We start from the raw sequence: 144,179 nt of genomic DNA, 5'->3' as shown, positions 1-144,179 counted from the left end.
CCAAATTTAGCAAATGCCAGTTTTGGCTCCGTGAACTCGGTTTTCTAGGACATATAGTGTCGGCTGAAGGCATCAGAGTTGATCAAAGTAAAATTTCTGCAGTTGTTGATAGGAAACGACCGAGAAATGTATTTGAAGTCAGAAGTTTTCTAGGATTAGCTGGTTATTACTGAAGATTCGTCAAAGGGTTCTCAATGATAGATACACCGGTGACACCACTTTTACAGAAATATGTGAAATTTGAATGGTCTGAGAAATGTCAGCAAAGTTTCAATCAATTGAAAGCACTACTGATCGAGGCACCAGTTTTGGTTCAGCCTAAATCGGGTAAAGAATTCGTGATTTTTAGTGATGTATCTTTAAATGGTTTAGCTGTATTTTGATGTAGGAAGACAAAGTGATAGCTTATGCTTCCAAACAGTTAAAGCTGCATGAAAAGTATTATACGACATGACCTAGAGTTGGCCGCTATTGTGTTTGCGTTGAAAATTTGGCGACACCATTTGTTTGACAAAAAATGTCACATATTTACTGATCATAAGAGTTTAAAGTATTTAATGTCGTAAAAAGATCTGAATCTGAGACAACAAGATGGCTCGACCTGTTAAAAGATTATGAAATGATCATTGATTATCATCCAAGAAAAGCAAACATAGTTGCTGATGTTTTGAGTAGAAAGCCCTTTTTTACTCTGCAAGAGATGAATACATGACTGACATTATCTAATGATTGCTCAATCTTAGCCGAGTTAAAAGCTAAACCAATGTTTTTACAACAAACCTGTGATGCTCAGAAATGTGATAGTGAGTTACTAGCTAAACGAGTATAGTATGAATCGACTTCTAATTCAGAATTTTAGATAGGACCTGATGATTTTTTACTGTTCAGAGGTAAAGTTTGTGTACCGAAGAATCCAAAGCTTATTCAGAGAATCTTACACGAAGCTCATAGTGGTAGCTTATCTGTTCATCCGGGAAGTAATAAAATGTATGGTGACTTGAGATAGATGTACTGGTGGCTAGGAATGAAATGTGAGATTTTTTATTTTGTATCAAGATGTTTGATATGTCAGCAAGTTAAAGTTGAACATTAGGTACCTTCAGGATTGTTATAATCAATGATGATACCAGAGTGGAAATGGGATAGAGTTACTATCGATTTCATATCAGCGTTGCCCCTATCACCGAGAAAGAAAAATGCCATTTGGGTTATCATTGACCTTTCGACAAAGTCTGCACATTTTATTCTAGTACATATAAATTTCTCCTTTGATTGATTGGCTTATTATATGTCTCTGAGATTGTTAGATTACACGGAGTTCCAGTCTCCATTATTTCAAATAGAGATCCACAGTTTACATCACTATTTTTGAGAAAGTTACAGGAAGCTCTTGGTACACAGTTTCATTTTTGCCTTGCATTTCACCCTTAGACTGATAGTCAGTCCGGATGAGTGATTCAAATTCTCGAAGATATGCTTCGTGCTGTGTATTAGATTTCGAAGGCAACTAGGAGAAATATTTACTATTAGTCAAATTCATGTATAATAACAGTTTTAAGTTGAGTATAAAAATGGCACCGTATGAGGCTCTGTATGGTCGTAAATGCTAAACTCCATTATACTGGACCAAGCTTAGTGAGAAATAGATACACAGAGTTGATTTGATTCATGAGACTGAAGAAAAAGTGAAAGTAGTCCGAGATAGCTTGAAAGCCTCTTCAGATCGTCAGAAATTGTATACAAATCTTAAACGTAAAGATATAGAATTCCAAGTCAGCGACAGAGTATTCTTGAAAGTATAGCCTTGGAAGAAAGTCCTTTAGTTCGATCGCAAAGGAAAGCTGAGTCTAAGATTTATCGGGTCGTATGAGATTATTAAAAGAATCGAACCTATTACATACCGATTAGCTTTACCGTTAGAAATTGAAAGAATTCATAATGCCTTTCATGTGTTTATGTTACGATAGTACAGATCTGACCCTTCATATGTTATTTCCCCAACAGATGTCGAGATTCAGTCTGACATGACATACAGTAAGGAATCGATGAGAATTGAGAAACAAGAACATAGCTTTAGTAAAAGTTCTCTGGAAATGACAGGGACTAAAAGCAGCTACCTGGGAACCTGAGGAAGCTATTAGAAAGCAATATCTGAACATTTTTTTTGGTATGATTTTCGGGGACAAAAATCCCTTTTAGACGAAAATAATGGTTCGGAGACCACAAATTCAAAGTTGAAATCTTTATTTTATTATTATCTTATTACATATATGATAGAAATACCGTATAAAAATTTTGTTAAGAAATTTTATCATTTACATGCTTAATTTGATAAAAAGGATTGAATCGCATAAAATGCAAAAGTTGAGTTCTAATAGCTAAAGGTATTAAATAGCTATAGGATTTTAAATTGGAGGTCCTTATATGGTAATTAGACCATTTTTTATGTTAGTGGATGATAATGGTTTGACAATATTGATATTTGAATGAATTATTAAGGTTAATTAAGTAAAATAATAATTAATGATAAAAATAAAGAAAATAAAATTATCATCATCTATCATCACCATATTCCACCGATTTTTACAAGGGAAAGAATCCATTTTTGTGCTAAACATTCGGGCAAGCTTGTAAGCTCAATTAGGTATGCGTTTTTGTCCCATTTTTATGATTTCTATGTTTTTGAGATTGTTGTAACTTAATCTAGCTAGCCCGAGGACTAATTTGTGAAACTGTTAAACTATTAGGGTTTTACCATTGTTAAATATACATGACTTTTGAAGTTTGATGATAGATAAGGAATGTTTGTTGTTAGATAAATAACTTTTGTAAAGGATTTTTTGATAAAATTATCAATTAGGACTAAATTGAAAATGTGATAAATTCATGGTAAAATTTATGAATTTGTGAAATATATGGGCTACTGTTAGTATGTATAAAAATTGGCTAGGCTTGGATAGGGGTAAATTTGTATGAATTTCATTTTCTGAGCCTAAGGGCTAAATTGCAAAGAAATTAAAAGTATATGGGCAAAATGGTAATTTTGTCAAAAATGTGTTGGACTAAATTGAATGAAATATATATTAAATTGAGTTAAATTTATCCGTATAGATCCAGTTAGACCTCGTATGGAGTTAGATCAAGGTAAAGAGAAAATTTTGGATTAATCGCCTCCATATCTAAGTATATTTGTCGAGGTAAGTTCGTGTAATTAAATTGAGTATTTATATGTTTTAATTGAATTATATGTATGTGACTTGTATAATTGCCATGTATAAATACCAATCGCATATCCAACAACGTACGATGATTATCGAGTCCTGTTTGAACCTTAGGAATTCGTAGGATACAAATGACATGTCATTAGAGATTACTGATTACAACTCGTGAGAGCTTACCGATTCTCAGCTCATATGAGCTTACTGATTTGCAACTCATGAGAGCATACCGATTCATAGTTTGTATGAGCATACATGTACAAGAATTTACGGATTACAGTTTAGCACACTATGTGTGAGTTATCTCGAGTATCCAATGATATTGTAAATGGTTCAACAGCAATGTTCTATTACGAGATGATATGAGTTAGATATGAACTATTACAGGTATATACATGAAATACATGGAAATGAAATTACATGATATATTGAAACATGAAATGGATGATACATGTATATGAAACTTACTTAGTGGTTATGTTCATCCATGTTTATTAACTATTATATGTGTTTTACATGGCTAACATGTTGGTGAATATTTGATTAAGCATTTGGCCAAATTGAGTTGGGATATGAAATGTTTACTTACCTAAATTGTGACATATGGTAACTTAAATTCTATGTTATATGAACTTACTAAGCTTAAATGCTTTCTTGGTGTATTTTTCCTATTTTTAGTGATTCGGAAGCTCATTCGGGTTGGAAGCTTGTATAAGTCCATGTTTTGGCACTTTAATGATAGTATAAGTCTAGTATATGGTACGTAAATATTTGCTCTCTAATGGTTGATAAATAACTTGGTATGGTTGAATTATGGAAGATGAAAATTGTGGTATGAGTACGCATATTGAATATGTGCTTTGTGATAAGACGTAATTGTGGAAAATTGGTATTTTGGTGGAAATGATTTATATGGTTATTTGATGCTAGTTTTAGGATAGAAATTTGGTATCAAATGGTATGTTTTGTTAATTGATCTACATGGTAAGTTTTGGTGTAAATTTACATATATGTTAGTTGAACAGTTGGTTATATTGAACACATGATTAGTCACGTTTATAAGTTTTCATTTGAGTGGTTGTATGTGATTATACCATTTGTATAAGGCTTGATTATGCTTGTTTTGGATGCCTTATTATAGCTTGTGTATATGAGCATTTTTGGGTGTAGGTTTATACCAAATTGGGTGAGAAATATGGCTTGTAAAATTACCTATTGTTGTCCACACGTGTAGACACATGGGCTTGTGTCTCAGCTGTGCATGACACCCAGACAGGTGACACGACCATGTGTCCCTTTAGCATTCATAGGGTTGCAAGTTAGGCTGTTACACGGCCTGGCACAGGGCGTGTGAGGTTACTTCGAAGGGTACAAGGCCCAGCAGACTAGCGTGTGGCTTGGTCATGTGGCCCAAGTCAGTGAGTTACATGAGCATGGTCATGGCTGGGACACAGCAGTGTGTCCCCATTTCAAATGCCCACACGGCCGTGTGACCCCTGTAGCTTTGAAATTTTTTAATGTTTTTTGAAAAATTCTCTAAGTTTTTAATTTAGTCCTGACTTGTTTCTAACGCGTATTTAGGGCCTCGAGGGCTCGTATAAGGAACATTGTGTATGAATTCCATTGGTTTTATTATGAATATTTATATGTTATGAAATGTTTGAAATTTTTGTTTGCTTGATTTGAAATCTCCGGTAATGCTCTGTAACCCCGTTCTGGCGATAGATTCGGGTTAGGGGTGTTACATTAATAGAGAATGTCCATGAGCTAAACCCAACTAAACCGAGTGAACCACTTGAACTAGAAATTGACGAGTCATCGAACAAATATGAACCAAAAGTTGACTCAGTCAATGAGACAGAAGAAACAAAATCTGATAAAGAACAAGAAGTTTCTGAACCAAGAGAAGAGCTGAATGGTGATGAGCCCATAGAACCAAGTGTTGATCCTGAGTTGACCGTTCCTATGCCAACTTATTCATACACTATGAAGAAATTAGAATTTCAATTATGATGAATATGATGAAATTTATGCATAACCAATAACATGCTTGTTAAAAATATGTGAAGATTAGAGATGATTCTGTGAGAAATATTTTAAAAGTATCTCTAACAATTTTATTCCTTAGTTCCCAGATTATATCTTCGAGTCATGGAAGGAAGATAAGGATGAAAGCGAGGATGAAGACGAGGGGGATAAGTCAAAAAAATAAAAAGGGGGAATTTTTTTTCTTTAGTATTGATTTCTTTTTAGGTTTTTTTTTATTTCCTAGTTAGAATTTTTCTTCAGCAAAATAAATTGCAAGCATGAATAAAATAAGCTCTATCCCTCTTCATTAGGAAAAGCAAAGTGATGTGGTACTTAATCAGTTTTTATGACTCACCTCTATTTTCTTACAACCCTACCTGGTGTTTAGTTTTAATTCATTACTTTGTTTTTGCAATGAGGACATTGTTTCTTTTTAAAAGGGGTAAGGCAAATATTTTGCAACATGAATTTTTAAATTTTGCAAGTATGTTTCAATCTTTTTACCTAAGTATGCTGAAATAAACGAATGTTCAGAGAGAATTTTTGTTCTTAAGTTTGTTCAAATGGAAGCATGATTTCTAATTTTATCTAAGTTATTCTTGTGTTATCTTGAGTGATGGAATGCTTGTATGTTCTTTAGTCTTATGTAGTACTTGCCATGAAAATTTTATTTCTTTAGAAATAGACATGTATGATGATTTAAGCCTTTAGAATTGACATAGTAACTTTCTTGAGGCGAAATCCTAGAAAGTATAAGAATCTAATCATGATATATGTAATAGCCTATTTTTCAATGGTGACAGAACAGTGGTTTCGGGACAACAAATCTCTGTCATGTTGGCCCATAAATATTATTTATAGAATATTTACGAAGTCATTAGAGTCGTATTGAAATTTGGTTAAGAAGTTCTAACATTTAGATAGTTAATTAAAGAAAAAGGACAAAATCATAAAAAAGTGCAAAAGGTTATTTGCTATAGAGTTAAATGTGTTAATTGAGCATGATATGAATATTAGAGGGTTTTAATAGGTAAATAGACCTTATATAAATTAAGTGAACTGCCTAGTATGGTATTTAAACAAATTTTTATTAATTTTAAATGTTAAAAGGTAAATATGTAATAAATAAACAAAAACAAAACATGAAATCTATCATCTTCTTCCTTCATTTTCATGCTAAAATAGAATCTCCATGGTTGTTTAAGCTTTGAGAATAGGCCAAGTTCAACATCCTGCATGTGAGTGATTTCTTTACCTATTTCTTGTAATTTATATGTTTTTGAGATCGTTACAACTAGGTCCAACTAACCTGTACCTTCATTTGTGAATCTTTTAAAAATTTTAGAAGTTGCCATTGTTGAATCTTAAATGTTTTTTTTATGATAATTATGTGTTTGAAGCTTTAATTGTGATTTTTGGTTGTTTTGTAAAATGATTTTAGTTAGTTTTTAATTAAAGAATTAAATTGTTAAAATGTTAAAATTACATGGTTAATTGGTGAATAAAAGGTGTTTCATGGACTGTTTAGAAGCCTTGAACATTCAGCTGGTATGATGAGGTTTTAGAAATGGTTAATTTGATGATTTTCTAGTTAAGGGACTAAATTGCTTTAATTTGTAAAAGTTAGGGGCAATTGTGTAAATTTTAAAAATAAAAGGGTGTAAATTGTAGAATAAATTGGAATATGAAATGTACACTAATAATTGGGAAATCTTACATTTGAGATCAAGACCTTGTTGATTTACGCAAAAAAGGGAAAATTGTAAAATAGTATTTGAACTTTTGAAACTATTACAATTCAGTCCATGTAAGTTCGTTCGGTTTGTAATTTAATATCTATATGAATTGTATGATGATATGATATGAAATAGTGGATATTAATTGTTCTATTGATGATATAAATTTGTTTGGCAAAATGTTATTGAATTTCGGTACTTGGGCTAGATGAACGCGAGAGAGAGTACAACTGAATGATGGCGTGTTATACGGGGTTGGAGCGTAGATTGATATGGCATGCTTTATATACTTTTTCTTGATTATACTGAGGTTCAACATTTGTTGGAACCCTCGTGTTATACTACCCAGTTCTGGCGTGTTATGGGGGCGGATGTATAGCCTAGAAGCTAGGCACTTAGTGTCGAGGCGTGTTATTGGTTGGATTAGCACTTATGAGTGTTTGGCGTGTTTTGGTTGGACTACTTATGTACTCATATTTGTAAGTCATTCATTAGGTCGTAAATTATTGTATTATAACTTGTTTAAAGAATTTGAATGCAATGACATGTACTTGACATCTTGAATCGACTCCGTTATGGACATGTATGTTTTCTCAAAAATTATTTTTTGAGCTTTAAATTGAACTATGCAATTTATCGGTTTGCAATTGGGGATGATAGAAAACACTTGCTATTGAATTGTATTTGATTAGATTATTTTATTTACTTTGGTAAGATTTATTGTTTTTATCTGTCGAACTTACTAAGCTTTAATAAGCTTACTTGTGTTAAATTCTATTTCTTGTAGATACTTTTAAGGGATTGGACGATCGGATCAACACTCAAGTCACACTATCCATCCAATTTCGGTGGTTTTTGAACACTTATTTTAGATTATATGGCATGTAATAGGATTGTGATGTCATTACTTTTGTTTGGCATGTAAATATATAAAGTGTGCCTAAATGCAAGTTTAAAAAAATAAGCATCATTACAATGATCTTGGTGTTCTTTTGATAAATGTTTAGTTGATAACTTATTATGAATTATGAATGGTGGAAGATGTCTTTGATACGAATTTTTAGCATGTGTATGGCTAATAGGTTATATTGAAATGTTGTGAATTGTGGTGCCTATGATAGGTATATTGGTTAGAACTTTAAGTTGTGTGAATTGGCATGTTTCGGTTGATGACTTATATTATTGTATAAGTGTATATACTTGGTACCATTGAGGTTACATTGGTTAGGCACTTAAGATGGTCGAATTAGGATGATTTAGGCATGTATAATGGCATTTTGAATAGGTCAAATGGCTGGTAAATGGATTACTTATTGTCTAAGAAATCTTGAAATGGTAAACTTGATATTTAAGGTTCATTTAGGTGCACACAACATGGGACACGAGTTGCCACACAATTGTGTGTCATACACAGTGTACTACACGCAGTGTGTATTAAGTCAATGACTGACACAGGCTGGCACACGGTCTGTGACATGACTGTATGTATCAAGTCAGAGAGTTACACGATCTGACACACAGCCTACGACACTGCCATGTATATTAAGTCAGTGAGTCACATAGGCTAGCACACGGTGTGTGACACGACTGTGTGTATCAAGTTAAAGAGTTACACGAGTAGAGACACAAGCTGAGACACGACTGTGAGTCCCAACTTCAAAAGTCACACGATGTAAGGCGTTCCACATGGTCGTGTGTCAAATTTCTCATATTTTCCTAAAATTTCCTGACTTATTTCAAATTAGTCCATGAGAGTTTTAAGATTATTCATTTAGTCCCTTAAGCTCAATTTAACCCTCGTAAATATAAGTTATTCTTGTAATTCTATTACTTTGTGGTATTTGAGAAATTATATTGTAATGATCATGATTTTTACGTATTATTTCTATTAACTTGCTATATGATTCTTGTACTCCCGATTTCAATGACGGATACGAGTTAGGGGTATTCACTTGGTGGTATCAGAGCTATGGTTTAGACGGTTCTCGGACTAAACGTAGCATGGTAATGTCTAGAGTTACTTTCCATATAAACCTATGATAATGTGGTATGTTTGATCTAATCTAACCTTTGGTTGGGTCTGGTCGTGCTAACATTGATGAGGCTAATAGTACTGTACTGACTAAAGAATAAGGAAATCCCACAAGCATCTAAAAATGAAATTAAAAACATGTTCTTCGGGTTTATAAACTAATGGTTTAAATAATTTCTGCAAATGAATGTTGCGGTTCAACAATCTCCACCCCCTTTTATACCTCCTATTGCACTTCCATATCCTCTAGTGACTGAATCTAATCGACGTATACCGATTGAAAAGCTTAGGAAGTGTGGCGCTAAAGAATTCTAAGGTAGGTCGAAATATGTTCCAGTTAAAGTTGAATATTAGCTACAGCATATTCTATGAGTTTTTGAAGAAATGGCTTGCCCCTTGATGATTTTTTAAGATGTGTTATTTCACTCTTAAAAGAAGAAACATATAGTTGGTGAACTACATTGACAGCTATAGTACCGAGAGATAAAATTTCCTGGATTTCTTTCAAATTGAGTACAAAAAGGGAAATATGTTGGTAAACGATATTTGAACAAAAAGAAAAGAGAATTTCTTGAAAAAAAAACAAAGAAATAAATTAGTGGCTAAATATGAGAGAGAGTTTGTGTATCTTAGTAAATATGCTCGAGAAATTGTGCCTACCGGAGAAGAAGTGTGCATCTGACTTAAAGACAACCTGAATGATGAAATTTGAATGATGATTAGAGCTAATGAAACCCGAGAACTTTTTGTTCCATTTCATCATGAACAGAAATGGAAGAAGTGTACAATCGCAAAATACAAAAAGATAGGCAGGTTCGAAAATTTAACAAGAGAGGCTCCTTGAAATCATTTTCTTTAGCACTAGCGAAGAAGAGTAAAGAAGATTTTAGTTGAGCTACTTTAGCATCTGAACATTTGAATAAAAATTAATCAATTCAGCATGATTTTAGATCTCCTATAAAGCCAATTGATAATGCGAGAAGTGTATGGAATGCTCTGAAGCCCAATTGTAAACATTGTAGAAAATTTCATACTAGTGATTGTAAAACTAAATTGGGAGCATGTTATAGATGCAGATCTACTGATCATTTTCTATGAAATAGTGCGAGATAGGTGAGGGAAAGTGAAGAACAAAATGAAAAGCAAATGTCTACATCTCAAAAAGGTAGATGTCCGGGCCAGAGTAATAATATTGGAACCCTTCGTACAGGAGCGAAAGATACCGTTGCGAGATCAGAGACTAGAGCACCTGCTCGAACATATGCCATCAGTGCCAGAGAGGAAGCTACCGCGCTTAATGTGATTGCTAGTACATTTTATCTCTTTGATGTTACAATATATGCACTAATTGACCCTGGGTCAACTTATTCTTATATTTTCACTACATTAGTTACGGGAAAGAAACTACCTATTAAATCAACTGAATATGATATTCAAGTTACTAATCCACTAGGTCAAAGTGTGATAGTTAACTTAGTTTGTCGTAAATGTCCATTGAAAATTAAAGGCTGTGAATTCCTTATTGATTTGATGTTATTACCCTTTTGGGAATATGATGTTATTTTGGGTATGGATTGGTTATCACTACATGATGCTGTGGTAAATTCTAGACAGAAACAAATTGATTTGAAATGCCTGACAAGAGAAGTGATTTCAGTTGAAGCTGACAGACCGATCAGTATCGCTAGAATCATTTCAACTATTCCTGCACACAGATTGATAGTAAATGTAATGAGGCATTTCTAGCATATATACTTGATACCCGAGATTCAGAATTGAAGTTAGATCAGCTACTTGTTGTTAATGAGTTTATTGTGTATTTATCGAAGAGTTACTCGATTTGCCCCTTGACTGTGAAGTTGAGTTTGTTATTGATCTGGTTCTTGGAACTGCACCGATATCGATATCACCATATCGTATGGCACTACCTGAGTTAAAAGAGTTGAAAGCACAGTTGCAAGAATTGTTAGACAGAGGGTTTATTCGACTGAGCGTATCTCCCTGTGAAAAAGAAAGACAGCTCTTTAAGATTGTGTATTGACTATAGACAGTTGAATGAAGTTACAATAAAGAATAAATATCCCTTGCCACGTATTGAAAATTTGTTTGATTAATTAAAAGGTGCCACAATGTTCTCGAAGATAGATATCAGATTCGGGTATTATCAGTTGCGAGTTAAAGATTATGATAGACTGCTTTCCAAACTTGTTGCAGCCACTATGAGTTTCTCGTAATGCCCTTTGGATTGGAAAATGCTCCTGCTGCTTTTATAGATTTAATGAACTGAGTTTCTTAGCCTCATTTGGATAGATTTTTTGTTGTGTTTATTGATGATATATTGATCTATTTTAAAACAGAATCTGAACATGCTCAACACTTGAGAATCGTGTTATAGACTTTGTGAGAAAAACAATTGTATGCGAAGTTCAGTAAATATGAATTTTGGCTTCGCGAGGTTGGATTTTTGGGTCATATTGTATCAACTGATAGGATTCAAGTCGATCTGAGTAAAGTTTCTTCTATAATGAGTTAGAAAACTCTAAAAAAAAAATTAGAAGTACGAAGTTTTCTGGGTTTAGCAAGTTACTACCGCCGTTTTGTTAAAAACTTCTCGATAATTGCTTCACCTATGACCAGGTTACTACAAAAAAAATGTCGAATCTGTTTGGTTTAATAAATGTCAATAGATTTTTTTATCAGCTAAAAAGCATGTTAACAAAAGCTCCAATATTGAATCAGCCTGAATATGGACAGAATATCTTGTTTACAGTGATATGTCTATCAATGGTTTAGGTTGCATGTTGATGTAGTCAAGAAAAGTAGTAGCATATTCCTCACGACACTTAAAGCCATATGAAAGAAAGTATTCGACTCATGATCTCGAATTGTCCATGATTATCTTTCGTTTGAAGATATAGAGGCTTTATTTATACGGTGAGAAAAGTCATGTGTATACTGATCATAAAAGTTTAAAGTATTTAATGATGAAAAAGGAACTGAATCTGAGGCAACAACGTTGGTTAGAGTTATTGAAAGATTATGATTTGGTTATTGGTTATCATCTAGGTAAGGCAAATGTGGTTACAGATCCGCTTAGTCGAAAATCATCATTATTTGCACTAAGAGCTTTGAATGCTCATTTGGTTTTGAATGATGATGGTTCTATATTGGCAGAGTTGAAGACTAAAACCTTGTTTCTTCAATGAATTCGGGAGTTACAAAATGATGATCTGAAGTTGATTATGAAATGATAAACTGTAATTTATACATATTTCTATCCCATGCTTAGCACATTTTATGGATGATTTTTCCTTAAAATTGGTGAATTCGATGCTCCTAATGCATTAATTTCATGTTTTATACTTAGGTGAGCATAGGACATTGAAAGGAACGAGAAACGGGCCAAAAATGGAGAAAATTGGCCAACGTAAGAAATCAACATGGCCTGGACTTCCTCACACGGGCAGACCACACGGTCGTGTCCCTTTGGCAAGGTCAAAGCACGATTTACATGAGTAGATCACACCCTTGTACCCATTTAACAGCCTTGACAATGACCTTAAGCAATCGTACACGGGCGTGTCCCTACCGAGCCCAGGTCTAGCCCAATTCAGAAAAGGCCAATTTTGAGGGCTCTTAGGCATTCCAAAGCCTATTTAAACCCCTGATGAGGCACTTAGATAGGGGATGCATAGGAGGAAGGAAGGAATTTCTCAAGAAAAGCCGATCGATCCATCTCAGAAGCCGGATTCACCATCAAGACTGAAGATCTCCCTTCAAATTCCCTCAGGAGCTTTGGGTTTTCTTATGTTTTGTTATTTTTATTCTTTTGAGATGTTTTCTTTCATTAGTATGAACTAAAACCCCTCAATACCTAAGGGTAATAAAACCTAAGATGGATCTTGTTATTATTATCTGAATTGTATGATAAATATTTTACTTGTTCATAATTATGTGTTCCTAATTCTTGTTTTGATATTCCAGGATATTGATTCAAGTTAAGCTCTTATTCAGAGGAGGAATAGACCCTGTCTAAGCGTAAATTTTTCATAATTAAGCGGAGTTGGTTTTGCGCCTAGAGATAGGGTGACAAGATTTTGCCAAATTAGGGAGAAACCTAATAAGGGGATCCATAGATCGAGTTAATGCAACCCTAGGGTGTTAATTAGAAAGAGATTTCAATTATTCAAACTAGGGTTAGATGTTGTTAGTCTCGAGAGAGATAATAATATAACTTAGGGATCTCTACGGAACAAGTTGAATGAATAAATCGTCTGATTCAGAGTCAAATAACAAATGAAGTCTAAGTGGATTTTTCCTTAGGTATTGTCTCAATCAATCGAGTTTTCCAAAAAGTATTTTCCCCAAATTTCTTTTCTTTGATTTCTTAGTTTAGTTAATTAGTTAGATAAACAAAACCTTTTTATTTTTTAGGCTAGATAATAAAAAGAAAGTGATACTATTTGTTCCTTTAGGTTCGATAATTCAATCTTGCTAAAGCTATACTACTGTTCGATAGGTACACTCTCGTTCATCGTGATAATAGTTAGTTTCAAGAACGATTCATTATAAATATTTAAATCCTGTCACGAATATCACATATCAAGTTTTTGACGCCGTTGTTGGGGAACTAAGATATTAGGAACACTCGATTTTTATTACTTTAGCCATTTACTTTTACTGCATTTTAAATTTTATTCTAATTTTTACTACTAATTTTTCTTTTTCCCTTTTTCTGGCAGGTTCTTATAGTTTATGACTAGAAGAAACCCATCAGGACCATTACTTTTTGACAGTGAGATCAATCGTGCAGTTCGCAGAAACCAAAGAGAAATATTGCTAAGCTTAAGATACACAAAGCACGAGCAAGAGGACAATATTCAAACCACAACCGAGGAGATGGCTGAAAACCAAGAAAATCCGCTACCTCCTGCAATTGTTGTTAATCAAAATCCTGCTCTGCGCACTATGTATGATTATGCTAAACCTAATTTAACAGGAACTGAGTCAAGTATAGTTAGACCTGCTATTGCTACAAATAATTTTGAACTGAAACCTAACACAATTCAAATGATACAGAAGTTTGTTCAGTTTGATGGTTTGCAGGACAAGGATCCCAACTCTCACTTGGCAAATTTCCTAGAATTTTGCGATACCTTTAAAATTAATGGCGTTTCTGATGACGCCATTATCCTTCGGTTGTTTCCTTTTTTGTTAAGGAATAAGGCTAAACAATGGTTGAACTCGTTACCAAGAGGGTCAATTACTACTTGGGAACAAATGACTGAAAAGTTTCTATTAAAATACTTTTCGCCGGCTAAAACAGCTAAGTTACGTAATGATATCTCTTCTTTTGTGTTGATGGATTTAGAGACACTCTACGATGCATGGGAGAGATACAAGGATCTCTTGAGACGATGCCCTCACCATGGGTTACCACTCTGGCTACAGGTTCAAACTTTTCATAATGGCCTAAATCCTTCGACTCGGCAGCTGATTGATGCAGCCGTTGGAGAAACTATCAATAATAAGACATCTGAGGTGGCTTACGAATTTATAGAGGAGATGCCACAGAATAACTATCAGTGGAAAGTCATAAGGATAAAGCCAACAAAAATAGCCGGTGTTTATAACGTTGAGTCAGTCACCATGCTCTCTAATCAGGCAGAACTCTTGAATAAGAAAATTGATGGTTTTCTTAGTTCTTCACAGGTTCACCCAGTAATGCAATACGAAGCAAGTGGAGGTGAATCAAGCAGTTCAGAATACCAACCTTATGGCCACAACATGGACAATGAGAAGTTAAATTACATGGGTAACAATTCTCGATCTCAAAACAATTCTTATAGCAATACTTACAATGCAGGTTGGAGGAACCACCCAAATTTTTCATGGGGAGGCCAAGGAAATCAGAGACCACCTCTAGGCTACCAACAACCACCTTACCAATAGGAAAAGAAGCCAAACCTTGAAGAGATGCTCTCAAAGTTTATATCGGTGTCAGAAACTCATTTTTAGAATACCGAGACAACACTTAAGAATCAACAAGCATCGATCCAAGGGCTCGAAACTCAGATTGGACAGCTTGCCAAGTTGATTTCTGAATAACCACAAGGTAGCCTGCCAAGCAACACTAAATCTAACCCAATGGAGCAACTCAACGCAATTGTCATTCAAGATGAGGAAGGGTTAGTGGCAAAACCAAGGCCAGAACCTGTGGTAAGCGAAGGTAAGAATGAGGTAGTTCAAAAAAAACAAAAATCAGTAAGTATAGAATATAAAACTCGTGTCCCATAACCCAATGCAACAAGGAAAGATCGCTCAGACTAACAATTTGGTAAATTCCTTAAACTTTTAAAGAAACTACATATTAACCTACCATTTATTGAAGCACTTTCGCATATACCGAATGCAGTCAAATGTTTAAAGGAGCTTCTAGCAAATAAACGAATGTTAGATGAAAGGTCGCATGTAGAGCTAAATGCGGTTTGCTCAGCCATTCTTTAGAATAAGCTACCCAACAAACTAAAAGATCCAGGGAGTTTTACGATTCCTTGTTTAATTGGTAATTTAGATGTTAATAATGCGTTGGCTGATCTAGGGGCTAGTATCAATGTTATGCCTTACAAATTATTTAAGCAACTAGGTCTAAGGAAACCCAAACAAACTAGGATGAGCATTCAATTGGCTGATAAAACCATTAGATTTCCTAGGGGTATCATTGAAGATGTTCTTGTTAAGATTGATAAATTTATATACCCAGTAGAGTTTGTTGTTCTGGACATGGAAGAGGATAGTAACGCACCCTTAATTTTAGGAAGGCCCTTTTTAGCAACCGCCAGAACAATTATTGACTTTGGCACAAGTGAACTCACACTTCGTGTTGGAAATGAAACAATCACCCTTCAAACCCGTAATTTGAATAAAACATCAAAAATTGAAGGTGACTATACAAATCATTCGGCTAAAACCAACCATATGGTGCAACCTTCTTTACAGAAAACAAGTTTGAAGGACACACATGAGCCATGTTCAATCCACAACAAAGGATCTACAAATGAAGAATGAATGTTACAAATCGAGGAGTTAGATGAATGGCTGACATTTAAACCGAGAAAACACGATAAACCAAAACTATGCTAGAACGAGCTTGATACCTCACCAAATCAACTTAAGGTTGGAGATAAAGTTTCATTAGATGCCGCAGATCCTCACATTGACACTGCCAAACCGAATGAAGAAATTCCTCTTATGGTACTTAGCATTTTCCCATTTGGTACAGTCGAGGTAAGTGATCCCAAATTCAGCACTTTTAAGGTAAACAATACTCGTCTTAAACTTTATGTTGATAAAATTGAAAGCAGGGATAAGTGTAAACTCCTCGAGCCACCATGAACACACACCAGAGATGTAAGTCGAGCTTAGACTATAAATAAGTGCTCCTCGGGAGGCACCCTGAGCACTAACAATATTACTTTATTTAAATTTTAGTTTTTAAAATCTAACATACTAACTAAATCATTGAACACAGGCTTTTCAGAACCACACAGCTAGGCACACGGGCATGCCGTAGGCCGCGCACATACCACGGGATGCAACACGGCTGTGTGAAAATAGGGCAAAAATTTTTTCCCCAACACGGGATGCGATAAGTAGCCACAACCGTGCGACATGGCCGTAGGTGAAACTGCCAAAATAACACGGGCGTGCAACATGCCCGTGTTTTTAAACTTTGGGTAAACCTGTCAATTTAACACGGGCGTGCGCCTGCATACACGGGCGTGGCAGAAGCGAACGAAGATCGACACGGTCGTGCAACACGGGCTGAGATTAGAGCACACGGGCGTGCCCCACGGCCGTGTGCCCCAATTTCTCTATAAACACCTATTATTTATTTTACTTTATTTTTATCTCTATATTTTGAAATTATTTTTTTATTTTTTTATTATTTCCTTTTAATACTATTTTATCCTGAGTTTTTACAATTTTTAGTCTTCGGCTATTTCATTATGAGTAATTATGCTTCAGTATACCTCTTAAAGAGTTCTTGATTTTATTACATTTAGAAAGAGCTCCAAAGCTCATCCTTGCATAGGAACTAAAAACTCCACCGGGAAAGGTTCTCCACGACTGCCATGTCTTACTCGACCACGACGATAGCTACCGCCAGATATAATATTCTTTTGGCGTAGGACTTATGGACTAATGAACCTCTACCACCACCGGAGTATCCTCTTCCACTCTCACACCGATTATCCTCCAAAACTCCAGTTCAAGGAATTCATGCATCATTCAAGAAGTTTCACTTCTCTCCCTATCTTATCATTATGAATCTATCTTTTTCATTATATCTATCTTTGTACATTGAGGGTAATGTACTTCTTAAGTGTGAGGGTCTTTTATATCATCATTAGAAATCCCTGAATTGTGTCTTATTCTCATGTAAATCATTTATATCACTATTAGAATGAATTTTAATTAATTTATGATTTTTATTGATATGTCTTGAATTAAAACATAGGCATTATGCATTGAGTGTTTAAACTTTAAGACATTAGGGAATCAAGCATGATAAGTTGATTTTTGAAGAATTAAAAACTTTTGGTTGGTTTTCCCAAGTTTAGGTATTATCTTGAGTTGAAATTCACAGGTTTAAACATCACAAAGCCATAATTTTTGTGAGATTTTGAGCTTTTAGAGCATCTATCTTTTCTTTCATGCTCACTTTTATTGTTGCTTTGAGTGTGTCAGTATTGAATTGTTATTCTAGAACTTGCTTGATTATGCATGTCAAGACCACACCATTTGAGTTGATATGTCAAAATGATAAAGGCACTTAGGTTTAACCCACTCACTCTACAAAAGCCTACCTTCATGATTAACCCTTAGTGAACCCCTTTGAGCCTAGCAAGCCATTAATTGATTTACCCTCAATAGTAATCCATAAACCATTATTGTTGAAATCCCTTAATTTGATCCCTATTTTTGTCGAGATTTGATTTGAAGTAATTGCTTAGCTATGTTTTGCTCTTCTGTGTAGCTGACTTGTTCTTAAAAAAAAAATTCATACTTACATATTAGTAGTAATTTGGTATTGTTGAGCCGCAGTATCTAAATTCCATCTTCTGAGAAGAAGCTCACTTGTACTCAATTGATGTTTAATTATATTTTCTAGGTAGGCAATTTTTCAATTCAATCTCGATTCTAACCTTTTCTTTCAGCTTGTGACCATACCCCCTAACTAAAGCCACGTTACAACCCTTTTAAAGACCTTTTGATTGATGTTCATCTCAATATATAGTGGTGGAGATTTGATTTTTATGCAAGCATATAGTAATGACTTTTCATTATTGAATATTGAATGCTTCATGTATTATCCTTCAACACCTCGAGTTATTTGAGTGAATCTTTAGTAAAGATGTGAAAATCTGTGATATTTTGAGTCGAAGGTAATTACTTAGATAAGGGGAGACACATATGCTTTTATGATAAATACTCAACTTGGAATGTTTGAAACTTTGATGTTCTTTCAGTCAAATTCTCAATGTATGATTACTTATGGATTATTTTGAGATATTATTAATAGGAATTATAAGTTAAGAAGAATTTATTTTGATTGTTAGTTGAGGGTTTTGCTTGAGGACAAGCAAATGCTTAAGTGTGGGGGTATTTGATAAACCATAATTTATACATATTTCTATCTCATGCTTAGCACATTTTATGGATGATTTTTCCTTAAAATTGGTGAATTCGATGCTCCTAATGCCTTAATTTCATGTTTTATACTTACGTGAGCATAGGAGAGTGAAAAGAACGAGAAACGGGCAAAAAACGGAAAAAATGGGCTAACGTACGAAATCAACACGACCTGGACTTCCTCACACGGGAAAACCACATGGCCGTGTCCCTTTGGCAAGGTTAAAGCATGATTTACATGGGTAGATCACACGCCTGTACCCATTTAACAACTTTGAGCACGACCTTAAGCAATCGCACTTGGGAATGTCACACGGGCGTGTCCCTACTGAGCCCAAGTTTAGTCCAATTCTAAAAAGGCCAATTTTGAGGGCTCTTAGGCATTCCAAAGCCTATTTAAACACCTGAGAGGCACTTAGATGGTGGGCGCACAGGAGGAAGGAAGGAATTGCTCAAGGAAAGCCGATCGATCCATCTTAGAAGCCGAATTCACCATCAGGACTAAAGATCCCTTCAAATTCCCTCAAGAGTTTTGGATTTTCTTATGTTTTGTTATTTTTATTCTTTTGAGATGTTTTCTTTCATTATTATGAACTAAAACCCCTAAATACCTAAGGGGAATGAAACCTAAGATGGATCTTGTTATTATTATCTGAATTGTATGATAAATATTTTACTTGTTCATAATTATGTGTTCTTAATTCTTGTTTTGATATTCTAGGATATTGATTCAAGTTAAGCTCTTATTCAGAAGAGGAGTAGACCTATTTAAGAGTAAATTTGTCATAATTAAACGGAGTTGGTTTTGCGCCTAGAGATAAGGTGACAAGATTTTGTCGGATTAAAGTGAAACCTAATAAGGGGATCCATAGATCTAGTTAATGCAACCCTAGGGTGTTAATTAGAAAGAGATTTCAATTATTCAAACTAGGGTTAGACATTGTTAATCTCGAGAGAGATAATAATATAACTTAGGAATCTCTACGGAACAAGTTGAATGAATAAATCCTCCGATTCAGAGTCAAATAACAAGTGAAGTCTAGGTGGATTTTTCCTTAGGTATTGTCTCAATCAATTGAGTTTTCCAAAAAGTATTTTCCCCAAATTTCTTTTCTATGATTTCTTACTTTAGTTAATTAGTTAGATAAACAAAACCATTTTATTTTTTACGCTAGATAATAAGAAGAAAGTTGATACTAGTACTTTTAGTTCTTTTAGGTTTGATAATCCAGTCTTGCTAAAACTATACTATTGTTCGATAGGTACACTTGCTTTCATCGTGATAATAGTTAGTTTCAAAAATGATTCATTATAAATATTTTAAACCTGTCACGAATATCACGTATCATGAAATGAAATTTAGTTAAGGGTAATTTGACTATTGAATAGAGTATTGGTTTTGATGATATATTATATTACCGTGATAGAACTTGTGTTCCAAATAATCTAGATTTGAAACATGATATTCTATCAAAGGCTTACAGTAGTATGTATTCTATTCACCTTGGTAGCGTGAAAATGTATTGTGATTTGAAACAGATATACTAGTGGTCAAGTATGAAATGTGAGATTTGTGAGTTCGTAGCTAAATGTTTGATTTGTTAGCAGGTAAAAGCAGAGCATCAGGTACCATCGGGATTGTTAAACCTGTTATGAATCCTGAGTGGAAGTGGGAGTGAGTAATAATGGATTTCGTATCTAGTTTTCCAATAACTACAGAAAGAAAATTTTGATCTGTTTGATTTTTGACAGATTGACTAAATCGACACACTTTATTCCAATCAGAATAAATTACTCACTTGAGAGGTTAGCGGACTTATATGTGTCAGAGATTGTAAGATTACTTAGAGTTCTAACAACTATTATTTCTGATCGTGATTCAAAGTTTACATCGAGATTTTGGGGTAAACTTCATGAGGTTTCACACATAAAACTCAATTTTAGTACAACGTTTCATCCTCAGACTGACGGGCAATCAGAACGAGTAATACATATTCTAGAAGACATGCTATGATGTTGTATACTCGAGTACACGGGTAGTTGGGAAAATATCTACCGTTAGCTAAATTTGCTTATAATAACAGCTATTAGTCAAGTATTAAAATGACATCGTTTGAAGCTTTGTACAGAAGATAAGGTTCAAATTATCCTAGATTGTTTGAAAGTTTCATCTATTCAATAGAAATCGTACGCAAATTTGAAAAGAAAAGATATAAAATTTTCTGATGGCGATCGAGTATTCTTAAAAGTTTCTCCTTGGTAGAAAGTACTACAATTTGGCAGGAAAGGAAAGCTGAGTCTGAGATTTATCAGGCCATACGAGATTACTGAAAGAATCAGTCCTATAGCTTAAAAATTAGCTTTGCCTTCTGAACTTGAGAAAATTCACAATGTGTTCCACATCCCAATGCTGAGACAGTATAGATCTGATCCTTCAGACGTGATTCCTCTTTGTGAAACTGAATGACAGCCAAATTTGATGTATTTTGAAGAACCAGAGAAAATTTTCGCTTGGAAAGTCAAAGAACTTCGAAATAAACGAGTATCATTGATAAAAGTCTTTTGGCATTGACTTGGTACTCAAGAGGCTACCTAGGAAGCTGAGGGATCAATAAAACTAAAGTATCTGGATTTATTCTCAAGTAAAATTTTCGAGGACGAAATTTTCTAAAGGGAGAGAGTTGTAACAGCCCGTGTTTCAATGGTGATTGAACAGTGGTTTTGGACCACAAATTTTTATTGTGTTGGCCAGTAAATGTTATTTATAGAATATTTATGGAGTCATTAGAGTCATATTAAAATTTGGTTAAGAAATCTTAACGTTTATATAGTTCATTAAAGAAAAAGGACTAAATCATAAAAAACTGCAAAAGATTAATCGCTATTGAGTTAAATGTGTTAATTGAGCATGATATTAAGATTAGAGGGTTTAAATTGGTAAATAGACCTTATAAAAATTAAGTGGACGATTTAGTATGGTATTTAAAGAATTTTTATTGATTTAAAGGTTAAAAAGGTAAATGAGTAATAAATAAAGAAAAACAAAGCATGAAATCTATCATCTTCTTCCTTCATTTTCATGCTAAAACTGAATCTCCATTGTTGTTTAAGCTTTGAGAATCAACCAAGTTCAACACCTTGCATGTGAGTGATTTCTTTACTTATTTCTTGTAATTTATATGTATTTAGGATCGTTACAACTAGGTCCAACTAATCTGTACATTCGTTTTTTATTCTGTTAAAAATTTTAGAAGTTTCCATTGATGAATCTTGAATGGTTTTTATGATAATTATGTTTTTGAAGCTTTAATTGTGATTTTTGGTTGTTTTGTAAAGTGATTTTAGTTAGTTTTTAATTAAATGAATAAATTGTTAAAATGTTAAAATTACATGGTTAATTGGTGAATAAAAGGTGTTTCATGGGCTATTTAGAAGCCTTGAACATTCGGTTTGTATGATGAGTTTTTAGAAATGGTTAATTTTATGATTTTTGGGTTAAGGGACTAAATTGCTTCAATTTGTAAAAGTTAGGGGTAATTGTGTAAATTATAAAAATAAAATGGTATAAATTGTAGGATAAATTGGAATATGAACTGTACACTAATAATTGGGAAATTTTACATTTTAGATAAAGATCTTGTTGATTTACACAAAAAAGAGAAAATTGCAAAATAGTCTCTGAACTTCTGCAACTATTACAATTCAGTCCATGTAAGTTCGTTCGATTTGTAATTTAATATCTATATGTATTGTATGATGATATGATATGAAATAGTGGATATTAATTGTTTTATTGATGATGTAAAGTTGTTTGGGAAAATGTTATTGAATTTTAGTACTTGGGCCAGATGAACGTAAGATAGAGTACAACTAAATGACGATGTGTTATGTGAGGTTGGAGACTAGATTGATGTGGCATGCTTTATATACCTTTTTCTCGAGTATACCAAGGTTTAGTATTTGTTGCGAACGTTTGTGTTATACTACCCTGTTCTGGCATGTTATGAGGGGTAGATGTATAGCCTATAAGCTAGGCATTCAGTGTCGAGACGTATTATTGGTTGGTGATTTATATTGTTATATAAGTGTGTATACTTGTGGTACCATTGAGGGTACATTGGTTAGGCACTTAAGATGGTCAAATTAGCATGATTTGAACATGTTTAATTATAATTTGAATAGGTCAAATGGTTGGTAAATGGATTATTTAAAGTCCAAGAAACCTTGAAATGGTAAACTTGATGTTTAAGGTTCATTTAGGTGCACATGGCTTGGGACACGGGTTGCCACACGGTCGTGTGCCACACACGGTCTGCAACACGACCATGTGTATTAAGTCAGTGAGTCACAGGGACTGGCACATTGTCTGTGACACAGTCATGTGTATCAAGCCAGAGAGTTACACGGCCGTGTGTATCAAGTTAGTGAGGTACACAGGCAGAGGCATGGGCTGGGATGTAGTCATGTGTCCCAATTTTGAAAGTCACATGGTTTGGGGCATTTCATACGGCATAGCCACACAATCGTGTAATATCCTGATTTTAGGCCTAGTCAGAATAGTGGTTTCGTGACCATAAAATCTGAGATAGAAATAATTATTTTATGATTATTTTGAGGTCTATGATATGATTGCATGATTGTGTGAAAATTTCGTGAAGAAATTTTATGCATAAAGTGCTTAAATTGAAATTAGGGACTAAATCGAATAATTTGTAAAACTTGCATTCTAGAAGTTTCTAGTATGAAATTGTTTTGAAATATTAATTAGGAGGTCTTAAATATAAATTTTACCAATTTCTAAGTCTATGGACAAAAATTGGACATGGATGGAATTTTTGGAAAGTTTAGTAGTAAGGGTATTTTGGTCATTTAGGGGTAAAATGAATTAAAATACAAAATTAAAAGCCAATTTTGCTCATCTTCAACCCCATGGCTGAATATAGCAAGGATAAACCATGGTTAGGGTTTTTCAAGCTTCCAAGCTCGATTGTAACTCCATTCTAGCCTCGTTTTTAATGATTTTTACGTTTTTAGAGTCCCGGTAGCTCGATTAAGCTTATGCTAGCAATAATTCAACCTAGGGTTCATATTTGGAAAAATAACCAGAGGTGAAATTTGTGTATTTTGGTGTTTTATGATAGAATATGAGGTTTTAAATTATGTTAGACAACTTGTGCTACTCGGTTTTAAGCAAAAACTAGCAAAAGGGCTTAATCGGTAAAAATACCTAATAGTCATAAGTAAATGTTAGAGTGAGAATTTGATGTTTCCATAGAAGGGAAAAATGATCAGCATGTCATAAAACTTAAGAAAATAGGCTGAAGTTTAATTTATGAGCTTTGGGGCAAAAGTGTAAATATGCAAAAGTTTAAGGCAAAACTGTAATTTTGGCATAATATGATTTTGGGTCAATTTGAATAATGTGAGTCCTAATTAGACTATATTTTAAATGATAGAGCAAGGAAAACTGAAATTCGGGCTAAAATGGAAAAATACCAAGTTGTGGACGAAATGGTAAAAGTAGCCATTTTCACATACGAGGTAAGTTCATGTGTAAATAATGTAGCATAATTGTTATTTTTAAGGTATTGATGTTAATTATATGATATGCTGATTTTTTTATCGTGAAATATTATGCTTTGTGGTTAATGTTGAGTAATATGCAAATTATGTTTACTACTTGATAAATGTGAATTGCTACCGAGTATCGGTTCCGATATTCCATGGAAGATGGCAATGTGAGATCAAGGAAAAAAGCCCGTTTGAACCTTAGGAATAGATTAGGATACAAGTGACATGTCACTAGGATGGTTGAGCATTCGAACTCGTTGAGTTGAGTCCGAGTTCACTTATGGATGTGAATGTTCGAACTCGTTGAGTTGAGTCCGAGTTCGTGAAATGTAACTAGGCATCCGAACTCGTTGAGTTGAGTCTGAGTTCACTTATGGATGGGAACGCCCGAGCTCGTTGAGTTGAGTCCGAGTTCACTTAGGGGCGGGTTACATGATTTCTTGATTACATATATGGCATTTATGTGCAAATTATCCCTGTATCAAAGTTATATTCCGATGTGTTCAACGGGTAAAATTTCTAGTGAAATGGAAGAACACTTAAGATGCAAGCGATGTTTTGGTAAGTGTTGTGAAATGGACACTTTGGACAGGTATGTTCTTAACCCTCGGGTTGAAAATAGATACAACAACGATAAGGTGGTAAGATGATGAATAATGTTCAGAAATGTGATATATGTTTTGGTGATACCATGCTAAAGTTGTTTGGTATATTTGTATTGTTATGTTACTTGTTATTTACATATGAACTTACTAAGCATTTATGCTTACTCCCTCCTCTTTATTTACTGTAGTTTTGAACAATCCAGCTAGGGAATCGGGACGGGTCGAAGGTTCGATCACACTATCCAAAGGACTTTCATCTGGGTAAATGGCTTGTAAAACTTAAGTATGGCATGTATAGCAATATATTTATTTTGTGTAAATAATTTTATGATATGGCCATGATTGGTTGAGAAAATGTTTGATATTGATAAGTCATGGTGATGGTTAAATTTAGATCATGTTTGATATCATGGAAGTTTAATAGGTTATCTAGTTCATAACAACTCATGAAAAGAAGAAATTTGCCTTAAAAAAGAATATTGCTGCAGCAATAACATGAATTTGAAAAATCACTAAAAATAGTATAAATGGAATTAAATGATGAGCAAGTTATTAAATTGAAGCTTAATGAGTCTATTTTCATATGGATAAAAAAAACAGGCATATAAATTATACTTTATGAGATATTTGAAACCTTGTGAAACAGGGCCAGAGTGATTTCTGGATCCTCTGTTCTGAATTTAAAAATTCATAATAAATTGTACAAAAATAATTAGAAGTCATTCTTTATATGTACAGATTCCTTATTTAGTCTAGTTTTAAGAGAAACAAACCTAGTAGTTATTTAAATTCTGTATAGAGAGATATCTGATTCGTAATACACAGATATCAGAGCAGCCAAACCCTGAAACAGGGGAGACTTTAACTAATAAACTGTACTAATTGGCCCAACCAAAATTCTAGAAAAATTAGTAAATATATATATGAGTCTAGATTTAGGAAAATTTATGGATCTTGATTTTGAGTTTCGTAACTCGAGATATGATTTTTCTTGTAACTGTGACGCGAGTAGCTAGAAAGCTGTGAATGTAGAAACAAAAGATTTGAAGTTCTTAATTTGATAAATTATGTTTGGTAACTCCTCAAGCTTGACTTCGGCGACGGTTTCGGGCGTGGGGGCATTACAAGTCGTGTGTTCCTTGTTTATGTAGTTTTTCATATTTTCCTCAAATTTTTTTGCTTGTTTCAAATTTGTCCCTGATAGTTTTAAGATTATTTCTTTAGTCTCTTAAGCACGCCCTGAATTTTTGGGCCTAGAAGTGTTGAACCTTGTGCACGGGAGCAGCTAAGAGACTGCACATAAAAGTTTATGTGTTCAAGACATATCACAAATAAAATGTTTGCTCTATTGGTTAAGTAATTTAGGAGTTGTTGGGAGTGTTTTAAAAGTCTTGGGTTCAAATCTAGGCTTTAGCAAAATTTTTAGTTTTCCTCTTAAATGAATTCTGGTGTTAACAGGTGAGCCTTATATTTAATTGTGGTTAAAAAGTGTCTCAAATGAGCTTGTGGTCCTGTGGTAAGTGGCGTGTGGTAGTTTCTTGAGGTCTAAGGTTCAAGTCTTGGCAAGGTAAAAAGAGTATTTATTTTGCTACTCTTGCCATACGAGAAGCAGAAGTGGATTGGAATTCTGCAAGGTGGAATTTTGAATTAGTCAAAGAGTAAATGGAGGAGTAAATCAAAGAGGATATTAAGGAGGATTTTTAGGACAGATAGGGGGAGAAAATTAAAGGATTTTTTATGAGGGGAAGAGTTGTGGATGTTGGTGGACATCAACCACTCAGGAATTCAGCTTAGTAGGGGGAGTGTGACTCTCCATTTCGGGTTTTTGGCTACTCTTTGTTCTGAAGCCGAATGTAGTGTTGATTTTTGGGTATTTTCTTTCGTTTTGTGCTTTTTTCACTACTTCTTGGTTTCCTTGTTACTATTTTGCTCTTAACTCTTCGTCTCCAATCAACATTTTTTGTTCTTCTCCCTCTAGCTGATTATGCCATTTTCTCCTATTTTGTCTCTCTTTTTCTCCATTTTTGCTTTTAGTTTTTGATTACCCATACTTCTCCTCTCGGTTAGGCCTCAAACTATTTCTTTTTTCTTTTGATCTCTTGTCGAATAACCTTTATCATCTCCTCTTTTCTTGTCATCCTTTGACTATTAATATTCGAGCAGTTACCGCATTGCTCTCTCCCTACTTCTACTTTCGGCTTTTACAGTTGATCTTTAGTCAATCGGTAAGTTGTTTAATTTCTATTCTTTCTATTATCATCTCTTTCTTTAAGTATCTAGGCCGAATACTATTTCCCTAACTCTCTTTTTTATCAGGTTTCTTTTCTTTTTTCATTTTTGGAAGTAGTCGAATCTTCCATCTCAGGGGTGGGTGTTCCTTTTTATTCATTGGTGTTAGGGCATACTCTAGTAGGCCGATTAGTGGTATCTCTTCACTTTTGGTCAACATTTTGGTAAGTGTTATACAGTTGGTGCAAACCTTTGATTGGTCAGTAAATGGATTCGATTGTTAAAGTCTCAGTTGTATTACAGGATATCTCTAAAGGGGGTCTGAAGTCTCAGTTGTATTACAGGATATCTCTAAAGGGGGTCTGTAGACTATCTCTTATAAAGGATTAAGTGTGAGATTTGCAGGCGATCGACCAAGGTAGGTGACTAGAACCTCTTCGTTAAGTGGGATAGAGAGGGAGTGTTAAAATTCTGTTGTTAGGAGATTTATGGTATATCTTAACTGAATCAGGGTTTGGAGCTTGTGGATTTTAGAGCAGCCTTCGCAAACAGGTGCGTATTCCACACTATTGGACTGTAAATTGGCAGGAGCCAAAAAGTCGAAGTGCCGAAACTTCAGCATTTGAGGCCTCACGAGTGTGCGATCGCTTATGGGGTAGACCGAGCCCACAAATCTTGTAACACCCCGAACCCGAGACCGTCGCCGGAGTCGAACACGAGGTGTTAACAGACTTCAAACCACTTATTGAGAAATTCCAGACAAGCTGCCAATCTGTGTACTAGTCGCTTCAAAAATCATAACTTGAGTTTTACAACTCAAAAATCAGTTTTGTAATTTTTCCCTGAAACTAGACTCATATTTCCCTCTACATATTTTTTTCTAGAATTTTTGGTTGAGCCAATTAGTACAGTTTATTAGTTTAAGCCTCCCATGTTACAGGGGCCGACTACACTGACCTTCATGCGTTACAACTCTAATAACTCCCTGTGCAGGGCTTCAATACTGATGCCGTTTATTTCTATAGAAACTAGACTCAAAGAGGAATTTATAAATATATGGTATGACTCCTAATTATCTCTGGTTAATTTATAATGAATTTTCAAAGTAGGAATAGGGAATCCAGAAACTGTTCTGGCCCTGTTTCACGAAAACCCAAATATCTCTTAACATACAACTCATATGACCGTTTCGTTTCTTCCATATGAAAATAGATTCATCAAGGTTCATTTACATAATTTATTCACTATTTAATTCCATTCCTACTATTTTTAGTGACTTTTCACATCCACGTCACTGTTGCTGCCAGCCTCTGTCATTAAGGTAGATTTTTACCTACTTCATCATTTCCTTGATTCATCTAGCCCTTTTAACATACATGGCACAAAAGATAATCACGATTAACCATTCCCAGGGCTAATCGATTCCAAACATTACCACATCTCTTAATGAACAACATACAAAATGATCATGATACCATGCGAAGGTGCATACAAGCCATTTTCGCATGGCTAAAAGTTTACATACCAAATTTTCAACAAAACATATTAGCCTATACATGCCAAAATGCTCTCCTAGACCCACTAAGAAGAAAGTACCAAAAGTTGCTAGCCGGTGTGATGACTTTGACGACGGTCTCGAGCACACCAAAATGGATCAAGAACCTAGGTAAGCAACAAACAAGCACACCAAATGAGTACATAACTCAGTAAGTCATAAGCACTACTCTACCATCCAACGTTAATAATCATTTTTTTTGTTTCTTTCAAATCATAACAACTATGCTACAGTTTCTTAAATTCTTGGTTCGATCTCATGCCAAGTCCTTCAATTAATTCAATGCCAAGTCAGCCCAATCAATGTAGACCCATTTCCTCAAGTTTGGAACAACGATGCACTAGATAAATCTATGCATACACCGCACAACCTCAAATTCGATATTTAGTTAATAGCTCAATCACTTACCTCATTCATCACAATTTATACCAACAACCAAACGTTGCACACATAGTGATTATTATGTCCGCACACATAGTGCCATAGTAAATCGCACACATAGTGCATTCGAGATAGCCTCATGCCTCAACCTCCCAATCGGCACACATAGTGCCACATAATCTTTGCACACATTGTGCCCTATGTCAATTCATCATGGTAAAGCAATTTACTAAATTCAAATTGTACATATGGTTATATTAATAAATAGGAGAATCACTCCGAAAAATATCCATCGAAGGAGTTCTCACAACAAGTGCTTAAGGACTTACCTTGCGTTGAGTATAACGGTTCTGACCCGGCTACTCGATGTTCTTGGCTTTGCCCTTGCTTGTTTCTCCTTCTTTAACTTCTCGGCTTAATAGATAAATAAACTAGTTTAGTCATCTTGCTGTACATTTATAATTCAATTACACATGCACATGTATATTTGCATATTCGCAACCCTCTTACTAATTACCCATTTAGTCGATTATATACATGATTAAAGGTAACATCATGAATGGGCATACTTATATATATATATATACATACCCGATTGTGCACCAAAAATTTGACTCAACATCACCTACATACTCACTTTGATGGCCGAATATACATATACATGTATAGTGTTATCTACAACATCATCTAAACACCTAAATTTTTCTCATGCACACTTGATCAACCTTTTTCCCAATCTAGCATAGCTTCACCTCCATTTGTGACATCATATAAATTTGCATGTTGCTACATTTCTTAAGTTCAACATCTCTATGCCCATTATAGCCACTCCCATAATCAAATTCTAAAAATCGGCAACATCCCTTTCAACTATGTTAGCCGAATACTCCTCCCTTCTTAGTCCCAACTTCGCACCTCCAACAAAAGGACTTAACATCTTCCCTTTCATGCTAACATAACAAGCAACTTAGTTCATCCATACAACTAACATGTTAATAGCATCAAGGTATCAACTAAAATTTTAAGCTTCTTGTCAACTTCCAACTCTCCAACAACCCCAAATCCAACCTTGGGATAGATAGTATTTAGACCCATCACCCAAAGGTTGTGTAAACTTCAAAAAAAAATATCATTGAACATACCTTGATCTAAAGGACCACCTTGGCCGAATCTTGCTTCCTCTTCTTCCTCTAGTTACGACAATTGCAAAAGAAAGAAAACATGAGCACTCCTTCTTCCCTCCTTATTAAGCATTCAACTCTCTCATTTTCATGCCACAAGAAGTGAAAGAAGATGATGAACATTTTTTTCTTTCTTCTCTCCCTCAACTCACGGCAATGGGGGGGGTACACCCACACCATTCTCTTTTTTTTTTTTTCTTTATTACCCATGTTTCTTATTTTATTTTTTCCTACATACCCACTAACTAAACATGTTTGCAACATGTTTCCACCCATAGCATGGCCGGCCATCATGCTTAAATTTGGGTAAATTGACATGCAAACCCACCTTTTCTCACAACATGCACTTATAGGCCACCCTACATTTGCCTAGCACATTTCTAAATTTTCTCACATAAGTCCTATTTGACAAAATTCACTTATAATTAACAAAATTCAAACATGAAATTTTCACACATGCATATGTACATATAATGAGCATCAACTATAACAGTTAATTATTTTTATGACTCGGTTTAGTGGTCCCGAACCCACTTTCCGACTAGGGTCAATTTAGGGCTGTTACACAAATCTTGGGTGATAGTTTGTAAAGGCCACTACGAGCGTTTCCGTAGACTTGGGCCGTTATGGACCCACTTGGGCTGAGTAATGGGCCTTGGGTCCATTTTACACCGTTATGATTGTTTAGGTTATCGGTGTCACTCGAAGCGACTGTAGACCTTCGAGGAGGTCGTTATTTGGGTTGAAACCCCAAAATAGGTAAAATAATCGTAATGCTCCTGTAGAGTAAAATAACCGTAATACCCCTATATGGTAAAATGACGATTATGCCCTTATGTTCCGTATGACTGATGTGCTTATGATTTACATATATGATTGTACTGAGTATGACGTTGCATACATGTAATATTTATGACATGACATATTGCATGGGGTTGGGATTTTGATATGGAGGAAGTACGGTAATGGTGACTATGTCACATTCACTGTTACTGGTGGCTTTGCCACATTTACTGTTTCTGGCAGCTATGTTGCATTATTATTACTGGCAATTTTGCTGCGATAATGGTGTGCAAGCTGGAGGGGTCAATTTATATCCCTACGTGGTGTGTTGGTTGGTACGGGTGGTGTGCTGGCTAGATTTGGGTAGGATGAATAATTGCATTACATTGTACTGATACTGTATTGACTTAGGCCCACACTATTACTGTATAGGGCTAAGGCCCAGACTGTGCTGATACTAAATAGGGCTCAAGCCCAGACTGATACTGTATGCACTATTTACTGTTTGACTAATAGGGGGCTTCACACTGAGTTTTTGTAAACTCACCCTTTCTTTTTAACTGTACAGGTAATCCCCAACCTTAGAAGATTTGGTGCTGCGAGGGACTTGGAGGTTGCCACATGAATGCTGTGTCTTGCATTTGACTTTATTTAATTTAAATTTCACTTTTGGGTTTTTAATTTTGTAATAAGGTTATTTGTGGGTTTTAATTTTTAATTGGCCTTTGGTTTATATATATACTTTTAAACTGCTAGTCTAAGCAAATACGAGTTTTTAAATCAATTATTGTTTTCTAAAACACGCGTTTTAAACTTCATCGACTTGAAAAGCTTCCGCATTTTTAAATCAATTTAATATAACACTGATGGTTAATAAGGTGAACGTTTTGGTGAGAAATTTTGTTAAATAATAACAAAAGGGTTTAAATTCAGTAACGGATCTTTTAACTAAAAGATCAATTTTTGAAAAACACTTCGATGTGACACGCCAGATTCAGTCATAACGTTTAGGCCGAGTTTGGGGTGTTACAGATACGGGTTAGGGGTTTTACAATATATGCACATTTTTTGGGATCATTTGAGCCGTTCAAGCCGACCAATTTAAATTAACCATTGAAACTTTACTTTTGAGCTTAATGGTTTGTTTATTGCAAATTAACTACATTATAGGCCATATTACCATCTTTTTAATTTTGTCCTATTTTGTGCACCTATCTTAACAAAAGATGTACATGCTCTCAACATGTTTGATTAAAAAAAAAGAGAAAGATGAAAGAACAAAGGTATGTTTGTTCAAAAGAATAAAAAGTAAAGAAAAGTTTGCTCAAAGTCTGAAAAATAAAGGTTGAACATAAGTTCGAAATAAGTTTCGAAAGACCTATTTTTATGAAGGTTGTGACGTAAAAGGATCCAAGACAAAGTTAGGTTTAAGATGATTGAACCTAAAAGTTCACTTCTCTTTATCCCTACCTTTAGCCTAGCCTTATTACAACCTAATAAAAGACATATTGATTTGATGATTATACCGACTACATTAGTAGAGAGGAATTGCTAAGTTCAACATATGAAGACCATTAGTTAAACCTTGTGATTACTATGTTTAGATTGATAAGGAAAGCTTATTGATTGGTAAATGTTATATATTACTTTCAAATGCATGCATACTATAACTGATGTTGACATTATGTTGTTCGTAGTATTAAGTTTGGAAATAATATTTGCACTTGAGCTACTTATCAATAAAAAAGCATTTTTGAGCATGACTTTTGATGCATGATATTCGTGACAGGTTTTAAATATTTATAATGAATCGTTCTTGAAACTAACTATCATCACGATGAAGGCAAGTGTACCTATCAAACAGTAGTATAGTTTTAGCAAGACCGGATTGTCGAACCCAAAGGAACTAAAATACTAGTAATGACTGTCTTTTTATTATCTAGCCTAAGAATAATGGGGTTTGTTTTTACTAACTAATTAACTAAACTAAGAAATCACAAAAAATAGAATTGGGGAATTACTTTTTGGAAAAACGATTGAATCAAGACAATACCTAAGGAAAAATCCATTTAGACTTCACTTGTTATTTGACTCTGAATCGGACGATTTATTCATTTGACTTTATCCGTAGAAATCCCTAAGTTATATTATTATCCCTCTCAAGATTAACAACGTATAACCCTAGGTTGAATAATTAAAATCTCTTTCTAATTAACTCCCTAGGGTTGCATTAGCTCGATCTATGGATCCCCTTATTAGGTTTCACCCTAATCCGGCAAAATCTTGCCACCCTATCTCTAGGAGCGCAACCAACTCCGCTTAATTATGACAAATGTACTCTTAGACGGGTCTATTCCTCCTCTGAATAAGAGCTTAACTTGAATCAATATCCTGGAATATCAAAACAAGAATTAAGAACACATAATTAAGAACAAGTCAAATATTTATCATACAATTGAAATAATAATAACAAGATCTGTCTTAGGTTCCATTCCCCTTAGGTATTTAGGCATTTTAGTTCATAACTAAAAAGGTAAACATCTCAGAAGAATAATGAATACAAAACATAAAGAAAACCCAAAACTCCTAAAGGGAAATTGAGGGGAGATCTTCAATCTTGATGATGAATCTGACCTCTGAGATCGATCAATCGGCTTTCCTTGAGTAGTTCCCTGCCTCATTCTCTCTGTATACCCCTTTTCCTCCTCCTCTAGGATGTATTTATAGGCTTTGGAATGCCTAAGAACCCTCAAATTTGGCATTTTTTGAATTGGACTAAACTTGGGCTCGACAGGGACACGCCCGTGTGCGATTGCTTAAGGTCGTGGTCAAGCCTGTTAGATAGGCACTGGCATGTGGTCCACCTGTGTGAGTTGTGCTTTGATTTTTCCAAATTGACACGACCGTGTGATCTGCCCGTGTGAAGGGGTCTAGGCTGTGTTGATTTCATACGTTGGCCTATTTTCTCGTTCCTTTCACTCTCCTATGCTGACCTAAGTATAAAACATGAAATTAAGGCATTAGAAGCATCAAATTCACCAATTTTAAGGAAAAATCATCCATAAAATGTGCCAAGCATGGGATAAAAATATGTATAAGTTACGGTTTATCAAATACCCCCACACTTAAGCATTTACTTGTCCTCAAGCAAAATCCTCAACTCATAGTCAAAATAAATTCTTCTCAACTTATAATTTCCATCGATAATATCTCAAAATAATCCATAGGTAATCATACATTGAAAATTCGACTGAAAGAACATCAAAGTTTCAACCATTCCAAGTTGAGCATTTTATCATGAAAACATAGGTGTCTCCCATCATTTAAGTAATTACCTCTGATTCAAAATATCACAGAGTTTCACATCCTCACTAAAGATTCACTCAAATCACTCGAGGTGTTTAAGGACAATAAAATGAAGCACTCAATAGTCAATAATGAAGAGTCATTACCATAGGCTTGCATAAAATCAAATCTCCACCACTATAAATTGAGATGGAACATCAATCAAAAGGTCTTTAGAGGGTTGGAACGTGGCTTTGGTTAAGGGTGTGGCCACAAGCTGAAAGAAAGGGTTAGAATCGAGATTGAATTGAAAAATTACCTAACTAGAAAAATGACTAGTCATCAATTGCGTACAACAAAGCTTTTTCTCAGAATATGAAATTTAACTTCTTTAGCTCAAAAGATCACTACTACTGATATGTATACATTTTTTCTTAAGAACAAGTCAAATTAGAAAAAAGAATAAAACATAACTAAGCAATTATTCCAACTCAAATCTTGACAAAAATAGGGATCAAATTAATTTAGGGGATTTCAACAATAATGAGTTATGGGTTAATATCGAGGGTAAATCAATGAATGGGTTGTTAGGCTCAAGGGGGTTCACTAAGGGTTAATTGTGAAGGGAGGCTTTTATGGAGTGAGTGGGTTAAACCTAAGTGCCTTTATCATTTTGACATATCAAATCAAATGGCGTGGTCTTGACATGCATAATCAAGCAAGTTCTAGAATAGCAATTCAATACTAACGCACTCACAATGAAAGTGAGCATGAAAGAAATAATAGATGCTCTAAATGCTCAATATCTCACAAAAATTATGGCTTTTGGATGTTTAAACTTGTGAATTCCAACTCAACATAATACCTAAACTTAAGGAAACAACCTAAAAGTTTTTAATTCTTCAAAAATCAACTTATCATGCTTGATTCCCTGATGTCTTTAAAGTTTAAACAATCAATGCATAAATGCCTATGTTTTAATTCAAGATATATCAATAAAAGTCATAAATCAATCAAAATTTATCCTAAACATGATATGAGAGCTTTTCAAAAGAAAAAAGACAATCATTCAGGGATTTTTCTGATAGTGAAATGAATACCCCCCACACTTAAGATGTACATTGCCCTCAATGTACAAAGATAGATCTATAGAAGAGAATATAAATATAAGATAGGGAGAGAAGTGAAACTTCCTGAGTGATGAATGAATTTCCTTGAACTGGAGGTTTGGAGAATAATCGGCTTGGGGGTGGAGGAGGATACTCCGGTGGTGGTAGAGGTTCATTAGTCCATAAGTCTTGCACCAAAAGAATATTATATCTGAAGTTGGCTAAGATCGTGGTCGAGCAAGACATGGCAGTTGTGGGGAACCTTTCCCGGTGGAGCTTTTAGTTCCTATGTGATGATGAGCTAAGAAGCTCTTTATAATTGTGATAAAATTAGGAACTCTTTAAGAGGTATATGAAGCATAATTACTTGTAATGAAATAGCCGAAAAATAAAAATTGTAAAAACTTAGGATAAAATAGTATTAAAAGGAAAAAAATAATTTCAAAATATAGAGATAAAAATAAAATAAAATAAATAATAGGTGTTTATAGAGAAATTGGGGCACACGACCGTGGGGCATGCCCGTGTGCTCTAAGCTCAGCCCATACATTTCGTAATTTTCGAAATTAGGCGCATTGGTGTACACGGCCATGTTGCACGGCCGTGTTGATCTTGGTTCGCTTCTCCCACGCCCGTGTTAAATTGACAGGTTTTCCCACGGGTTCAAAACACGGGCGTGATTTTGGCAGTTTCGCCTACGGCCGTGGCTACTTATCGTATCCCGTGTTGTGGAAGAAATTTTTGCCCTGTTTTTACACGGTCGTATCGCACGGCCGTGCTGCATCCCATGGTATGTGCACGGCCTACGGCACTCCCTTGTGCCTGACCGTGTGGTTCTGAAAAGCCTGTGTTTAATGATTTGGTTAGTATGTTAGATTTTAAAAACTAAAATTTAAAGAAAGTAATATTGTTAGTGCTCGGGTTGCCTCTCGAAAAGCGCTTATTTATAGTCTAAGCTCGACTTACCTCTCTATTGAATGGTCATGGTGGTTCGAGGAGTTTATACTCCTCATTCCTGCAGTGAATTTTATCAAAATAAGGTTTTAGGCGGGTATTGTTTACCTTAAAAGTGCCGAACTTGGGATGATTTACCTTGACTGTACCGAATGGGAAAATGCTAAGTACCATAAGAGGGATTTCTTCATTCGGTTTGGTAGTGACAATGTGAGGATCTGTGGCATCTAATAAAACTTTATCTCCAACATTAAGTTGATTTGGAAAGGTATTGAGCTCATCCTGGCGTAGTTTTGGTTTATCGTGTGCTCTCAGTTTATGTGTCTGGCATTCATCTAGCTCCTCGATTTGTAGCCTTTGTTCTTCATGAATGGGTCCTCTACTATTTCTTGAAAATGGCTCATGTACTTCCTTCAAACTCATTTCCTGCAAAGTAGGTTGCACCATATTGTCAGTTTTAGTAGAATGGTTTAGACAATCACCTTCAATTTTCGATGTGTTGCTGAAATTGTGAACTTGAAGGGTGATTGTGACATCCCAAAATTGACCATAGTCGGGAAGTGGTTTCGGGACCGCTAAACCGAGTCACCGACATGTTCGAACGTAATATTTATTGTCTAGAATATGTGAAAATGCATGTGTGAATTTTGAATTCTTTGATTTAGTTAATTTGATTGTGAATTGAAAGAGAAAGGACTCATGTGAAAGGATTTAAATAGATGTGGCTAATTTTAGGAGATTAATAAAAAGGATGAAGTAAAATAAATGGACTTGCATGTCAAATAGCCCATTCCTAAGGGTAGTGGCCGGCCATGTCAAGAGTGATGGGCAAGGGAAAAACATGTTTCAAACATGTTTAGCTAATGGATTATGCTTGAAAGAATAAAGAAATGAAATTGAAAAAAATAGGGATATGATGAAAACAAAAGAAAAAAAAAGTGTTCATTCTCTCATTTTCTCCTTGCTTGGTCGAATATACTAAGAAGAAAGGGGGAAAAAGCTTGAGAAAATCAGCCATGGAGCTTACTAGACTAAGGTGTTTTGATACAAGAAGGTATGTTTTATGCCACTCTTGAAAATGCATGCATGATTTGGAGGATTGGTTCAAAATTTTCCTTGAATCTCAAATCGAAACTAAGTTGTTAGGTGAGTTAAATTTCGCCATGCATGTTGTTTTCCTTGGTGAGTGTTTTGATGTTGTTGTGATGAAAGCATGGAGATGAGTGAGTTCGAATGTTTAACAAAAGGAAATTTTGTGCCATTGAGTTCTTGTTGTTATGTGTGTGTGTGCATGAGTATTCGCCATGCATGTTGTCTTCCTTCTTGAGTGTTTTGATGTTGTTGTGATGAAAGCATGGAGATGAGTGAGTTCGAATGTTTAACAAAAGGAAATTTTGTGCCATTGAGTTCTTGTTGTTATGTGTGTGTGCATGAGTATTCGGCCATGCTATAGAATTTATGTTGCAAAATGATTAATGCTTAATGAGATGTATAATAGTACTTGTGAATGAGCTTGAGAGTATTTAAACAATTAGACATGAAAAGGGTGGTAATGAGGCTGAAAAATTGTTGGATGGTTAATTGGGTAAGGAATGAAGCATTCGGCCATATGGGGTATAAATGGGCATAGGTGTTAAATACCTTGTATTGGAAACTTTGATAAATAAGTAGCAATAAATTAAGATGAGATTGAGTAAATTTTCAGCTTAGTTGTGTTAAGTATTCGGCAATAACCATAATAATGCATGTGAATGCCGTATGTTTGTGTTTGATGGAGAGGTAAATTGTTTGATTTAGCTCAAGAGCAAAGGGAACTAGATTGGACAAAGGAAAGGAGAAAGTAAGCGAGTAGCCGATTTGGAACCGTTCTACCCCAAACAAAGTAAGTCATTAAGCACATATGTTTGATATTGCTTAAATGATTGGAAAATCTATGCAATTGTGTTTAATGGAATGCTATATATGTATAAATGAAATTCTATGTGTATGGAGTGAGGATAATTGTTGAATGTAAAAGAAATAGTGGAATGTGTAGAAAGTTTGCTTTCGGCACTATGTGTCTTGAGCAATACGTGTGTATGGTGACGAGATTGGCACTAAGTGTGCGTCTTTGAAATATATGGCACTAAGTGTGCGTCTTTGGAAATATAAGGCACTAAGTGTGCATGCTGGAAAAATACGACACTATGTGTGCAAGCTGGAAAAATACTGACCTTGGGTGTGCGAGCTCGAAGGGTATGGCACTGTGTGTGCGGGCTTAAATTATGCGTGGCACTAAGTGTGCGAAATCGAGTGGTAAGCACTGTGTGCGTACTCTATATATATATGGAGGTGTGTCTCCATTGAATTGAGTATGGACAATGGATCGGGTAAGTACCTCGAGCTCATGACGAATAGAGAATACGTTCATGCTTGGGGTTGAATTTGGAGTCATGCCTTATATTTACAGATTCCATTTTGAGTCTAGTTTCATTAGAAACAAACAGCACCGATATTAAAGCCCTGCAGAGAGATATTCAAGTTGTAACGCGAAGGTCGAAAGCGATCGATCCTCGTAACATGGGTGACTTTAACTAATAAACTGTACCAATTGGCCTGACCAAAAATTCTAGAAATAAATCCATGGATGGGTATGTGAGTCTAAATTCAGGGAAAATTTACGAAACCAGTTTCCGAGTTTTGAAACTCGAGATATGATTTTAAGGCGATGGTGACGCAGCTTTTCCAACTGACCGTAATGTCAAATTGGTTGGTACCTTGAGAGGATTTGGCCGTTAACCCCTCGTGTCCGACACCGGCGACGGTCACGAGTTAGGGGTGTTATAGTGATTGTTTCGTCTCCCACACGAAGTGTGAGTTCACTTGTGCCAACATCAATAATTGTTCTAGCAGCCGCTAAAAAGGGCCTTTCTAAAATCAAAGGAGTTTGCTATCCTCCTCTATGTCTAGAACAACGAAGTCAACGGGAAATATAAATTTATCGATTTTAACTAACACATCTTCAATAATACCCCTAGGAAATCTTATAGTTTTATCTACTAATTGAATGCTCATCCTAGTCTGTTTAGGTTTCCCAAGACCTAATTGTTTGAACATTTTGTAAGGCATGACGTTAATACTAGCCCCTAAATCAATTAATGCATTATTAACATTTAAACTACCAATTAAGCAAGGAATTGTAAAACTCCCTGGGTCTTTCAATTTGTTGGGTAGCTTATTCTGAAGAATGGCTGAGCAAACCGCGTTCAGCTCCACATGCGACCTTCCCTCTAACTTTCGTTTATTTGCTAGAAGCTCCTTTAAAAATTTGACTACGTCCAGCATCTGTGAAAGTGCTTCAATAAACGGTAGGTTAATATGTAGTTTCTTTAAAAGTTTAAGGAATTTACCAAATTATTCGTCTATGCGGTCTTTCCTTGTAGCATTGGGGTATGGTACACGAGGTTTGTATTCTGTACTTACCGGTTTCTGCTCATTGTTGTCTACCTTACCTTTATCTTTGCTTATCTCAGTTTCTTGCCTTGGTTCTAGTTTAGGTGTGACTAAGCCTTCCTCATCTTGACTAGTAATCGTGTTGAGTTGCTCCCTTAGGTTAGATTCTGTGTTGCTTGGCAAGCTACCTTGTGGTCGTTCAGAAATCAACTTGGCAAGCTATCCAATCTAAGTTTCAAGCCCTTAGATCGATGCTTGTTGATTCTGAAAACTATTTTCTGACACCAATATAAACTTTGAGAGCATCTCCTCAAGGTTCGGCTTCTTTTCTTGTTGGTAAGGTGGTTGTTGGTAGCCTGGAGGTGGTCTTTGATTTCCTTGGCCTCCCCATGAGAAATTTGGGTGGTTCCTCCAACCTGTATTGTAAGTGTTAGTGTATGGATTGTTTTGAGATCGAGGATTATTACCCATGTAATTTAACTGCTCGTTCTCTATGTTGCGGCCATAATGTTGGTATTCTGAATTATTTGATCCACCTCCACTTGCTTCGCACTATATTACTGGGTAAACCTGTGAAGAACTAAGAAAACCATCAATTTTTTAATTCAAGAGTTCTACCTGATTAGAGAGCATGGTGACTAAATCAACGTTATAAAAAATGGCTGTTTTTGTTGGCTTTGTCCTCTTAACTTGCCACTGATAGTTATTCAGTGACATCTCCTTTATAAACTCATAAGCATCTTCAGTGTTTTATTATTGATGGTCCGCTAGTAGCTGCGTCAACCATTTGTCGAGTCGTATGATTCAGGCCATTATGAAAGGTTTGAACCGTAGCCAGAGTAGTAACCCATGGTGAGGGCATCTTCGTAAAAAGTCTTTGTATCTCTCCCATGTATCTGTCCCATGCATCGTAATTTAGCCATTTTAGCTGGTGGAAAATATTTAAGTAAAAACATTTCGGTCATTTGTTCCCAAGTAGTAATTGACCCTCGTGGTAACAAGTTCAACCACTACTTAGCTTTGTTCCTTAATGAAAAAGGAAACAACCGAAGATGTCATCAGAAACGCCATTGATTTTAAATGTATCGCATAGTTCCAAAAAGTTTTCCAAGTGAGCGTTGGGATCTTCGTCCTGCAAACCATCAAACTGAACAAATTGCTGTATCATTTGAATTGTGTTAGGTTTCAGTTCAAAATTATTTGCAGCTACAGCAGGTCTAACTATGCTCGATCAATTCCTGTTAAAGAAGGTTTGGCATAATCATAGCTACAGCAGGTCTAACTATGCTCGATCAATTCCTGTTAAAGAAGGTTTGGCATAATCATATATAGTGCACGGAGCAGGATTTTGATTAACAATAATCGTAGGAGGTAGCGGATTTTCTTGGTTCTCAGCAATCTCCTCGGTGGTGGTTGAAGTATCTTCCTCTTGCTCTTCTGTGCAACGTAAGCTTTGTCTTATATCTCTTTGGTTTCTGCGAACTGTGCAATCGATCTCACTATTAAAAAGCAATAGTCCTGACGGGTTTCTTCTAGTCATAAACTATAAGAACCTATCAGAAAAAAGGAAAAAGAAGAATTAGTAATTAAAATTAGAAATAAATTTAAATTGCAATAAAAATAAATGGCTAAAGTAATAAAAATCGAGTGTTCTGAATACCTTAATTCCCCGGCAACGACGCCAAAAACTTGATGTGTGATATTCGTGATAGGTTTTAAATATTTATAATGAATCGTTCTTGAAACTAACTATTATCACGATGAAGGAAAGTGTACCTATTGAACAGTAGTATAGTTTTAGCAAGATCGGATTGTCGAACCCAAAGGAACTAAAAATACTAGTAATGACTATCTTTTTATTATCTAGCCCAAGAATAATGGGGTTTGTTTTTACTAACTAATTAACTAAACTAAGAAATCATAGAAAATAGAATTGGGGAATTACTTTTTGGAAAAACGGTTGAATCAAGACAATACCTAAGGAAAAATCCACCTAGACTTCACTAGTTATTTGACTCTGAATCGGATGATTTATTCATTTGACTTGATCCATAGAAATCCCTAAGTTATATTATTATCCCTCTCGAGACTAACTACGTCTAACCCTAGGTTGAATAATTAAAATCTCTTTCTAATTAACTCCCTAGGGTTGCATTAACTTGATTTATGGATCCCCTTATAAGGTTTCACCCTAATCCGGCAAAATTTGTCACCTTATCTCTTGGCGCACAACCAACTCCGCTTAATTATGAAAAATGTACTCTTAGACAGGGTCTATTCCTCCTCTAAATAAGACCTTAACTTGAATCAATATCCTAGAATATCAAAACAAGAATTAAGGACACATAATTAAGAACAAGTCAAATATTTATCATACAATTCAAATAATAAAACAAGATCTGTCTTAGGTTTCATTCCCCTTAGGTATTTAGGGGTTTTAGTTCATAACTAAAAAGGTAAACATCTCAGAAGAATAATGAATACAAAACATAAAGAAAAACCCAAAACTCCTGAAGGGAAATTAAGGGGAGATCTTCAGTCTTGATGATGAATCCAACCTCTGACATGGATCAATCGACTTTCCTTGAGCAGTTCCCTGCCTCCTTCTCTCTGTATCCCCATTTTCCTCCTCTTCTAGGGTGTATTTATAGGCCTTGGAATGCCTAAGAACCCTGAGAATTGGCCTTTTCCGAATTGGACTAAACTTGGTTCGGCAGGGACATGCCCGTGTGACACGCCCGTGTGTGATTGCTTAAGGTCGTGGCCAAGCCTGTTAAATAGGCACGGGCATGTGGTCCACCTGTGTAAGTCATGCTTTGATTCTGCCAAATTGACATGGCCGTGTGATCTGCCTGTGTGAGGAGGTCTAGGCCGTGTTGATTTCATACGTTGGCCCATTTTCTCCGTTTTTGGCCCGTTTCTTGTTCCTTTCACTCTCTTATGCTGACCTAAGTATAAAACATGAAATTAAGGCATTAGGAGCATCGAATTCACCAATTTTAAGGAAAAATCATCCATAAAATATGCCAAGCATGGGATAAAAATATGTATAAATTACAGTTTATCAATTTTGTTGATGCATGATTATGTGCAAAGGTTGATGCTGCTTTATCATAGTGCAAAACTGCCTTAGCAAAAGTTCTGCTGTGCCTAAACATTTCTCGGGACGAGCAATGGTTTAAGTTTAAGGTTGTGTAAACTCAAAATTATATAGGATTTTTCTATATATTTTTACCACCTTTTGACTTAATAATTAAATTAATCTTAAGTAATTGATAAGAAATTAAGTGGATTTTGCTTAAACGTTAATAATAGACATGAATTTATAAAATATGTAAAATTGTGCTTTATTACATGATTTTGGTGCATAAATTACATTATTTCATGTCATTTATTATTGTGTTAATTTTTATCATGCAATGGGGCCATAGAGTTGATTCAATAAATTGAGTATATAATAATGTGCATGGACATGAGCTACTTTCTCATGTATTGGATGGAAACAACAATGCAAAATTGGCACATTTAATTATCATCTTGACCCAATAAAAAAGGGTGATATATGTTGGATCAGTCTACAAGTTTAATGGGTTAAGGAACCGTCCAATCCAAAAGGAGAGAAGCCCAATTCGACAACACACTTACGTAGCCAAAAACTAACTTTGGGACAATTATTTAGAAGTCCCTACACTTTGTAAGAATGTCTAAAATTGGCACACAAGGTTTGCTTGAGAAACCATCCAACCTTGGCTAAATATAGCATGATCTTGTGATCAAATCAAGTAACTAAATCATCCACCTTTCAACACATCATGGCTGGCCATAGGAGGGAGAGAATCAAGGGAGATGTGATACTATTTTTAGCAAAATCAGCCACCAACTTCACTTATAAATACCCCATACCTTTCACCTTTCAAATTATCCCTTAATCCATTCATTCCTTAAGTATTCTCTCATTTTCTCTTTTGCTCTTTCTCCCCACACCTAGCCACTCCATCTCCCTTTCCATTCTTTACCCAAAAAAAGCCTTGTCAAGACTATCTCTTGGTCGATCACCTTAAGGAACCCTTAGCAAAGGAGCAACTGGTGGACCGGAGAAACACCTCAGTCAAAAAGATTCAAAAAGGCTGCTAAATTGAATTAGAGTTTACTCTTTCCTATTTGTTGTTTAATTTAAACATGTTTGTTAAGTGTTTATTGATCTTGCAATCAACAATGATAGTTTAATTCTATTTAGCTAGGATGATTATGTTAATTCAATAATATTTGTTTGTATCATGTTTAACGTGTTTGTGCCTCAGTTAATCATTTTACAATTAAAATCAAGATGTATTTCATTCATACGTGATTGGATGCATTTAGATTAGCTGAGGGATCCTAACCAGATGATGGCTAGTAGACACATAATTGAAAAGTGCAATGCTCAATTTACATAATTAAACCTAACTAAGTTAGAGGTCCATAATATCTTTAATTAGCTATATTATCTTGCATAGTTTTTAGGGTTATGTGATTAAACTATTTCAAACTTAATTGTCCCTATTACCTCGCATAAATACTAAGAAACCCTTAGGTTAATATGATTAGTAAAATGCATGTTTCACTAAGTAGAAGATCCAAAAGGACTTAATTTTGTTTCCAAACTCATGAAAGATTGGTTTCCATGGAATGTTCTTTGAACACTGTTAAGCATGATGAAAATGAATTAAATTGATTAATATGATTATTCTAACCTATTCATGTTATTGATTGTTGAAATTGTGTTTTTTTTTTCTAAAATCCATTCATACATTTAGATCATTTACATTTAGATTTAATTGCATAGGGATCATATTCCATGTAGATAATTTAATTTAATCATCCACCACTCAAAATATTGTGTTTTGACCACCAAATTGTTAACTTATAACTTTAAAAATAATTGATTAACATATACAGTCCTTATGGAGATGATAACTCATTTGACTTATTACTTGAACAACTATGTACACTTGCACAAAAATCCCATTACAATATTCAACCTCCATAGCGGAGTCAATAGTGCAACCTTGTTTGACACTTCTCCACACTATGGACCTGCCATTTAGGACAAGGACACAACCTAATATCGATTTCCTCAAATCCTAACATGTTTGGATGTCAGAATCTATATAATCGATAGAAGTAAGATCTCCTTTTGAATACAGAAGAATATAATACCTCGTGCTCTATAAATACTTAAGTATATGCTTAACTTCTTACTAGTGTCTTGGACTGGGATTTGCTTGATATCAACTCGCCAAACCTACTACAAAATAAATATTTGGATGAGTGCATAACATAACATAAGAGAGACTTCCTATTATCGAAGCATGAGGAACCTTTCTCTTGTATTCTTTTTCTTCTACTATCTTAGAGTAATCCTTCAAAGAAAGATGAAGGACAGATATAGAGGGTTAAGTGCCCTTATAATTGACCATTGCAAAATGCTCCCAATGAGTAGAGTGTCTTCAACATATAGAATGAGAAAGATCACCTTTCAATCCTTAACACCTTTATAAACACAAGGTTAATCAATGTTTTGCTCAAATCCAAAAGTTTTGATCACTTCATCAAATATTTGATTCCATGAATGGGAAGCTTACTTAATACCATATATGGACCTAAGCGGTTTGCAAACTTTATGCTCATTTCCTTTAACTATATATCCGATAATAAGTAATAAGTAAGTGGATCAACTAGAGCATGGCAACTGGAGGGAAGGTTTCCTTGTAATCGATGCCTTCTTTCTAAGTATACCCCTTAACTACAAGTTAGACTTTATAACTTTCAACTTTTCCTTTCGCATTTCTTTTCTCCTTGTAGATCCACTTACACCCAATGGGTTTTGTAACACCCCAAACCTAGCATAAAAGGATCTGCCCGAACTTAGCGAGCTATATTAGCCACCAAAGTGACTTTCCGTTGACTCCCAACCTAACCTCCAACACACCACTTAAGCCTTAATAATAGTTGCACGAACTCAAAATGTAGTAGCGAAAACAAAATGTAAACATGCGAGCTTCACAACAAACATAAGCAGGTTCGCATTGCTTATAACAACATACTTAAGAGCTCGCAGCACAACTTAGACTTTGCAAACGACAACATGATTCGCAGAACAAGAAAACATATGATTTCGCAGTTCAGTTGAAACCATGGACTCGCATACTTATTAGACTTCACATGAAATTGCATAATATAAGAGTTCACTAAATATGAACAGTTCATAGATTTTGCAAATAGACAGGCTTCTCAGTTATATGCATGCAAGGGTTACTATATTTCAATAGGGTTCACCTATAATTGTAAAACCCCTAACCTGTATTCGTCACCGAACTAGGGTTATGAGGCATTATCGGACATATCGGAACATTTTATGATCAATTCACAAACATCATCCACAGATAAAAGCATCATAGTTAGACATAAACACAGAGTCCCTCTCTTAGGTCAACAAGACCTTAAACATGCTTTAGGAAGGGGTCGGGTATAGACAGATCTCATACAAAATTTTTTGAAACTAAACAATTTTTCTAAGTTACAAAGGTCACACGCTTGAGTGAACAGGCCGTGGCCCCACACAGCATTAGACACGCTCGTGTTTCTTGGCTATGACAAAACAGGGCATACATACTGACTTATCGACACAGCCACAAGACACGCCCGTGTGTCTAGACCGTGTAACTCTCTGACTTGCCCACACAGCCTGGCATACGCCTGTGTGTGTGACCGTATGGTCTGCACAGGCTCATTTTGAAATGGCCCTCGAGCAACACGGCAGAGACACACACCCATGTCCCTACCCGTGTCGGCAAAAATAGGTCATTTACAAGGGCAATATGCCACCCAAATTTTTGGGTCCTCCCCACAAGTTCAAAATCAAACCATTTCATACCAAATTTTCAATCAATACATAACCAAAACATACACTATTCATGCCATGTCATTATCAACCAATTTCATGCTTATAATCCATTCCAAATTATACCGAATCATAAGCCAAAGTCATACCAAAACATATGTTTCATAACTTCAATTTACTTCATTCAATCTCATGCCAAAATCTTACCAAATTGACCAATTCTCTTGGCCATCCATGAACACATCATATTGACAATTTTGCATCACATAGTTTAAACCCAAAATTCATTCATAAACACAACCAAAACCAAGCCATATCACATGGCTAAATATTTACAACTCAAAAACATATCTCAATTTAACTAGACTATACATGCCATACTTAAATATTTACACTTTCAAAAGGTACCAAAATTAAGTTTGATAGTGTGGTGATGATCCTTGACGATCCCCAAACTCCTAGTAGCTTTGATAACTACAAAACAATTGAAAACATGCACAAAGTAAGCTTTTGAAAGCTTAGTAAGCCATATACAGATAAATTCAACTCATGAATCAAGTATAATTCAATTCATTCATTTAGGATTCATCACCATTTCACATATGCATTTTATGAAGCACATCATACTCATTTGTTCATATACAAATCATATAATCCCAATTCATTTCACTTCCATGAATATCACATATCATCTTTTAATAACAATTAAACATATACTCATTTCTCATTCTCAACTTTATACACATTTTAAACGTACTTGAATCGGTTACACATTTTGTATATTCATTCATTTCTCAGAGTGCCCGTTGAACAGTATGGAATCAAATAGGATACGCGAATAGCTCGGAAAGCTCATACAATACCAACGTCCTAGACGTGGTCTCACATGTAATCAAATATAGATGCCACTATCCCAGACAGGGTCTTACATGAAGTCAAATACGATGCTGATGTCCCAGACATGGTCTTACACGAAATCACATATCAAAATCCTATGTCATGACATATGTATCCTAACATTTCTATGGTTTGTACGGGGCTTTCGGACGTCATCACATTATCGAAACTTTTTCAATTTCACATATTCAGCTTCTATTACCATTCATCACAATTCAAATCATATAAGCATGAATAAATCAATTCAAACACATTTATTTGTATATAGACTTACCTCGTATGGGAATGAATGGAAACAAACAACTATTCAACTACTTTCGACTTTCCCTGATCTAATTTCGTTTTCTTTAGTTCTTGATCTATACACATTCAAATTTAACTCCTTTATTCATCAAATCATTCAATTCAATTCAAAAACATATAATTATGGCATTTTAGAAATTAAACCTCATGTTTTCACATTTTGACATTTTAATCCTAATTAACAAAATCACAAAATACACAAAATTTCCTTATACACGTACTTATCCAAATTTTCCCTTAGCTCATATAAGCCCACATATTTCATTTATTTCATATTTTAGCCCAAATTACTCAAATTCATCAAAAATCCCAATACAAATCATAGTAATCTAGCACATATCTTTCACTTTTTATCATCAAACTTTATAAAACTCACGTTATCAACAATGGCACATCTTAAAATCATAATCAAATTCAGAAATTAAGACATGGGCTTGATAGATTACTAAGCAACCATCTCAAAACCGTAAAAATCACAAAAAAATTCAAAAATCATACCTCAATTAACCAAAATGAGTGCCAAATGTAAGGAAGATCAAAACCCTTGTTTTCTTTCTTTCAATCAATTAGAAAAGATGAACTAATAGCCACATTTTGTTTTGTTCTAATTAATACATTAACTTAATAATCAAATACCAATTTTAACCTTACTAATACCATTTAAAATCTACTAACTCATGTCCAACTATGTCCATGCATTGATTTAATGGTATAATTGCATCATAAGGACCCCACATATATAAAGACATAGCAATTCAGCACTTATTAGCAATTCAGCACTTATTCATGTAGCACACCACTTTTGCATCTTCTACGATTAGGTCTTTTTTTATCAAATTAATCACACAAACGGTAAAATTTTTATATGAAACTTTCACACATATTAATTCACATATTATAAGCACGAAAAATGTTATTAAAATATTTTTCTAACTCTAATTTGTGGTCCTGAAACCAGTATTCTGACTAGGATCTAAACTGGGTTGTTACAATAATCATGGGTTTGCATGCATATATGGGTCCGCATATCTTACTACTGATTCAAATGTAACAAAATAATCATAACATGGGTACGCATGTAATTATGGCATGCAACATGCAGTGAACTTAACCTTAAGTCTAACTTGTACATAAATATAACACAATACTCTCATGCATGGATAGCGTCGACTTAATTCATGAAAATACAAGTTTTTTAAACATGGTTCGCAAATCATTGTAATAAGAATTTAATTTTAACTAAATAATCTAAACTTCAAATAATATTATCCTATTCATAAAGTCAAAAATATATTTTTAATTCTAAACTCATAACAATAATCCTATCATCTTTAACCCTAGTTCGCCAACATTTGCTCAGGAGTGCCTCTCGCCACAACATCAACGTCGCCAATGCTAATCTGCGACCTGTTTACCTGAGAAGAAGTAAAAGAGGAGTGGGTGAGTTCATAATGAACTCAGTGAATCAGAAACCTTTGATACATTATAGAAATAGAGTTTTTAAAACAAAAAAAAATAGTCTTGAAAACGTTTAGCGTGCTAGGTTCGCAAGTGAGGTTGCGAGACCTAGTTCACACATTCTATTAGGAATAATATCTTTAGAAAAAAGCTTTGAAAATTCATTATTCTTTTATTAAAACATGCTTGGGAAGGCTCACCTTAAAATTATGTGGCCTTTTGTTTATAAAAAACCTTTAAAATTTGAGTTTGAATTAGCGCTAAAATTGAAAAAGGCAGCCTGCACTTTTAAAACAAACCTTTTCTTTGAACAAGTTTGCCTTAGCTTGCAAGACTGATTAACACTTGCGAGCAAAGTCTGCCTTAGGTCACAAGACTAACTCATCACTTTGTCTCATTGTGTATAATCCAACTGAACTCGTAGAAGAGCATGCACTTTGAGACATATCACACTAGTTTTCATAGAGTTGGGCTCACTAAGGAGCACAATCACTTAAGCTAGCATGTGGAGCTTTGCTAATACACAACTTGTCACTTAAGCTCATGTGAGGAGCTTCATTGATTAAATATCTTATTACATAAGCTCATAAGGGGAGCTTCACTGATTGCATAACTTGTAATTCTGTTTCTAAAAACATTCTTTAAATCCTTAACTTGCATAAGAGCTTGCACAAAACTGTGCTTTAAAAATCATATTTTCAAACCATATTTGAAAACAAAGGTTCATAGCTTTAAAACATATATTTTATAAAACTCGTTTCGAAACATAATTCTCAAAAAACATAATAGTGTAAATTGAACAACATGGCAATTAAATACCCCAAATAACTCCAAACCACTTATCAGAAAATGGAGATACTTAAAAAAGTTTAGTTTTGCCTTTATCCTTGTTCGTAGATGGTCTGGCTGACTCACAACAACATACACACATATTATTTAACTAGAACAAGACATATGAATTAATGCAACGTGAACTTAGACAATCACACCCAACAAGACAAAGGCTTACCCCGATAGCTATGAACTAAACAGAAACTTTGATGGTAGAATATTTAGTGAAGAATTCACATAATTAAGGGTTGTATTTATAGACCTAAGAGTCCTGAGAATCTTTGGATACCTTACTTAACTTAGGAAAGTTATTACTTGCACGTAAAGTATAGATACACTAAATTTTTATTTCCTAATCCGAGTCTAATTATATCTTTGACTGGCAAACCCTTGTTCGCAACTTAACTGGCAAAAACTATCCCACCATCACATTATTGACCCTACCTCGTAGAGAAACTGGCGAACCCCTTAAAAAAATTCAAGCATACACTGCTACTGGTGAACCCCCTTGTTAATACTCTTTTGGCGAACCCTTCATTTGCGAGGCCAAAACTTCCAGGCTCGTCTATAGGATGTTACAGGTTTTATACCTTACATAAAATGTACAAGTTCCTACAGAGAGTTGGATTTCATAGAATCTATCTCAATTTTCATAGTTATTTCCTAGAGCTTGGAATTTGCACTTTGCATCGTTTCGTCTAATGTGAGTGGGTCATCATCTTCCTATTCTAAAGACTCAAAGCTAAAAATACTTCTGCCATACTAGAAGAACTCAGGCTTACGAGAGACCCTCCTACTCTGGCGGAGCTCCCTATGCTACTGATTGTTTTTAGGTCAACTATTAAAAGTTGGACCCGAAATCGATACTAGAGGACTTTATGTATTTCCTAAAAGTTCCTTGAGTACCTCTTTACTTTGAGGCTAAAATTCATTCATGTAAATCTCCTTAAGGAAAGTAGCATGATTGGACACTATAGTTGTTTACTCTTTTAGGTTATAAAACCAATTGCCCTTCGTTTTATTAGGATATCCAGAAAACATGCACAATTTTATCTATGAATCCAACTTTTTATATGGGCCGAGCACCCGCAAATCCTAAAATGCTTTCAGTCGTGCCATAATTTGTATGAAGTTTTAGTTGGTACAACATTCAGAATATAACAAGTTTTTTTATAAAGTGTATCCCCAAAAAGAAATCGACAATTACAAATAACTTAACATAGATCATACTATGTCAAACAAGGTTCGATTACTTCTCTCAACCAAACCATTTTATTTTAGAGTTCCCAATGTGGTTAGTTGGGATAATATCACATTCTTTTTGAGAAATACTAAGAACTCAACTAATAAGAATTCTTTACCTCGATTAGACTAGAGTGTCTTTCTGGGTAAACCTAGTTCTTTCTCCACTTTTGCACAAAACTCTTTGAAGTTATCAAAGGTTTCACTCTTGCGATGTATTAGGTACACATACCCATACATAGAATAAACATTTATACAAGTTATGAAACAATTGTAACCACCTCTTGCAGTAACGTTCGTAAGGTCACATGTTGGAAAAAATTTGGTTCAAAAACGATTTTCTTGCATAGCAAAAAATTAAAATTTTGAAAATCGAGCCAGTTTATGATATTTATAGTAATAAAATTTACCTAAAATTGCATTTGGATTTTTTTCTAGACGGGTCCTTGTCATTCTCAACTTTCAACCGAACAACCTTTGTAACAACCCACAAGAAAAAGTCTCTATATCTTGTTGTTACTTATTGTACTAAGCATAGTTTTGGGTAAGTAAAGTATTAGTTATAACTAAGTATAGGATTCTGTGTAGGCCCCAATGGCGAATTTTGTGTTTTGGTGAGATCTATGAATTGATGGATTCTTTTGCTGGGTATACACCACCCTAGATGTTTCTGTCATCATCATTAAATTCATAGTTTAATAGATTTTTTTATTATTTTAGAAAGATTATTTAGTTAATCTAGTGAGAATTGGTTAGAATGGAACTATGATACTGTAGTTGATAAAACTTAAATTATGATAAGCACACTTAATCACGAGAATCAATAGTGTTAATGGAATAATCTGATTCTTCCACTAAACCTTGTCCCCATGCTTATGTATACAAGGTTATCGATGTCTTCTGTAATACCCCAACTCGGCCCAGACGTTACGACCGAATCTGGCGTGTCACATTGAAGCGTTACTAGAAAAGTCATGTTTTATCTAAAGTCTTTCTTAGTGTTTAAAGAATATCCTTGTTATAGATTAAAGTGAATGGAAGTTGTGCACCAGGTAGGATGCCAGAAAAAAGGAGGTGAGTCAATTAGACTGCTTAAGTACCCAGCTCTCCACGGATCCAATCCTAGACATGCACACAACCATTGCCACACTTTAGCTGAGTGGTTGTTCAGGGAAAACCAATTCATTTAAAACCATTTGAAAAGGTTATTAATTTTGAAAACTTTTTCATTGCGAAAGCTTTGCTTTGTTAATGTGATATTTTGAAATCAAGTAACCTTTTTAAAACGCGCCCTAGAGCTATTCAATTTCAAACAATTAAAACAATATCATATCTAAGCTAACAAAACATACTAAAAACAGTTAAAAATAATTAAAGCGGCCTTGTTACAACTCGAAATATAATTGAAAAATAACTTAAAGAACTACTAATTAAATTAAAAACCATCTGCGCTGTCCACGTGGCCACCCTGAATCCTACCAGCTCCAAGTCCCCAGTTTAAGCTCACCTGCAAGGGTAAAAAGGAAGGGGTGACTTTGGAAAACTCAGTGTGTAAAATAAACCCAACTAGAGCCTAAATCAGTTCAAGCTTTACTGGGCATAAACCCTATTTAGAAATTAGAGTTAACTGGGTGTTAGCCCATATCAATATTAATCTGGGACGTAGCCCTATTACAAGTCGAGATATATTGGGCCTTGCCCATATTAACATAGTTGGGCCCATTTCAATATAGTTGGCCCATAACAAAACAGTCTCATATGATTAATGCATGATAACCCCATCCAACCCTGCACTTGCCTCTGTCCATCCCTACACTTCTTGTGGGGAATAAATCACCCACGCCATCCCTACACTTACAGTGTTAGCACCAATTGCGGCACTAACTATAATCCGCAGCAAAGCTGCTTATATCAGAATATGTGGCACAGCCACCAGAACGAGTTCTTCCTCCATAACAAAACCCAACCCCATGCAGTATGACATATAGGTGGAATATATATATAATTGACAAGGCATGCTTCAGAAAGACAGTCAGATTATAGCGTAAGAACAGTTATTTACCCTCGAGGGGCGTAATCGTAAACTTACCTCTTTAGGGGGATTACGGTAATTCTATCTTACAGAGGTATTTCAGTAATTTTATCAGTCTTTTTAGGGTTTCATGCTTATTACAGTTATTAACGTATTAAAAGAAACACTTATCGAGCGTTTTTACCAAATTGGGCCCATTGGCCCATTAACCCAATTTCAGCCCATTAAGCCCAAATATACCGAAGTGCATGAAATTGCGCACTCTAAAATCTTACCGCTTGAGATTACCAAGATTAACAAACAACTATCCCATCGAAGCGCCAGACGTCATAGAGTCCACAAAATGCCTCTTGACATTTCGCTTTTCTGCTTTTGCTGATCTAGTCTATAAGTGGGTGTCCTTTACACACCTATTTTACGATGAAACATTGACGAGTTCCACAAATGAGTTTCCTACAATCAGTTACTAACACGTTAAACTATGAATCCATAACAACTTATATACAAATCCCCTTACCAATAATCGACCAATAACACATTAGGCACTAAAGTTCTTACCTTTGCTGGAATATGGACTAGATCTAAATCTATTCGTTCCAATTATCCAAGCCCTTGATCAGTAGCCTTTAATCCACACTAGAGAAAAACAAATCAAATAACACCACTAAACCCTTTAGTCTTAGTCAATAGCCACCTTATGTGAATAGGGGTTTTCGGCTTTTTCTTAATTCCCAGAATAATGAACAGAGAGATGAGATCTGAGCACTTATTGAAGATTCACTTCCCAGAAACATTCCCAAGTACCTTCCTTTTCCTGATCTGATGTAGATCAAATCCCCAAAATACGAGTAGAGAACAGATCTAATGATTCGGCTTCTAAAACCTATTCTTAGGTATGCTTATTTCGGTTTAAGAAGAAAATAGAAGAATAACGAAGAAAAAAAATAGAGGATTCGGCTAAGAAGTAAAGTTGGCTATCATGTAGTGTGGTTTGGCTTTTCGAAGGGTAATCTGTTAGCAATGGTTTGGTGGAAGAAAAATAAAAGGGAAAGAATTTTAAGAATAGCAATAGAAGATTTAGGCTTCGAAGAAGAAAAGAAAGATAGATCAAAAGGAATGAAAGTTGATGAAATAAAATAAAAAATATGATAAGAGAATTTGAGCTGAAAAAAAATAAACAAACAATTCATCCTAGCCAAAATTTTAGAGCTATTTCGGCATCTAATTGCCCAAAGTCGAATGAGTTCTATTTCGGCACCACCGTCCTTCCCATATTCAAATTCCTCGTTTTGCTCCTTAATTTTAGCCCTTAGCACAGTTTGAATTGCATTTTAACTCCTTCCCATTGTTTAACAGCCTTATCCACCCCTTGTACCACTTCAGCACGCTGCTAAGAGAGTCCTGATCAGACTCCAACTCCTTCCCCAGGCGAGCAGCAAAATTGGTCCTTCGTGCGCACAGCAGATTAAACTCCAGACCTCATCTTGTCCCTACGCTCCACATCCTGCTGCTGGCCACTGCACCAAGCTTTCTTTTCATGACAGAATCTTCTCACATTTAATTTTAAGGCTTAACTGCTGCAGTCACAGCTACTTAAAAATAAATCAAAATTTCTCCTTCAACTGGAATCGAATCCACACCCTCTCGGCATGCCTAGCACGCTGCTGCCACTGCGTCACAGGCGCTCCTTATGGCATACTCCGTTCCCGAATTTTTTTAAAGCCTATTTTTGTGCAACCCTTTTACTTAAAAAAGCAAACGTCTTGCACGCCCTGTGCCTTGAACTAGGGTCCCCTTCAGCCTTCTAATGTCCCTTACCACTGGGCTGAGTTCCTTATTGTGACATGAGTTAGCCCCAACAACTCTTAAGGCCTGCCTGCCACAACCCTTGACTTAAAAACATGTTTGCGCATGATGGGAATCGAACACCAACATTCTTTCCCACTGTCCAGCGTGCCTAACCACTGGGCCAAGCGTTCCTTTATGCCCAGTTTCTGCCCAACTTATTTTTAAGGCCTTATGCCCAGATTTCCTTAAGAGGCAAAGTTTAAGAATTTTGCTAAAGCTATGGGCCGAGTCCCGGACTTTTTCCCACACGATAAACCCTTCGTAATTTATTTAATTACTAAACTAACATACTAAATAATAATAATAATAATAATAATAACATCCAAATTATTCGGACTGTCTTCTACCTGAACCCAGACTCAAGGCCCAATACTTTTAGGCCAAAAAATTGGGGCGTTACAACTCTACTCCCCTTAAAGAAATTTTTTCCTCGAAATTTCAAACTATCAACTAACCATATTACTCAAGTCAAACCACTATGCTTCCACTATGCACTCTAATTCTAGTAACAACAATGCGAATTTTATGAAATAGCTTAGTATTTCAGTGTTTATTACAGATGTCTTATGCACAGATAGAGTTTCAGGGTTCACTTTCGCAAATCTCAGCCTAGCTACTGTCTCAATCTTATAGCCCCAATATAGCTCTAACTACAATGTCATAGCAGAGTCTCAATAATATAACAAATACTTAATAAAGTTCAAAAAAGGTACTTATGGACTTGGTGCCGGGGATTCAGTGTATCACTTCTTCGGTTATCAAATTTCAGAAACCCAGAAAAACTTAAACCATTTTAAGGTTGAACCTTGTAAAATATCTTTGAAAAGAACTTTCCAAAACCATTCCCAAAATACCCTAAGTTTAGTAAAATTTTTCGAAAAGCTTTTCGGACCCAACCACAGCCAAGTTGTTGCAATCGGACTCTGATACCACTAAATGTAACACCCCAAACCCGGCCCAAACATTACGATCGAATCTGGCGTGTCACATTGAAGCGTTACTAGAAAAGTCATGTTTTATCTAAAGTCTTTCTTAGTGTTTAAAGAATATCCTCGTTATAGATTAAAGTGAATGGAAGCTGTGCACCAGGTAGGATGCCAGAAAAAAAGTGGTGAGTCAATTAGACTGCTTAAGTACCCAGCTTTCCACGGATCCAATCCTAGACATGCACACAACCATTGCCACACTTTAGCTAAGTGATTGTTTAGGGAAAACCAATTCGTTTAAAACCATTTGAAAAGGTTATTAATTTTGAAAATGTTTTCGTTGCGGAAGCTTTGCTTTGTTAACGTGATATTTTGGAATCAAGTAACCTTTTTAAAACGCGTCTTAGAGCTATTCAATTTCAAACAATTAAAACAATATCATATCTAAGCTAACAAAACATACTAAAAATAGTTAAAAATAATTAAAGCGGCCTTGTTACAACCCGAAATATAACTGAAAAATAACTTAAAGAACTACTAATTTAATTAAAAAGCATCTGCGCTGTCCACATCGTCACCTTGAATCTTACCAGCTCCAAGTCCCGAGTTTAAGGCTCACCTGCAAGGGTAAAAAGGAAGGGGTGACTTTGGAAAACTCAGTGTGTAAAATAAACCCAACTAGAGCCTAAATCAGTTCAAGCTTTACTGGGACTAAGCCCTATTCAGAAATCAGAGTTAACTGGGCCTTAGCCCATATCAATATTAATCTGGGACGTAGCCCTATTTCAAGTCGAGATATATTGGGCCTTGCCCATATTAACATAGTTGGGCCCATTTCAATACAGTTGGCCCATAACAAAACAGTCTCATATGATTAATGCATGATAACCCCATCCAACCCTGCACTTGCCTCCGTCCATCCCTACACTTCCTGTGGGGAATAAATCACCCACGCCATCCCTACACTTACAGTGTTAGCACCAATTGCGGCACTAACTATAATCCGTAGCAAAGCTGCTTATATCAAAATATGTGGCACAGCCACCAGAACGGGTTCTTCCTCCATAACAAAACCCAACCCCATGTAGTATGACATGTATGCAGAATATATATATATATAATTGACAAGGCATGCTTCAGAAAAATAGTTAGATTATAACGTAAGAACAGTTATTTACCCTCGAGGGGTAATCATAAACTTACCCCTTTAGGGGTTTAAGGTAATTCTACCTTACAGAGGTATTTCAATAATTTTATCAGTCTTTTTAGGGTTTCATGCTCATTACAGTTATTAACATATTAAAAGAAACACTTATCGAGTGTTTTTATCGAATTGGGCCCATTGGCCCATTAACCCGATTTTGGCCCATTAAGCCCAAATATACCGAAGTGCACGAAATTGTGCACTCTAAAATCTTACCGCTTGAGATTACCAAGATTAATAAACAACTATCCCACGAGTGCTCGCACGCTCGTAAGTCCACAAAATGTCGGCTCTTCGGTATTTCGGCTTTTTTGCTTTGCCGATCTAGTCTATAAGTGGGTGTCCTTTACACACCTGTTTTATGACGAAACATTGACGAGTTCCACACACAAATTGCCTACAATCAGTTACTAACACGTTAAACTTAGAATCCATAACAACTTATATACAAATCCCCTTACCAATAATCGGCCATTAACACCTTAGGCACTAAAGTTCTTACCTTTACCGGAATATGGAATAGATTTAAATCTAGTCATTCCAATTATCCAAGCCCTCGATCAATAGCCTTTAATCTACACTAGAGCAAAACAAATCAAATAGCACCACTAAACCCTTTAGTCTTAGTCGATAGCCACCCTATGTGAATAGGGGTTTTCGACTTTTTCTTAATTCCTGAAATAATGAACAGAGAGATGAGATCTGAGCATTTACCGAAGATTCACTTGCCAGAAACATTCCCAAGTACTTTCCTATTGATATGTGTATATGTCATTTTGGTTGATGTAACTTTGGTACTTTTGATGCCTTATTGATGTGTGTCATTTTGACAATATGTTAATACATGTTTGAGTGGCCTAAATGGTAAGTAATGAATTGACCTCAATATGGTCAAGTTATGGTATGCTTTGGAAAGGTTTTGAATAGATGTGCATGATTGATATATGGTTTGTATATATGTTGGTTGTTGGTACCATTTGGATATTGTAACGCCCCAAAATTTTTGGGAATTCTGAAAAAGTTTGTAAAAAAAATTCTGTGTTCTGCTTGTTAAGTGTAGGTTTAATTTTGATAGTGGGCCTCTAGAAGGCCCAAGCTTAGGATAACCCGATAGTTTTAATTAATTTTAATTCCATAAGAGAAAGGGGTCTGGTAAAGTGGGCTTTAAGGAATTAATTGTGTAAAATAGATCACAATGAAGCAAGTGGTGAAGTGGCAAGTGTGCCACAGGGAAGGCTATAAGTGGCGTGTGGAAGCTAGGGAGGACCCAGGTTCAAGTCACATAGATAGCAAAACAAGGGATTAATTTTTATGAACAGAAAAGGTAAGTAGTGGGCCCAAGTAAAAGTCTGTCGGGAGGAGTTTGAGTTGCTCGGAGATTGAGTAAGGAGGGGATAAGGGAAAGGATTTAGGAGCTGATCAAGGAGGATGGTGTTGGCCGAATAATGGACTCTTGAGGAGCAAGAGTTGGCCGGCCAAGGGTTTCTTTAGGGGGTAAATTTCGTCTAGGTTAAAGGCTAGGTATAAATTCGGCATCTGAGAGTGTTGTGCCGTTCTTTTCTTTTCTTCTTCTCTCCATCTATCTTCCTTCTTCTTTCCTCCATTGCCGAACCTTCCTACCATCTTGTTCATCTACATTTTTCCCTTCAACCTTTTCAAAACCTTCATAGCCTGTGGCCATAAAAAGCCGAAATCCCGAAAGCTTGATTCTTTTTGTGCCGATTTCTTATAACCAAAAACACATCTCTTCTCTTCATCATTTGTGGCCGATTCACCAGCCCTCTAAAACCTCAAGTTTTGACAACAAGACCATAGCAAAACCCTCTCGTTTTACCTTTCTAAAAACAAGTTGCAAAAAGTCGAAAACCCCACATTAAAAGGGACTTGGCCGAATACTAAAGTCACTGAAAACACGACTTTTGTTATCATCTGAGGGTTTAGATCTACATCGGGATCGAGTGGGAAACTCATTGGAATCATTCACTAAGGAATCGGGGGTAAGTCTTCTCCAAAACTTAGTCTTCTTACATATTTTAGGAAAAGCCGAAATCCCTAAAAGTTAGGGAGGTTGTCGAATTGGACTTGTAACCCTGAAGGGTCATAATAACTATTTTATTTTGGTAATAGCGTGATTTAGAGGCGGTTGATCAAGGGCTTGGACAGGTGGAACGATCGAATCTTTGGAGTTAACCATCTTTCGGTAGTAAGGTAAGAGCAATAAGGGTTTTAGGCATGTTTGTCCGAATGTGGTAGGGGACTATATACTCAATCTTATTTCGATATTTGGAGTAATATTAAGTGATTCAATTGTAGGCAGTTCGTGTGTAGATCTCGTCGAGGAAATCCCAAAACAGGTGTGTAACTTACACCCTCTCATAGGCTAGATCGGCAAAAGCTAAAAAGCTGAAATGCCGAAAAGCCGGTATTTTGGGCACTTGCCAGTGTGCGAATGCTCGTAAGATGTATGGGTAAATATTAATGGTAATCAAAAGTGATAAAACTGCAGTACGCGTGATTTCGTGCGTTTTGATATTTTGGGCTTAATGGGCCAAAACTAGGCTAATGGGCCAACGGGCCCAATTCGGTAAGAGCACTCGGTAAGTGTTTCTGGCTAAACGTAATGGCTACGATATGCATGAAAACCTTAGAAATAGTTAGATGTACTAGAATACCCCTATGTATGCAAAATTACCATTATACCCCTATGTATGCAAAATGACCTCTATACCCCTAGGGTTAATTTTGTCTGAAAAGCATGATGAATTAAATCTTTATGATGTATGCCATGAATGTATATCTCATTGCATGGGGACATGGGTTATATTATGGAGGAAGCGTCTTGGTGGCTATGCCACAAATTATCTGATACGTGGCCCCGCCACATATATTTGTTCAGTGGCATTGCCACAAAATATCAGATCCGCGACCATGCTTTGCATATTTCGTGGCATGTAACGGTTGGGTGGGTCGAGTAGTCTCCCCACATGGTGAAAGGATGGTATGGGGGTGCACATGGTTGGATATGGTTGGGTTTCGCATAAGCATGATATATCTGTTACGATGCATTACGGGCCTATGGGCTTTATTCGAAATGCATTGCGGGCTAAGGCCAACTTATTCATCTCTGTGGTTTGAACCGATTTAGGCTATGGTTGGGTTGAATTACACATCGAGTTTCCCAAAACTCACCCCTATTTTTTTCCTGGCGGGTAATCCTCAACCATAGTGGGCTTGAGTCATGAGAGATTCGGATCGCCACTGCTTTCTACTGAACTGGTTTCTTTACGGTGAACTGGACGTCCTTTTAATTTTATTTATGGTTTTGGGTTTTAAATGTAATAAGGCCGTTTAACTATTTTTATGCTTTTGTTTTACTTTTATTATTTTATTTTATTATGATGAAAAACTATGATAACTAAGGAAAATGGGTTAGCTTTAGGACGCGTTTTCAAAAACATTAAGTGATTTCAAAATAACACGATTACAAGTAAGATTTTCGCTAAGCAAACGTTTTCAAACTTAATCACTTTATTAGGATAGACTTAACCAAATGGTTTTCTCACAATTATACGAGATATTAGAGTGTGGCAATGGCGGTGTGCATGTATAGGATTGGATCCGAAGGGAGCTTGGTACTTAAGCAGTCTGACAGACTCACCTCCTCTTCTTCTGGTTTCCTACCTGGTGCACAGCTCCCATTCACTTTAACCTCTATTAAAAGTATCTTTTACATCACCAATAAGGTTTTCCAAACTAAGTAATACGGAATGTTTTGTACGTATCAATGTGGCGCACCGGATCCGGTTATAACGTCTAGGCCAGGTTTGGGGTGTTACATTTAGTGGTATCAGAGCAAGTTGCAACAACTCGGCTGTGGATTGGGTTTACAATAACAAAGTTTTTGAAAAAAAAGTTTTTGGAGACTGTAAAACTCTGTTTTCAAAATCTGGAACAGTGAGTGGCATTCCGAATCTCCGGCCCAAGTCTGTAAGTATTTTGAACTTCCCTTTTTTTCTGAATATATATTATCTGTCTGTACTGAAATACTCTAGATAGGATGCTACTAAAACCCTAGAAAAGCTTGCTAAAAGACTGAAACTGTAGCTAGACGTCGATTCTACGGAAACCATCTCTGAATTACTGTCTGAATCATAAAACATCTGGAATAAACATTGGAATGATATTAATGCATAAAATTAGTAATCAGATAATACGATATGAGTACGCGAGCAGCTCGAGGTAGAGGTTGTGGACGAGGCTGAAGAAGAGCTCGAGCGGGATCTTCGTCTTGAGACATATGCCGCGGCGAAGCACCGTACCTTGAACGAAAGTGGAATCACATGATCATGGTGCCGGGATGGCGCTCGTCATGAGCTATGCTCGAGTTCGGAAAGGTTTTGGGGGCAAGTTTGGGCAACGGAATTCGAGGATCGATTTACGAACGACTCAAGACTAACGGAGCGAGATCTTTAGGGTGTATCTGGTGTAGCTCGAATGTGGCGAAATATTGGTTGGAGGCCACGGAATGAATTATGGATGACTTGGACTGTTCTGTGGAGTAGAAGCTGAAGGGGGCCGTATCGTTGCTGCGAGATGAGGCTTATCAGTGGTGGCTCACCGTGAGGGATGGAACCCCAGCTGATAGGGTTACTTGGGAGCTATTTAAGATAGCCTTTAAGGGAAAGTACGTTGGGGCAAGTTATGTGGATGCCCGTAGGAAAGAATTCTTGAATCTGGTCCAAGAAGGCAAAACTGTTGCTGAGTACGAGGCTAAATTTCTGAGGCTGAGTAGGTATGCTGTGGGAATAGTTGCTATGGAGTATGAGCGTAGCATTCGCTTTGAGGATGGACTCAGAGATGACCTTAAGGTGCGGATTGCTCCGCAGAGGGAGCGTGACTTCGCGGTTCTGGTGGAAAAAGCTAAGATTGCTGAGGAGGTAAAGCGTATTGAGAGGCAGAACCGTGAGAAAGATCGGAACCATTTTCGGAGGGATTCTGGACCTTCGGGTGGAGCAAACAAGAATGTAAAAAGGGCGAGAGTGGAGGAGCCAGTTCGAGCTTTTCCGATGAATGTGGTTAGACCGCCAATCTGTGGAGACTGTGGTAAGGTACACCTGGGTTAGTGTAGGAAACGTTCTGGTGCTTGTTTCCAATGCAGATCTATGGAGCACAGAGTTAAGGACTATCCACAGAGAGCTGATCGAGCTCAAAGTTGTTTGTCTGAGGGTTGTTCAACCCATGAGAGGTGGACTACAACCACCGAGAGGACGTGGACAAGGTAGGGGCGGAAATGGGAATGGAAATAGTCGAGGTCGAGGGCGCTGGCGGGGAGTCAAAATCTTGAGGCTCGACGGCCCGGCGTTGGTGTATGCAGACTCATCGTCGAGAGGAGGGCGACGCCTTTTGATGTCATAAGCGGTACGTTTACTTTCTAATATGCCGATATCGCCTTGGTGGATATTGGATCTACTCATTCTTATGTTGCGTGTGCCATATCTCGGGTCTTTGGGAGTGCATTCGAGAAGATAGTGAGTGGGGTATCGTGTTAAGTCCCTTGGGTCACTTTGGTTAGGGTAGACAAGTCGTATAAGGATGTACCCTTAGAAACTCAAAGTAGGATCTTTCTGGCGATCTAATGGAGTTGCCGTTTGGAGAGTTTGATCTCATTCGGGAATGGACCGGCTTGTTAAGCATAAGGCGACTCGACGAATTTGTCTGCTAAGCGGCGGTGCTAAGGACCACCGAAGGGATGAGGTTATGGTGATAGTTGAACGAAGGGACTATTTGTCTAATGTGATATCGGCATTGAGGGCTGAAAAGTGGATTCGGAAAGGTTGTGAGGCCTATTTGGCATTTGTAAGTCAAACAGATGTAGAAGGTCTGACAGTGGATAAGGTTAGGACTGTAAAAGAGTTCCAAGATGTCTTTTCGAAGGAGCTTCCAGGATTGCCTCCAAACCGAGAAGTCGAATTTGGAATCGACCTGTTGCCTGGGACAGCGCCAGTGTCCATTGCACCATATAGGATGGCACCGAAGGAGTTAGTGGAGTTAAAGGCGCAAATTCAAGAATTATTGGATAGGGGCTTTATTAGGCCAAGTGTGTCTCCATGGGGAGCACCGGTGCTATTCGTGAAGAAGAAGGATGGGACGATGCGCATGTGCATTGATTATCTCCAGTTGAATAAACTGACGATTAAGAATAAGTACCCTCTGCCAAGGATTGACGATCTGTTCGACCAGCTTAAAGGAGCTTCTGTATTTTCCAAGATCGATCTTCGATCTGGATATCATCAGTTAAGGGTCAAGGAGGCAGATATTCATAAGACAGCATTCAGGACTCGTTATGGTCATTATGAGTTTCTAGTTATGCCATTTGGACTAACAAACGCTCCTGCAGCGTTTATGGATCTGATGAATCGTGTGTTCCAACCATTTCTAGATCGGTTCGTGGTTGTCTTTATTGATGATATTCTGGTATATTCTGAGACCGAAGCAAAACATGATGATCATCTCTGCACTGTATTGCAAGTGTTAAGGGAGAAGGAACTTTATGTGAAGTTCAGCAAGTGTGAGTTCTGGTTGAGAGAGGTAACCTTTTTGGGGCATGTGGTCTTTGCAGAGGGGATTAGATTGGATCCTCGAAAGATTGAAGCAATTTTGGGATAGAAGCCACCTAGGTCGGTTTCAGAAATTCGAAGTTTCCTAGGGTTGGCAGGATACTACAGAAGGTTTGTGGAAGGGTTTTCTGTGATGGCAGCACCTCTCACAAAACTCATAAGGAAAGGAGTACCATTTGTATGGATGGAGAAGTAGCAAGAAGCTTTTGAGAGGTTGAAGAAAGTTCTGACTGAAGCACCTGTGTTAATTCAACCAGAGTCTGGGAAAGATTTTACTGTGTACAGTGATGCATCACACGTAGGTTTGGGTTGTGTGTTGATGCAAGAGGGTAAGGTGGTTGCTTATGCATCTAAACAACTTAAGCCTCACGAAGGGAACTATCCCACTCATGATTTGGAGTTAGCAGCAGTGATCTTTGCACTTAAAATCTGGAGACATTACTTGTATGGAGAAAGGTGTATTATATACACAGATTATAAGAGTCTCAAGTATTTGCTGACTCAGAAGGAACTGAACCTTGGGCAAAGGAGATGGATTGTAACACCCCGAACCCGAGACCATCGCCGGTGTCGGACACGAGGGGTTAACAAGCCAAATCCACATATTTCACCCACCAATTTGACATTTCCAGACAGGCTAGAAATCTGCGTCACTGTCACCCTAAAAATCATATCTCGAGTTTCAAAACTTGGAAACTGATTCCGTAAATTTTCCCTGAATTTAGACTCATATATCCATCCATGGATTTATTTCTAGAATTTTTGGTCGGGCCAATTGGTACAGTTTATTAGTTAAAGTCACCCATGTTACAGGGATCGACTGCTCTGACCTTCGCGCGTTACAACTTAAATATCTCTCTGTACAGGGCTTTAATACTGGTGCCGTTTGTTTCTAATGAAACTAAACTCAAAATTGAATCTGTACATATAAGGAATGACTCCTAATTCTTTCTGGATAATTTATAATAAATTTTTAAAGTTGCGACAGGGGACCCAGAAACCGTTCTGGCCCTATCTCACAATAGCTTTAATATCTCTTAACATGTAACTCCTATGACCGTTTCGTTTATTCCACATGAAAGTAGACTCATTAAGGTTCATTTACATAATTTATTCATTATTTAATACCATTCCTACAAATTTTGGTGATTTTTCAAAACCACACCACTGCTGCTGCCAGCATCTGTTTTCAAAGTAACCATTACCTATTTCATGATTTCCACGATTCAAATGGCCCTTTTTGCACACATAGCACAAAGTGTGATTATGATTAACCATTCCAATGGCTAATCCTTTCAGACAATTTCATACCCCATAATGATTATCATATAAACTATTATAGAATCATACTAAAAACGTATATAAGCCATTTTCGCATGGCTATCCAAGCTTACACAAAACCGAAAGGTACATGACCTTCTACATTAGGGTAGTCCTATACATGCCATTTCAAAGTTCAACCAAAATTATACCAAAATGGAGGCTTTTATAGTGTAGATGACTTCAACTTTAATGATCCCGAATCCGATCGCTAACGAGCAAAATCTATAAAACAGAGAGCCAAAGCAACGGGGTAAGCATTTTTTTATGCTTAGTAAGTCTCAAGCAATAAAATCAGCTTTAACTAAGGCATTACATTCACATAGCCAAATGAATCATTTCATTAATACACATTCACATAATCATACTTGCTTCACACTTCATCATTGTATACTTTCACAAGATATCAACCAATTCAATAGCTGAAAATTCGTTAGTCGATTGAACGAATGTTACTCAAACATATCGACTTTTCCAATGCACATATAAACATACCTTTTCCTTTGGGCTTTTCGAGCGTACTAATTAAATTTATTACAGCAACCAACGCCACCTTCAGCCCAAGCTTCTTGAATACAACCGGATATAACCACAAGCACGAATGCCTTGGTCTTAGCCCGGATAGAACGACTTGCACAAATGCCTTGGTATTAGCCCGGATTTAACAACTTGCACGAATGCCTTGGTCTTAGCCGGATGTGGTCACTAGCACAATGGCCTTGGGTCTTAACCCGGTATAATTACTAGCATAAATGTCTTTGGGACTTAGCTCGGATATCATTCAATTGCTCATGCACACACATACATCAATAATCATTACACATCCATGTTTCATTTTCACACTAAGGTGAAACACAAACATATCACTTGCATAATCGCCTTCGGACTTAGCCCGGGTATCATTCAAATACTCATACACACATAAATCAATAATCATTACACATCCATATTTCATTTCACATAATTCGAGTAGGGTCATTTCTTGAGGACTTACCTCGGATGTTGTCGAACGGCTTGACGGCTAATCGATCACTTTTCCTTCCCTTATCCAATTGTGGCCCTCTAAGCTCTTGAGCTAATTCAAACAATAAAGTCTCGCTTAGCCTTGGCGAATACACATATCATTGACTCAACATCACATAACTAAGCACTTTAGTCAATTTTCTTTAATTACGCACATTTCGCCTTAGCTCACAACAAGGTAGCCGATTACCTAAGTCAAGAATAGGCATCATTGAGCTTGCCTCTAACCGAATGCATGCACAATAATTCCCCCATGTGGCCGATTATACTTAGTCATACTTGCACAAAATCAACAATAAATTGCAAGATTTTCACATCATATGTGTACTAGGCCGATTGTACATGCAAATTTCACAACATTCTTCAACAAATTTCTTCTTTAAACAACATATTTATCACTTTCTTCATAATCAAAATATCATGTGCAATCATATATACACATATAGGTGCAAGGTCAATTTCAAGGTGTCCATAGCCATCCAAAACACAAATTTTACTAACATGCAAGAAGCATGAACCATGCTCATGAATGCATCATGGCGAATACATCACAATCATGCCCTTTCAACTTCAATCATGGTTAAACAAAAGAAAACTCAATGTCTTACTCAAGATGGCTACAAGAAATTTCAAGAGTAGAAAATCCATCATTGCATGCATCATTAGCAAGCTTCACATTTAGCATGCAATGGCTTTAACACAATAACAACTTTGGCCAAATACCATTCCCATGGCATAACAAGGATTTGAACCATGGCTAACATGAACATCAAGTTAGCAACTAAAACATGCATGAAACTCATAACACAACCTCATACATACCTTACTCTTGATGCAAGTTTAGCCAAATTTCCTTCTAGATCTCTTCTAAACAAAGAAAATGAAGCAAAATTCCTTCCTTTTTCCTTAGTATTTTCGGCCAAAGAAGAGAAAAATAGATGAACAAATTTTTTTTTTCTTTGCTTCTCTTTCACTCACGGCAAAAGGGGGGGAAAGGATGAGCAAATTTTTGATTTTTTTGTTTCTCTTCCTACATGCTTAATTTTTTTTTATCATTTATCACATCATGCATTAACAAAACATGTCATAACATGTTTTCCTTGCCCATATTCCCTTGTCATGGCCGGCCACTATACCATCTTTGGGGAAATTTGACATGCAAATCCCTTATTTTTGCATGCATGATCAACTAGTCATCACACATTTCCCCATCATACTTTCAAAGTTTACTACTAGGTCCTTTCTAGTGAAATTCACATTTATAATTCTAAATTGAAACATCAAAATGTCATACACAAATTAACACATATCATAGGCATCAAAATAAATTTTTAAATTATTTTTATGCCTCGGTTTTGTGGTCCCGAAACCACATCCCGACTAGGGTCAATTTTGGGCTGTCACATGGATCAAGTTGCTCAAGTATTATGATTGTTCAATCGAATATCACCCAGGCAAGGCTAATGTGGTAGCCGATGCTCTAAGTCGTAGAGCTGTATCTGATCTGAGAGCAATGTTTGCTCGTCTAAGTCTGTATGATGATGGAAGTCTGTTGGCTGAATTGCAAGTAAGGCCAACCTGGGTGGATCAGATTAAGGAAAAGTAGTTGAAAGATGAGTCTTTGGTCCCTCGTTTTCAACAAGTTAAGGAATGGGAAACTTCTGAGTTTAGGTTAAATGATGATGGGGTTCTGTGTTTTCGAGGTAGAATTTGTGTTCCGAAGGACTCTGACTTGAGACAGTCACTTTTGAAGGAAGCTCATAGGGGACTTTGTGCCATGCATCCTAGAGGGAATAAGTTGTACCATGACTTGCGAGAACTGTATTGGCGGCCTGGACTTAAGCGAGAGGTAACGGAATTTGTGGGGAAATGTCTGACATGCCAGCAAGTGAAAGCTGAGCATCAGTTACCTTCTGGATTATTGCAGCCAGTAAAAATACCACTTTGGAAGTCGGAGAGGGTAACCATGGACTTTGTAAGTGGGCTACCCTTGACACCATCGAAGAAAGACTCGATATGGGTGATTGTGGATAGGTTGACCAAGTCGACTCATTTTATACATGTTCGCACAGACTTTTCTCTTCAGAAGTTAGCCAAGTTGTATGTGGCGGAGATTGTGTGACTGCATGGAGTTCCAGTTTTGATTATCTCTGATCATGATCCTAGATTCACATCTCGGTTTTGGCAAAAGTTGCATGAGGCATTGGGAACGCGATTGAACTTTAGTACGGCTTTCCATCCCCAAACTGATGGTCAGTCGGAAAGAGTTATTCAGATTCTGGAAGACATGTTGAGGGGATGTGTTATTGATTTCCAAGGTAGTTGGGAGGATTACTTGCCTTTGGCAGAGTTTGCATACAACAATAGTTATCAGTCGAGTATTCGAATGGCACCTTATGAAGCACTGTATAGGCGAAGGTGTCGAACACCTAGTTGTTCGACTGAACTGGGGGAGCAACAAGTTCTTGGACCTGAGTTGGTGGCAGATACTGAGGATAAGGTCAGGTTAATTAGAGATCGGTTAAAGGAAGCGTCTGATAGGCAAAAGTCGTATGCAGATCTGAAGCGTAAGGAGAGTGAATACTCAGTGGGCGATATGGTCTTCTTGAAGGTTTCACCTTTGAAGAAGATACTAAGGTTTGGTAAGGAGGGCAAGTTGAGTCTGCGGTTCATTGGGCCTTATCGGATTTTGAAGAGAGTAGGCCCAGTGGCTTATCAGTTGGAATTGCCTTCAGAGTTAGACAGGATTCACGATGTTTTTCACGTCTCCATGTTAAGGCACTATCGTTCTGACCCTACTCATGTCGTGCCGGTTGCAGAAATTGAGGTGCGAGCTGATTTGACCTTTGAGGAGGAGCCTGTACAAATATTGGATCGAGACGTTAAGGTTCTGAGGAGGAAATCTGTACCATTAGTGAAAGTGCTTTGGCGTAACCATGGCAGAGAAGAAGCTACTTGGGAGCCAAAGGAGGCAATGCAACAACAATACCCTCATCTATTTGGGTCAGGTAAATTTCGAGGACGAAATTTCTTTAAGGAGGGTAGAGTTGTAACGCCCCAAAATTTTTGGGAATTCTGAAAAAGTTTGTAAAATTTAAAAATTCTGTGTTCTACTTGTTAAGTGTAGGTTTAATTGTGATAGTGGGCCTCTAGAAGGCCCAAGCTTAGATAACCCGATAGTTTTAATTAATTTTAATTCCATAAGAGAAAGGGGTTACGTAAAGTGGGCTTTGAGGAATTAATTGTGTAAAATAGATCACAAGGAAGCAAGTGGTGAAGTGGCAAGTGACGCCACAGGGAAGGCTATAAGTGGCGTGTGGAAGCTAGGGAGGACCTGTGTTCAAGTCACATTGATAGCAAAACAAGGGATTAATTTTATGAATGAAAAAGGTAAGTAGTGGGCCAAGTAAAAGTCTGTCGGGAGGAGTTTGAGTTGCTCAGGAGATTGAGTAAGGAGGGGATAAGGGAGGGGATTTAGGAGCTGATCAAGGAGGATGGTGTTGGCCGAATAGTGGACTCTTGAGGAGCAAGAGTTGGCTGGCCAAGGGTTTCTTTAGGGGGTAAATTTCGGCTAGGTCAAAGGCTAGGTATAAATTCAACATTTGGGAGTGTTGTGCCGTTTTTTTCTTTTCTGACCATTCTTCCTTCTCTTCCTTTCTTTTCTTTTCTTCTTCACTCCATCTATCTTCCTTCTTCTTTCCTCCATTGCTGAACCTTCCTACCATCTTGTTCATCTCCATTTTTCCCTTCAACCGTTTCAAAACCTTCATAGCCTGTGGCCATAAAAAGCCGAAATCCCAAAAGCTTGATTCTTTTTGTGCCGATTTCTTATAACCAAAACCACATCTCTTCTCTTCATCATTTGTGACCGATTCACCAGCCCTCTAAAACCTCAAGTTTTGACAACAAGACCATAGCAAAACCCTCTCGTTTTACCTTTCTAAAAACAAGTTGCAAAAAGCCGAAAACCCCATATTAAAAGGGACTTGGCCGAATACTAAAGTCACTGAAAACCTGACTTTTGTTATCATCTGAAGGCTTAGATCTACATCAGGATTGAGTGGGAAACTCATTGGAATCATTCACTAAGGAATCGGGGGCAAGTCTTCTCCAAAACTTAGTCTTCTTACATATTTTAGGAAAAGCCGAAATCCCTAAAAGTTAGGGAGGTTGTCGAATTGGACTTGTAACCCTGAGGGGTCGTAATAACTATTTTGTTTTGGTAATAGCATGATTTAGAGGCGGTTGATCAAGGGCTTGGACAGGTGGAACGATCGGATCTTTGGAGTTAACCATCTTTCGGTAGTAAGGTAAGAGCAATAAGGGTTTTAGGCATGTTTGGCCGAATGTGGTAGGGGACATATACTCAATCTTATTTCGATATTTGGAGTAATATTAAGTGATTCAATTTTAGGAAGTTCGTGTGTAGATCTCGACGAGGAAATCCCAAAACAGGTGTGTAATCGACACCTCTCATAGGCTAGATCAAAAAAGCCTAAAGCGAAAATGCTAAAAGCCAGTATTTTGGGCACTTGCGAGTGTGCGAATGCTCGTAAGATGTATGGGTAAATATTACTGGTAATCGAAAGTGATAAAACTGCAGTACACGCGATTTCGTGCGTTTTGATATTTTGGGCTTAATGGGCCAAAACTGGGCTAATGGGCCAACGGGCCCAATTCGGTAAGAGCACTCGGTAAGTGTTTCTGGCTAAACGTAATGGCTACGATATGCATGAAAACCTTAGAAATAGTTAGATGTACTAGAATACCCCTATGTATGCAAAATTACCATTATACCCCTATGTATGCAAAATGACCTCTATACCCCTAGGGTTAATTTTGTTTGAAAAGCATGATGAATTAAATCTTTATGATGTATGCCATGAATGTATATCTGTTGCATGGGGACATGGGTTATATTATGGAGGAAGCGTCCTGGTGGCTATGTCACAAATTATTCTGCTTTTGGTGGCCCCGCCACATATATTCTGATACGGTGGCACCGCCACAAAATATCAGATCTGGTGACTCACACATTTTACAGATCCGAGCCATGCTGCATATTTCTGTGGCGTGTAGCGGTTGGGTGGGTCGAGTAGTCTCCCCACATGGTGAAAGGATGGTATGGGGGCGCATATGGTTGGATATGGTTGGGTTTCTGCATAAGCATGATATATCTGTTCTGATCTGTTCTGGGCCTATGGGCTTTATTCTGAAATCTATTCTGGGCTAAGGCCAACTTATTCTGTCTCTGTGGTTTGAACTGATTTAGGCTATGGTTGGGTTGAATTGCACACTGAGTTTCCCAAAACTCACCCCCTATTTTTTTTTCCCTCGCAGGTAATCCTCAACCATAGTGGGCTTGGAGCTGTGAGAGATTCGGACTGGCCCTTTGTTTCTACGAACCTGGTTTCTTTCTGGTGAACTAGACGTCCTTTTAATTTCATTTATGGTTTTGGGTTTTAAATGTAATAAGGCCGCTTAACTATTTTTATGGTTTTGTTTTACTTTTATTATTTTATTTTATTATGATGAAAAACTATGATAACTAAGGAAAATGGGTTAGCTTTAGGACGCGTTTTCAAAAACATTAAGTGATTCCAAAATAACATGATTACAAGTAAGATTTCCACTAAGCAAACGTTTTCAAACTTAATCACTTTATTAGGATGGACTTAACCAAATGGTTTTCTCACAATTATACGAGATGTTAGAGTGTGGCAATGGCGGTGTGCATGTCTAGGATTGGATCCGAAGGGAGCTTGGTAATTAAGCAGTCCGACAGACTCACCTCCTCTTTTTCTAGTTTCCTACTTGGTGCACAGCTCCCATTCACTTTAACCTCTATTAAAAGTATCTTTTACATCACCAATAAGGTTTTCCAAACTAAGTAATACGGAATGTTTTGTACGCATCAATGTGGCGCACCGGATCCGGTCATAACGTCTAGGCCGGGTTTGGGGTGTTACAGAAAAGGCTAGATTTGTGTTATTTAGATGGTTTTGATGCATGTGATAAATGGTCCAAATGGTAAGGTTATTTTGACATGGCATGATTTTAATATGGTATTCTTAAATATGCACATGTTTAGGTATGTTTGGAATAACCATATTTGGTATGTTTATATGAGTCTATGTGGAGTTATGCTTTGAGGTAGATATGACCTATTTGTAATGGCATAAATGTGGTTAATTTATGATGAGTTTTGAGATGGAAAATGAATTAAAGGTTGATGAATAAAATATGTTAAGTACATTAATATGTTTAGGTAAATTGTATGTTTGTATTTGAGGTGCCTATATGGCATATTGGTTGAATGGAATTTGACCATTTGAAATTGGTCATTTTATGCATGTTTAAACATGTTTTGATGCATTGAACAAGTGTGCAAATGACTTGTAGGTGTGTGAAAAAAATGGCTTGAATTTGACCTATTTCTTGTCCACACGGCCTAGGACATGGGTGTGTGTCTCAACCGTGTGTCCCCTATAGGTTTTAAAGGTGGTATTTCGAGAGTTACACAGCCTGGCTGTGACAGCCCTAAATTGACCCTAGTCGGAAAGTGGTTTCGGGACCACTAAACTGAGTCATAAAAATAATTAACTGTCATAGTTGATGCTTATTATATGTATATATGGATGTGTGAAAATTTTATGTTTGAATTTTGTTAATTGTAAGTGAATTTTATTAAATAGGACTTATGTGAGAAAATTTAGAAATGTGCTAGGCAAATGTAAAGTGGCCTATTAATGTATGTTATGAAAATGATGGGTTTGCATGTCAAATTACCCAAAATTTGAGCTAGTGGCCGGCCATGCTATGGGGTGAAACATGTTGTGAACATGTTGTGTTAGTGTGTTATGTTAGAAAGAATAAAATAAAGGGTTAGTAATTAAGTAATGAAAAGGGAGGGGTGATGAAACCAAAGTTGTCTCCCTCTTACCCCCCCATTGCCGTGACTAGAAGAAAAAAAAAGAGAAAGAGTTCTCATGTTGTTCTTCTTGGCCGAAATGAAAAGAGGAAGAAGGGAGTGAAGCATTCGGTTATCCTGGGTCAATATTAAGGTAAGAAAGTTTATACTAGTTCTTGAAATTTTAGTTGATATGGAGTGAGATATCAAGTTATTTTTGTAACCCATGTTGAAACTTTGAGTGTGGAATGAGTAAGGTTTTCGGCTATGGAGATTAATAAGGGTGATGGTTGTTGTTTCATGCTAAATCTAGATGAACAATGGTAGTTGCTTACATCTTGATATTTATGAGTTCCTTTCTTGGTTCTACCTTAGACCCACGATGTATATTTTTATTTAGTGTTGTTTGAGATTGATGATAGAAGCTAATGAGTGAGGGTTGGATAGATATTATAAGGTTAAAATTCATGGGATTGTAAGCTTGCAAGTTGGATGATGAAATTCATGCTTTGTGAGGGTAAGTGGATTAAAAGGAGCATTCGGCCATGATGTAAAAGCATGATGAAGTGATGTTAAATGCTTTGAATATTGAGTATATGTTGTTATAAGTTGAATTTAAGGTTTGTTAAATTGTCTTTGTCATTGCCGAATGTGTGTAGTTAAAGAAAAATTGTTAAAGTGCTTAGTTAATTGATATTAGGTTAATGTATGTGTTTTGAGTTGATGGAATGGAGAGGATGCTTTAATTGTGTTATGAACAATTATATGTTAAATTAAGGTTTGCTAAGCTAGCTATTAAGGTGAAGTACAAATGTTAGTATTTGATTGCTAGTGTATATATGGGTATTAGCCGAGTTTTGAACTTGAAACAAAATGGTATTTAGTCAATACAAGTAACCATATTTGTAGAATGTATTAAGTATAGAATCGGCCTCAACATAGACATGCATATTCGGCCACATGAGGTAGATTGGTGTTGCATGTATTCGGTTAGAGGCAAGCATATTGATGCTTTTATCTTGGCTTAGATAATCGGCTAAAAGAGAGTGTGGGCTAATATGTTGAGTTGATTCATGATTTCATATATATGTGACTCTAATGTCTAATGTCTATATGGGTTAAGTACCTTGAGTTTCTCTTTTTGATGTTCAAATGATTAAATCAATTTATTTGTTAAATTAAGCTCAAGAGTAAAGGGGAACTAAATCCGATAAAGGGAAGGAAAAAGTGATCGAATAGCCGTCGAAATCGTTCGACAACATCCGAGGTAAGTTTTCGAGTAATGAAACTTAGTTTACGATTTGATTAAGTCATGACGTATAATCATAACAAATATATGGTGATATAATGATTCTACTTGAACTATATGTTGAGTTAATTAGTCTATACGTATGATGGGTAGCCGTATGTGCATAGAGATCATGTCATAAAGCAAACCAAATCATGTTGTTTGTGTGTGGCTATTGAGCCGAAATTAGTAAGTGTGATAAGTGTCTTGTGTTTGAGCTTTGGGTAATGAAAATGAAATATGGTTGTGTCATGATTTATTGATATATGTGCATGGTTATTCGAATGATATCCGGGCTAAGTCCCGAAGGCTTTTATGCTAGTGACTATATCCGGACTAAGATCCGAAGGCATTTGTGCGAGTTGCTATATTCGGGCTAAGACCCGAAGGCATTTGTGCTAGTGACTATATCCGGGCTAAGTCTCGAAGGCATTTATGCTAGTGACCATATCCGGGCTAATACCCGAAGGCCTTGTGCGAGTGGTTATATCCGGCTAAATCCCGAAGATACTTGGGTTTGGGAATGAGCGATCTAGCTGTAATAATTTCAATTAATACGCTCGTAAAATCCCAACGATGAGGTATGTTTCGTATGTGCATTGAGATAATTGATTCCTTCTAAATAGTATTTGCTCAATCGATTAAAAAGCTTTCGGCTTTTAGTCAGGTTGATTCCTTATGTATGAATATAAGGGTTGGAAATGTGAAGTAGGTATGATTGTGAGAATATGTGTATATGAAATTATTCGTTTAGTCGTATGAATGCTATACTTGATTGTGCATGATTTCATTGCTCAAAACTTACTAAGCATTAAATGCTTACTCCGTTTCTTTGATTCTCTGTTTTATAGATTTTGGTTCGTCACCATCGGACCGGGATTGTTGAAGTCGAAGTCGTCCACACTATCAAAGCCCTTTTGGTACACTTTTGGTTGAACTCGAAAATGGCATGTATAGGACTACCCTTTTGTTGTTGGTCATGTACGCTTTGGTTTTGTATAAATTTGGATAGCCATGCGAAAATGGCTTATATATACTTTGAGCATAGCATTAAAAATCGTTTTGTATGTTGTTCATTGAGAGGTATGGAATGTTTGGTAACGATTAGCCATTAGAATGGTTAATCATGATCATTTTGGTGCTTTGTATGACAAATTCTAGTTGATTCATGGAAAACCATGAAATAGGTAAAGTTCACCTTAAAAACAGATGCGGACAGCAGCAGTGGTGTGGATTTAAAAAATTACTAAAAATAGTAGGAATGGAATTAAATAGTTAATAAATTATGTGATCGAACCTTGATGAATCTACTTTCATATGGAAGAAACGAAACAATCATATGAGTCGTATTTTAGGAGATTTTAAGTTTTCGTGGAACAGGGCCAGAGCGATTTCTGGATCCCCTGATCTGACTTTGGAAATTCACTATAAATTAACCAGAGATAATTAGAGGTCATGCCATATATTTTTAGATTCTTTTTTGAGTCTAGTTTCGTTAGAAACAAACGGCATAAGTAATGAAGCCCTGTACAGGAAGATATATAAGTCGTAATGCATGAAGGTCAGAGCAGTCGAACCCTGAAATAGGGGAGACTTTAACTAATAAACTGTACTAATTGGCTAATCCAAAAATTCTAGAAACCAATTTGTAGATGGATATATGAGTATAGTTTCAGGTAAAATTTACAAAACTGGTTTTCGAGCTTTGGAACTGAAGATATGATTTTTAAGGTAACAGTGACGCAGTTAGCCAGCTTGTCTGGAAAATTTTTTTTTTGGACTGTGAGAATAAATGAAATAAGTCCGTAAATACCTCGTGTTTGACTCCGGCAACGGTCTCGGGTACGGGGTGTTACAATTTTATTGGTATCAGAGCTACGGTTTAGTCGATTCTAGGACTACCGTAATACGTTTGGGTCTAGCTATACATGCCATTATGTGATTATTTGATAGTGTGGTGATTTCTGACAATTGAAAATGTGTTTATTTATAGTAATGGATCCCGATCCCAACTGAGGCGGTAGTGATGATCTTGAGAGTGTAGCGCTGCTCCCTCACAAGTGACAATACCATGGACTCTCAACCTATTGCTAGTAATTGAATGATGAAGCTAGACAAGCTTTTTATAGCGTGATGAATGATTGGTTCAACCAATACATTCGAACTAATACGGCTGTTCCACAACCTCCATTCCCGACTAATACCACCCCCGCACCTACAATACCTCCGGTAACTGACCAAATAAGGTCAAATAAGCCTCCAGTTCACAGAATCCGAAAACACGGGGCTACGGAATTTAAAGCTACGGACAGCGATGATGCCGAGCAAGCTGAATTTTGGTTGGATAACACTATTCGGGTACTTGATGAACTATCTTGCACACCCGATGAATGCCTAAAGTGTACTATCTCCTTGCTACGTGATTTTGCCTACTATTGGTGGAATACGTTGACTTCACAGTGCCCAGAGAGTAAGTAACTTGGGAGTTTTTCCAAACCGAGTTTGGAAAAAGTATATCACTCAGAGATTCATGGATCAAAAAAGGAAGGAATTTCTTGAACTTAAACAAGGTTCCATGTCGGTTACCGACTATGAACGAAAGTTTGTAAGGCTTAGCCAGACGCCGAGAATGTATTTCTTGAAGCCGTGATGTAAACGTTTGAGGATGGACCTGAATGATGATATAAAGTCGTATGTTGGCATTTTGGAAATCAGAGAATTTGTGGTACTTGTCGAGCGAGCTTGCAAAGCCGAGGAGCTCAGTATGGAGAAAAGAAAAGCTGAGGTGGGATCAAAGGAGTTTCGTAAGAGGTCTTCGGGGGAAGCCCTTCCAACAGTCATCGAAGAAATTTAGAGATGACTTAGGCCGATCTAGATACACTTCGGGTCTTTCTAGACGAGATCGCGATCGACCCCTTGTGAGTGCATGAGTCACTTCGGTCGCCAGTGTTGGAAATGATCGTCGAGACAGAACGGAGTGTCAATATTGTGGTAAATGGCATTCGGGGAGTTGTAGATTCCATGACCGCTCCTGTTATAAATGCGGATCAGCTGACCATTTTATCAAGGATTGCCCGAGACTGTCTGAACAAAATGTGAATCAGAGTGGGAAACCAAAGCTACTCTTTGCTCGGGGTAGACCGTCTAGAAACACGGGAAATGCTAGTGGCGGTCAAAGAGGATCTAGAGATGCTACAACCAGATCCGAGGCTCGTGCGCCTGCTAGGGCTTATGCTATACGTGCACGCGAGGATGCTTCTTCGCCTGATGTTATTATCGGTACTTTCACTCTCTTTGATACTAATGTGATTGCTTTGATTGACCCTGGTTCTACTCATTCTTATATATGTAAAACCTTAGCAACCAGTAAGACTTTACCTGTTGAGTCTACTGAGTTCGTAATTCGGGTGTCAAATCCCTTGGGTCGTTATGTGCTTGTCGACAAAGTGTGTAAGAAATGTCCCTTAGAAATCCGAGGTTACTGCTTTCCGGCCAATTTGATGCTTTTGCCGTTTGATGAATTTGATGTTATCCTCGGTATGGATTGGCTAACCGTTCACGATGCAGTTGTAAATTGCAAAAGAAAAACTATCGATTTGAAGTGTGCAAATAATGAGATGATTCGAGTTGAGTCTACCGACTTGAATGGGTCGCCAGCTGTAATGTCATCGATGTTGGCTCAGAAATATGTAAGAAAGGGGTGCGAAGCATACCTTGCGTATGTACTTGATGACAAAGAGTTAGAAAAGAAACCTGAATCTGTGCCGGTGGTTTGTGAATACCCGGATGTTTTTCACAAAGAATTACTGGGTTTACCACATGTTCGGGAGGTAGAGTTTGGTATTGAACTTGTACCTGGGACTACACCGATTTCGATAGCTCCGTACCGTATGGCACCAATAGAATTAAAGGAATTGAAAGCTCAGTTGCAAGAGTTGATGGATAGAGGTTTCGCTCGACCAAGTTTCTCACCTTGGGGTGCACCAGTATTGTTTGTGAAAAAGAAGGACGGAACCATGAGGTTGTGCATCGACTATCGTCAGCTGAATAAGGTGACAATAAAGAATAAATACCCGATATCGCGCATTGATGATTTGTTTGATCAACTAAAGGGAGCCTCGGTGTTTTCAAAGATAGACTTAAGATCGGGTTATTATCAGTTGCGAATTCGAGATTCGGATATACCCAAAACTGCTTTCAGAACGAGATACGGTCACTACGAATTCTTAGTGATGTCGTTTGGGCTCACTAATGCCCCCGCGGTATTTATGGATTTGATGAATCGGATCTTCAGACCGTATTTGGATCGATTTGTAGTTGTGTTTATCGATGATATTTTGGTCTATTCGAGAAATGAAACCGATCATGCTGAACACCTGGGATTAGTGTTGCAAACTTTACGGGATAAGCAATTATATGCTAAGTTTAGTAAGTGTGAGTTCTGGTTAAGAGAGGTTAGCTTCTTGGGTCATGGGGTGTCTGCATCGGGTATTCGAGTTGATCCGAACAAAATTTCGGCCATACTTAACTAGAAGCCTCCGAGAAATATTACTGAGGTTCGGAGCTTTTTGGGACTTGCCGGTTACTACCGACGGTTTGTAAAAGGTTTCTCTGTAACACCCCGAACCCGAGACCGTCGCCGGAGTCGAACACGAGGTGTTAACAAACTTCAAACCACTTATTGAGAATTTCCCAGACAAGCTGCCAATCTGTGTACTAGTCGCTTCAAAAATCATAACTTGAGTTTTACAACTCGAAAATCAGTTTCGTAATTTTTCCCTGAAACTAGACTCATAATTCCATCTACAGATTTGTTTCTAGAATTTTTGGTCGAGCCAATAAGTACAGTTTATTAGTTAAAGTCTCCCATTTTACAGAGGTCGACTACACTGACCTTCGTGCATTACAACTCGAGTAACTCCCTGTGCAGGGCTTCAATACTGATGCTGTTTGTTTCTATAGAAACTAGACTCAAATAGGAATTCGTACATATATGGTATGACTCCTAATTATCTCTGGTTAATTTATAATGAATTTTCAAAGTCGGAACAGGGAATCCAGAAACCGTTCTGGCCCTGTTTCACGAAAACCCAAATATCTTTTAACATACAACTCATATGACCGTTTCGTTTCTTCCATATGAAAATAGATTCATCAAGGTTAATTTACATAATTTATTCACTATTTAATTCCATTCCTACTAGTTTTAGTGATTTTTCACATCCACATCACTGTTGCTGCCAGCATCTATTTCTAGGGTAGACTTTCTCTAACACATAGTTTCTATGATTCAACCACCCCTTTTACATATATAGTCCAAAATATAATCATGATGACCCATTCTAATGGCTGGTCATTGCCAAACATTTTCATGCTTCTTAATGAGCATATACATACCAAATGATTATAACATTATGCTCAAAACATTTATAAGCCATTTTCGCATGGCTATTCAAAATTTTACATACCAAGTTCAAACAAAACATAATAGCCTATACATGCCGTAATGTACTCCAAGACCAACTACGAAGAAAATACCAAAAGTTGTTAGCGGTGTGATGACTTCGATGACGGTCCCGAATCGCAAAAAAGTCGATACCAAGAAACCTAAAATAGGTGACAAGCAAACACCGAATGAGTATATAACTCGAGAAGTCATAAGCAATGCACTAACAACCATTAATAACATTATCGCAAGAGGAAACAAAATGGAGCGAGGCTAATTACTCCATTCAAACCGAACTATACCATAGTTCCTTAGACCTTCGATTCAATCATACATCTACATGACCTTTCACTCATTCCGCGATAATTCTTATGTACGTGACTTCAATTTACATTGTCACATAGGTTCAAACTTACCAAGCTCAACCCCAAATATAAACATAGCGCCTATTAACCATGAACTCAAGGTACTTACCCGTCCGCTGTCCGTGATCAACTCAATAGTGTCGCACACTCGGTGTCAATAGTGATTCAAAAGCATATAGTGTGTCCGCACACTTAGTGCTATATAATCAACTCGCACACTTAGTGCTACATGATCAAACTCGCACACTTAGTGCTGTACAAGTTTTAAACCCGCACACTTAGTGCCATTCTCATGATCACAAATGTTTATACCCGCACACTTAGTGCCAAATCAACAACTCAATACATCTCACCTCTTTTCCTTCCATTCAATACTTCCATCACCACATACACACATGTATATAAATTCATCATTCCTTTCGGCATAATTACATAGACATTATGTCTATTCAAATCAATACAAAATATATGCTTAGTGACTTACCTTGTGTTGGGTAAAACAGTCCAAGTCGGCTACTCGATGACCTTCGTCTTTCCCTTGCTTGATTCTCCTTCTTTAACTCCTTGAGCTTAATCAATAAATCAACTAGTTTAACCATCTTGCTAAACATTCATAATTCAATTACACATGCATATGTATGTTTGTATATTCGCAACCATCCTCACTTATTACCCATTTAGTCAATTATCTAAGCCAAGATAAGGCTTCAATACGGTTGCCTCTAACCGAATACATGCACACCAATCTACTTCATTTGGCCGAATATGCATGTCTATGTTGAGGCCAATTTTACACTAATACCACACAAAAAAACAGCATACATTTTACTAACTAACACATTACATATTGTAGCTCAATACACATCTCTCATTTACTACATAACCAAACATCATCACAAGCAAATATACACCTTGAAATAGTATATATGTCATACCAATTCATCATGTGCAAACACATATTCATGTAGGTGCAAGGGCGAATCTCAAGTTGTTTATATCCAAATATAAACACATATCCAAAGCTCAAATCTTACCTACCATGCAACATGCATGAATCATACTTATGGATATACCATGACCGAATACATCACAACACCATAATTTTGGTCATGATTAAGCAAAGAACTTAATGTCTTACTCAAAAATACTAAAAAGAAAGTCCAAGAGCCATCAATCCCCCATCACATATACCATTAACAAGCTTCATATTTAACATGCAATGGCATTAACACAAAATCCACCTTGGCCAAATACCATCCCCATGATATAACAAAGATTTGAACCATGGGCTAATAAGAACATCAAGCTAGTAACTAAAACATGCATGAATCTCATGGCACAACCTCAAACATACCTTAATCTTGATGCAAGTATAGCCAAACCCCTTCCTAATCCTCTTCCAAACCAAACATGAAGCAAAAATTCCCTCTTCTTCCTTAGGATTTTCGGTCAAGAGAGAATGAAAGGATGATCAATTTTTTCTTTTCTTTTCTTCAATACACGGCAATAGGGGGGGTTCACTCACACACATTTTTTTTCATTCTTTATTACCCATGCTTATTTGTTTATTTCTTTTCTCCCTAATGCACCAACAAAACATGTCTATGACATGTTTTGCCCATCCTCATTGTCATGGCCGCCACCTCTTATAAAAGAGGGATATTTGACATGCAAGGCCATTGTTTTGCATGAATATTTAATTAGTCATTACACATTCCCCCATCATACTTCCAAAGTTTTCTACTAGGTCCTTTCTAGTGAAATTCACATTTATAACTCTAATCAAAACATCAAAAATGTCACACATGAGTTAACACATATTATAGGCAATAAAATAAATATTAAATTATTTTTATGCCTCGGTTTTGTGGTCCTGAAACCACATTCCGACTAGGGTCGTTTTAAGGCTGTCACAACACTCCCCCACTTAAGAAATTTTCGTCCCCGAAAATCTTACCGGTAAATAGATTTGGGTATCGCTCTTTCATAAAGTTCTCAAGTTCCCAAGTAGCTTCTTCTATCCCGTGTTTGAGCCATAACACCTTCACCAGCGGAACCCTTTTGTTTCGCAACTCCTTCACTTCACGAGCTAGGATACGAATCGGTTCTTCTTCATAACTCATATCGGCTTGAATTTCAACCTCTGATAGACTAATTACGTGCGATGGATCAGATCTATAGCGTCGAAGCATCGAAACATGAAAGACGTCGTGAATCTTTTCAAGTTCAGGGGGCAAAATCAGACGATACGCAATTGGACCGACTCGTTCGGATATCTCATATGGCCCGATGAACCTCGGACTCAATTTGCCCTTGCGCCCAAATCTGAGTATCTTTTTCCAAGGCGAAACTTTAAGAAACACTTTATCTCCCACCTGATACTCAATGTCTTTTCGTTTCAGATCCGCGTACGACTTCTGACGATCGGAGGCTATCTTCAGATTTTCACGGATTACTCTTACTTTCTGTTCAGCATCTTTCAAATCCACTCCAAAAATTTTGCTCTCACCGAGCTCGGTCCAAAACAATGGTGTACGGCATTTACGCCAGTACAAGGCCTCGTAAGGCGCCATCTTAATACTTGATTGAAAACTATTGTTGTGCGAATTCAATCAAAGGTAAATATCGAACCACCGAACTCGAGGATCCATCTCATGTACCAATAAAATTGTAACACCCAAAGCTTCTTGCAACCCAAAATCGAGACCGTCTCTATCGACACAACAAAATCGGTACCCGTGTAATCTCACAACTGAGAAACGTGTCGGACATGATAAAGTGAGCCGACTAAACAACAACCCAAAACCACTTATGGCACAATGGCAGCCGGACACAAAGTTTGACATTTCCAGAACAACCATCGCCGTGTCGCGAGGGGTGGAAAACTGCATCGCTGTTGCCTTAAAAAATCATATCTCGAGTTTCACAACTCGAAACTGATTCCATAAATTTTCCTGAATTTAGACTCATATATCCATCCATGGATTTATTTCTAGAATTTTGGTCAGGCCAATTGGTACAGTTTATTAGCTAAAGTCACCCATGTTACAGGGGTCGACTACACTGACCTTCGCGTGTTACAACTTGAATATCTCTCTGTACAGGGTTTCAATACTGATGCCGTTTGTTTCTAATGAAACTAGACTCAAAAAGGAATCTGTACATATAAGGCATGACTTCTAATTCATTCTGGATAATTTATGGTAAATTTTCAAAGTCGCGACAGGGGACCCAGAAACCGTTCTGGCACTGTCTCACGAGAACTTTAATATCTCTTAATACTGTTCATATGATCGTTTCGTTACTTTCATATGAAAATAGACTCGTCAAGGTTCGATCACATAATTTATTCACTATTTAACACCATTCCTACAAATTTTGGTGATTTTCCACATCCATGTCACTGCAGCTGGCAGCATCTGTTTTAAGGTAGGCTTTACCTATATTGTAGTTCCCATGAACCAACTATAGTCTAGTCATACTTAGGTCCACATATGATCATATTTAGCCATTCCAATGGCTGATCATGTGACCAACTCTCTCATTCCAAACCATAATCACATCATGAAACCAAATATAATTACAAACCACAAATGGTCTAATTCCATACTCCACTATTACGAACCATTTTCGCATGGCCGTACACATATACATCACAAGTACTTAAAACAACAAGGGTAGTCCTATACATGCCATATCCAAACTCAACTAAAGGAGTACCAAAAGGGGCTTTGATAGTGTGGTTGACTTCAACTTCTATGATCCCGAATCCGATCGCTAACGAGCAAAATCTATAAACAGAGAAACAAAGAAACGGAGTAAGCAATTTATGCTTAGTAAGTTTCGAGCCATAATATACACACAACCAAAGCATAGCATTCAAGTAGCTAAACAATAATTCATATGCACAATTTCTCAAAGACATGCTTACTTCACAATCCCAACTCTTATATTCATACACAAATAACGGCCTAGTTAATGCCGATAGCTCATTTATCATTAGAGCGAATATTCATACGCACTTACTCATAGTGTGCAAAGCACACACAAAACATACCTTGTTGTTGGGAAATTCACAATTGCATTAACTGAAAATTTTCCAGCAGCTTATAAATTTCAAATCACATACCTTAGGAGTTTATCCGGATATAGCTACTCGTTCAAAACACCTTCGGGACATAGCCCGATTATGGTAACCCGCACAAATGCCTTGGGACTTAACCCGGATATCACAATTTGCGTAATTGCCTTGAACTTAACCCGGATATCATAGCTCGCACAATTGCCTTCGCTTAGCCCGGATATCACAATTTGCACAATTGCCTTGGGCTTAGCCCGATATCACTCGCACATTCATTCACATCTTTGTTTCAATTTCATAACAAACTTTAATGCACATTTCACTTAATCAAAAATATCATTTCGGCTCAATGGCCATATACAAGGGCACAATTTCGATTGCTTATTACTTCATTCAATCGAATCAAAATCTAAGTTTCGATACTCGAAAACTTACCTCGGATGTTGTCGAACGATTCGATGGCTATTCGACTACTTTTCCTTCCCTTTATCGGATTTGGTCCCCTTTGCTCTTGAGCTTAATTTAACAAATAATTTGATTCAATCATTTGAGTATCGAAAAGAATCAAGGCACTTAGCCCATATATATTCACTAGACATTAAAGTCACATAAGTACGAATTCATGAATCGACTCAACACATTAGCCTTCAACATGCTTACTCATGGCGAACAACACAACCTCTTAGGTACTCATTCATGGCAATTATGCATGTTGATGTTGAGGCCAATTACATGTTTAACACACACATGAATGGCACACATTTTACTAGCTAATGCTTTACATATTGTAGCTCAATACTTATAATATAGCATCAAGCACTCATATGGCATTATACTTAGTCATTCTTGCACCAAATCAACAATAAATTCAAGATTTTCACATCATATGTACTAGGCAATGTACTTGTAATTTCACAACCATTCTTCAACATTTTCTTCTTTAAACAAACATATTTATCACTTACTTCATAATCAAAACATCATGTGCAAACATGTATACACATATAGGTGCAAGGTCAATCTCAAGGGGTTCATACCCATCCAAACACAAATTTTACCAATCAAGTAACAAGCATAAATCATGCTCATGAATGCACCATGGCGAATACATCACAACCATACCCTTTTAACTTTGGTCATGGTTAAACAAAGAATTCAATGTCCTACTCAAGAATACTAAAAGAAATTTCAAGAGTAGTCAATCCTTCATTACATGCATCATCAACAAGCTTCACATTTAGCATGCAATGGCTTTAACACAATATCAACCTTGGCCAAATACCATTTCCATGGCACAACAAGGATTTGAACCATGGGCTAACATGAACATCAAGTTAGCAACTAAAACATGCATGAAACTCATGACACAACCTCATACATACCTTAATCTTGGTACAAGTATGGCCAAATCTCCTTCTAGTTCTCTTCTTAAACCAAAAAATGGAGCAAAATCCCTTTCTTCCTCCTTATGATTTTCGGCCAAAAGATGAGAAAGGATGAACACAACAATTTTTTTTTCTTCCTTCTTTCTCAACTCACACAATGGGGGCATACCACACTCACACACATTTTTTTTTCATTCTTTTATCACCCATACACCTTTGTTTATTATTTCACCATAATGCACCAACAAAACATGTTTCATGACATGTTTAGCCCATACCCTCTTGTCATGGTCGGCCACTTCATGTTAAATGGGTTATTTGACATGCAAATCCATTATTTTTGCATGCATTATCAACTAGTCATCACATTTCCCCATCATACTTTCAAAGTTTACTACTAGGTCCTTTCTAGTGAAATTCACATTTATAACTCTAAATCGAAACATCAAAAATGTCACACATGAATTAACACATATTATAGGCATCAAAATAAATTATAAATTATTTTTATGCCTCGGTTTAGCGGTCCCAAACCACACCCGACTAGGGTCAATTTTGGGGATGTCACACCATTGAACTCGAGGATGCAACATCTCAACATATCCTCAAGATTATTCGCTCGGATTGACCATCGGTTTGGGGGTGAAAGGCGGTCTGAAATGCAACTTGGTACCCAAAGCTTTTGCAATTTCTTCCAAAATCGCGAGGTGAACCTCGATCTCTATCCGACACAATGTAAATTCCACCCGTGTAATCTCACAATGAAACGTACAATTCAGCTAGTTTATCCAATGAAAAATCCGTGACGCACGAGGATAAAGTGAGCCGACTTAGTCAGTCTATCAACAACAACCCAAATCGCATCCTTCTTACTAGCTGACAATGGCAGCCCGGACACAAAGTCTATTGTGACTCGATCCCATTTCCACTCGGGTATCATGATCGGTTGAAGTAACCCTGAAGGCACTTGATGTTCCACTTTCACTTGTTGACATATTAAACATCTCGAAACAAAGTCGAAGATGTCTCGTTTCATACCATGCCACCAAAACCGACATTTCAAATCGTTGTACATCTTCGTACTCCCCGGGTGAATTGACATTCGGCTACAATGAACTTCGTTCAGAATCATCGAAATGAGTTCTGAATTTCTTGGAACACACAAACGATTTCTAAACCTCAAACAATCGTCATCATCAATTTGAAACTCCGATTCCTTGTTCGAACACACTCAGCCCGTTTTGCAACCAACTCATCGTCAACTTTCTGAGCTTCGCGAATTTGATGAGTCAATAATGGTTTGGCCTTTAATTCGACTATTAACACATTGTCGGGTAGGATAGACAAGTGTACATTCATTGCTCGTAAAGCAAAGGATTTCCGCTTAAGGCGTCCGCAACCACATTAGCCTTTCCGGTGATAATCAATGACCAGCTCATAATCTTTCAACAACTCAAGCCAACGTCTTTGTCTCGATTTAAGTCTCTTTGAGTCATCAAATATTTGAGACTTTTGTGATCCGAAAATACATGGCACTTCTCACCAAATAAGTAATGTCGCCATATTTTCAAGGTGAATACGATGGCGACTAATTCGAGATCATGGGTCGGATAATTTTTCTCATGTGGCTTTAATTGTCTCGACGCGTAGGCCACAACTTGACCTTCTTGCATCAATACGCAACCTAACCCAAGTAGGGAGGCATCACTATAGATGACAAACTCTTTGTCGATTCGGTTGCATACTAATCTTGGAGCTTCCGTCAAATGAGTTTTCAATTGGTCGAAACTTTTCGACACTTTTCCGTCCATTCAAACTTGACATCTTTACGAATCGGTTTCGTCATGGGTGTGGCTATCATCGAGAATCCTTTTACAAACCGTCGATAGTAACCGCAAGTCCCAAAAGCTCGAACCTCGAGTAATATTTCTTGGAGGCTTCCAGCTAAGTATGGCTGAAATTTTGCTCGGTCGACTCGAATACCGATCTGGATACCACATGACCCAAGAAGCTAACCTCTCTTAACCAAAACTCACACTTGTTGAACTTAGCATATAACCGCTTATCCCGTAAAATTTGCAACACTAATCTCGGGTGCTCCACATGTTCGGTCTCATCTCTTGAATAGACCAAGATGTCATCAATGAACACAACTACTGAACCGATCCAAATACGGTCTCGAAGATCCGATTCATCAAATCCATAAATACCGCAGGGCATTAGTGAGCCCAAACGGCATCACTAAGAACTCGTAATGACCATATCTCGCTCAAGGCGGTTTTGGGTATGTCCGAATCCCGAATTATGGCGATAATAGCCCGATCTCAAATCTATTTTTGAGAACACCGAGGCTCCTTTAGTTGATCGAACAAATCATCGATCTGTGATAGCGGATATTTGTTCTTTATTGTCACTTTATTAAGTCGACGATAGTCGATGCACAACCTCATGGTTCCGTCCTTCTTTTCACAAACAACACCGGTGCACCCCAAGGTGAAAAACTTGGTCGAACGAAACCTCTATCCGTCAACTCTTGCAATCGAGCTTTCAACTCCTTCAACTCGGTTGGTGCCATACGATCTGAGCTATCGAAATTGGCGTAGTCCGGTACAAGCTCAATATCAAACTCTACTTCCGAACAGTGGTAAACCCTAATTCTTCAAGAAAAACATCCGGGTATTCACAAACCACCGCACCGATTCGGTTTCTTTTCCAATTCCTTATCATCAAGTACATACGCAAGGTATGCTTCGCACCCTTTCTTACATGTTTCGGGCCAACATTGTTGATATTACAACCGGCAACCCTTTAAGTCCGTAGACTCAACTCGGATTATCTCGTTATTCACAAGACCTCAAATCAATAGTCTTGCTTTTGCAATTCACAACCGCATCATGCACGGTCAACCAATCCAAACCAAGAATAACATCAAATTCATCAAGCGGCAAAAGCATCGGTCCGCGGAAAGCGGGACCCTCGGATTACTAGGGACATTTCTTGCACACTTTGTCGACAAGCACGTAACAACCCAAGGGATTTGACACCGAATTACAAACTCGAGAGACTCAATAGGTAAAGTCTTCTTTGGATGCTAAGGTTTCGCATATATAAGAATGAGTAGAACCGGGGTCAATCAAAGCAATCACATTAGTATCAAAGAGAGTGAAAGTACCGGTGATAACATCGGGGAGGATGCTTCCTCTCGTGCACGGATGGCATATGCCCTAGCAGAGTACGGTCTCGGATCGAACAGTAGTGACAAGGGCCCTCTCTCGACTACCACCCCTACCTCCTGAAATTCTTGGTGGTCTACCTCTAGTCATCATTCCACTAGGTCTTGCACCTTGCATCCTATTCTTCTCATCAAGCTCCGTGCAATCTCTAATGAAGTGGTCCTTCGAACCGCATCCGTAACAAGCCCTATTGGTAGACTTACCCCAACATTCACCTATGTGTCTTCTCCCACATTGGGGGCATTCAGGTTTCTCTTGATGGTTATTGCCCACACTAGCTACCGAAGTAGCTCGGGAGTCCGTCAATGGTCGTGCTCTAATGGAAATTCCCGATCGTCCTCGATTTATTGGTGTCCTCCACGAACTTCTTTATAGCCGAGAACGGAGCTTTACCCGTCGATCTTTTGCGATAGTCTCTAGCTTCAAATTCAGCCTTCTTCTTCTCCTTTCCAAGTTCCTCCGCCTTGCAAGCTCGTTCAACTAGTGTTACGAATTCTTTTATCTCCAAAATACCCACTAGTAGCTTTAGATCTTCATTCAATCCTTCTTCAAACCTCTTGCACATAGCAACCTCATCAGCCAACACACTCCGGGCATACCGATCGAGTCTTACGAACTCATGTTCAGTATTCAGACTTGTCATACTGGCCTTGCTTGAGTTCCAAGAATTCCTTACGCTTTTGATCGATGAACCGTTGACTAATATATTTCTTTCGAAACTCCGTTTGAAAGAAATCCCAAGTAACTCGTTCGTTTGAAACTATGGAAATCAAGGTCCTCCACCAATAGTAGGCTCAGTCTCGCAACAAGGATATAGCACACTTTAGACATTCATCGGGTGTGCATGATAGTTCATCAAACACCCGAATGGTGTTATCAAGCTAGAACTCGGCCCTTTCGGCATCATCAAGAACTATGGCCTGAACTCTTCAGCCCGCGCTTCCTAATCAAGTCTACGGTGGCTTACTCGGCCTCACGAAGTCGATGGCGATGTCATTACGGGCTCTTGGGGTGGATTATTCAAATTCGGAATTGTTGGACAGTAGGATTGGTTCGGGCATATTATGCGACCCACTCATTCATCATGGTAAAGAAGGCTTGTCTAGCCCCTCACCCTGATTATTTGCAGATGACTGAGGTTCAACAGGCGGCGTCCCTTGTGCAGGAGCAGCCACTACACTTTCAACGACATCCGCCAAGGTTCTCTCTACACCGGGATCCATTTACTAATCAAAACAATAATTTTAACCGTCAGAAGTCATCACACATTTAAACATTAACATTAAGGCATGTATAGCTAGACTCATACGTGCTATGGTATTCCTAGAACCGATTAAACCATAGCTCTGATACCAATAAAATTGTAACACCCCGAACCCGAGACCGTCGCCGGAGTCGAACACGAGGTGTTAACAAGCTGCCAATCTGTATACTAGTCGCTTCAAAAATCATAACTTGAGTTTTACAACTCAAAAATCAGTTTCGTAATTTTTCCCTGAAACTAGACTCATATGTTCATCTACAGATTTTTTCCTAGAATTTTTAGTCGAGCCAATTAGTACAGTTTATTAGTTAAAGTCTCCCATGTTACAGAGGTCAACTACACTGACCTTCGTGCGTTACAACTTGAATAACTCCCTCTGAAGGGCTTCAATACTGATGTCGTTTGTTTCTATAGAAACTAGACTCAAATAGGAATTTATACATATATGGTATGACTCCTAATTATCTCTGGTTAATTTATAATGAATTTTCAAATTTGGAACAGGGAATCCAGAAACCGTTCTGGCCCTGTTTCACGAAAACCCAAATATCGTTTAACATACAACTCATATGACCGTTTTGTTTCTTCCATATGAAAATGGATTCATCAAGGTTCATTTACATAATTTATTCACTATTTAATTCCATTCCTACTATTTTTAGTGATTTTTCACATCCACATCACTATTGCTGCCAGCATCTATTTCTAGGGTAGACTTTCTCTAACACATAGTTTCTATGATTCAACCACCCTTTTACATATATAGTCCAAAATATAATCATGATGACCCATTCTAATGGCTGGTCATTGCCAAACATTTCGTGCTTCTTAATGAGCATATACATACCAAATGATTATAACATTATGCTCAAAACATTTATAAGCCATTTTCGCATGGCTATTCAAAATTTTACATACCAAGTTCAAACAAAACATAATAGCCTATACATGCCGAAATGTACTCCAAGACCAACTACGAAGAAAATACCAAAAGTTGTTAGCCGGTGTGATGACTTCGATGACGGTCCCGAATACGCAAAAAGTCGAGTCCAAGAAACCTAAAATAGGTGACAAGCAAACACCGAATGAGTATATAACTCGGTAAGTCATAAGCAATGCACTAACAACCATTAATAACATTATCGCAAGAGGAAACAAAATGGAACAAGGCTAATTACTCCATTCAAACCGAACTATACCATAGTTCCTTAGACCTTTCGATTCAATCATACATCTACATGACCTTTCACTCATTCCGCGATAATTCTTATGTACGTGACTTCAATTTACATTGTCACATAGGTTCAAACTTACCAAGCTCAACTCCAAATATAAACATAGCGCCTATTAGCCATGAACTCAAGGTACTTACCCGATCCGCTGTCCGTGATCAACTCAATAGTGTCGCACACTCAGTGTCAATAGTGATTCAAAAGCATATAGTGTGTCCGCACACTTAGTGCTATATAATCAACTCGCACACTTAGTGCTACATGATCAAACTCGCACACTTAGCGCTGTACAAGTTTTAAACCCGCACACTTAGTGCCATTCTCATGATCACAAATGTTTATACCCGCACACTTAGTGCCGAAATCAACAACTCAATACATCTCACCTCTTTTCCTTCCATTCAATACTTCCATCACCACATACACACATGTATATAAATTCATCATTCCTTTCGGCATAATTACATAGACATTATGTCTATTCAAATCAATACAAAATATATGCTTAGTGACTTACCTTGTGTTGGGTAAAACAGTCCAAGTCGGCTACTCGATGACCTTCGTCTTTCCCTTACTTGATTCTCCTTCTTTAACTCCTTGAGCTTAATCAATAAATCAACTAGTTTAACTATCTTGCTAAACATTCATAATTCAATTACACATGCATATGTATGTTTGTATATTCGGCAACCATCCTCACTTATTACCCGTTTAGTCAATTATCTAAGCCAAGATAAGGCTTCAATACGGTTGCCTCTAACCGAATACATGCACACCAATCTACTTCATTTGGCCGAATATGCATGTCTATGTTGAGGCCAATTTTACACTTAATACCACACAAAAAAAACAGCATACATTTTACTAACTAACGCATTACATATTGTAGCTCAATACACATCTCTCATTTACTACATAACCGAAACATCATCACAAGCAAATATACACCTTGAAATAGTATATATGTCATACCAATTCATCATGTGCAAACACATATTCATGTAGGTGCAAGGGCTGAATCTCAAGTTATTTATATCCAAATATAAACACATATCCAAAGCTCAAATCTTACCTACCATGCAACATGCATGAATCATACTTATGGATATACCATGACCGAATACATCATAACACCATAATTTTGGTCATGATTAAGCAAAGAACTTAATGTCTTACTCAAAAATACTAAAAAGAAAGTCCAAGAGCCATCAATCCCCCATCACATATACCATTAACAAGCTTCATATTTAACATGCAATGGCATTAACACAAAATCCACCTTGGCCAAATACCATCCCCATGATATAACAAAGATTTGAACCATGGGCTAATAAGAACATCAAGCTAGTAACTAAAACATGCATGAATCTCATGGCACAACCTCAAACATACCTTAATCTTGATGCAAGTATAGCCAAACCCTTTCCTAATCCTCTTCCAAACCAAACATGAAGCAAAAATTCCCTCTTCTTCCTTAGGATTTTCGGTCAAGAGAGAATGAAAGGATGATCAATTTTTTTCTTTTCTTTTCTTCAATACACGGCAATAGGGGTTCACTCACACACTTTTTTTTCATTCTTTATTACCCATGCTTATTTGTTTATTTCTTTTCTCCTAATGCACCAACAAAACATGTCTATGACATGTTTTGCCCATCCTCATTGTCATGGCCGCCACCTCTTATAAAAGAGGGATATTTGACATGCAAGGCCATTGTTTTGCATGCATGCTTTAATTAGTCATTACACATTCCCCATCATACTTCCAAAGTTTTCTACTAGGTCCTTTCTAGTGAAATTCACATTTATAACTCTAAATCAAAACATCAAAAATGTCACACATGAGTTAACACATATTATAGGCAATAAAATAAATATTAAATTATTTTTATGCCTCGGTTTTGTGGTCCCGAAACCACATTCCGACTAGGGTCATTTTAAGGCTGTCACATTCTCGATGATAGCCACACCAATGACGAAACTACTTCAGAAAGATGTTAAGTTTGAATGGACAGAAAAGTGTTAGAAAAGTTTTGATCAATTGAAAACTCATTTGACGGAAGCTCCAGTACTAGTGCAGCCCGAATCAGGCAAGGAGTTCATCATTTACAGTGATGCATCCTTACTTGGGTTGGGTTGTGTATTGATGTAAGAAGGTCGAGTTGTAGCTTATGCGTCGAGGCAACTGAAGCCACATGAGAAAATTTATCCAACCCATGATCTCGAACTAGCTGCCATCGTATTCGCTTTGAAAATATGGCGACATTACTTATTTGGTGAGAAGTGCCATGTATATTCGGATCACAAAAGTCTCAAATATTTGATGACTCAAAGAGACTTGAATCTGCGACAAAGGCGTTGGCTTGAGTTGTTGAAAGATTATGAGCTTGTCATTGACTATCACCGGGAAAGGCTAATGTGGTTGCGGATGCCTTAAGTCGTAAATCACCGCTTGCTTTACTGACGATGAATGTACACTTGTTTGTTCTATCCGACAATGTGTTAGTGGCGTAATTAAAGGCCAAACCATTGTTGATTCATCAAATTCGTGAAGCTCGAAAGTCGCCGATGAACCGTTGCAAAACAAAATGAATGTGTTTGAATATGGAATCGAGTTTCAAATTGATGAGGACGATTGTTTGAGGTTCAGAAATTGTTTGTGTGTTCCAAGAAGTTCAGAACTTATTTCGATGATTCTGAACGAAGCTCATTGTAGCCGAATGTCAATTCACCCGGGGAGTACGAAAATGTACAACGATCTGAGACGTCAGTTTTGGTGGCATGGTATAAAACGAGACATTTCTGATTTGGTTTCGAAGTGTTTAATATGTCAGCAAGTGAAGGCGGAACATCAAGTGCCTACGGGTTTACTTCAGCCGATCATGATACCCGAATGGAAATGGGATCGAGTCACGATGGATTTTGTGTCTGGGTTGCCATTGTCGACAAGTAAGAAAGATACGATTTGCGTTGTTGTTGATAGACTGACCAAGTCGGCCCATTTTATTCCGTGACGCATTTAATTATTCAATTGGATAAACTAGCTGAATTGTATGTTTCTCAGATTGTGAGATTACACGGGGTACCTATTTCTATTGTGTCGGATAGAGATCCGAGATTCACCTCACGATTTTGGAAGAAATTGCAAGAAGCTTTGGGTACCAAGTTGCATTTTAGCACCGCTTTTCACCCCAAACCGATGGTCAATCCGGCGGATAATTCAGATACTTGAGGATATGTTGAGATGTTGCATCCTCGAGTTTAGTGGTTCATGGGAGCGGTATCTACCTTTGATTGAGTTCGCTTACAACAATAGTTTTCAGTCAAGCATTAAGATGGCGCCTTATGAGGCTTTGTACGGTCTAAAATGCCGTACACCATTGTTTTGGACCGAGCTTGGTGAAACTAAAATTTTGGAGTTGATTTGATTAAAGATCTTTGAAAGCGAAAGTAAAAATAATTCGTGAAAGTCTGAAGCGACATCGATCGTCGAAAGTCGTCGCGGATTTGAAACGAAAGGACATTGAGTATCAGGTGGGAGATAAAGTGTTTCTTAAAGATTCACCTTGGAAAAAGATACTCAGATTTGGGCGTAAGGGCAAATTAAGTCCGAGGTTCATCAGGCCATATGAAATATCCGAACGAGTCGGTCCAGTTGCGTATAGATTGATTTTGCCCCCTGAACTTGAAAAGATTCACGACGTCTTTCATGTTTCGATGCTTCGACGTTATAGATCTGATCCATCGCACATAATAAATCCATCAGAGGTTGAAATTCAACCCGATATGAGTTATGAAGAAGAACCGATTCGTATCCTAGCTCGGGAAGTGAAAGAGTTGCGAAACAAAAAGGTTCCTTTAGTGAAAGTGTTATGGCTCAAACATGGGATGGAAGAAGCTACTTGGGAACCCAAGAACTCTATGAAAGAACGATACCCAAACCTCTTTACCGGTAAGATTTTCGGGGACGAAAATTTCTTAAAGTGGGGGAGAGTTGTGACAGCCCTAAATTGACCCTAGTCGAAAAGTGGTTTCGGGACCACTAAACCGAGTCATAAAAATAATTAACCGTCATAGTTGATGCTTATTATATGTATATATGCATGTGTGAAAATTTCATGTTTGAATTTTGTTAATTGTAAGTGAATTTTATTAAATAGGACTTATGTGAGAAAATTTAGAAATGTGCTAGGCAAATGTAAAGTGGCCTATTAATGCATGTTATGAAAATGATGGGTTTGCATGTCAAATTACCCAAAATTTGAGCTAGTGGCCGGCCATGCTATGGGGTGAAACATGTTGTGAACATGTTGTGTTAGTGTGTTATGTTAGAAAGAATAAAATAAAGGGTTAGTAATTAAGTAATGAAAAGGGAGGGGTGATGAAACCAAAGTTGTCTCCCTCTTACCCCCCAATTGCCGTGACTAGAAGAAAAAAAAAGAGAAAGAGTTCTCATGTTGTTCTTCTTGGCCGAAATGAAAAGAGGAAGAAGGGAGTGAAGCATTCGGTTATCCTAGGTCAATATTAAGGTAAGAAAGTTTATACTAGTTCTTGAAATTTTAGTTGATATGGAGTGAGATATCAAGTTATTTTTGTAACCCATGTTGAAACTTTGAGTGTGGAATGAGTAAGGTTTTCGGCTATGGAGATTAATAAGGGTGATGGTTGTTGTTTCATGCTAAATCTAGATGAACAATGGTAGTTGCTTACGTCTTGATATTTATGAGTTCCTTTCTTGGTTCTACCTTAGACCCACGATGTATATTTTTATTTAGTGTTGTTTGAGATTGATGATAGAAGCTAATGAGTGAGGGTTGGATAGATATTATAAGGTTAAAATTCATGGGATTGTAAGCTTGCAAGTTGGATGATGAAATTCATGCTTTGTGAGGGTAAGTGGATTAAAAGGAGCATTCGGCCATGATGTAAAAGCATGATGAAGTGATGTTAAATGCTTTGAATATTGAGTATATGTTGTTATAAGTTGAATTTAAGGTTTGTTAAATTGTCTTTGTCATTGCCGAATGTGTGTAGTTAAAGAAAAATTGTTAAAGTGCTTAGTTAATTGATATTAGGTTAATGTATGTGTTTTGAGTTGATGGAATGGAGAGGATGCTTTAATTGTGTTATGAACAATTATATGTTAAATTAAGGTTTGCTAAGCTAGCTATTAAGGTGAAGTACAAATGTTAGTATTTGATTGCTAGTGTATATATGGGTATTAGCGTTTTGAACTTGAAACAAAATGGTATTTAGTCAATACAAGTAACCATATTTGTAGAATGTATTAAGTATAGAATCGGCCTCAACATAGACATGCATATTCGCCACATGAGGTAGATTGGTGTTGCATGTATTCGGTTAGAGGCAAGCATATTGATGCTTTTATCTTGGCTTAGATAATCGGCTAAAAGAGAGTGTGGGCTAATATGTTGAGTTGATTCATGATTTCATATATATGTGACTCTAATGTCTAATGTATATATGGGTTAAGTACCTTGAGTTTCTCTTTTGATGTTCAAATGATTAAATCAATTTATTTGTTAAATTAAGCTCAAGAGCAAAGGGAACTAAATCCGATAAAGGAAGGAAAAAGTGATCGAATAGCCATCGAAATCGTTCGACAACATCCGAGGTAAGTTTTGAGTAATGAAACTTAGTTTACGATTTGATTAAGTCATGACGTATAATCATAACAAATATACGGTGATATAATTATTCTACTTGAATTATATGTTGAGTTAATTAGTCTATACGTATGATGGGTAGCCGTATGTGCATAGAGATCATGTCATAAAGCAAACCAAATCATGCTGTTTGTGTGTAGCTATTGAGCCGAAATTAGTAAGTGTGATAAGTGTCTTGTGTTTGAGCTTTGGGTAATGAAAATGAAATATGGTTGTGTCATGATTTATTGATATATGTGCATGGTTATTCGAATGATATCCGGGCTAAGTCCCGAAGACTTTTATGCTAGTGACTATATCCGGACTAAGATCCGAAGGCATTTGTGCGAGTTGCTATATCCGGCTAAGACCAAGGCATTTGTGCTAGCGACTATATCCGGCTAAGTCCCAAGGCATTTATGCTAGTGACCATATCCGGGCTAAGACCAAGGCCTTGTGCGAGTGGTTATATCCGCTAAATCTCGAAGATACTTGGGTTTGGGAATGAGCGATCTTGCTGTAATAATTTCAATTAATACGCCAGTAAAATCCCAACGATGAGGTATGTTTCAGATGTGCATTGAGATAATTGATTCCTTCTAAATAGTATTTGCTCAATCGATTAACAAGCTTCCAGCTTTTAGTCAGGTTGATTCCTTATGTAAGAATATAAGGGTTGGAAATGTGAAGTAGGTATGATTGTGAGAATATGTGTATATGAAATTATTCGTTTAGTCGTATGAATGCTATACTTCAGTTGTGCATGATTTCATTGCTCAAAACTTACTAAGCATTAAATGCTTACTCCGTTTCTTTGATTCTCTGTTTTATAGATTTTGGTTCGTCAACTATCGGACTCGGGATTGTTGAAGTCGAAGTCGTCCACACTATCAAAGCCCTTTTGGTACACTTTTGGTTGAACTCTGAAAATGACATGTATAGGACTACCCTTTTTGTTGTTGGTCATGTACCCTTTGGTTTTGTATAAATTTGGATAGCCATGCGAAAATGGCTTATATATACTTTGAGCATAGCATTAAAAATCGTTTTATATGTTGTTCATTGAGAGGTATGGAATGTTTGGTAACGATTAGCCATTGGAATGGTTAATCATGATCATTTTGGTGCTTTGTATGACAAATTCTAGTTGATTCATGGAAAACCATGAAATAGGTAAAGTTCACCTTAAAAACAGATGCGGACAGCAGCAGTGGTGTGGATTTGAAAAATCACTAAAAATAGTAGGAATGGAATTAAATAGTGAATAAATTATGTAATCGAACCTTGATGAATCTACTTTCACATGGAAGAAACGAAATGATCATATGAGTCGTATTTTAGGAGATATTTAAGTTTTCGTGGAATAGGGCCAGAGCGATTTCTGGATCCCCTGATCTAACTTTGGAAATTCACTATAAATTAACCAGAGATAATTAGAGGTCATTCCATATATGTATAGATTCCTTTTTGAGTCTAGTTTCGTTAGAAACAAACGGCATAAGTAATGAAGCCCTGTACAGGAAGATATATAAGTCGTAATGCATGAAGGTCAGAGCAGTCAAACCCTGAAACAGGGGAGACTTTAACTAATAAACTGTACTAATTGGCTTGACCAAAAATTCTAGAAAAAAATTTGTAGATGGATATATGAGTCTAGTTTCAGGTAAAATTTACAAAACTGGTTTTCGAGTTTTGGAACTCAAGATATGATTTTTAAGGTAACAGTGACGCAGTTAGCCAGCTTGTCTGGAAAATTTTTTTTTTGGACTGTGAGAATAAATGAAATAAGTCCGTAAATACCTCGTGTTCGACTCCGACAACGGTCTCGGGTACGGGGTGTTACACTGGCACATGATTGTGTGGCTTGGCCATGTGACCCAAGTTAGAGAGTTACGTGGGCATGGACACGGGCTGGAACACGAATGTGTCCCTATTTTGAATGTTACACAGCCTGAGACACTGCCATGTGTCTCAGCCGCATGAGTCACACGGCCGTGTAACCCCTACAGTGTGAAATTTTCTATCTTTTTCCTTAAGTTTCCATATGTTTTCGATTTAGTCCCGAATCATTTTTAAAGTGTTTCTATGGCGTCAATGGATCAAATTAGGGACGATATGCATGTGTTTGAATGGACTATGATATGATTTACGAAAGGTTTGGAAATAAATAATTCGAGTTACATTTTTATGGTAATGTTCCGTAGCCATATTCCGACGATGGATACGGGGTTAGGGGTGTTACAGTGACAAAGACAAAGGTCTTGCAATCTACACTTTGCTGTATTTATGGTGAGCTCCTTCTTACTTACATGTGTGTAATATTCTTTGTGACAACCTGTTTTTCAATGGTTTAAGGACCACAAATCTGATGAATAAGTTAAATAGATATCAAAATGCCAAATTAAATTGAGTTAAATAGATATCAGAATGCAAAACTTGTTGTTACTCCTTCTAGAGGTAGACAATTAAGTAATTGTAGTACCATAGGAGTCAGTAGAAATGAGACCAGTGACATGCCTGTTTGATCTAAAGTTGGAGCTCTTACCAAAGCTTATATGATCTAGGTATGCAAGGAAGCTTCATTCCTTGATAATATTGTTGGTATCTTTTCTATCTCTGATGTTACTATGTATGCATTAATTGAAACTGGAACGACACATTCTTAAGTATATACACAACGTAGTAACAGACAAATTTTATTGGTTGAGTCGACTAAATATGTGGTTAAGTAATAAATTCTTTAGGTTGCAGAGACCTAGTTGATTCAGTTTACAAACAATGTTCATTGGAAATTTAGAGTTATAATTTTTTTCCTGTTGAACTTATGTTGTTGTCTTTTATTGAATTTGATGTTATATGAAGAATAGCTTGATTTATTTTTCTTGATGTAGTAGTGAATTGCCAAAAGAAATTGATCAATTTGAAACATCAGAGTCGTGAATTGATATATATTAAGTCTAATAGTGATTTAAATGTGATTTCAGCAATATCTGTACAGAAATTTATATGAAAAGGGTTGTGATAATTATTGGTTTTAAGAGTATCTAAAATGGGAGCTAATCGGGTATTGACAGTTTGCAAGTTACATGTGTTTTTCTTGCAGAATTGTTGGGTTTACTGCCAGAACGAGACATCGGGTTGTTATGAAATTTATATTAGAGACACGCTAAACGTATTTGTTTTGTTGAGTTCAGTAGAGTTTTGACTAGTTGAAAATTTTATTGATAGAAACTTTGGTACTAATTCAGTCTAAATCCAGGGAGGAATTCATTTTTTACAATAAAGCTTTAATCAGATGATCTTAAATGATGCTGGTTTGATTGATCTAGGGTTGAAAGTTAAATGAGAGATATTCAGAATGATTGGATCACTAAATTCAGTGTGGATGTTTATAATAAGCTATATTTTCAAAATTGAATATGTACGTTGTACAATTCTAAAATTATACAAGACATCTTTTACGAGGTTCTTAGTAGCGTCTTTGTGATTTAAACTAGGTAGGAAAAAAATGTACAGTGACCTGAAACAGATGTACTGATGGTCAAGATAAAACGTGAAATTTCAAAGTTCATACCAAGATGTCTGGTAAGTCAATAGTTAAAAGTTGAACATCAAAATGTATTTGAGTTATTTCAGTCTGTTATGATTTTGATTGGGAAAGAAGCGAGTCATAACGAATACTTGATTTGAATTACTATTATCAGGCTGATGAAATTGACTCATTTTTATTCTAAACAGAATGGATTACTCATTTGAGAAGCTAGTAGAGTTTTATATATATCTGAGTTTCAACCCTAGATTTCAGAATAAATTTCATGAAGCTATGGCACAAACAAACGGACAATTGGAAAGGTTTACTGTTGCTTGCATATACCGTTTGAAGCTTTTCACAGATAGAAATGTAGAATCCCGTTATGCTAATCAGAATGAAGTGAGAACAAGTTAGTGCAAACAAATTTAATTTGGTCAATCAAAGATTATTCCAGAACACAGTAATTGAAATTATTTCCAGGTAAGAAATTTCGAGGATGAAATTTCCTTAAGAGGGGAAGAGTTGTAACAACCCATCTTTTAGTAGTTTTAGGACCACAAGTCCAACGAATGAGTACTTAATTATTATTAATTAATATTTATGAGTCAAGTATATTGTTATTGAAGTTTTGATTTAATAAATTTTGCTAATTAATCATATATTCAAGTTCAAGTGGTTAATTTCTGAAGTCAAGTGGTTGTAGAAAATGGGGTATTGTGACTTCGTTTCTATAAAATGAGCCCGTATATATTTAATAAATTATTTACAAAGTGTTATTAGGGTCATATTAAAGTTTGGTTAAGAAATTGTAATGATTAGCTAGTTAATTAATTAAAAAGGACTAACTTGAAAAAGGTGCAAAAGTTTATTTCTTTTGTTAAAAGGGCAAATGGAAGTGGAAACTTAAATGAAAGGACTTATATGGTAATAATGTCATATATTACGTTAGTGGCTGCTGGTGGTTTGGTATTTGTGTAAAATTTAATGATTTTAAAGGTTAAAATAGTAAATATGTAATTAATAATTAAATTAAAATAGTAAATATGTAATTAGTAATTAAAGTAAAAGACGACAAAATGTATCATCTTCCTAAATGTTTCTTTTCCACCAAATTTGAAGACTAAAGAACACCATTTTTTCTTCGCTTTAAGGTTTGGCCAACATAGAAACTTTGCATGTAGCCATTTTTTATTTATGTTTTTAATGGTTTTTAAGTTTTTGTTACCGTATTAGCTTAATCTAGCTAGTCCGGGGGTCAACTTGTAAAGTTTTTCAAATTTTAGGGACTTACCGTGATAGAGTTAGCATGTGTTTTGAATTTAGATGATGGATTACTAAATTTAGTTGCTAAATAAACAAGTTTTGTTAGGTGACTTTTGATAATTTTAATGCTTAGGGATTAAATTGTAGAAATAGTAAAATTCAAGTTAAATATTGTGAACTAATGATAAAAATGGGCTAATTATGAACCTTATTAAAATCGTTTAGCATGATTTTTTAATTAAAAATGTTTAAAGTGTAAATTTTGGGATTTAGGTCTAAATTCCATAAAATGTAAATCATTGGGGGTAATTATGTACATTTCCCATTAATAAGGGTTATAAGTTAAATTAATTATTTGAAGTTATTTGAATGGTTTAATTGAGAGAAAAATTAATATTTAGATCAAAAAAAGAGTCAAGAAAATCTAAACTGAGGAAAAGCTATATGTCAATTAGTCGTCGACTTCATTTTTACAATTGTATTTGTCGAGGTAAGTTAATATAATGATTGAAATCATTAATTTTTTTTTGGATGAATGTAAATAGATATTTATGTCATGTTTAAATTAAATTGATAAAGGTGTGATAAATTATTATTATGGGTAAATTAGAGAAATTAATCAAATTATAGGATATGTGGACAATTATTAATGTGATTGATGAAATTGTATTTGGTGATTAGGAATAATAGATTGTGTAACACCCCAAACCCGGCCCAGACATTATGGCCAAGTCTGGTGTGTCACATTGAAGTGTTTTTCGAAAACCATGTTTTCATTGAAAACCCTTCTTGATGTTTAGAAACTTTTACCGTTTAAACTTGTAAACCTTTGTAGTGGCAGAAACATGTTATATTAAAAACAGTTAAGTATTGAAAAATCAAACCTTCTTTGTTATGGCTTAAAGTGAATGGATACTACGCACCAGGTAGGATTCAAGAGAAGAGGAGGTGAGTCAATTAGACTGCTTAAGTACCTAGCTCTTCCATGATCCAATCCTAGACATGCACACATCCATTGCCACACTTTAAGCTTATTACTTGTCCACGAACAACAAATTAAGTTTAAGTCTATTTAAAATATTTATTTCCTTTGAACACAATTACGTTGCGGAAGCTTTGCTCAGTTATCGTGATATTTTGAAAATAAGTAACTTTTATAAAACGTGCCCTAAGGCTATCCAATTTTAAGAAATCAATTTAAGTGATGTGAATCTCAAGTTGAAAACGATTTAAATAATTTAAAAACCTAAAATAAAAATAATAGAGCGGCCTTATTAAAACTTTAACCAAAATAGAAATAATCAAAAATAAATGCGAAATTTAAAAGGAAGCTAATTGAAACTTATTTAAAAACCAGAAATTTAATCTTCGTGGCCACTCTGAATCTTGCCCAGCTCCAAGTCCACCAACTAGGGCTCACCTGTAAGGATGGAAGAGAAAGGGGGTGAGTTTGGAAAACTCAGTGTGTATGGAAAACCCATCCAAAGCCCAAGTCAGCTCAAGCCCATTGGGCCTAAGCCCTATTCAGATAACAGCGGGTACTGGGTCGAAGCCCTTTTTAGAATACAATAAATTGGGCCTTAGCCCCTTTTCAGATAACAGTATGGCCCATAGGCCCATTCCAGAATAGAACAGACATATTTGTGTATGCAAGCCCAAACCACCTATAACCAATCTGCTACACTCCACATTACCATTTCTACACTCTATGTGGGAATAGCTCAACCCACCCAAATTACACTCCACGGTTGTAGCATTCTTGCTCGAGATATCGATAAGTTGAGGCAAAGCCTCCGATCGTGGACAAGCCACTTTCAGTACTTCCTCCATCAATAACCCAGTCCCATGCATCAGATGATAATAACATGGCATGCAGTAAATAGCAACAGTCAAACATGCATTCAGGTCAACCTTAACCCTAGGGGTATATCAATAATTTTACACCTAGGGGTAAATCAGTTTTAAGGGTTCTCATGAATGTTACGGTCCTTACTCGCCCATTTGTCATCGCAATAATTTATTTATCTCAATTTCACAATTTTAGCCATTGGACCCTAAAACCCCTAATGGGCCCGACAGTGTCCACTCGCAATTTAAGCCCATTTAATTCAAGTTTTATGACCAGTTTACCGGTTTAAGTAGTTTCAATTCTACAGTCTGAAAGAACATACTTATTGCCTATTTTTTTTATTTATTTACCCGTATGGGCCCGTAAGCCCATTGGGCCCAATTTTAGCCTATCGAGGCCCAATTACTGAAGTGGACGAAATTTCAAACACGATTAACTTACCACTTTGCTATTTCAGATCTAATGATTTTGAAACGTCTTGTGAGCACTCGTACGCTCACAAGCCCACGAAATGCCAGAATTTTGGCATTTCGGCTTTTGCCGAATTGAACTATGAGAGGTGTTCGATACACACTTGATTTAGAACGGTACGTTGGCGAGATCCACTCACACAAACTGCCTACAATTGGATTACTACCATGTCAATCTAAACATCAAAAACAAACTATGTTTTTATCCCCTTACCATATTCGGCCAACACAGCCTTAGATCCTAGAGTTCTTTACCTTTTGCCGAAATATGGGTTAGTTCTGAAGAGCCAACTGAATTAGTCTTCAAGCCCTTTGTTGTACGTCCCCTTGCTCACGCTAACGCTTACACAATCAAATCGAAAGAGTCACAAAACCCTTAGTCCAAAACGCTAGCCACCCATAAGGGTTTCAGCTTTTCTTAATTCCCGAAATAAAGAAATAGTTTCGAAAACTTACCACCGGTTCCTTCAGCCAACGATTCCACTTTAGTTCTTATTCACTTCTGATTTAGATCTAGCCCTCAACCCCTAGCAGAAGTCAGCCCTTTTCTGGTCTAAAGATTCGGCTATGCCCCTAAAACTATGGGGTTTTGGGCTTCTGGAAACAGTGAAAAAGATGAGATATAAGAGTTTTGTAGAGGCTTTGTCGACAGAACTTTAGGGTTTTAGAGGAAGAAAGAATTGACCACAAGATGGAGAAGAATCAGATATTTAGCTAGGAGAAATCACCACAGAAGAAATAGAGGCTTTCGGGATTTCGGCATTTGTGTATAAGGCTTAGGAACAAATGATTAGATAGTGGAGATGAGAAGAATAGTGGAAAGATTCGGCTATAGAGGAAAAGAAGAAGAAGAGGAAATAGATGAAGAGAGGAGAAAAGAAGAAGAGAAAAGAATTGTTAGAGACGGCACCCCATACACAAAAAGAAAATAAATCCTAAAGGCCTAAGATATATGGCACTTATTAGCTATGGCCAAATGAGTGTAAATCGGCATAGGAATTCTTCCTAAATTCCAATTCCCCGAATTGCTCCTTGATTTTTGGCCACATTCAATGTTTGAATTCCATTCAAACCCTAGACCGATCAGCCCACCATTTGCACCGCCTCAACATGCTGCCAAGAGTCCTGATCAGACCCCAACTCCTTCCCCATGCATGCAGCAAAAATCCCAACCTTGCATGCGCGAGATGTAGCTTGAACCCTAGACCTCCGTCCGCCTTGCACCTTTGCGCCTTTGCTCGAGCTGCTGGCCACTACACCACGTTTTCTCCCTTATTAATATATGGTTACAATTAATTATAAACCTTACCTACTTCAGTTCTGGCCCGCTTTAAAAATAAAATGGAATTCGCCCACGCAAGGACTCGAACCTTCGCCCTTTCTGCATGCCCAACACGTTGCTGCCACTGCGCCACAAGCGCTCCTTGTAGCATAACTCGGTCGCAACTATTCTTAAACCTTACTTTAGTGCGACCTGGCTTCTAAAATAAAAACAAGCCTTTATGTGCACCACCCCTCAAACCTAGGCACTATACCACACTCCCAGCGCCTCTGCCACTGGACCGAGCTTCCCTTTGTGTTACCTTTTGAGCCCAACTATATATAAGGCTTCCTTGCGTCGTTCCCTGATATTTAGAAAAAATAAAACACTTTTGCACATGCTGGGAGTCAAACCCCAGCTCTCTTTCCTACTACCTAACATGCTAACCACTGGGCCAGGTACGCTTCTTCATGCCCAGTCTTACCTAATTTATTTTATAAGCCTTATGCCCAGATTCCCTCTATGAGGCAAAAATTAAAACAATTTTTTTTCCTAGAGTTTAAACCCCAAAAATACCTTTATAAATATATATGTATTTTTTCTTTCCTATCTAATAATAATAGTTATAATAATAATAATTTTACAAATAATAAAAATTTCAAATATCACTAATACAAGAAATAATAATAATTTTCATAAAAATTTTCAAACATACATACAATATTATTTTTCTAATAATAGTAATTTTATCTCATAATTCTAATTAAAATTTCATAAAAATTTAAAATATTAAGTAATAATAAATATAGTAAAAAATTTCTAGTAGTAATTTAATTCAATTTTTTTCTTAAACGATAATATTTAAAACTTCTTAATTATTCAGGTTTTCTTTTATCCAAATCCCAGACTCAAAACCCAACTCTTCTAGGCCCCAAAAATCGTGGCGTTACAGATTGTAAGGTAAGCTCATAGTGTTTTGATATGTAAATTTAAATATCTTGTTATTATATCATTGTTTGTTAGTTAGTTGAATATATGTTTGAGAAATTTCATTTATTATTATTGGATATCAATTATTACAAATGAGTAAATATGAGAATGAATAGTTGATGATAGCATTTTTGTGATTACACACTATTGATATGAATGTATTGGAGTTATTGTAAATATACAAAAATGATAAAGTGCTTTCGAATGATGAATGTGTATAAAAGTAATGAATTTATGCTTAATGCCCAGTTGAACGTAGTAAACGCTTAGGATACGATTGGCATGCCTATAGGGTTAGTATGCGCGCTTGTATGGGATTGTACTTTGGTGCCTCTATTACATTTCAATGTCTCTGTTTGCACTTTGATGCCTATGATTGCACGAATTGTGTCTTTGTCTGCACTTCGGTCCCTCTGTTATGCATCTACGATGCTTCTGGTGTGGTGTAGTTACCCGAGTATCCAAGTCAAGTTACTAGTTCATATGCCTATGAAATAATTGAATTACAATGCTTATATATTATGGCATATTTATAGTATTGGTAAGTGAAAAATATTATAATGATTTCCTTAGTTACATGTAATACCCCAAACCCAGCCTGGACGTTATGGTTGAATCTGGCGATGTCATATTAAAGTGTTTTTTTGTAAGTGTGATGTTTGATGAAAACCCATTCTCTGTTTAACCTCCTTGTGTGATCTTAAAGACGTTCGTTCAATTCAAAATGTGAGTTGTTTGTCAAAAATTTAATCATATTAAAACGTCATTAGTATATTTTTATTTTAAAACATTATTTCTTACGGAAGCTCTTAAAACATGTTGCATATTCGTGGTGTTTTTGAAAAATAGTTATCTGTTTGAAAACCTGCGTCTTTCCCTAGCTACCAGTTATAAATCAAAACAAATAAAAATCCAAATTAAATTAAAAATCCATAAAGGCCTTATTACAGTAAAAATACCCAAAATAAAATTACTTAAACTTTAAAAATCAAATGTGAAAGTATGTGCGGTTGTGTGGCCACCTTTGAGTCCCTCGCAGCAACCGATCTGCCTAAGACTGGGGATTACCTGCACAGATAAATAGATGGGTGAGTTTATGAAAACTCAGTGTGTAATCCCATATCAAATAACAAAACAGTAAGCATATACAGTCTGGCCCTAAACCCATTTCGGTAATGGGTCAGTTTCAGTTAGGGCCTTTGTAACACCCTAAACCCGGCCCAGACGTTATGGCCAGATCCAGCATATCACATTGAAGTGTTTTATCGAAAACCTTGTTTTCATTGAAAACCCCTCTTTAAAATAAAAACCTTGAGTAAAATCCCAGCTTGCATTTGTTGCTTTCAAAGCGAAGTGTATTTTAAAAAAAAAAACTATTCCTTCTTGTATGATAATAATTACTTTGTAAAATCTCTTTTCAGTTGCGGAAGCTTTATTTAAAATAGATGATCTATGAAAACTTGTCATTTAAAAATTGAGTTACGGAAACGTAGTATTTAAAAACAGTTATGGTTTTAAGAAAACCATGTTCTACTTCTAGCAAATATAAAGCATAATAATAAATATAATCCTAGTTAGAATAATAACTAGAGGAAAGGCTTTATTACATTCTGGACTGAAATAACTTTAAATACTAGAAATTATAGGCTTAAGAAAAGAAGTCCAAGTCGTCTTGCTAGCTGGCCACCTCGGAGTCCCTCCAACCGTCAAACCATCTACTGAGGATCACCTGAGAAAAATAAAAGAGGGGTGAGTTTTCGAAAACTCAGTGTGTACAACCCTCGGCAAATAGAAAAGCATGCAATAGCAAGTCTTTTTGGGCCTGAGCCCAATTCAATATCAGAACAGAAGTAAAGCAATCACATATGCACGAATCCCACCCATCCAACCGCTACACACCATCTCCATCCCCCGATACACTCCATGTGGGGATATAAATATCGACCCACCCATCCAATACACTCCAATGGTAGCCCGATTGCGGTATTACCTAACGTTGCGGCAGGTTGCTAATCAAATATTGGGCTTAATAGCCATCGGTGGGTCCACGATCATCAAGCAACCATGCGATCCTCATATACTTCCTCCGTTCCATAATTCCCAACCCATATGAAACCTAAACAGAATATCATATGAATGCAGCAGGTATACATGTAACATCCATAAATCTTAAATCCACACACAGGGGTATTTTAGTCATTTTTGCCCTTATGGGCATTTTCAGTAATTTCTCTTTATTATGGGTTTATTACTTACCTTGGCCCGTTAACAAGTCCTCGTTTGCTAAAGTGAATAGATACTATGCACCAGGTAGGATTCCAGAGAAGAGGAGGTGGGTCATTAAGACTGTTTAAGTACCAAGCTCTCACTAGATCCAATCCTAGACATGCATATACCTATTGCCACACCTTAACCTTATGACTTATCTATGGTCACAATTAATTAATTATTGAAGTTTTATGTATGTTTAAGTAGTTACCAAAAAAATGGGTCCACAACCCCTTACTAAACACTAACAAATCCATACTTATTCATTTGGCCCCTTTAGGCCTAATCTCATTCGTATGGCCCATTGGCCCAATCACTTTCATATTGCCTGTCAGGCCCAATCACATTCATAGTCAAGTAATCAAATGATTTTTCATCACATAGTATCAATTTTCCAATTTTGTCTATTATGGGCCCTACAGCCCATCGGGCCCATTTAGCCCATGATGGCCCGATTGGCTAATACACGACCCAAGCCCATGGAATTGCTCATGGGGCCTCTGATAACCTATCGGTTTCCCTCTTACGAGTGTTCGCGCACTCACAAGATTATTGTAGCCAAACTTTTGGCTTTTCGGTATTTTGGATTTTCGACATTTCGGGATTTGCTGATCTACTATGTGTGTGCAGTATATGTACACACCTGGTACTAAACGTGCTGCGATCTCCATAGTCGTGAACCTACAAACGATATCACTTAATGATTAATCACACACTTATAAAATACGATCACCAAAAGCCGAAAATCTCACCTTTGCCTTACCTTGAACAACAAGCCTTACAGACCTTTCTTGATCACTAATCACGAGTATTCCTTAAATCTGCATCAATATTAATCATTAAGAACTAACCAACAAGTGACTCGCAATCATCTTAAGTCACTTTTAAAACATCCATGACCATTCGGCCAACCATAACCAATAAAAAAGGAACACTTACCCAAACCCCAAAACACGTAAGGAGCAATTCAGCATAGATCTAAAATCCGAGATTCGATACTAATCCCTTACCAAAATCGATTTAGAAAGAGTGAGGGAGAGAAGAAATTGGTACTAAGAAAACCAAATGAAAGAGTAGAGCACTTACACAAGAATCGGGTGAAGTAGAGGAAGTAGTGGCAGCACAGAGGGTCTTCAGCCAAAAAGGTATTCGGCTTTTGATATTTGTATGGTGAAAGGGGTTATTCGGCAAAAATAAGAAGAAGAGAAGAAGGAATCAGCTAAAACCAAAGGTGAATCAAAAGACAACTTGAGAAGAGAAAGAATGGAAAATCGGTAAGCAAAGAACAAGGAATTCGACTTCTAAGCAGTTAGAGAGAAAAGTATTTCGGCAACACAAAAAAAAGAGGAATTCGGCTAAAGGAAGAGAAGCATTTTCGGTATTACCCTAATATCCAAAATCGGCACCTATATATACTATATTCGAATTTACCTATCCCCAAATTCCCTATTCAGCTCCATTTCTCTGCAGCCCTCATCTCCTAACTTTTCTCCCTAATAACTCCTTAATCCATTCCTTAAATTTCTCCTCTAATCACTCCCTTCAAAGTCCACATCCAACGCCACTACTGGCCATTTATTGAGCAAAAATAAATCCTTCTTTTGAGCAATGAGGGATTTGAACCCCAAACCTCCTTGCCATGCATGTGATGCCACATCTAAGCCCCACATGTGATGCTACTTGCCACTCCAACACAAGGCTCCTTGTGTCCAGTTCGTCCTTCATTTATTTAAAACCCAATCTACTTACCATCAGGGTTCTTTTAATTAATAAACTATAATTTCCTTCACCCTAAAGTTCGAACTCTAAACTTAACCAAGGCCTATTATCACATAAATAACACTTGACTAGGAATATTAAGCACACCTTTTATCAAAACCATCATAAAAAGAAAATTCAAGATTTTTGGGGCGTTACAACTCTACCCCCTAAAAGAAATTTTGTCCTCAAAAATTTCAACTACCAGTACAGCTACATAACACAGACTACCACACCACGCTCTCGCTGTGCACTCTAATTCCAAACTAAGTAAATATCACACTATAGGTAAAATACGCACCAGTATTTGCCTCTAGACGACGTGCTGCATAGACCAACGCTGGCTGTCTCACCTCAGCATGACCAGTACCTCTGCCCGGTGCTCCACGGCCCAAACAGTTTCCACCCCTGGCCTGACCACGGCCTCTAGGCGGCTGCTGACCCCCCTCTGTGGCTGTCCATTACCTCTACCAAAGACTTGCCTCTGATCTGGTCTTCAAGGACATTCTCTGAGACGATGCTCCATGGAACCACAACTCAGACAGGCTCCTGTTCTCCTCCAACACTCTCCTACATGACTTTTTCCACAAGTAGTACAAGGCGGCACCCCTGGACTGATAGCAGGGGGCCCTGCTCTAACTGCCCCATTAACTCTGGCCTAAGCCCTAGGCCTCTGTCCAACACCAGGAGTCTCAGCCTCCTTTTTATTCTTACCCTTTTCTTTTTCCCAATTCAGGCGCTCAGCATGCTTCACCTCCTCTGCTATCTTTGCTTCCTCTACGAACTCCGAGAAAACTCGCTCCCTTTGTGGATCTATCAATACTCTGAAGCTATCCTTCAGACCATCCTAACGCAACGCTCATAGTCCGTTGCCACCGTGACTCTTGCATACCTACTAAGGCGTAGAAATTCTACCTCATACTCCCCCACAGATTTGTTTCCCTGGGTCAAGTTTAGGAACTCCTTACTTCTAGCATCCACATAACTCGCATCCACATACTTCCCTTGAAACGTAGTTTTGAAGAACTCCCAAGTGACCTGCTCAGGTTGGGTGCCCTCTTTCACTGTCAGCCACCATTGATAAGCTTCTTCCCTAAGCAATGACAATGCCCCTTTTAACTTTTGTTCAGGCGAACAGTCAAAGTCTTCCATTATCTTTTCAGTGGCCTTCAACCAGTATTCAGCCACGTTAGGAGCCACATCATTCATGCCCTTAAAGATCTCATCCCCATTCAAAGTTGCTCCGAAATTGACCCTCGATTTCCCGTGCCATTATTAGGCCATGCGACCCTTTCCAAAATCCTCAGCATTGCCTGCGACAATGCATCATCCCCCGCGACCCAATAATACAGTCCAGTCTCAGCCACAGGTGTGGCCGGAGCCTCTTCTACTCCAACATTGGGCACATGGCCAGATGCCAACGATTCAGCCCTAACACCTCCGCGGCCTCGGCAATGGCCTCTTGCACCTCTTCTAGCACTCATCGTTGATTCACGTATTATCTGGATTAGAAATTTTATGAAGTTTTAGTTAGTTTCAATAATTAAGCCGATGTTTTATAAAAATATTAAAAGAAAGTTGTTTTCGTAAATTCTCTACAGTTTTATGGTCCTACAGTCTTCCATTCCACTCTAACTAAAAGCCTCAGTATAATCATTTAAAGTAGCCCACTAACTATCTATAGTCTATCAAATTAAACAAGCTTAATAATAAAAGAACTTACTCGGTTCGACGTCGGAGACTCGGTGTGCCGCACAGCAAGATTTTTTCCAAGACATTGTGATCCAATTCTGTTTTTTTTAAAAAACAAACCCAAATAATAAGGCCCACTTCATAGCCTGAGTTTTGCAACTTGGCTCTGATAAACCTGGCCCGGATGTTATGGCCAGATCCAGCGTGTCACATTGAAGTGTTTTATCAAAAACCTTGTTTTCATTGAAAACCCTTCTTTACAATAAAAACCTTGTGTAAAATCCCTGCTTGTATTTGTTGCTTTCAAAGCGTGGTGTATTTTTAAAAAAACTATTCCTTCTTGTATGATAATAATTACTTTGTAAAATCTCTTTTCTGTTGCAGAAGCTTTATTTAAAACAGATGATCTATGAAAACATGTTATTTAAAAATTTAAAACAGATAATCTATGAAAACTTGTCATTTAAAAATTAAGTTGCGGAAACGTAGTATTTAAAAACAGTTATGGTTTTAAGAAACCCATGTTCTACTTCTAGCAAATATAAAGCATAATAATAAATATAATCCTAATTTGAATAATAACCAGAGGAAAGGCCTTATTACATTTCGAACTGAAATAACTTTAAATACTAGAAATTATAGGCTTAAGAAAAGAAGTCCAAGTTGTCTTGCTAGCTAGCCACCTTAGAGTCCCTTCAACCATCGAACCACCTACTGAGGATCACTTGAGAAAAATAAAAGAGGGGGTGAGTTTTTGAAAACTCAGTGTGTACAACCCTCGGCAAATAGAAAAGCACACAATAGCAAGTCTTTTTGGGCTTGAGCCCAATTCAATATCAGAATAGATGTAAAGCAATCAAATATGCACGAATCCCACCCATCCAACCGTTACACACCATCTCTATTCCCCGATACACTCTATGTGGGGATATAATATTGACCCTATAACACCCTTATCCCGTAACCGTCACCAGAATAGGTAAGGGGCATTACCAAATAGAAAAAAATCACAGATCAATACAAAATCAAGGATATCACATAATATTAATGCATAAGCAATTCCACAATTCATCCCTTATGGAGGTCTCCAAGACCTAAGTCATACTTTTAGAAAAGCTCGGGACTAAACTGAACACATTCAGAATTTTCAGAAATTAGTAAAAAATTTCAATTCTATTCACGCCCGTATGATCAGGCCGTGTGCGTACCAGACACGCCCATGAGGTCCAACTGTGCCAAAACAAAGTATACATACTGATTTTTACGCACGGCCAACAGACAGGGTCGTGTGATACTTAGCTGGCTACTGACTTAATCCCATGACCATATGACACGCCCATGTGTCTTAACCGTGTGATCTTAAGAGGTTACTGCTTTGCATACACGGGCCACAAGGCAAGCCTGTGTTCCCTGATCGTGTGGCACAATGCAGGCTTGGTTTAATCCAACTTGCCACCTTTTTTTGGGTCATTCCTACCAACAATATTAAACAACATTTATACCAAAATATTCAGCGAAAACCATGCCCAAAACATGCTTCATTATAACTAAATAATCATCATTCGATAACCTATTCAAATCTATACCAAAACACATTAAAAATCTTAATACAACAACACGCCAAAATGCTCATTCCATAACTGACTTATGGCATCTTCTAAGTCATGCTTAAACATACCATTTCCTCAACTCGGCATATTTCAAAATGACCACCACATACAAGGCCATATAACCATTACAAGCATACACAATTTGGCAATACAAACCATTTACCAAAACTAAGCACAAGCATAACATTTGCTAGCCAACTCTTGTAACACCCCTAACTCGTATCCGTCGCCGGACTAGGGTTACGAGGCATTAGTGAACAAAAATAAAATTCCAAACATTCACATATTCATACAATTCATATTCATAAATACATTAAGCACATGGCTAATTAAATATTAAACATGCTTTATTTATCATATTGCATTTAAGAATCATACCTCAAAATTTAACCGAATCTATACCTTTCAAATAATCACATTTTCATTAACAAATATAAACATACGCATATACTTTCATTATATACCCAAACCATCATTCGAATTAACAATCAAAGTACCTGTATATACGTACACATAATTATCAATTTTGCAAAAATGCATATAATGCTCATGGTGTACTATTATGTAAAATTACTATTCAAATGGTCATTTATCAATGTCTCACTTACAAGCATTATTATACAATACAATTTCAATAATTCACCATTAATAAACTTATAACTAATTATGGTACTTATACATTTTTCCATGCAAACCGAACTACACTAATCATTGCATATTTGAATATAGGCATGCCTCATATCATGCATTTCTAGTATACATTAAACATGCTAACACCTAAGCTCGCGTTTATAAATGAATAAACATACATCAAAATCAAATCATCAAATCATATTTATTTATATTTAAACATATCAAAACCAGGTGATCAACCACAGCCAATTCCACTTATCATTTCAAGCTATTACCAACACATATAATACCATTCACATTTACTTTTCATTCACTTCACATATCATTATAATCAAAATGAGATAAACCATTGCCAAACGTAATCATATCCAAACTTTAAAGATAAGCCATATTTGCATGGCTTAATATATATACATATTCAAAGTTGAACAAAATACATATTAGCCTATACATGCCATAAGTTCAAAAATAAACTTTTAATAATACCGAAAGTTGACGATAGTATGGATGACTTCGTTAATGATCCCCGAGCTCGTAACTTACAATCAAAATCTATAAAACAGAATAACAAAAACACACAGATAAGTTAATTTAGCTTAGTAAGACTTAAGTAAATTAAACAACTCATTGAATAATCAAAACATTCAGACTAACCAAAGTATATCCATAATGTTATACTTTATCTTAATAAAATACCTTGGCCGAATGTTCACAATCAATTATATAACACCACATAAATATTTCCTATATAACCAATTACTCAAGATCAATTATATCATCACATAGCCACTTATATAATAAGCCAAATATACAAGGTTCATCATAACATCAAATGTGGCCGAATATAAAAGTTAAATAAAACTTCACATGTAACCTATAATTTCAAAATTCAATAGAACATCACATATGGCCGAATATACATATTCAAAATAACTTCACATATAACCAAGTATACAAGTTCAAATATAAGCTCACATGTAATCGAATACTAAAATTCAATATAATCTCACATGCAACCGAATATACTAGTTCAATATAAGCTGACATGTACTCACCTATGTAACATATACAAGGTAATTTATCTCAATTTCACTTGCTCAATATACAAAATAATTTGAACTCTTATAATCACAGACTTGTAAACAAATCACCGGTATAAAACCTGCTAGGCATACGCCTGAATCACACACCGGCACAAGGCTGCTAGACCCAAGGTCTGATATTTATTAACCGGCAATAAGTCTGTTAGGCACGAAGCCCGATAAATGTCACCAGAATAAGGCTTGCTAGGCTCAAAGCCTGAATATCACAATTATAGAATCATTCCACAACATTTCATATATCGAATAGTCTAATATTCCATGTAACACATACACACTTCCAGGGGTTTTAAATCAGTCGAACAAAACTTAACCACATTAAATCATTCATATATCACATTCGGCTAACATAAAAATAGAATATAAAATTTGAACCATTATAGTAAAATATTCTATGTTCAAAATAAACTGTGTTTAATTGCTTAAAGACTTACCTCGGATATCGACGAATGTTACAAAACAGCTATTCGACTATTTTTGTTTTCCCCCGATCCAAGTCCGATTTCCTTTGTTCTTGGTCTATATAATTTCAAATTAACCTCATTTAAATACAATTTCATTCAATTTAATCCAACAACATATAAATGGGCAAACTACCATTTTACCCCTGATATTTCATACTTTTACAATTTAGTCCAAATTGCACAAAACACAAAATACACCAAATCTCACAACAACATAGTTGAGCCGAGTTTTCAACATACTCATACTAGTCCATACATTTTATTTATTTTACATTTTAGTCCTTCAATTTATTATTTTATAATTTAGTCCTATTAACTCAAAATCATCAAAAACTTCAATACAAAACTTGTTAATCTAAAATATATTTTTGATATTTCATCATCGAACATCACAAAACACAAATATTCATCAATGGCATAACACAAAATATTCACCAAAATAAAAAATTCAAGCATGGGTCAGGTAGTATTCGAAGCAACAATCTCAAAAACGTAAAAAATATCAAAAATTGAAGTAAAAACATACCTTGATTTAGCTTGAGAAGTAGCCGAATGCCTAACTCTTTTCTTTTCTTTTTATTTTACTAGTTTCGGTCATGCAAAGATAAAGAACCATGGCTTTTAATTCTTTTTTATGTTTTAATATATTATATGTTAACATTTAACATATTTTACTTATTTGACCTTATAAAAATAATAACATAAACGTATACATTATGGGTACATTCGGCCATCACTAAAATAAAGGATTAATTGCAACATAAATACTCCATATTAAAAAGCCACTATCAATTCAACCTTTATGAATTAAACTATCAAGTTTTCAGCTTACACAATTAAGCCCTTTTATTTAATTAAGCATACAAACAATCAAATTTTCATACGAAACTTTCACACATGCTAATTCACATATAATAAACACAAAAAATAATATTTAAATATTTTTTGACTCGGATACGTGGTCTGGAAACCACCGTTTCGATTACGTGGTCTGAAAATATTTTTTTCAGAACCGATTACATGGTCTCGAAACCACTGTTCTGACTAGGGTTTAAATCAGACTGTTACAGACCTACCCATCCGATACACTCCAATGGTAGCCCGGTTGCGGTACTACCTAACGTTGCAGCAAGCTGCTAATTAAATATTGGGCATAATAGCCATCAGTGGATCTACAGTCGTCAAGCAACCATGCGATCCTCATATACTTCCTCCGTTCCATAATTCCCAACCTATATGCAACCTAAACAGAATATCATATAAATGCAGCAGGTATACATGTGACATCCAGAAATCTTACATCCACACATAGGGGTATTTTAGTCATTTCTGCCCTTAGGGGCATTTTCGGTAATTTCTCTTTATTATGGGTTTATTACTTACCTTGGCCAGTTAACAAGTCATCGTTGGCTAAAGTGAACAGATACTATGAACAAAGTAGGATTCCAGATAATAGGAGGTGGGTCATTAAGACTGCTTAAGTACCAAGCTCTCCCTAGATCCAATCCTAGACATGCATATACCCATTGCCACACCTTAACCTTATGACTCATCCACAGTCGCAATTAATTAATTAATTAAGTTTTATGTCTGTTTAAGCAATTACCAAAAAACTGGGCCCACAACCCCTTACCAAACACTAACAGATCCACACTTATTCATTTGGCCTATTTAGGCCCAATCTCATTCATATGGCCCATCGGCCCAATCACTTTGATATGGCCCGTCAAGCCCAATCACATTCATAGTCATACAATCATATGATTTTTCATCACATAGTATCAATTTGCCAATTTTCCCTATTCTGGCCCAATTGACCAATACACGGCCTAAGCCCATGGAATCGCTCATGGGGCCCCTGATAACCTATCAGTTTCCCCCTTACGAGTGTTCGCGCACTCGCAAGATTATTGTTGCCAAACTTCTGGCCTTTTAGTATTTCCGGATTTGCCGATCTACTGTGTGTGTGCAATGTATGTACACACCTGGTACTAAACATGCTGCGATCTCCTTAGCCACAAACCTACAAATGATATCACTCAACGATTAATCACACACTTATCAAATACGATCACCAAAAGTCAAAAATATCACCCTTGCCTTACCGTGAACGATAAGCCATACAGACCTTCCTTGATCACTAATCACGAGTATTCCTTAAATCTGCATCAATCTTAATCATTAAGAACTAACCAACAATTGACTTGCAATCATCTTAAGTCACTCTTAAAACATCCATGACCGTTCGACCAACCTTAACTAATAAAAGAGGAACACTTACCCAAACCCCAAAATACATAAGGAGCAATTCAGCATAGATTTGAAATCTGAGATTCGATAATAATCCCCTACCAAAATCGATTTAGAAAGAGTGAGGGAGAGAAGAAATTGGTACCAAGAAAATCGACCGAAAGAGCAGAGCACTTACACAAGAATCGAGTGAAGTAGAGGGAGTAGTGGCGGCACAGAGGGTCTTCAGCCAAAGAGGTATTCGGCTTTTGAGATTTGTATGGTGAAAGGGGTTATTCGGCACAAATAAGAAGAAGAGAGAATGAATCAGCTAAAACCAAAGGTGAATCAAAAGAGAATTTTAGAAGAGAAAGAATGGAAAATCGGCAAGCAAGGAACAAGGAATTTGACTTCAAAGCACTTAGAGAGAAAAGTGTTTCGACAACTCAAAAATAAATGAGGAATTCGGCTAAAGGAAGAGAAGCATTTTTGGCATTACCCTAGAATCCAAAATCAACACCTATATATACTATAGCTGAATTTACCTATCCCCAAATTCCCTATTCGGCTCCACTTCTCTACATCCCTCATCGTCTAACTTTTCTCCCTAATAACTCCTTAATCCCTTCCTTAAATTTCTCCTCTAATCACTCCCTTCAGAGTTCACATCCAACGCCACTACTGGCCATTTATTGAGCAAAAATAAATCTTTCTTTTGAGCAATGAGGGATTCAAACCCGAAACCTCATTTCCATGCATGTGGTGCCACCTCTAAGCCGCACATGTGACGCTACTTGCCGCTCTAACACAAGGCTCCTTATGTCCAGTTCCTCCTTCGTTTATTTAAAACACAATCTACTTACCATCAAGGTTCTTTTAATTATTAAACTATAATTTCCTTCACCACAAAGTTCAAACTCTAAACTTAACCAAGGCCTATTATCACATAAATAACACTTGACTAGGAATATTAAGCACACCTTTTATCAAAACCATCATAAAAGGAAAGTTCAGGATTTTTGGGCGTTAAAGCCTTAGCCCATTACAATATCAGTATTAGTTTGGGCCTGAGCCCATCTCAGTAACAATAACGGAATAGATATGCAATCAAGAAATCCTACCCAGCCAACCTCTACACTCTATCTTCGTCCAATCATACACTCCATGTAGGGATATAAGCAACCCACCCATCCCTACACTCCAAGTTGTACCGGTTGCGGTACTAAATAGTATTTGCAACAGAGCTGCCAGTACAGTACACTTCCTCCAATCATAATAAACCCCATCCCCATGCAACATATCATGCATCAAGTCGTGTCATGTGAAAATATCATACATGTATTCAATATGTTTAGAATGGCATGCTCAGATATAATCATACATCTCATAGGGGCATTACAGTTATTTTATCAACTATGGGGCCTAGGAACACTTACCGACCAACAGTAGGTCCAGAGTCACCTCGGGTGACCCGTGCAACCTTAACAGTCAAACAGTAAAAATGGGCCCACGGCCCATATTACAGGCCCATGTGGGCCCACACGCTGGTGTGGCCCACACAGCCTAGAAATAGCCTTAGCCGCATGGATTACACAGCCTGGCCCAATATTCTCCACACGTCTGTATGGTTTACCCATGTGGGGCCCACATGTCCAAAGGGCCTATACAGCCCAGTTTGGCCCGAAATGGCCCAAAATAACCTCGACCCATGAAATTGCTCATGGCCGGCCTCAATGATCAAACGCCCATGTTTAGTCAACAGACCACCACACGAGCAATCACACGCCAGTGTAGCGTCATGATTTACTTTTTCCGGCTTTTGCCGATTTCCATAGTTGAGATTATGTTTACACACCTTATTGCAAAAGTGCACTAATAGTCCACAAGCGCTCCAAACCTAGATTCAAACACAATAGACCATCAGTCCTTTAATCAACAGGATTGAATAATTTGTTTTTATATCACTTATCCAAAAGGTTACTTATCAGTTGCCTTGATCGATCAATTGAGGCTCACACACTTAACCCGTTGCAAGAGACTGATTACAAACCCCATAGAGATAACCTGCAATACAACCAAACCTTAATAACCTAAACCATTATTGATCACACCAATAGTTTGCACCAACCGCATAACAACTTATCGAATGCGCCAAACTCATAATAGGAGAAAGAAGTAATCAGCCCACACCCCAAACGAAGGTCGAAAGCACACGATACAACAAAGGCAAAGGCGAGAACAACCACAACCCAGATTGATCAAAGAACAATTTCCAAAACTGAAAGGATAGAGATGGAGTAGTCAGTGAAAACAAAAGATGAAATGAGAAAAGAATTGAGAGAAAGAAAAGAGAGAGTATTTGGCCAAAGTAAACCGATTGAGAGAAGGGTGAAGAAGCAGTAATCGGTCAAAGAGGGAAAATCGATTGGGAAAGAGGGAAGAAGAAATATTCAGCCAAAGCAAAGAAAATAGATAGAACGACCGTTAGAGATGAGCCAATCGATCAACAAGTGAACTCTAGAGAAGTGCAAATTCGGAATAAACAACAAAAATGAGAAGATGCTCGAAAGCAATATTTAGTCTCAAAAAGAGAGAAAAATGATAAAACGAGAAGTAGAAAGAAAAGAAAATAGAAGCAAAATTTCAGCACCAAAGGTAAAAAGGTGAGCTATGACGGATTCTTGACCAAAACGAGACTCCCAATTCGGTATGACCATAAAACACACCCCTCACTTGGCTCCTCAAAATTCTCCAGCCACTGCCGAAATTCTCTGAGCAAGCGTTCAACTTCGGCACTACTCTCCCGCTCATTCAAAATCCCATATTTTTCCTCCCCAAATTCCTCCATACCGTCACTCCTCCCTCAACCACTTAATTTAAATTCCACAACAACTCTTCAATAGTTCAGATTAATTAGAACTCGCACATGGCCTTAGAGCAAAATAAAACGCTCCCACTGCTCAAAGTAGGACTCAAACCTCAGACCTCATGTATGCCACCTATCCCTAGACTGGCAGGCCCTTTCTGACATGTTTTACCCCCATTTATTTAAAAACCTACTGACTAGAGACAAGGTTTATTCATATTAAAAACAAAACTTTTGCACAAGCCAAGGCTTGAACCCAAGACTTCTCAGACACTTCCTAGGACACTTAACCACTGAAGTAGACATGCAATTGTGTAACACAAACATACAAAAATAAATTAAAGGATTTTTGGGATGTTAGATTACATGTATGGATTGTTACTTTGAGAAAATGTGATTTATGGTATAAAAATTCCTTTGAAATGGAGGTTGTTATGATGTATTTGGATTGAAAAGGTAACATTTGAATTATGTCGATATAACAACCCAAAATATACGTACCTATTTTCTGTATGTTGTGTAATTCAAATGCATGCCTGTTTCAATAGTTAAGTGTCCTGGAAAGCACCTGAGAAGTCTTGGGTTCAAGCTTGAGCATTTGTAAAAACTTTATTTTTGAGAAATTAACCCTTACTGTAGTTAGTAGACTTTTAAATTATTGCGGGTAAAATATGTCACAAAGAGCTTGCTACTCTAGGGGTGAGTGGTGTGTGAGGTGTTCCTTGGGGTCTGAGGTTCGAGGCTTGGCAAGGTAAATGGAGCATTTTATTTTTGCTATAAGTGCTGGAAAAGTGTCCTTGGTTGACTGAAATTGAGGTGTTTGATTGAAGTTTGAATGGGCGGTTGAGTAGATTATGATGGAGAGATTCTAGGAGAGAGATAAAGGAGGAAAAAGTGGAGTTTGAGGTATGGTAGAGTTGTGCCAAAATTGGGTAGTGGGCATAAGCTTTTTTCGCTGAGTTGCTATTCTCTAATACTTTCAGCATTGTCTACTCTTCAGGGTTCTTTTCTCTCCATTTTTGTTTAGGTTTTGTGAAATTGTGGTTGGTTTCTTTTTTTTCTGAAGCCGTGTTGTGCTATTTTGGGTGTCTTTCGATCCTTTTTGCTTGCGATTCTACTACTCTCTCCAACCCTCTTGTCACGATTTTTTGTTTCTCCTTCTTCGCCAAATACCTATTGCTTTCCTATCTCTCAAACCCTTTCAGCTTTAGACTGGGGTGATCGATTCGTTCCTACCTTCTTCTTCCTTCTTCTCCCAACTGTAATTGAATCTTTTTTGGATAAATATTATTCTTTCATTTACCCACTGTGTGCCGACTCTTTCTTTTTCTTTTTCTCTGTCGATCGGGTGGTAAGTGCTGCTATTTAGATTTTGTTTTTGTTCACCCCTCTTCCCTTTCTGCCGAATCTATAGTTTTCTTTTAACACATTTTTTTTGGCTGACTATTATTAGGGGAGTGATTGGGCTAGTTCTGCCTTGTTGTAGCAGCGATCTTTTTGGGGATTCTGAACCGATTACTTTCCTTCCCTAGTTTCAGCTTTGCACCTTCGGGAAATGGTTGTGTGCTTGGTTCAATTTATGTGTGTGTACTGTGTTAGTTAATAACTTTGCTCAGAATGCATGTAATCTCTAAAGGAGTTTGTAATCAGTTGCGTGTATCGGCTAAAGGGTGGAATCTTTATTAGTACGACAAAGGCAAGTATTAGTGAAATTTTTTGCGATATATATAATGAGGAGATGTTCATACTGCGCAAAAATTTGATTAATGGAGTTTGTAATCACTAGTCTTTTAATTGAATGTAGGCTTTGGGCTCGTGGGTTACTCGCGCATCTTCATTTAAGGTGTGTAATCACACTGCTATAATCATAAATAGGCAAAAGCTGGAAAACATGACTAGTGTCGCTACACGAGTGTGCACTCGCTCGTGTGGTGAATCGAAAGTACAAAACATGGGTGTTTGATCGTAGAGGCCACCATGAGCGATTTCATGGGCTTAGGCAGTTTTGGGCCATGTCGGGCCGAAATGGGCTGTGTGGGCCCTATGGGCTCGTGGGCTTCAAACAGGTAAACCACACGGACATGTGGAGATAATTGGACCAGGCTACGTGCTTTACACGGCCATGGCCATTTTAGGCTTTGTGGGTCCACTTAGCCCTATTATGGGCTTTGGGCCCATTTTTATTGATTGATTGTTAAGGTTGCACGGGACGCCCGATACGACTGTGGACCTACTGTTGGGGCAATAAGTATACTTAGATCCCATACTGATGAAATGACTGTTATACCCTTATGAGGTAAAATGACTGATATGCCCCTATGATTTGTATGACTGTATTTGAGTATGACATATTTTCATACACGTATGATATTATGACCTGACATGTTGTATGGGGTTGGGTTTGATATATTTGGAGGAAGTGTACTGTACTGGCAGCTCTGCTGAATATACTGTTTAGTGCTGCAACCGGTGATATATTTTGGAGTGTAGGGATGGGTGGGTCGATTTCATCCCCACATGGAGTGTAAGGCTAGAAGGAGTGGAGTGTAGAGGATAGATGGGTAGGACTTCTGATTGCATTTCTGTTACTATTACTGTAATGGGCTAAGGCCCACACTGCTACTGATAATATATTGGGCTAAGGCCCTAACTGTTACTGGATTGTTACTGAAACGGCCTTAGGCCCATACTATATTTGCCTATTGTATGATTGATTGTTTGTTTAATAAGGGATTACACACTGAGTTTGCGTAAACTCACTCTTCTGCTTCTCTGCACAAGTAATCCTTAGGCAGGACGGTGTTGCGAGGGACTCGATGGTGGCCACACAACCGTACTTGTTTTCACTTTTTAACTTCTATTTTATAAGTAATTTAGTTTGGGGCATTTGTTATGTAATAAGGCCTTTTTAAAGTTTTACTTTTGATTTAGGTTTTATTTATCTTGGATCATGTCTATTAGAAGTAGGTTGCGGTTTTTCATAAGTTTAAATACTTACAAAAGAACACGCCTTTGCAGCATACTTTAAAAGCATCTGCAAGAAAAAATTATTCTTAAAGTGCAATAATGATCTATAATAATTAATTTTTTTTGCTAAACCCACTTGAGTTTTTAACAACGAACAAGATAACCTAAAGTTTTGTAAAAGATCATTATGAGGGTTTTTATAGTACAGATTTTTCAATAAAACGATGCTTTTCAAATCACACGTCAATGTGGCATCAAAAATTCGGCCATAACGTCTAGGCCGGGTTTGGGGTGTTACATTTAGTGGTATTGGAGCCAAGTTGCAAAATTCGGCTATGGATTTGGGTTTTTCTAAAAACGTAAAATTTCCAAAAAGAACTGTTTCAAATGGTTGGAAAGTATTTTCAAGTGTTTTTTTTGAATATGAGGTCTACCGAGTCTCAAGCGCCGATTTTTTAAGTTCCTTAATATTACTGCCTACTTAAATTGAAATATTGAGACTACTGTAGGCAATAGACTGTACCGAAATCTCTGTTTAGGTTAACCTAAAACTGTAGTAAGACTGCGATCTACGAAACAAAACTCTAAATCACTGGTAATATTTTCCATAACATATCATGTAATAAACACTGGAACTATAAACTAATGCATAAGATTTATAATTCAGATAATACGCAAACTGATAATGAGCACTAGAGGTACTCGTGGAAGAGGAACAAGAGACCACGACAGAGGTCGTGGAGGTGCTCAAGCTGGATCGTCATTATCGGGCCACATGCCTAACAATGAAGCTAGAGAGGCATCGACTTCACCTATAACTAATACTGGATCACACGATCGTGCAGCTGGGGATGACGCACTATCCCAAGCTATGTTGCAAATTCTAGAAAGGGTCGTTGGGCCTAATATTGGTACTGTGGGCCGTGGGTCGATTACGGAACGACTCCAGTCTAATAAGGCTAAGATTTTTAAGGGTATCGCTAGAGTTGCCCCTAATGTGGGTGAGTATTGGATTGAGGCCACAGAGAGAATCATGGATGACCTCGACTGCACCCCAGAGCAGAAATTAAAAGGTGCAGTGTCGTTGCTACGAGATGAAGCATACCAGTAATCGCTTACAGTGAAAGAGGGTACTCAGCCCGACCGGTTGACTTGGGAATTTTTCAAAACTGTATTTTGAGGGAAATATGTGCGCGCTAGTTATGTAGATGCCCGAAGCAGAAAGTTTCTGAATTTGGCTCAAGGGAATAAATCAGTAGCTGAATAGGAGTCTGAGTTTTTGCGACTTAGCCGCTATGCACGTAAGATGGTTGCAATTGAATACGAGCACTGTGTTTAGTTCAAAGACGACCTCAAAGGTGGTTTAAGGATTCTGATAGCTCCACAGAGGGAGTGAGATTTTTCTGTTTTGGTGGATAAGGCGAAGATCACCAAAGATGTGAAGCGCGCTGAGCACCAAAATTGTGAGAAATAGAAGGGTAGAAATAAGAGAGATTCGGAGCCTTCAAGTTTATTTCAAAGGCCTAAGAAAAAGGCTAGAGTTGATAGGCCAGTCAGAGTTGGGCCCCCTGTTACTGCTTTTGGGCTGCAGCCTTGTGCTGATTGTGGGAGACGCCATCAGGACGAGTGCTAGAAAAGGTTAAAGGAATGTTTGAGGTGTGGATCTATAGAGCACCGTATCAGAGATTGTCCACGGAGGCCCGATCAGATGCAAACTATGGATATAGGTACTGTGCAACCGTCGAGAGGTATTCAGCAGTCACTGAGAGGCCATGGTCAGGGTCGAGGTGGAAATGGTATGGGTCGTGGTCGAGGAGCACTGGGTAGAGGTGCTGGTTATACAGAGGCGAGACAACTGGCACTGATTTATGCTGTACATTGCTAAGAGGATAGAGACGTCCTAGATGTTTTTACGGGTATGTTCTTTATCCATAATGTACCTTATACTGCATTGATTGATGTTGGGTCTACGCACTCATATATAGCCTGCATTATGTCTAAGACTTTGGGTATTATGGTTGAAAACACTACGAGTGAGGTTACTGTGTTAAGTCCATTAGGGCAGTCGGTGAGAGTGAATAAACTATTTAAGGATGTACCTTTGGATGTTTAAGGAATGATCTTTTTGACGGATTTAATGGAACTTCCTTTTGGAGAATTTGACTTAATATTGGGTATGGATTGGCTGGTTAAGCATTAGGTGAATTAGGACTGTGCTGCAAAATGAGTGGTACTAAAAACTGTAAAGGGTGATGAGGTAGTTGTGATTGCAGAGCGTCGAAATTATCTGTCAAATGTGATTTCTACACTTAGGGCCAAGAAATTGGTTCATAAGAGTTGCGAGGCGTATCTAGCCTATATCGGTGCTTCTGATTCTGAGGTTTCATCTATTAAAGATATTAGAATGGTTAAGGATTTTCCAGATGTTTTTCTCGATGAACTACTTAGGTTACCTCCAAACCGTGAAGTCGAGTTTGGGATTGAGCTTCTGCCTGGTACAGCTTCGATGTCAATCGCCCCTTATAGAATGGCACTGAAGGAGCTTGAGGAGCTTAAAGCTCAGATTCAAGAGTTACGGGATTGAGGGTTCATCCGCCATAGTGTGTCTCCGTGCGGAGCACCAGTTTTATTTGTGAAAAAGAAGGATGGAACCATGCGTATGTGCATCGATTACCGGCAAATGAACAAATTGACTATTAAGAATAAGTACCCCCTAGCGAGGATAGACAATCTATTTGACCAATTTCGAGGAGCTTCAGTCATCTCTAAGATTGATCTCCTATCAGGGTATCATCAATTGAGAGTCAAGGAGACTGATGTTTACAAGACAGCATTTAGGACTTGTTATGGTCATTATGAGTTCCTAGTGATGTCGTTTGGACTGACGAATACACCAGTGGCTTTTATGGATCTGATGAACCCAGCGTTCCAGTCCTATCTGGATCAATTCGTGGTGGTGTTTATAGATGATATTCTAGTGTATTCAAGAACTGAAGATGAACATGATGCTCATCTCTGAGTTGTTTTACAGATTTTGAGGGAGAAACAATTGTATGCTAAGTTCAGCAAGTGTGAATCTTGGTTACGAGAGGTAACATTTCTGGGTCATGTGGTATCTGCTGAGGGGATTAGGGTTGATCCTTGAAAAATAGAAACTGTTCTGGATTAGAAGTAGCCTAAGTCGGTATCTGAGATTCAAATTTTTCAGGTCTGGTAGGGTATTATAGACATTTTGTGGAAAGGTTTTCGTTGATTCCTTCACCTCTGACTAATTTGTTACGTAAATGGGTACCGTTTAACTGGACTGATAAGCAGCACGAATGTTTTGAGAAGCTTAAGAAAGGTCTGACTTAGGCTCTTGTCTTAATACAGCCAGAGTATGGGAAAAAATTCACTGTCTATAGTGATGCATCACATGTTGGTTTAGGATGTGTGTTGATGCAAGAGGGTAAGGTAGTGGCTTATGCGTCTCATCAGCTTAAGACGCATGAGGCGAACTACTCGACACATGACTTCGAGTTGGCTATAGTGATGTTCGCACTGAAAATTTGGAGGCATTACTTGTACGATGAGAAGTGTATCATTTACAGGGATCACAAGAGCATCAAGTATCTCCTCACTCAGAAAGAGCTAAACCTTAGGTAGCATAGATGTATTGAGCTACTTAAGGATTATGACTGTTCGATTAAATACCATCCTGGTAAGGCTAATGTGGTAGTCGACGCACTGAGCCGTAGGATTGTGACTGATCTGAAGGCGATGTTTGCTCATCTCAGTTTGTTTGACGATGGCAGCTTGTTGGCAGAACTTCAAGTTAAACCAAGGTGGATTGAGCAAATTAGGGGAAAACAGTTAGAGGATGAGTCTTTGGGTCTTCGTTTACGATAGATAGAGAGTGGGGAAACTTCAGATTTTGGGCTGAAAAGCGAAAGGGTACTCTGTTTCCGTGGGAGAGTCTATGTGTAACGCCCCCACGCCCGAGACCATCGCCGGAGTCGAGTATGAGGTGTTACTAAGCTTAGTTTAACATTTTTAGAACTTTGGATTATTGTTTCTACATTCACGACTTTTAAGCTACTTGCGTCACAGTCACAAGAAAAATCATATCTCGAGTTCTGAAACTTGAAATCAAGATCCGTAAATTTTCCTGAATCTAGACTCATATACCTATCTACTAATTTTTCTAGAATTTTGGTTGGGCCAATTAGTATAGTTTATTAGTTAAAGTTACCCTGTTTCAGGACTCATTGGTCGACCTCTATTTACTACGAACCACATTTCTCTCTGTAACAAATTCATATGACTATGATATTTGTTTCTACTAAAACTAGACTCAATAAGGATTCTGAGGATATAAAATATACCACCTAAATATATCTTTATAATTTATGATGAATTTCTAAAGTTGGAGCAGGGATTCAAAAACTGCTATGACCCTGTTTCAATAAAATTCAAATATCTTCTAACATATAATTCCTTTACTGTTTCATTTGTTTCATGTGAAACTAGACATAATAAGCTTCAATTTGATATGTAGTCCATCACCAAATTAAATTGCGATGATTTTAGTAAATTTTCAAACTCGCGTCGGTGTTGTTGCGATATTCATTTATGGCAAATTTCATCCTTTTATGAGTTTTTATGCACTAAGTATCTTAATAGTTTTCCTTAACATCAAACATAATCTACACTAACCATTTTCATAATTTATCATGATCATGCATTTCTTCAACCATTCCACAACCATACCATAAGATCATTTACACAAAATAGGTATATTGCTATACATGCCATACTTAAATTTACAAGCCATTTACCAAAAGTCTTAGGATAGTGTGGTGAGCCTTGACCTATCCCGACTCTGAGTGGCTTGTCCAAAACTACAATGAGTAAGAAGGAGGGAGTAAGTATAAATGTTTAGTAAGTTCATATGCAAATAATAAGTAACATAACAAACAGTTATACCAATCAACATTAGCATACATTACTAAAACACATATCACATTTCTGATCATTTTTCATCATCTTATTACCTTATAGTGGTTGTATCAATACTCAACCCGACGGTTAAATACATACCTGTCCAAAATAACCATTTCACATCACTCACCAATACTTCTCTTTACATCTCGAATATTCCTCCATTGAGTAGAACTTTACCCGTTGAACACATCGGAATATAATTCGGATACATGGATAATTTGCATATAAGTGCCACATATTCAATCAAGCAATCATGTAACCCGCCTATAAGTGAACTCGGACTCAACTCAACGAGCTCGAGCGTTCGCATCCATAAGTGAACTCGGACTCAACTCAACGAGTTCGGATGCCTAGTTACATCTCACGAACTCGGACTCAACTCAACGAGTTCGGACATTCGCATCCATAAGTGAACTCGGACTCAACTCAACGAGTTCGGATGCTCAACCATCCTAGTGACATGTCACTTGTATCCTAATCTATTCCTAAGGTTCAAGCGGGCTTTTCCTCAAACACTTATCCTTGCCGTCTTAGTAGAATGCCGAAATCAATACTCAGTAACAATTATATTTAACAAGTAGTTCACATAATTTACATATTATTTGAAATTAACCACAAAGCATACATTTCATAATAAAATTCAGCATAACATATAATTAACATCAATAACTTAAAAATAACCATTATGCTACATTATTTACACATGAACTTATCTTGGTACCAAAATACAAAGATTTTGCAATTTAGTCCACAATCTTTTCTTTTCCTCGATTGAGGTCGATTCCACGTCTTTCTTGATTATGGAGCTTGGAAGCTTGAAACAAACCCTAGCTATGGAGAACCCTTGAAATTTCGGCCTAATGAAGAAGATGGACAAAATTGGTTTTAATTTTGTTTTAATTCATTTTAATAACTAAATGACCAAAATACCCATACTACTAAACTTTCCAAAATTCCTTCCATGTCCTAATTTTGTCCATGAACTTAAAATTGGTCGATTGCTATTTAAGACCTCCTCATTAATATTCCAAAGCAATTTCATACTAAAACTTCTAGAATGCAAGTTTTGCAACTTATTCAATTTAGTCCCTACTTTCAATTTAAGCACTTTAGGCATAGAATTTCATCACGAAATTTTCACACAATCATGCAATCATATCATAAACCTCAAAATAATTATAAAATAATTATTTCTATCTCGATTTATGGTCACGAAACCACTATTCGATTAGGCCCTAATTCGGGATATTACAACTCTCCCCTTTAAGGATTTTCGTCCTCGAAAATCTTACCTGTAAATAGATGTGGGTATTGATTTCTCATAGTTTCTTCAGATTCCCATGTAGCTTCTTCTACTCCATGCCTTTGCCACAACACCTTCACAAGTGCAACATTTTTATTCCTTAGTTGTTTGACCTCTCGAGCTAAAATCTTAATCGGTTCTTCTTCGTAGGTCATATCTAGTTGTAGTTCAATTTCTGTCGGTGAAACTACATGTGAAGGATCCGAACGATACCGACGTAACATAGATACGTGGAACACATCATGAATCTTCTCTAAGTCAGGTGGTAATGCTAACCGATATGCTACCGGTCCAACTTTTTCAATTACTTCATACGGCCCAATAAAACGCGGACTTAATTTGCCCTTCCGTCCAAATCTAAGGACTTTCTTCCACGGAGACACCTTTAAAAATACTTTATCACCAACTTGAAATTCAATGTCCTTTCGTTTTAAATCTGCATAAGATTTACATCTATCTGACGCGACTTTCAAACAATCTCGAATTACCTTCACTTTTTCTTCAGTTTCTTTTATTAGATCAACTCAATAAATCTGATTTTCCTTGAGTTCAGTCCAATACAAAGGCGTTCGACACTTACGACCATACAATGCTTCATAAGGTGCCATTTTCAAGCTCGTCTGATAACTATTATTGTAAGCAAATTCCACCAACGGTAAGTATCTTTCCCAACTTCCTTGAAATTCCAATACACAACATCTAAGCATATCTTCAATGTTTCTGATTGTCCATCAATTTGTGGATGAAAAGCAGTACTGAAATTTAACTTTGTACCTAACGCGTCTTGCAACTTTTGCCAAAACCGTGAGGTAAACCTTGGATCTCTATCTGAAATAATCGACAATGGTATTCCGTGTAATCTAACAATTTCTCTAATATACAGTTCAGCCAACTTGTTAAGAGAATAATCCGTACGTACCGGGATAAAATGAGTCGACTTAGTTAATCTGTCAACTATTACACAAACTCTGATATATCTCTTTTCATTCCATTCCACCAATACATTTTTTTCAAGTCATTATACATTTTCATACTACCGGATGAATCGAAATAACCACTATGTGCTTCTGTAGGATCTTTTGAATCAATTCCTCATTCTTGATTACACAAATCGATCTTTAAACATTAAGCACCCATCGAACCAATTCGAAATCGATCCCGTGTCGACTTCACCTTTATTTTCTTTTGGCTAGCAAATCTTGATCATTTTACGAGTTTGAAATCTCTTGTAAAACATTGGTTTTGCTCTTAACTCGCTAGAATCGAACCATCATCTGACACTTTCAACTGAGTGTTCATAACTCTCAAAGCAAACAACAACTTTCTGCTCAAAGCATCAGCAACCACATTCGCTTTTCTCGGATGATAATCAATAACAAGCTCATAATCTTTCAATAACTCCAACCATCTTCGCTGTCTCAAATTCAAGTCTTTTTGTGACATCAAGTATTTAAGACTTTGGTGATCGGTATATACTCGGCACTTTTCACCATACAAATAATGTCGCCAAATCTTCAAAGCAAACACCACTACAGCCAATTCCAAATCGTGAGTAGGATAATTCCTCTCATGAGGTTTTAACTGCCTCGAAGCATAAGCCACCACTTTTCCTTCTTGCATGAGTACACACCCCAAACCATTTAGAGAAGCATCACTATACACCACAAATTCTTTACCTAATTCGGGTTGTACCAACACTGGTGCTTCAGTTAATAACTTTTTCAATTCTTCAAAACTTTGTTGACATTCTTCCGTCCATTCAAATTTAACATCCTTTCGGAGTAGTCTAGTCATAAGAGCAGCAATTATAGAAAATCCATTTACAAACCGCCGATAATACCCAGCTAGCCCCAAGAAACTTCTAACTTCAGTTACGTTTTTCGGTGGTTTCCAATCAACAATGGCTAAAATTTTACTAGGATCAACCCGTATACCATCACCTGAAACAATATGACCCAAAAACCCAACTTCCCGGAGCCAAAATTCACTTTTACTAAACTTAGCATACAGCTGCTTATTTCTCAAAGTTTGCAAAACTATCCTCAAATGCTCAGCATGCTCTGTCTCATCTTTTGAATAAATTAAAATATCATCTATAAACACCACAACAAATTTGTCCAAGTATGGCCGAAATATACGATTCATTAAATCCATAAACACAGCAGGAGCATTTGTCAATCCGAATGGCATAACTAAAAATTCATAATGACCATACCTTGTTCTAAAAGCGCTTTTAGGCACATCCGACTCTTTTACTGCGGTTGGTAATACCCAGATCTCAAGTCAATCTTTGAAAACCATGTCGCTCCTTTTAGCTGATCAAACAAATCATCAATTCTTGGCAACGGATACTTGTTTTTGATTGTCACCTTGTTTAACTGCCGATAATCAACACACAACCTCATAGAACCATCCTTCTTTTCACAAATAACATGGGAGCACCCCAAGGTGAAAACTCGGTCTCACAAAACCTTTATCACCAACTCTTGCAATGCGACTTTAATTCCTTCAACTCTGCTGGTGCCATTCTATACGAACAATCGAAATCGGAGTGTTCGGTATCAAATCAATACCAAATTCTACTTCCCGACCGAGGCAAACCCGGCAATTCTTCTGGAAATACGTCCGCAAATTCACACACAACTGGCACTGATTCAACTTTCTTTTTAACTTCTTTTGTATTAATTACATACGCCAAATAAGCTTCATAACCCTTTCTCAGATATCTTTGAGCCGACATTGAAAAAATCACATTAGGCAATGCCTCTGATTTATCTGATTCAACCCGCAGAGTTTCACCATTTTCACACTTTAATTCTATAACCTTTTCTTTGCAATTTATTTTAGCATCATGCAATGTTAACCAATCCATACCCAAAATAACATCAAACTCATCAAATGGCAACAACATCAAGTCGGCCGGAAAGTAATGATCCCGAATCATTAAAGGACATTTCTTACATACTTTATCAACAGTCACACATTTACCTAACGGATTCGACACTCTAATCATAAATTCTGCGTTCTCAACAGGTATATTCATACTAGACACCAATTTCATGCACACATATGAATGAGTAGAACCGGGATCAATCAAAGCAATAACATTAACATTATAGAGGAAAATGTACCAGTAATCACATCGGTGAGGAAGCATCTTCACGCTTTTAATAGCATAAGTTCTAGCCGAGCCCTTCCTTCAGTCTAACCGGTGCATCCTCAGCTACATTCTTCTTGCTTGTTTCACTTCCACTTTTCTGGATACCTTCCCTCGAGTCGCACCACTAACTTTTACATTCTGAAATTTTTCTTTCTCGACTCTCTGGGCGTCTCTAATAAAATGATCCGGAGAACCACATCGAAAACATTCATTTGCTCTGCACGGACCAAAATGATTTCTACCACACCACGGCACTCGGGTTTAACAAATCTCGAGTTCCCTACATTTAGCTGATATTCGAGATTTAGGACCCACATTTTGCTTTTTATAATTCCCATATGATTGTCCAATGAAGCTTGGGAACGAGGATTCATATTCCTTGACTTTCTAGGTTCTTTGTGAAAATGAACTACTCATCGGTCTTTTCTTCCAATTTCTAGTCTCACCTCTACCTTTTCTTTTCTTTAAGTAGTTCTTCGGACTTGCAAGCTCGATCAACCAAGACTACCATTTCTTTTAGTTCAAAGATCCCGACAAATACTTTAATGTCTTCGTTGAGCCCGTCTTCAAATCGTCGGCACATCTTGGCTTCTGTAAGAACATATTCCCTGGCATACTTACTCAATCGAACAAACTCTCTTTCATATTCGAGACTGTCATATTACCTTGCTTCACTCAAGAAACTCTTTACATTTCGATCAATAAACCTTTCACTAATATATTTCTTCCAAACTCTTCTTGAAAGAATTCCCGTGTTACCCTCTCTTTGGTACCACGAAATCAAAGTCTTCCACCAATTATAGGCTGAATCTCTCAACAAAGATGTAGCACATTTCAAACATTCTTGGTGTACAAGATAATTCATCAAATACCGGATAGAATTTTCAAGCGAACTCGCTTTCTCGCATCATCATCAATATTTGCTCTAAATTCTTCAGCCCCTTGTTTACGAATTACATCAACGGGTTTCGTGAAATTTTATCATATCCATACCTTGAGGCATCGGGGTATAGGTTGAGGAATTGGGGAGGTGGGGAGGTCGTACATTTAGGTTCGTCTGACGAACTCGATGTACCATGCACTCATCATTTGGAGAAAGGCTTCCGATCCTTTCTCCTCCTCCCCGACCAACATGGGGTGGGTTTTCAGAGGCGCTGGTCCTTCAATAGAGCTGGCGCATTACTCTCTACTTCATCTGCCACAGCTGGATCGGGATCCATTTACTATATATAAAAAAATTCATTTAAAAAGGTCAGAAGTCGTCACACTATCACAATTCATACATATGGCATGTATAGCAAAATCCGTACATACAACACATAGTCTGAGAACCGACTAAACCTGCTTTGATACCACTAAATGTAACGTCCCCACGCCCGAGACCATCTCCGGAGTTGAGTATGAGGTGTTACTAAGCTTAGTTTAACATTTTTAGAACTTTGGATTATTGTTTCTACATTCACAGCTTTTAAGCTACTTGTGTCACAGTCACAAGAAAAATCATATCTCAAGTTACGAAACTCGAAATCAAGATCCGTAAATTTTTCCTGAATCTAGACTCATATACCAATCTACTAATTTTTTTCTAGAATTTTTGGTTGGGCCAATTAGTACAGTTTATTAGTTAAAGTTACCCCTATTTCAGGACTCGACTGGTCTGACCTCTGTTTACTACGAACCACATTTCTCTCTGTAAAAAAATTCATATGACTATGATATTTGTTTCTACTAAAACTAGACTCAATAAGGATTCTGAGGATATAAAATATACCACCTAATTATATCTTTATAATTTATGATGAATTTCTAAAGTTGGAACAGGGGATTCAAAAACTGCTATGACCCTGTTTCAATAAAATTCAAATATCTTCTAACATATAATTCCTTTACCTATTTCATTTATTTCATGTGAAACTAGACATAATAAGATTCAATTTGATATGTAGTCCATCACCAAATTAAATTTCTATGATTTTTAGTAAATTTTCAAACTCGCGTCGGTGTTGTTGCGATATTTCATTTATGGCAAATTTCATCCTTTTATGAGTTTTATGCACTAAGTATCTTAATAGTTTTCCTTAACATCAAACATAATCTACACTAACCATTTTCATAATTTATCATGATCAAGCATTTCTTCAACCATTCCACAACCATACCATAAGATCATTTACACAAAATAGGTATATTGCTATACATGCCATACTTAAATTTACAAGCCATTTACCAAAAGTCTTAGGATAGTGTGGTGAGACTTGACCTATCCCGACTCTGAGTGGCTTGTCCAAAACTACAATGAGTAAGAAGGAGGAGTAAGCATAAATGCTTAGTAAGTTCATATGCAAATAATAAGTAACATAACAAACAGTTATACCAATCAACATTAGCATACATTACTAAAACACATATCACATTTCGATCATTTTCATCATCTTATTACCTTATAGTGGTTGTATCAATACTCAACCCGACGGTTAAATACATACCGTCCAAAATAACCATTTCACATCACTCACCAATACTTCTCTTTACATCTCGAATATTCCTCCATTGAGTAGAACTTTACCCGTTGAACACATCGGAATATAATTCGGATACATGGATAATTTGCATATAAGTGCCACATATTCAATCAAGCAATCATGTAACCCGCCTATAAGTGAACTCGGACTCAACTCAACGAGCTCGAGCGTTCGCATCCATAAGTGAACTCGGACTCAACTCAACGAGTTCGGATGCCTAGTTACATCTCACGAACTCGGACTCAACTCAACGAGTTCGGACATTCGCATCCATAAGTGAACTCGGACTCAACTCAACGAGTTCGGATGCTCAACCATCCTAGTGACATGTCACTTGTATCCTAATCTATTCCTAAGGTTCAAACGGGCTTTTTCCTCAAACACTTATCCTTGCCGTCTTCCGTAGAATGCCGAAATCAATACTCGGTAACAATTATATTTAACAAGTAGTTCACATAATTTACATATTATTTGAAATTAACCACAAAGCATACATTTCATAATAAAATTCAGCATAACATATAATTAACATCAATAACTTAAAATAACCATTATGCTACATTATTTACACATGAACTTACCTTGGTACCAAAATACAAAGATTTTGCAATTTAGTCCACAATCTTTTCTTTTCCTCGATTGAGGTCGGTTCCACGTCTTTCTTGATTATGGAGCTTGGAAGCTTGAAACAAACCCTAGCTATGGAGAACCCTTGAAATTTTGGCCTAATGAAGAAGATGGACAAAAATTGGCTTTTAATTTTGTTTTTAATTCATTTTAATAACTAAATGACCAAAATACCCTTACTACTAAACTTTCCAAAATTCCTTCCATGTCCTAATTTTGTCCATGAACTTAAAATTGGTCAAATTGCTATTTAAGACCTCCTCATTAATATTCCAAAACAATTTCATACTAAAAACTTCTAGAGTGCAAGTTTTGCAACTTATTCGATTTAGTCCCTACTTTCGATTTAAGCACTTTAGGCATAGAATTTCATCACGAAATTTTCACACAATCATGCAATCATATCATAAACCTCAAAATAATTATAAAATAATTATTTCTATCTCAGATTTATGGTCACGAAACCACTATTCCGATTAGGCCCTAATTCGGGATATTACACTGTGTACCAAAGGATATTGATCTAAGGTACTCTATTCTGTAAGGGGCTCCTATGCTATGCATCCTGGAAGCAATAAGATGCACTGAGACCTTCGTGAGTTATATTGGTGGCTAGATCTTAAGCGTGAAGTTATCGACTTTGTGTGTAAATGCCTTACTTGTCAGCAAGTTAAGGTTGAACACCAATTACCATCAGGGTTGTTTCAGCCAGTTAAGATTCCGCTGTGGAAGTGGAAGAGAGTGACTATAGACTTTGTTAGTGGGCTACCCCTAATGCATTCTAAGAAAGATTTAGTATGGGTCATCGTGGATTGATTGACCAAGTCTACCCATTTCGTATTTGTTTGTACTGATTACTCGTTACAGAAGCTAGCTAAGATATGTGTCTCTAAAATAATGAGACTGCATGGGGTACTGGTCTCCATAATATCTAATAGAGATCCTTGCTTCATGTCTCAGTTCTGGAAAAAGTTACATGAGGCTTTGGGTACTAGGTTGTACTTCAGTACGGTGTTCAACCCTCAGACAGATGGCCAGTCAGAGAGGGTGATTCAAATACTAGAGGACATGTTAAGGGGTTGTGTGATAGACTTCCGATGCAGTTGGGAGGATTACTTGCCGTTAGCAGAGTTTTCGTATAACAATAGCTACCAGTCTAATATACAGATGGCACCTTACAAGGCACTGTATGGTCATAGGTGTCGTACTCTTACGTGTTGGATTAAGTTGGGCGAGCAACGCGTTCTAGGCCCTAAATTAATTTATGATAGTAAGGATAAAGTTAGGTTGATTTGGGATAGATCGAAGGTGGCATCTGACAGACAGAAGTCATATGCGAATCTAAAACATAAGAAGATTAAATATTTTATGGGGGACTTAGTTTTTCTCAAAGTCTCACCACGGAAGAAGGTTCTGAGGTTTGGATAGAAGGGCAAGCTAAGCCCTAGGTTCATTGGGCCTTATCGCATACTGAAACGTGTGGGACCGGTTGCCTATCAACTTGAATTACCTTTAGAGTTGGACCAGATTCATGATGTGTTCCACGTCTCTATGCTGAGGCGATATCGCTCTGATCCTGCGCATATCGTCTCAACTGAGTAGATTGAGGTTAGGCCAAATCTAACCTTTGAAAAAGAGTCGATTCAAATTTTAAACCGTGATGTGAAGGTTTTGAAGAGGAAGTCCATTCCACTGGTGAAGGTACTGTGGCGTAATCACAGCTTTAAGGAAGCCAGATAGGAATCTGAGGAGACTATGCGACATCAATACCCTCATCTGTTTTGACCAGGTAAATTTTAAGGCCGAAATTCTCTTTTAAGGGGGGTAGAGTTGTAACACCCCAAAATATAGGTACTTATTTTCTGTATGTTGTGTAACTCAAATGCATGCTTGTTTCAATGGTTAAGTACCTTGGATAGCGCCTGAGAAGTCTTGGGTTCAAGCTTAGGCATTTGCAAAAACTTTGTTTTTAGGAAATTAACCCTTGCTGTGGTTAGTAGACTTTTAAATTATTGCGGGTAAAATATGTCACAAAGGGCTTGCTAGTCTAGGAGTGAGTGGCGTGCGGGGTGTTCCTTGGGGTCTGAGGTTCGAGGCTTGGCAAGGCAAATGAAGCATTTTATTTTTGATACAAGTACCGGGGAAGTGTCCTTGGTTGACCGAAATTGAGGTGTTTGACTGAAGTTTGAATGGGCGATTGAGTAGATTATGGTGGAGAGATTCTAGGAGAGAGATAAGGGAGGAAAAAGTGGAGTTTGAAGTATGATAGAGTTGTGCCGAAATTGGGTAGTGGGCATAAGGATTTTTAACTACTATTCTCTAATACTTTTGGCATTGTCTACTCTTCGGGGTTCTTTTCTCCCTATTTTTGTTTGGGTTTTTGTGAAATTGTGGTTGGTTTCTTTTGTTTCTGAAGCCGTGTTATGCTATTTCTGATATCTTTTGGTCCTTTTTGCTTGAGATTCTACTCCTCTCTCCAACCCTCTTGTCCACAGTTTTTTGTTTCTCTTTCTTAGTCGAATACCTATTGCTTTCTTATCTCTCAAACACTTTTGGCTTTAGCTTGGGGTGATCGATTATTTTCTGCCTTCTTCTTCCTTCTTCTCTCAAGTGCAATTGAATCTTTTTTGGACGAATATTGCTCTTTCATTTACCCTCTGTGTGCTGACTCTTTTTTTTCTTTTTCTCTATCAATCAAGTGGTAAGTGCTGCTATTTTGATTTTGTTTTTGCTCACCCCTCTTCCCTTTCTGCTGAATCTATAGTTTCCTTTTAACACCTTCTTTCTGGCCGACTATTGTTAGGTGAGTGATTGTGCTAGTTCTTCCTTGTTGTAGTGACGATCTTTTTGGGGATTGTGAAACGATTACTTTCCTTCCCTAGTTTCAGCTTTGCACCTTCGGTAAGTGGTTATGCGCTTGGTTCAATTTATGTTTGTGTACTGTGTTAGTTAATAAGTTTGTTCGAAACGCTGGTAATCTTTAAAAGAGTTCGTAATCAGTTGCATGTATCAATTTAAGGGTGGAATCTTCATTAGTACGACAAAGGCAAGTATTAGTGGAAATTTTTGCGATAAATATAAAGAGGAGATGTTAATCATATTTTCATTGATTAATGGAGTATTTTGATTGAATGTAGGCTTCATGTTGCATGGGGTGGGTTTGATATATTTGGAGGAAGTGTACTGTACTAGCAGCTCTGCTGCATATACTGTTTACTGCCGCAACCGGTGCTATATTTTGGAGTGTAGAGATGGGTGGGTCAATTTTATGCCCACATAGAGTGTAGGGCTGGACAGAGTGGAGTGTAGTGGATGGATAGGTAGGACTTCTGATTTTATTTCTGTTACTATTACTGTAATGGGCTAAGGCCCACACTGCTATTGATACTGTATTGGGCAAAGGCCCTAACTGTTACTGGATTGTTACTGAAACAGGCTTACGCCTAGACTATATTTGCCTATTATATGACTGATTGTTTATTTAATAAGAGATTACACACTGAGTTTGTGTAAACTTACCTTTCTGCTTCTCTGCGCAGGTAATCCTTAGGCAAGATGGTGCTATGAGGGGCTCGATGGTGGCTACACAACCGCACTTGTTTTCACTTTTTAACATCTATTTTATAAGTAATTTATTTGGGCTATTTATTATGTAATAGGGCCTTTTTAAAGTTTTACTTTTGATTTGGGTTTTACTTATCTTGGATCATGTCTGTTAGAAGTAGGTCACAGTTTTTCATAAGATTAAATTCTTTCAAAACACCATGCCTTTGCAACATACTTTAAAAGCTTCCGCAATCAAACATTGTTTTTAAAGTGCAATAACGATCTATAATGATTAAACCTTTTTTGCTAAACCCACTTTGAGTTTTTAACAACGAACAAGATACCCTAAAGTTTTGTAAAATATCACACGAGGGTTTTTATAGTATGGATTTTTCAAAAGAATGATCTTTTCAAATCACACTTCAATGAGGCATCGCAGATTCGACCATAACATCTAGGTCGTGTTTGGGGTGCTACAGTCCATGAATGATTTATATAGTGAAATTCTTTTCTTGATATGAACAGGTAATTAAAGCTTTATAGAGTATGAGACTATATGAAATTATCTATGATTTAAAGTAAGGATATGGTATATATGATAAGTATAGTTAAAACAAAATGAAGTTTTATGGTAGTCATAGATAGATGAATAGTGAAATTGAAATGCGTGTTATGTTATATGCATTGATTGGTTTCGATTTATATATGCATTGCTTCACCTACTAACCTTGTGAGGTATGGTGTATAAGAAAAGGAAATTTGGTCTATAACTAAATGGAATTACTCATGGTTGAATGTAAGTTTAAGTTCCTTTATACGAGCTTACTAAGCACTAGTTGCTTATATAGTTCTTTTCTTTGTTTTCTAAATCATCGGAAAGCTTGAACGGTTGGAATCTTCATCAGAGCAAGATCACACTATCCATCGATCCAATTTGGTAGCTTTTTAATATATTGAAATGGTTATAAATGGCATGTATAGGGTTGCATGTCTACTTGGTATGTATTGGATTGTGTTAAGCTTTGGTATGCCTTAATGCTTATGTTAATGGTTGTGCATGGCGTTTTGAAATTAGGAAGGAAATAGTTGATTATGTTTGTGGATATGGATAATAGGTATGTTTGAAGCATGTTAAATGAGTGAATTTATGATGATAAATTGATTTTGGTTAGGTGTTTGATATGTGGTGCCTTTGAATGGCATATTTTTTAGAACATATAAGATGGTTGAATTGGTATGTTTTGTATGTGTTTAAGGTGTACTTTGGTCATATGAATGTGTATGAGAAAGGTATGTTTTGATATGCAAGTTTAGGTTTAGAAATGACTTGTTTTAAGGGCTAAATTTGGCGTACATGGCTGTAGACACAGGCTACCACATGACCGTGTGCTACACATGACCACCTCACATGGCTGTATGTCATTTATATTTTAAGTGAAAGTTTCTCATGGTCTGAGACATGACTTACTAAAAGGTTGTGTGTCTCAAAATAGTTGGTCACATGGTTTAGCACATAACCTACGACACAGCTGTGTGACCCTATTTAGAAAACACACATAGGTAGCCACATAGGTTGGGACATGGCCATGTGTCCCTATTTTAAATGTTCACACGGTTTGACCCATGTCACATTGCCTGGCCACATGGCCGTATGACCTCTGATTTCCCAATTTTTTTTAGGTTTTTTCTAAATTTTTTGGATTCATTCAAAATGATCCCCAATCATTTTTAAATTATTTTTAGCCCAAAAGTTCGACTTAAGGTCCAATTGTGTATTCTTGCTATAATTGGATTGAGTTATTAGGAATTTATACTTAAGTTGAATTATTGTTTTGTTTTGAAGTTTAAGGTTCTGTTTTGTATATTAATGTTTCGTAACCCTAATCCAACGATTGAGACGGGTTAGGGGTGTTACATTCTTGTTTTATATTTCAGTAAGGTATGTACTCATACTCTGTAAAGGTGTAATGTGTATATGAAAAAAGGTGTTTAAGAGTTGTTAGTGTGAGCCTATTATGTCTGTATTGAAGTGTAAGAACCATTCTTTATGCTTAAGGCATAACCTTTCACTTCTGGCAAGAATGATATGGACTAACATGGAACTTATGTTAAAGAAATATATTCATGGCGTTGCCTTTAATGGAATGTACATTGAATTGGCAGATCGCAGTGCATGAAAATGGTTGTGTATCCTCTGGTAGGGCAAATGTATGTTGTAAACCAAATTGGCAAATCATGACAAAGGATATAAACCAAAGGAATATGAATGGAATGAATGATATGAATCTGACTATGGATCTGGGTACATGGCCAACATGAAGAAGGTTTGTCTGAATGGTCATATAGGTGTATTGTATACGCCAAAGGAAAAGTAAATTGATGTATAGTCTATTTGTGTTTGGTACTCACCATCTGTCGAATTGTGTGATTGTGTTTGAATTTTTGAAAAGATTTGCTCGAAGTATTAGTATCTATTAATACACTTTCTCCTAGAGCTCACTAAGTTCTTTTAAACTTACCTCATTTTCCTGTCCCTTCTTAGGCTTATTGTTGAAGGAAGACTTTCTAAAGGACTACGCCATAGGACATCTGCTGTTGTGAGGTACTTGTTCATTTGTATTATGCATGATGATGGGGGTGATGTCTGACTGTATTTTGAAAAGAAATTGTACGTAAGACTCATGTCGAAAAATTATGATTTAATGAAATGTCATTAAAGTTTATGGAATGATTTCAAAGTATTCTATTTTGGGTTGATAAAATTCCGTACTAAAATTCTATACGCTATTTGGCTTATACTTTATTTTCCATATATTGTTAAAGGTTTATTTCAAACACTATGGTTTTACAAAGTTTACGCCAGAATCAGTTTTAAAGATGAATAATTTCTTTGTACTAAAATGTCTTACTTGGATCCTCCTAAGTGATCAGTTTTGGCGTGTTACAAGTTGGTATCAGAGCCAAGGTTTACCCGATTCTCAAAAAATTGATGGTGATGTCACAGCCCATCATGTATAGTATGCCTTTAGCATAGTCTTTAGTGTTTCAAACTGAGTTAAATTTTCTTTTGTAGTATTATAAGAAAATGTCTGACAGTTCTAGAGAAGCCATAGGTGAGGAAATGGAAAGTTATATGCCTACGAAAGAACAAGCTACTACTACCAGTAATATGGGAAATGCAATTTAGGACTATGTTTTTCACTATAATGGCATAGTTATTCGATTAGTTTATGGGATAACAATCAAGAGCCTAAAAAACAACCACAACAACCATAGTCTAAGGTGGTTCATCCAGCACACCCTATGTAGCACGCCGTTCTTGGTGGGTTTTGAAGTTGGCAGGTAAATCAAATGATACTCTGAATAGAGTTCTATCCACCCAACCAATGTTCTTGGCGTGTAAAAGTGGGTGCATAGCAGGCATCAGATTATTGCAAGGGATTGTCTTAGAAAGGATGAATTATTAAAAGAAAGAGCTAAGTAATGTATTAAGGAATTTCAGGTAATTCGGTTATTGCCGAAAAGTATTATGTGTCGAGTTGGTTATTTACAGTCCTTATTACATTCTAACAAGATGGTCAAGAATGAATGATATGGAAAATTAAAGATACATATAGATTATGGACTCTTCTTTATGTATCTTAATAGATGTTAACCGCTAAAAGGGCAGTATTGAATGTTGATGACACATGTTAAATTCCATTATGAAACATGGGTTTTCTATATATATATATCAAGGATCTTTCTTGCTAAGTTGAAATTAAGGATTGGAGTTCATGCAAATGGTTGTTTCATGTTCAGGGTAAATAATTTGGACTTGCATGTGGTCTTCTGATTG

At 36.9% G+C, this 144,179-nt stretch overlaps 1 protein-coding gene and 1 non-coding gene across 2 annotated transcripts; one reads left to right on the top strand and one right to left on the bottom strand.

Moving 5' to 3' along the window:
• The first annotated feature begins 10,160 nt into the window (after window positions 1-10,160).
• On the top strand, window positions 10,161-10,760 carry LOC108481562 (uncharacterized). The gene has a single exon (XM_017784677.1). It carries the CDS (start codon window positions 10,161-10,163, stop codon window positions 10,758-10,760), a length of 600 nt encoding a protein of 199 aa, XP_017640166.1.
• Window positions 10,761-14,342: 3,582 nt separating this feature from the next.
• On the bottom strand, window positions 14,343-14,449 carry LOC128282228 (small nucleolar RNA R71). The gene has a single exon (XR_008272437.1). It is a non-coding gene; the product is annotated as a small nucleolar RNA R71 (small nucleolar RNA).
• Window positions 14,450-144,179: the final 129,730 nt, after the last annotated feature.

The sequence above is a fragment of the Gossypium arboreum genome, chromosome 1, assembly GCF_025698485.1.
Source record: "Gossypium arboreum isolate Shixiya-1 chromosome 1, ASM2569848v2, whole genome shotgun sequence".
Classification (NCBI taxonomy): Eukaryota; Viridiplantae; Streptophyta; class Magnoliopsida; order Malvales; family Malvaceae; genus Gossypium; species Gossypium arboreum.
The sequence above is the reverse complement of the archived record's forward strand: the minus strand, read 5'-3'. Positions and strand labels throughout refer to the sequence as shown.

Coding starts and splice junctions, on each gene's coding strand:
- LOC108481562 (XM_017784677.1), top strand. CDS start 10,161: ATGTCTACATCTCAAAAAGGTAGATGTCCGGGCCAGAGTAATAATATT.